The sequence below is a fragment of the Pantherophis guttatus genome, chromosome 4, assembly GCF_059756535.1.
Source record: "Pantherophis guttatus breed Tessera chromosome 4, ASM5975653v1, whole genome shotgun sequence".
NCBI lineage: Eukaryota > Metazoa > Chordata > Lepidosauria > Squamata > Colubridae > Pantherophis > Pantherophis guttatus.
Genome location: NC_142066.1, coordinates 41,620,507 through 41,760,735, shown reverse-complemented (window position 1 = coordinate 41,760,735; position 140,229 = coordinate 41,620,507). Strand labels below are relative to the sequence as shown.

Genomic DNA, 140,229 nt, shown 5'->3' with positions numbered 1-140,229 from the left:
GGGGTGAAATAAAATTAATATTGTATATGATAACAGCAGCAAGATTGTTGATAGGTAAATATTGGAAGAATGAAGCTTTGCCTACTATCGAGGAATGGACTTTGAAGATGGCCAGTTTTGCAGAGATGGCGAAGATTTCAGCATATTTAAAAGATTGTTCACAAGAGACTTATGAATGGGAATGGAAAAGGTGGATAGAATATGTTCAGAACAAATACCAAACTAGAAAGTACCAAATAGCTTTTATTTGAAAATAATGTATTAGAAATATCTTAATGTAAAGAGATAAAGAGGGAAGATAATATAGGGGGAGGGATGGGTTCAGGTATATATATCAGTATTATTAGTTATGAGTACATAATAGGGAAGTCTGGGGGGGAGGGTTAGGGAGGGTTAGGGAGGATGGGAAGTTTGGGGAGGGAGGTGGGGGGGTGAAAAAAGGGGTGAAAATGTAATTGTAAAACTTTTGCAATAAAAAAAAAAAAGAAGTGTTATTCCTGTTTTTATATAGGAGGTTTATAAATAGAACTCTAAATGACTCACTATAAAATCTTATCAATGGAGTGAGATATTGTCATAATACAATTTGTGATCTTATTCAGGAGGGGGGTGCGGACCTGGCGGGTATTACGGAGACCTGGTTGGGCCAGGAAGGGGGAGCCCCCCTTGTTGATATGTGCCCACCAGGTTTCCGTGCTTTCCATCAGCCAAGGTCTCAGGGGAGGGGCGGAGGGGTGGCGGTTGTTATAAACGAAGGTCTTGGACCAAGGGAGGCCACTGTTCCTCAGACGGCTGGATGTGAGTCCCTTCTTGTGAAGTGGGGTCATAGGGTGCAGTTGGGCTTGCTAGTCACGTACCTGGCTCCCTGCCATGTGGCAGCAGCCCTGCCTGAGCTGCTTGATGTTATAGCCGTGGTGGCTGTTGACACCCCCAGGCTTATGGTCATGGGGGATTTTAACCTGTCATCAGTTGGCGAGACATCTGAGGTGGCTCGGGAGTTCATGGCTTCCATGACGGCTATGGACCTGACCCAGTTAATTTATGGCTCTACTCACATGGGGGGACACACACTGGACCTTGTTTTTGTCTCTGGACAGTGGTTGAGTGATCTCGAGATAGGGGATATAGTGACTGAACCCTTGTCATGGTCAGATCACTCCCTCCTTCGCCTGGACCTTCGAACCGCCACACTCCGCCGCAGGGAGGCGGAACCGACCAGGTGGTTCCGCCCCAGGCGCCTGATGGATCCTGAGAGATTCCAGATGGAGCTTGGGCCATTTCCTGAGGTTCTAGCACACGACTCGGCTGAGGACTTAGTGGCCGCCTGGGATAGGGTGGCGGCTGATGCTTTAGACCGAGTCGTGCCTTTGCGGCCTCTGACCCGGCGCCGGTCTCACCTGGCTCCTTGGTATACTGAGGAGCTGAGGGAGATGAAGCGCCGGAAAAGACGCCTAGAGAGCAGTTGGAGGGCTAGTCGTTCTGAATCCGACCGAACACTGGTAAAATCTCATATTAAGAATTACCTAGTGGCGATAAGAGTAGAGAAGAGTAACTACTTTTCTACTCTTATTGCATCATCAGATAATCGCCCAGCCGCCCTGTTTAGGGTGACCCGCTCTCTGCTCCATCAAGAGACACGGGAAGACCCCTTGGAGGGTAGAGCTGAGGATTTTGTACAATATCTGTATGACAAAATTGCTCAGATTCGTGAACAGCTAGACTCTGACTGGATTGATCCAGAGGAGATGACAGGGGCAGGTCCTGAGAATATTATTTGGGAAGAGTTTGATCCTGTGACTCCCGAAAGCGTGGACAGGATACTGAACAGACTAAATGCGACCACATGTTTATTGGACCCGTGTCCATCCTGGTTGGTACTGGCCTCCCGGGAGGTGACGCGAGGCTGGCTCCAGGAGATTATAAATGCTTCTTTGAGTGACGGTGTCTTTCCCAACGTCTTGAAAGAGGCGGTGGTGAGGCCCCTCCTCAAGAAGCCCTCCCTGGATCCAGCTGTATTAGCAAATTATCGTCCTGTCTCCAACCTTCGATTTGTTGCAAAGGTTGTTGAGAGTGTGGTTGCACGACAACTGCCTCAGTACCTGGATGAATCGAATTATCTAGATCCGTTCCAGTCGGGATTCAGGCCCGGGTACAGCACAGAGACAGCATTGGTCGCATTGGTTGATGATCTCTGGAGGGCTCGGGACAGGGGTTGCTCCTCTGTCCTGGTCCTACTAGACCTCTCAGCGGCTTTTGATACCATCGATCATGATATCATGCTGCACCGGTTGGAAGGGTTGGGGGTGGGGGGCACTGTTCTACAGTGGTTCTCCTCCTTTCTCTCTGACCGGTCGCAGTCTGTGTTGACAGGGGGGCAGAGGTCGACCCCGAGGCCCCTTATATGTGGGGTGCCACAAGGATTGGTCCTCTCGCCCCTTCTATTCAACATTTATGTGAAGCCGCTGGGTGAGATCATCCGTGGTTTTGGGGTGAAGTACCATCAGTACGCTGATGACACCCAGCTGTACATCTCCACCCCAGACCACCCCAATGATGCCCTCGAGGTGATAGTCAGTTGGCGCCATCGCTGACTATTGGGGGCGAGTCGTTGGCCCCCACAGATGGGGTTCGCAACTTGGGCATCCTCCTGGACTCACGGCTGTCTTTTGAAGAGCATATAACGGCCGTAGCCAAGAGGACTTTTTATCAGGTTCGCCTGATTCGCCAGTTGCATCCCTTTCTGGATCGGGACTCGTTATGCACGGTCACTCACGCCCTTGTCACCTCACGCCTGGATTATTGTAATGCTCTCTACATGGGGCTCCCCTTGAGAAGCACCCGAAGGCTCCAACTGGTCCAGAATGCGGCCGCGCGGGTGGTGATGAGAGCAATGTGGCGCTCTCATGTAACCCCCCTCCTGCGCGAGCTGCACTGGCTCCCAGTGGTCTTCCGGGTGCGCTTCAAGGTTTTGGTTACTATCTTTAGAGCGCTCCATGGCTCAGGACCAGGGTACTTACGAGACCGCCTCCTGCCACCAATAGCCTCTCACCGACCAGTTCGCTCCCATAGAGAGGACTCCTCAGGGTGCCGTCGGCCAAACAATGTCGACTGACGGCCCCCAGGGGGAGAGCCTTTTCTGTGGGGGCACCTACCATCTGGAATGGGCTTCCCCCGGAGTTACGAAACATCCAAGACTTACGCATATTCCGCCGTGCCCTGAAAACATTTCTATTCCAACAAGCTGGTCTGGCCTAACTCTCCCTTTTTAATTGGCTTTTAAACTGGCTTTTAAATTGGGTTTTAAATCTCTTTAGATAAATTTGGATGTTTTTAATCTTTGAGCCTAAATTACTTAATCTGTTTCTTAATAGTTTTTAACTTCTATATGTATTTGTATTTATTATGGCTGTTCACCGCCCTGAGTCCTTCGGGAGTAGGGCAGTATACAAATATGAAAAATAAATAAATAAATAAATAAATACAAACCTGAATGGATTACTGAAGGTTATTCTGTCTGTAGTTGTTTTCATGGTGATATCTATTTCACTTGTATTCTCTTCCATATCTCCTTTGATATTTTTTCTCTAAATAGAATGTACAATTGACAAATTTACAGAGTTGATTTTTTAATATCCATTTCTTTACAGAACACAGGATTTACACAGAGTTCTAAATATTTGGGAGAGTTTTTCAATGACAACTATTCCCTGCTTATAAAAATAGTATGTGAAAGCACATCATATAGATAGTCCTACAATAACTACAATTGAGCCCAGAATTTCTGTTGCTAAGCAAGACAGTTGTTAGATGAGGTTGGCCCCATTTTATAACCTTTTTTTGCCACAGCTAAGGAAATCAATGCAGTTGTTAAGTAAAATCCTGGTGTTATAAGCAAATTTGACTTCACCCATTGACTTTTCTTGTCAGAAACCAGCTGCAAAGGTTACAAATGGTAATCACATGACATAGGGACAGTGCAACTGTCATAAATGCAAGCCAGTTGCCTGAATTTTGATCACTTGACCATGGGGATGCTGCTGCAGTTGTGTTAAAACTGGTCATAAAATTCTTTTTCTGTGCCACCGTAACTTCAAATGGTCACTAAATGAACGGTTGTAAATTGAGGACTATCTGTATTACTAGTATTACATTCTAAAATAACAAATTTGGTCTTACTAAAGGGATATTTCTACACTCGGCATATATTTTTTTTTCCTAATGAGGTAAGTACCAACTTTTAAGCTTCTTCACCCCACTTTCTGTAAGCAAGAGGGAGATTGCTATATTTTGCTATACATTTTGCTATATTGTATATATACAGTCTTGACACAAGCTGCTACAGTAGGCCCTGCTTCCTCATACTACAGTAATTTAATGGCAGATATTTGCCTCAAATTTGCCTCAAATCCTGTCATTCAAGGCAAAATTGATTCGGTTTCTTCCTTTGGGCAAAGACAACCAATGCTGCCACTAACTATAACCATAACTGAGCTCTCCCTGAATAAGTCACTTAATTCAGTTACCTAAATCACTTAAGTTAATTCACACAAAACTAGAGAAGTCAGGAGTAATGCTGTTCCAGATTCTGCCACAAGGGAATAAAGAATAAGCAAACTAGATATACATGTTCGGAAACAGATCATTGCAAAAACTGGCAAGCTTTTAGACCTGAACCTTGACGTGGAACAATCCAAGGCAACCTTCCGTAACTGGCTGGATATCCGGGATCCAATACTACTACGGGAGAACACCGGGTCAGAGGAGGCTTTCCATTCCTTGACCATTTATTACAGAAATACTAACGCAGATTCATACTCCTATAGCATTTTAGCTAGGACTGTTTAATAATGTAATTTAGCAATTTAGCTTTTCTCTTGGACCAACGTAACTTTTTCTCCAGAAGCCTCAATAATAATAAATTAAAATGGGTTTTATTGATTTGGTTGCAAGCTACAAATCAAATATCGGGAAAGTCGCACAGGATTTCCCGTTGCCATTACTGAATCAGTGCCCAATTCTGTCAGCTCGGAACAATGCTTTACCACCACTGACTGGCGTACACGTTTACATCTATAGACCAATACAATGTACTGGGAAAGACTACTTTCTTCCCCACCGCCCTTTACGCGGATTGATCAGGTGACGGCAACGAATCAAGAACCGACGCGTAAGGATTCAATGGTGGTGATGGGGCATCGATTCAAGCATGCGCAGGGTGTGCGCCCAGTAGGCCCAGCCTGAGGCGGCGAGAGGCGCCGAACAGCGGACGGAGATAATCGAGGGTCGCGACGGCTAGTGAGACCCAAAGTGCGTCCAGGAAGCGCGTCTAGAGTACTGTTTCGTGAGAACCGGGACAAGGCCCTTTTCTGGCTCAATCATACGGAATGGAGATGAGGGGTTGCTTGGGAATAATAAAGCCGGAGCGGTGTGGGGGGGGGGTTGTTGTGGCTGATAGCGAGAGATCTGAGGGCAGTGATTTTGCGCAGCATCTCCTAGGGAGAGGGGGAAGGCCTGCTACCGAAGAGAAGAGGAGGAGGGAGTGAGACGAGGTTGTGGGTTGAGGGAGGGGAGGCGAAGTATTTGCGCGCGCACGTTAGAGCAAGTGAGAGGTCCAAGGGGCTGCTGGGATAACAACGGCAGCAGCCGCACGCGCGGTGCTTGAGTTCCAAAGCTGCTCGCGCACGTTGTCTTCTTGCAACGGCAGATGTCGTGGGTTTGACACTCCTTCCCCCTCCCCCCCCGTTACCGCTGCGGGTCGGTCGCTAGCGAGAAAGGGGTGTTCAGCAAAGACGAGTTGGCCCATGACGTGGAAGCAGAGCTTGAATACTGAGGTGGTGTAGTAGTTTGTACCAATTCCTACTGTAGGAGGACAGTAGACAGCTTAAAAACTGTCCAATTGCACTATAGAGGATAGTCTGATTTGCATCATCCTTCTGGGATTTTTTTTCATCTCAAAATAGTACATATGACGGAGTACTGAAGAAAAAAAAATTTTCCACTTGCTATTTCGAAAAATACTTTAAGGGTACTACAGTATCTACTGTGAATAGCAACAAAGTTCAAACCGGAGATATCCCACAAAACATGTCAATCAAGTTGACTGTTTTTACCCTGTTGCAGGCAGATGTTTTTATATATAAAAAATCAGGGAGTTTTTTTGGCTTGATCCATAGAGTAGTTGCTGTCATTCTTTTTTCAAACTTCCTGAATTTTTTTTCTTTTTACATGACAGGTATTTCAAGATGACGCAGTTCCTGCCCCCAAATTTGTTAGCACTATTTGCGCCCCGTGATCCTATACCCTATCTGCCTCCTTTAGAAAAATTGCCCCATGAGAAACATCATAATCAGCCATACAGTGGTATTGCTCCCTACATCCGTGAGTTTGAGGTAAGTCCAGTAATATTGGTCTTTTTGACTACCTTTGGCTTGTTGTTATTGGAATATTGGCTAATGCTTGTGGGGTCAGAATGACTGCTGTGGCAATTACTTCCTCAGCATCTTGTCTTTTAATTAAATATTCAGAGTTCTTATAAAAGTGCTTCTCTTTTAGGACCCACGTGATGCTCCCCCACCAACTCGTGCAGAGACACGGGAGGAACGGATGGAACGGAAGGTATGTACAGCACACAGTTAAATGTGAGGTATATCAATATTTGCTCTGATCCAAGTTCTGAAAATAGAATTAAGTAGAAGGATGTTGAACAGTTAAACCTTGAAGGATTCAGTTATCTTTCATGAGAATAGACTGAAAAACAAGATAAGCATTCCATATGTTTTCTTGGTCCTTTCATTGCAGAGGCGAGAGAAGATTGAACGCCGACAGCAGGAGGTTGAAAGTGAATTAAAGATGTGTAAGTAAGACACAGTAGAAAGTTATTAAAAGGAATACATACTTTTTATTATTAACTTAAAGCTAATAGCAGTCCCTTTAATTAAAGATGAGACCTGGCACTTGTGAAAAAAAGATAAGTAGAAGTATATTTTTCTCATTTTTTCCTCTAATTTGATTCATTATCTTTTCATTTAGGGGATCCACATAACGATCCCAATGCTCAAGGAGATGCCTTCAAGACACTTTTTGTGGCCAGAGTTGTAAGTTATTTCTTTTTCCTTCTATCAGTGCCTGGATTAAAATACATATAAACAACTTGCTGCTTTTGCACTCTTGGTGATCTTCGGAGTTCCAAATATCGTTACTCAATTGCAATTACTAGATTGCAGTACCATGCAATCTAGCTGATAGCTTGTCGGGAAATGGGGAAAGGTCAGTTGGTTTGTCACTATTTGGAAACCAATCCAGCTGAGATTGATCAAGGACAGGATAGGTTTAATCTTACCATTTCCCCAATTCCATTCCCAAATTTGTCAACTTTCCAAGAAAAAAATTGGTAGTGGTGGGGCAAGTAATTTCTGGGGTGAAGAGGGGCTTCTTTCTATTCCAGTTGGTAGAAAATATAATGCTGAGGTTTGCCATGCATTGTTTATTGTATAAACTGACAGTGTTGTTCACAAGAGCTATTGAGGTACCAGATGAATTAGTTAGCTTCTTTAATAATCCTAGACAGGTATCTTTGGTTTTCCATAAATTTTATCTCTGCCCTTCCTACTTATTTTCCAGAATTACGATACAACAGAGTCCAAATTGAGGCGGGAGTTTGAAGTCTATGGGCCCATCAAAAGAGTGAGTAATTTAGATCAGTCCTCCGGAAGACACATATCTTCACAATGGAAAAAAGAGGGGGTGTCCTATGTTCTGAGCATCTTTTGTACTCATAGTCTAGGTTAAGATAATATTCCTGTTTACCATCTAACATTCCTGTTTTTGGTCTCTTAAGAGAAGGAATTTGTTTTCTTTTCATATGGCAGTTTTCATATAAAAATATAAAGGAATTTCTGAAGAAATGTAAAGTAAGGAGATACAGTATAGTTTTTGGGTTCTTATCTCAAAAATCTAAAATTTGCAAAGGCAATACCAGCTGAAGTTTCAGACAACATAAGCAAAACTAAGGAAAGGGAAGCAACTACCAAAGAGCCTTGGTCTAAGGCACCCTGTTATTAAGCTGGTTATTAAGACCAGCTGCCTGCAATTACTGCAGGTTCAAATCTCGCCAAGGCTCAAGATTGACTCAACCTTCCATCCTTTCTAAGGTAGGTAAATTGAGGACCCAGTTATGGGGGCAATAAGCTGACTTTGTATAAATATACAAAAGGATGAAGGCTATTGCTGAGCACATTGTAAGCCGCCCTGAGTCTCCGGAGAAGGGCGGCATATAAATCAAATAAAAAAAATAAAAAACCAATGATCATAAGGAATCTTCCAGTGGAAATACCCAGATAAATCAGAATAATAATAATAAACAAGAATAGCTTACCCAGATAAATCAGAATAATAATAAGAAGAAGGGAGGAGGAGGAGGAGGAGGAGGAGGAGGAGGAGGAGGAGAAGAAGAAGAAGAAGAAGAAGAAGAAGAAGAAGAAGAAGAAGAAGAAGAAAAGAAGAAGAAGAAGAAGAAGACAAAACCGAGTTGCTAAATTAGTTCACTGGTCATTATGTAAAAAATATGACTTTCCTCTATCAAAAAAGGCATGGGAACATAAAGTGGAAAAGGTTATAGAAAATGAGAAGATGAAGATCTTGTGGGACTTTCGAATACAGACGGATCGTCACTTGGAACACAACACACCAGATATCACAGTTGTCGAAAACCGAAACGTAAAATATATTGACATCGCGGTACCAGGAGATGCCAGAGTCGAAGAAAAAGAACTGGAAAAAATCATGAAATATCGTGACCTGGCCATCGAAACTACAAGGCTATGGATGAAACATGTAACAGTGATACCCATTGTCATTGGAGCACTTGGTACCATGTCTAAGAATTTTATAACATACATCAGAAAATTGCAGCTTCCTGCAATAACACCAGCAGAACTGCAAAAAACTGCACTACTTGGAACATCATACATCTTAAGAAGATACTTCGTTGATACCTAGGATGCTGGCAGCAACCCGTATCAACCATTAGCACCAGTCAATGGTATTTGTGATCCATTTTTGAATTTTGTTGACTGAGTTTCATTTTTAATGAATAAAAGAATAATAATAATAATATAGCATAAAAGGGAATGCTGTTCTTTTTTCCAGCATTATCTGGTAATCTCTGAAGTGATGGGATTCTTCAAAGTGGTATTTTTTTGGAACACAAATGGAGATTATTAGGAGGTCTCAGACAGGGATATAAAGCTTCAGGTTCAATGGGTGGATTTTTTTAAATGTTTGTGCATGGCTGAGAAGCAAAATTGGGTGTGAGTTGTGTGTATATACAGACACAAACACACAGAAGACATTTAAAGTAATCAGTTTGCCTCTATTAATATCTTCAGACCCTTAAAAACATTTTGTAGCACTTTGCTGTGGCAGAACTCTGCAAAACTGTCGAAATGTAAATAATAAATATATAAGAAGTAAAAGATGATGGAAAACTGGTAAAATTTTCAGTGAACCACTTGAAAATTGACCTTCAATATGACCTTCATGTTGAAAGAAAGACTGCTGTCATATGGTCTTCATTGAGCTTATATGTCTGCTTAATTATTCCTTTCTAGATCTACATGGTATACAATAAGCATTCCGGCAAGCCACGTGGCTACGCCTTCATTGAATATGAACATGAACGTGACATGCACTGTAAGTCCTTTTATGGGATGATTTAAACCTTTTCTATATAAATACTTTAAACTAAATTATTATAAAAGCATGTGTTTTTTTAAACATTGTTAACTATTTTAAGCCCTTAAGTTATTTGAGGGCCTGGGTTTCCCCCAACAGGTAAGTACAAAGTGGGGGAGCCTAGTTTGGTTTGGCGAGCACCCAAGTTCCGTTAATGTCATTCAGATAGTATTTCAAGGGATCTTTATGAACAAATCAACAAAGTAATCTAAAAGGAAGGAAGGAAGTTTTATCCCCTTCTCAACAGATTTCATAATTCTTGGATGATACTATATTAGATCTTTCTTGTTGTAGGTAAGCTATTTTTCTTGGAAGCATCCCTTTAATTCTTTATCTAGTTTTGGAAAAATAAAATTAACGTAGCTGGGGTGCCGCAAATTTGTTTGCTAAAGTAACAGGCAACAGTTCCTCTCCTTATCTTCTAAATTCCTATGTATTTGGGATGGATAAGGGTGGGCAACTAGTCATGTCAACATCTTCTGGGACAGTCTAGAGTTACTGCTTGCATTATGGTCCCAGGAAAAGTTGCCCCTGCGTTCTGAACTGTTGCCCATTCTTTTATGTTTTTTTTTAATTTTTAAAGAGAGAGAATGAATGCTATGAAGAAGTTCTTCTTCTGAAGCAAGTGTAACTTTGACCTGAAGTTGTGTTTTGAAAAGATGCTTTTGTTGAGAGGCTGTTGTGAGCGGGTTGTATTAATTCTGTGTTCTTATTGTCACTGCAGCCACCTTTCTGATGGCTATTGCCACTGCTGGCTTGCAGCTGATCCTTATGCTTCCCCTTTACAACATCTCATTGTATGGTTGGTATAAGGGTTTGTATAATTGGTAAGAACCTCAGTACCCAACACACTTCTATACACAAGCCAGGTCAAAGGCAGATGCTAGATAATATGGTTGAGATGGGGGTGGAGGGAAGGAAGGAATCTATTTCTCTTTTGGTTTTGTACAACTCTCTTGCTGAATAGAAAGAGAAAAAGAAATAGGTTCCTCATGGTTAATGTTAGTTATACATTGTTCAGCCTGGATTAAAAGAAGAGGGAGGGAACAACAGGGCCAGCCATTTCTAGCACAACTCAAATATCCTGAGTGAATCCTCCCTTCTTAAGTCACACATGTGCCATTTTATACTCTTTATAATCTATAGATTATAGATTGTAGACTATAGATTGGAGAGAGAAATAGGCAGAATCTGTTTCAAAGGAATCAAAATGCTTTTTTTGTGTGTGACATGAAACTGGTAGAGTAACAGATATATTTCATATTGCCTAATCCAAAATAAATATTTCTTCTTAATCACAAATTCTAATTGGATTGTATCCATGTTAAACTAGGTAAATCCATAGTTTGCCATGCCATCCAAAGTTCTGATGTAAGGTTCACAAAATAAACAGAGTTCCTATCTGACTGAGTTAGTGTATCTTGGGAAAAAACAGACAAAACTAAAATGTTGCTAATTACTCCAAAGCACATAAAATATCTGTCTAATTTAACATTAATTACCTGGTCATTAAAAGTCACTGAGGGTGTATCTTCATAGAAAGAAATAGCAGCATTTGCACAATTTCTATAGTGCTTTCTTGATTAACATAAATATTTTGTTGTCTACTTGCACAAAACAAAAATCTGTAATGCTGTCATTTTAAAAACAAGGCAAACTGGAGTTTGTGCATCTTGCTGTTAATTTTACTATTCTCGTAGAAACACTAATTACCTGGGAGGAATGACTAATATAGCTGGGTTTGAAGGGCAGAGATGAATTTAAATGGAAGTTGGCAGTCATCTATGAGTCTTTATTTGTATACTGTATGATATCTAGCTTGAGTGAACATGTTCCTAGAATCTATTTTTGAGTTAAAGTTGCGTTTAAATAATGAAAACATTCTTTTCAGTTGCTAGATTATTTGCATATGAGATAATAGAAGATCTAGTTGCATATTTTAGCATTTGAATTCTCTATTCAGAAAATTCATTATCTCTCTATGCAGATATTTTTTAGAGTAGATACAACATATTTTTTGGTTAAACTTGGGATAGATAAACTCAAAAAGTCATAAAATACACAGATCAGCTAATATGTGTTTCTTAGGAGGGAGTGCATATTTTTGCATGCAATTTACAGTTGATTTGAAGCAGTACTGAGGATATTTGAGTTATGCTTTTAGTTAGTAAATTAATGGGCAATTGTACTTTTAGTCTAACTTGGGGCACAAAGCTAAGTAAGTGGAATTTCTTTAGCTACCCCCTGGTATGGCTTGTCAAGGCCATAATGAACCTTTAAGCGGGACATGGTTGGGATGTCTGCCTCAACAGAGATTCAAACTCATTGTTCCCTTAAATAAGGGTTTCCACATGAAAGCAGGCAACTATACCACTGTTGCTGGGTTCCTGGATAATGGTAGAGAGGGCATTTCAGACACAACACACATTTCTTGCTGTTTTTTCTTGTATCTTTTTTTCTGTCTGGCTTCTTTAGCTTAGCTCTTTTAATTGTGTAGCATTCCGAGCTTTCCATTCTGCCTGAAGGAGGCTACAGCTAGGAATGTTAAGAAAGCTCATGGCTAATATTCAGGACTTATTTGGCCTCCCTGAATTTGTAGTTGTAAGGGTGTCTTCTGTTAGAGATATTCAGTCACTGGAATTGGGATTTTAAAATGTAGGAATTAAATGCGGCCATTATCAGCTTAACTTTTCCAAATCAAAACTGTATCTAGAAATGACTTTCCCAGCCTTATTAAGTCTTCTGGATATATAAGATTACAATTCTTATTATTCCCAGAGTATTCTCTTTGGGAATTATTCTAGTCCCTATTGTTAGGAACTATTTGGAAAGACTGACCAAAGCAAAGACAAGACAAAATGATGAACTCTTTACTGACAAACATTCTTCATCTTAGTTTTGTATTAAGATACTATTGAGTTGTTAAGATAAACAGTCCCAACTTTATCTATGAAAATTAGTTGCTGGCCCCTGAATCCAGGAAAAAATTATAAATTTTATCCTCGAGTTCCCCCCCCCCCCCGGGCACGCGCACACATACCAAACTATTTGTGATTTCAATATTGAGCTGTAAATCATGGTTGATCAGTTTACATTGGTCCCTTGAGGGACTATCTAAAAATTAAGTCCTCATGGATCCTTTCAATTCTATAGTTTTCCTTATTCAGACCAGATAACCAACTGGGGTAATTCTGAAAAATATGTAAACTGTCATGTAACAATCTTCCTCAAAAGATCATGTACTTCTTGCATATTTATTTGTTTTCATAAAATATGCCTTCCAATAAAACACATGAAAGAAGTGGAAATCAAATGTCTTTTCCCTTGTTATTTCTCCCCCTTGATGCTTACATATAAGCATATGGAAATTGGAAGAATTACAAGAATTTCTCTTTTGAGGATGAGATTTAAAAGTGAATGTTCCATCTCATCTTTTGGAAATCAGGTGGCTGATAATTTGAGGTTCCAATTTGGTATTCAGAACCTTAGAATTATAAATTTACTGTCATTAGTAGAATGTAAGGGCTTTGAAAATAACTTTTCAGGCCTAATTGTATATAAATCAGAATAGTTCCTCATTAGTTGCCCCCTTCATTCCACTTAGTATTGTTCATATCCCATCAGAAGTCTTTGAAGCTCTGAAAAAAATCAGAGGAGGTTTTTATGATAGGCCTGTTCTGCTTTATGTAAAATGTTCTAGAAGGTAAGATTCAGTACAGAGGGTGGTTTCAGGTAAGCATGCTGCAATTCTTCTTGCCTCGGAATGACCTCTTCATTGGAAAAGGCCCAGCTTCGTCTCCTTTCTACAATAAAATGGTGGTGAATTAGTGATTCTGGTCTATTGGCTTCCTTATCTGGAGAGGAGCCATGAACTTTGTTTGCAACAGATGATGGTGTGTCATCGTGTCCAACATCAAACTTGACTGACTGATTCTCAGCCTGATGAGTGTCTTCAAAATGCAGAATGACCTCTTAATTATGGGAAACAGTTTGGTGATGACAATTCAGTCAAGTTCCATATTTCAAAATTCTCTTTTTTTAATGGTGGAGGGAGGATGGCAGATTGTTGGGAAATTGATTTCTCATCAAAGCTTGTCTGAGTAAACTAGACAAGGTGAAAATGTTCTCGGGTAAGATGTTAGAGTTAGTATTTATTTTCATAAAGGATTTTGTCCAAAACTATTAGTTTTTCAACATTTTTCTGAAGTAATATTTTTTCTGACTGTATGCTAGAATCCATTTCTTTGAGAATTGCCATCCCCCAAGAGGAAATGGGGAAAAGCATTTCTGCATTGTTTCTATGTGAACACTTCAGAGGAGAAAAAATTCTTTGTATTTCATTTATATGTCCCATGAGTTCATTTTCCTTCAGTATGTGTATAACTTTGCAAACTCTATTACTTTTAAAAATTTGTGAGTTTTTAAACCCAACCACAAATATTTCCCTTGCAATTTTGTATAAACACTTTTCTTTCTAGTCTCAGACATTTTAATTAAGCCATTACATTTTAATAAATATCCCCCACCAAAAAAAAAAAAAAAGTTAATGAATCATTATGGTTATTTCTCAAGGCTACAAGTAGTTTGGTAGCCAAACATTATTGATACATTTTCTTAATCATCTGAAGTTGAAAGCTATTTTTTTTCCTTAAAAGGAAATATTTCTGAAATGTCTAGGTTGGATATTTAACTTTATCTAGCACCTAATTGTGTGGCTTCTGTCGTACTTACAATTCATTGCCACATATAAATGGCTTCTGTAGGTTTGGAGCTGTAGGGTGAGACTCCCAAGGCTTGTGAGGACCCCTAAAGGATGAAATGTGCCTAAGCTCTTAAAAGATTTTATCTAGTTGGGGAAATGAATTGAGAATGGGGGAGTTGGGCAGGGGTTGGCAGGGGTGGGGATCTGAGTGTCCGACTTCTGCTGCTGAGACAGGTAAGGCAGGGAAGGTCGGCTCAGCAGCTAAAATGCAAAACCCAAAATACCGCCCCAGCCGGGGGCGCCCGGGAAGGGGGGAGCTGCGCCTCGGGCCCCAGCGCTAGCAGCCCGATGCAGTGAGTTTGAGGAGTTAAAAGTTGCAATGGTTTTGTAAGTAGTTTCTCCAGGTAAATGCTTTTATTTCCTTATTACATATTAGCTGTTCTCGCCCTACCCTTCCTTTAGCAAGTTGCTTCAGAATATTTCCCTTCCCTAAAAAATAAGAGATTTGCAACTGGGTGATAGTGACAAGGGTGGTATAGAAGGATAAAGTGGGTTGGATCTCTTAAGGGAGGGTACCAGCCAGTTCCTGTAGAGGATTCTTACTCTAATTCTTTGGTGCATATTTTTTTCCAGTCAAACCTTCCACTACCTCTGTAACAGAAGAAAAATATATTTCCCTTTTCACTTCCCCTTTTCCTTAAGCTATTGTTTAGTTATTGTTGTTCTGTTAACCACAGAAGCTCTCGCTTTGAGTGAGTGATTTGGCCTAGGTTTTTTGGGACTGGCTGGTTGGGGATACTATTAAAAGAACAGTAGATCCTGGCCCACCCTAAAGTGAGCTGGAAGGATTGGATGAAGGAATTGTTTTTACCCAGACTTTTTTCCTCTGGGCAAATGATGAATGTAATGTGAATGTCTTGACTGCTCAATAACATTTCCTTTTTTTGCAGCAGTAGAGTGGGGTGAGGGCTTGCGTTATGGGATGGAACTGGGCTTGCTCCACAATCTGAAGGATTTATAGCTGTTGTGGCCAGTTTACTCTTGAAATATGCTCTCTGCTTCCATTATTCTGCAGTAATATAGATTTTGTTCCCAGCAAGCACTCTATTTAGGTGTCCTCCTAGAAACTTTAGGCAAAATCTCCCAAAGCAGGTGTGGAGCAATCCCTTATCCAAGGAATCTGGAGCCATAGGAGCTACCTCTCCAAATCCTTTTCATATGATTAGTTTTGGGGGAGGGTGGGCTTGTTTATGTGCATTGTAGATAATGGCAATTCCATTTGCCCTTCCCTTTCCCCTGGATATTCCTCCTAATCTATTGCAGCGGCATACAAGCACGCCGATGGGAAAAAAATTGATGGCAGGCGAGTGCTGGTGGATGTAGAGAGAGGACGGACGGTGAAGGGATGGCGCCCACGTAGACTTGGTAAGCATATGGAAAAGCATTACATCAAAAACATATGCAGTCTTAATTGGTTCCAAATGCCATCTTTTTAAAATTCTAAAAAATATATTGGAATACTGTGTGTAGTTCAGCCTCCCACATTAAGTTGTTCATATTTACTAAAGGTGGAGCAAGTCTAGAAAATGGTAAATAAAGTTCAGTACAATGCAGGGCAAGGAAATTAGTATTTTTTTTTCTAAAAAGAAAACTTGAATAGCATTATCAACAGATTCAACCCAAGTAAATGATGTAGCCTAAATAGGCTTTTTTTAAGCTATATTAAGATACTTTGTGATGCTTTCAGACAACATTAAGCCATAGTTTGGACTATGCTTTGTTGAATAAATTGTAATACTCTGGGTTTTACTTACTCCAAGCCATGAGTGGGCTGGCACTTCATAGTAAGCAAAACCAAACTTTTTTATGGCTTACCATTAAATATTAATCATTATTAACAAAATATTATTTTCCTCTTGATTCTTCTGCATTAAATAGGATTCCCTTTTCTTAACTTTTTCTCCTGCTTCCAAGATGACTTATATTATTGTATATATAATTCAGATGCTTTGAGTAGGTTAAATTTGAATTTCTGATAAGGCTGTTTTCACAAAATGTCTAAATTAAACTAAACTGAGTAAGGACTCCTGCATGAAAATATGTTTTCTACTAATTCTATCAAATTTTAACGAGGTCAGCTTCCAAAAAGAGAATACAACTGGAAACAACTTATATGTTCTTTTCATATGTAGGTGGCGGTCTCGGTGGTACTCGACGGGGAGGTGCTGACGTAAATATAAGACATTCAGGTCGAGATGACACTTCTCGGTATGATGAACGGTAAGTCAGAATGTATTGGGATAAAATAGGATGGTGTTTCTGCCATCATTCCTGATCTTAAGAGTGTTAACTGTTTCCTTGTGAAAGCAACAGAAGAAAAACCAATCTATTTGGTGTAGTGGTTAAGGTACCAGATTAGAAAACAGGAAAATTGCATTCTAATCCCACCATAGGCATGAAAGCTGGCTGGATGACTAGGCCAATCACTCTCAATCAATCAATCAATTATCTGTTGGCTGTTCACCGCCCCGAGTCCTTCGGGAGAAGGGCGGTATATAAATCAATCAGTCTATATCTTAAAGTTGTTGTGGGGAAAATAGAAGGAAAGTATTAGGTATGTTCACCGCCTGGAGTTATTTATAAAAATAATAAAAGCAAGATAAAAAATTGAATAACTGATAATTGCTCTTTTTCAAAATCTTATGTAATTCCAGCTGCATGTTAAGAAGGTCCACAAAGCTGATAGTGAGAAGGAATCATCTGATATTTAAAATTTGAAGATTCTTAATTGAAGCAGAAAGTCTTTTATTTGGTTAAAAAAAATACATCATTTACAAATTACATAGATAGTATTTTTTAAGGTTAGGGTTAGCTTTACTTTTTCTTAATGAAGAAACTAGGTTGTATTGCTGATATTGTGGGCTCAGCCTGATAGCTTTTTTATTATACGTGGCTGATGGCTTATTTTACCTTGGTTCTCTCAGGGATAGGGACCGTGAACGTGAACGTGATCGCCGAGACCGCAGCCGAGACCGGGACAAGGAGCGGGAACGCCGTCGCAGCAGATCCCGGGAACGCAGGAGGCGAACACGGAGCCGAGAGAAAGAGGAGCGGAAACGCAGCCGGGAACGGAGCAAGGATAAAGACCGTGAACGCAAACGTCGAAGTCGTTCTAGAGATCGCAAACGAGATCGGGACCGGGACAGAGAAAAGAAGGAGGAAGTGCCAGAAGTGGGAGAGGCCCAGCCTGATGAGGCTGCTCTTGGCGAGATAGGGGTAGATGGGGTAGAGGCGAAGCCTGAAGGGGAAGAGAAAGGGAGAGAGAGGGAGAGGGATAGGGAGAGAGAGAGGGACCGCCGACGTGGTCATCGTGACAAAGACAGAGACAGGGATCGTGATAGAGAGCGCCGTCGTGAAAGGGATCGAGATAGAGACCGTGATCGCGAGCACAAGCGTGAGAGGGCTGAGCGGGGTGGAGAAAAACGGGAGGAGAGGGGACAGGACAATGGGATGGGAGGAGCATTGGAGGAAACCAGTCAGGATATGTTCCTGGACCAAGAATCCATACAATCAGCTGATGGCTACTTATCTACTGAAAATGGATACATAATGGAGCCCCCGCTGGAATGATGAATGGAGACTCTTCCTTGTCCAGCTAGGTGAGGCTCTGCTTCTCAGGCTGCTAGCCAATGAGGCCCTGTCAACCAGTTGAGGTAACTTGATTTTAACTGGTTTTGTTTAGAAGGGTAAGTGTTTCAGGTCTGTTTGTCCCATTCCATTTCTTCTTAACATGTACTTTCCACCAATCCCTTGTGTATTTGGATATTTTTGTTTAAACAAGAATAAAGTGTTAAAATGTTTTCTTCTTCATGTGCAATGTATATGATATTGGGATAATAGCAGAGGTGCTTTGCTGATTCTCGATTACTAGTAAGTGGGAGATCTGTTAGAGATATTTAGTTACATGCCAAACTGCTGTTGAAAATACTAATAATCAGTGATCCAGGGTTTTGCTTGTGGTGCTTTGGGAGAGAGGGAGGTTGGAGCAGGAAGCAGCAAGTAAAAAAGCATCAAAAGGTAATGAAAAAGTTCAATTGTGTGCCGTTACTACCTGGGAGCAGAAAGACCAAGTGCTATAAATAGAGTTCAAGTCTTTGTTCTCTTATCAATAGAGAACAACTTTGTGGTTTTAGCAAACTTCAACAAGATGCACTGAGATCAGCCTGGTTTACCTGCATTTGACTGATGTGGGAAATGACACTAAAGGGAATATTTAGTCGAAATTACATTTATACAGAGAAGAGAGAATAATTTCAAAGTGAGCAATACAATTGGAAGGTTGCACCTCACAATTTAAGCACATTTTTAGAGCTTATTTTATCTAATTCTGCATTTTAAAACCTATTTTACCTTGCTCAATCTAAATACTTAGGAAAGGATTGCACAAGAAATTAGGATATTAAATACTTATTTTCAGTTACTGGGCATGGTTCACTATGCTTTTGGCATGTAAGATTTTGCGTTGTATCGCTGTGTTTTCAATCACATGGTTGAAGTCACAAAGCCTAAAAGCTTGTTTTTTAATTATGAAATGAAAGATTCTACAGGGAACAAAACTGCACTAAACACCTTACTGAATATAAAATGCCTTTGAGTCAATCTTGACTCCTGGGTACTATGAGCAAGAACACTTAGCATTTTGGCAATGTTTTTTGGATATCTTGGCTCTCAGGAAATACACAACTTTCCATGAACCTATTATATTGATAGTTAAAAACTAAAATGCATTTATTTATTTATTTATTTATTTATTTATTTATTTATTTATTTATTTATTTATTTTGTCGCATTTCTATGCCCACAAAACCAACTAAAACCTACTAAAATGTAGGTTTTAGTTGGTACAAAATTGCCTCGAAAATTGTCAGAATTGAATTACAACAATAGAAAACCAGAAGCAAAATATTTTTTTTTCATTGAAGGCAAGAGTATAAAGTGATGCTCAACTGAGATATTTCCAGGCCCTCAGCTTCTCTGCTTCCACTTATATAACACCCAATACTGAAAGGGAATCCATGTTTATTTCACAAAACAGTCACCCCAATGTGATTTAAATGATGGGCAAGTTCTTGTAAGCAAATATAGCAAACAAAATACAGAAATTGTATTTGGGCCTGAAAGGGAAAAAATGAGAACAAAACAGTATGTTAAGAGAAACATATGCAGGAACTGATGGGAAGATCTTTGTTGGTTTGCACCTGAACTTTTTTCATAGTAGGGTTAGACTTTTAAACAAATTTACTGGATTAAAGTTATCAACTCCTTGGAGAATTGAATCCAATTCTGTGACCTCCATCACTACACCACAGGAATATTTTATCATTTGATTTGTTTGCCCATGCATACTTTTGTATGATATGCAAAGGCATTTTTACATGATTAAACTATAGTCTTTGCTATACGATAGTAATGTTCTATTAACCACAAGAGTCTTCTTCAAATAGTGTGTGACTCCTGATGAATTGGGAACACATGTTCAGTTTTTCTGGTATGTCTACAAGAAGTGGTTTGCTATTGCTTTCTTAAATCTGTGTATATGCTTGTTTTAAACTTCTCAGTATAGTCCCTTTCCATTTCTAATTGAGCTGCTTCGCTTGTCAAAGCCAAATAAGCTTGGCCAAGTGTTGTTCTTTACTGAGATAGTTTTGCAAAATAGTGTACTGTTGCATAATTAAATCACAAGCAATGAAAATATTTGCTTACAAGTCACAACAGGTTCTTCGGATATTCATTTAGGTAGCAGGAGTTGTTGGAAACAAGCTTCCAGTATAACTAAAGTCCTTTAGATCTCTCAATTAAAATAAAAAATTGTACAAGAGACCAATTTATACCAGAAAGTCTTGCAAATTCTTCCTGAGTACAGAAATGAGGTTAACTGGCTGCTATGCTTGCGAAATAAAAAGGCTTGGCTGGTTTGATGTGGGGAAGACAGGCACGATGGGTGCACTTTGCTTATGTAAAGATTCATCCAGCGATTCCAGGCACGTTCGACGAGAATCCATTTTACATTTAAGGGAAAATTCGCCACCTGCTGCTTATGCACTGTCGGCTCTAAGCCAAATTATAGAAGAGGCGTAGGTTTAGCATCTGAGCGTTGAATTTCCAGCTACTGGTTATCGGACTTCATAGCGCCTTTCTTTTTCTGGGCAACAGAAGAGGATCCTACCTGACCTCAGTAGCGCCTGGGAAACGGTCCTCAAAACACGTGCCCGGGCAGACACGCGCATCAGTAGCCCGGAGGCAGGGCTGCGTGCCGGTTTGCAAAATCCTACACGCACTTCCCACCCTTCCGCTTTGACGTGCGAGGCGGCGGTGGGGTTCTCGGACGTGAAGATGGCAGCGCTGGCGGAGCCTCTAGGGCTGGAGAGAGGTAAGGATGGAGATGGCTTTGCCTCGGAACGGAGGTTGGCGTCGAATGTGCCTGGGGAACCGGAGAGAAATGGTAGGGCAGCCTGGAGCGAGGGAGGGGATTTGATCATAGCTGGAATCTAACAGCCCCGACTGGCGAGAGAGAGGACGGAGTATCTGCAGACTTCTGGGGAGGGCTGGTGACATAAGAGTCGCCGTGGGTTCGGCGGCAGAGTAGCATGGATGGGAAGGTGAGGACATGCGGTGCTCCCTGCTAGAATATGGTGGAAACTGCTGCTGGATTTCCTTTCTGGCCAGGGCCCCGGTCAAGAAGACCCGAGCCGGGTTCTCTTCGTCTCTCCCCTTCCTGTAGGAGGTAAAGAATCAGCGCCCCGGAACGGCGAAGCCAGAAGCCGTGGCTAGGTTACACTCTTCCTCCACTCGCCTTCAGTTCGGTCCCAATTGCCCTCTAGGACTCCCGGTTCTCTATTTCTTTTATTATTATATTATTTTTGTAGATGTGGCTCGAGCGGTCGAATTGCTGGAGAGGCTGCAACGCAGTGGGGAGGTGCCCCCCCAGAAATTGCAAGCCCTTCAGAGGGTGCTACAGAGCAAATTCTGCTGTGCCATTCGGGAGGTGAGACTGAGAAGTTTGTCCTATTTAAGTTGCCCCTCCTTCCTTCTGCTATCTTCCATATTTCTGTTTGTGTTTAACCTTTTCCCCCCACTTTAGGGATGAGCTTCTTTAGAAAGATGTTTGTGAGTAGGGGAGGCGGAGTTAAAGATGATGTGCCAGTTTTGCAAAATATATTTAATATAAGTGCTGACTGGTTTCTGCATTGTGCTTAGGCTGGGGTAAAAGATGGTTGGAAAATTTTGTTGAAATCTATTCTTCATCTTATTGCTTATGAACCAGGCCCATGTTAAGAGGCAGAATATATCTGATTTGTCTGGGTATAAATGGCTACATTACAAAACTCACAACTCTGAAGGTCCTCTCCTCCTTTCTCAGCATCCAGTCACAATTCTTCATCACCTCCTAACATGTAATTTCTGGTAATTGCACAGTTGGTGTAATGAATATCATGATAGGATTCTCCTTTCAATCCACCCCCACCACCATTTCAACCTTTTACTCTGTATTAGATTCTCCAAGAATTTTGTTTAATCTCTTCCTTTTCTGTCTGTTATTTCTGATTTTCTGATTCCTTTAGTCTCCTTTTTCCTTTTATTACCAATGGCACCTACCCTGGATCTTGAATTTTGCAGAGTCTTGCCATTAGAAAACAACCTCCTTATCCTCTCTTGTATTTCTGGACAGGTTTATGAGCAGCTGTATGACACTTTGGATATCTCGGGAAGTGCTGAGATCCGGGCACATGCTACTGCTAAGGTAATTCAACAAGCTTGTTATGGTGCTACTACTGATAGTACTGAAGAAGTCTGTATCGGGGTGGGTTCTACTTACCTTTACTACCGGTTCGCAGTGGGAGCGCGCATGCGCGTTTGCTTAACTCGTGCGTGCACACTTCTGCGCATTCGCAGATCGTTCATTATGATATCCAGGCAAGTGGGTGGAGCCTCCCGCCACTTTTACTACCGGTTCACAAGAACCGGACAGAACAGGGAGCAACCCACCACTGGTCTGTATCTGTGTCTTGCCCTCTGCAAATCTAGAAAAAAAACAACTCTTTAAAGTTGTTGCTGACAAGTGCCATAAGCACATCCCCTTCAAATCCGCATCTCTTCTCACCCTATTAACCTTTGATTTGCATTCTCTAATTTTCCAGAATGGTAAGCAATCCAGTGCTCTCCAGATACCCCATCCATTGATCTCCTTTTAAGGATTCAGGATCTACTAGGGTTGTGTAATGAATTGGATTTGAATGTACAAAAGTGTTTTGAGACATATGGGGGCAGTCAGTAATAAGTGTCTACCCTCCACAGCTGCAACACAACCTGAAATATGATGTATTTGATTACAGACATGTGCTATGTGCCTACACCTAGTGGGTGTGGGTGGTCAGGAGTAATGCCAAAATTTTGCATTTTCTTCCAAAAGGAAATACATCTGGCATTAATATCTCTGTAAAAAAAACTGCTTATGACTTAATTTTTAAAGCATTTGGAATGCAAACAATGTTGTACCTGCTTTATATTATTGTTATTTTTTCCCTTTTGGTTTTCTAATCATTACTTCATTTTGTTCAGTATAATTAATATTTATTCATGCTTGGTCAAATATTTTGGGATTCATTAGAATGAAAGGTGGGTTAGGAATTTTTGAAACAATTATTTTAAACGCTGGGAGAAAGTGGTGAACAAAATAAAATGATGGCTACCTATATATGTCATTGAATATCATAGAAGTAAGTCACTCAACCTGCTGGTATATGTATTATTTGGACTCAAGGCTAAAAACCTTTCAGTATGACTAAAGAAAAAATAGAAATATACCATACCTGTTGTGGAAAACAGTCTCACATTCCTTAAAACTTCTGAAATGGAAAGGGATACAAAGTATCCCCTTTATAGTCACTTATTTATAGGCTCCCCTGCTCTTCTACCAAAAACATTCTCTGAGGCGTTACATAAAATCAATAAAAAAAAATCCTGAAATAAGTGTCTTTCTGATTTAAAATTAAGGTATATGACTGAGCAATGACTGTAGGATGAGAAATAAAAGTTTTTTAAAATATCAAATTGATACAAATTGATTATCCATCATACTGACTTTTTAATGTTACAGTAAATGAATGCTTTGCCTTTTTCCTAACATTTGGTAAACTGTTACCTAATACTTGTGATTTATAAATTCTCTCTTTTTTTTTTCCTTTGTGTTTCTTCCTTGCTTCCTTGCTTTCTGGTCCTCCTCCTCCTCCGCTTTCTGGTTCTCCTGAAAAATAAAATAAAGCAGATATGGTGGCAGCAACCATGCAATTAAAACCTCACTGCTTTTTAAAGTATATTGCACTTGCGACACACATTAAAAAGAAGGCAGAGCTTTGATTGTGTGATTGCAGCTGCCACCTTCACTCTTCCTACCATACCTCTATATTTGAAGCAAAGGGAATTGGGAGGAAAAGGAAAATGAAGTTAGAAGTTTACACAGGTTACATGTGTGGAAGAAACTCTTATAGTTGCTACTTGGTATTGATTTTCTTTTCAGAATTTAAGCTCCCTTTTTGTTTTTAAACAAATTTCCAAAACCAACATATGTAGAACAATTTTAATTCATCTAATTTGGATTAAGTACAAAAGGAGTTATTGGAAATAAAGAATTGAAGGAAACTATGTAATTTCAATATAGACTGAAAAATGAATGGAGCTGGGTAGCCTAGCCTAAAACAGGAATGGCCATGTTTTAGATTTATTATCTCTACAATATTTGTCATTAGATGCTCAATTTCCACTAACAGTCATGCTGCAAAGCTATGTGCCAAATTGTGATAACAGGACATAAAAGTAACATCAAATACAATTTCTACCCAGAAATTTGTTTACAGTATCAGAACTAGAATTTCTTTAAAGTTTGTACTGTTTGGTATGTTGTGATCGTTGACTTGGAGTCTCCTGGTCTTTCCTTTGTGTATGCAGGCAACAGTGGCGGCCTTTGCAGCTAGTGAGGGCCACGCGCACCCCCGGGTGGTGGAACTGCCAAAGACAGATGAGGGCCTAGGCTTTAACATCATGGGGGGCAAGGAGCAAAACTCTCCCATCTATATTTCTCGCATCATCCCAGGAGGTGTTGCTGATCGCCATGGTGGGCTGAAGCGTGGAGATCAACTGCTGTCTGTCAATGGTGTGGTAGGTATTGTGTGAGGGGAGACATGTGACCTTCTATGTCTGTATGGCAAAGATGTTGAGATGTGCATGGTATTTTTGGGCACTGATTGACAACTTCCTGATTCCGGTGAAGAACAAGTGTGTTAGGCAGGCACAAAATATCTTTCAGCAAATAGTGGGGAAGAATCTTTTGCAGAGTTGAGGGGAAGACAGAAAAGATTGGCTAACCTTGAATTACTGATGTAGAGTAAGAGGCTGAAGGGTGATTTTTCCTAAACGTTCACATGGTTTTATCCAGTAATATCTACAACAAGTGCCTTAGTTTGGCAAAATTCCTGTCAATAGGTGAAATAGCAATAAAACATACCCCTCTGCATCATTTCTGGTTCTTGTGTCTGACAAATGGAGAGGTGTGTACCTTCTGCCAGTCTTATCTAGTATCAGGCAGCCTGGGAATAGGGAAATTTTAATTTACTATCATTCTTCCAGAATTGCTCCAGGCCACTGTGGAAAACGATAAGCTTCCATTTTAATTTCACATAATACTTTGGCATAATGCTTCATTGAGCAAACAGAAAGGCAACTCTCCCAGATCCAGCTTCTCTTCACCCTTAGAACATTGGAAAAAATACTTAAAGCTCAGAATAGGCATGGGGTGTTGGGATTTGCTGTGCTGAAAAGTGCTCGAAGTGTCCTCTGCTTACACTAGGCTTGGGATTTAATAGGCTGGTTAAGGATTTGAGAGCATTTGAATGAGCAAAACCTCCATTTTGGATAAATAACTTAAAAGTTACTGTATTTTTAGCAATTATTAAAGTTTATAGCAATTTAAGCATGAAAATAATTTATGACATGAAATAAATCTACATACTGATTATGTAAGACATCAGTCTGTATTACAGGATATGTGGTAGCTTAGATAATCCTCTGTTCTGTCTTCCCTTAAACTGGCATTCTCCTAAACCTAAGCTGGTACAATTCTCTGAACTACAGTCCCAATATCTAGAGGGCATCCATTGTAGGAGAAGCTATACATTAACTGCAAATCTTTATGAAGCCGAAATAAAATAATGCATACTCTTAATAGAATGCATTCATTGGGATATGGATCCAAAAACATCTTTTTCTGAAAAGAGACACTACTATAAGTTGTAGCAGAACCTTCCCTCATAAATTGCAGCTCAGTGATGAGGACCATGCTCATTACCAAAGAAATACAGGCCAAATATGGAAAAAATGGTTTGAATGATCTTTTTAGAGGTATTATTGCCTGGAAATCTGAATGTCCACACTCACTTCTCCGTAGCATTTTTGTCTGAGGTACCACTTGCATAAATTTGTAGTTTAAGGTAGAAAATGTGGCAGTTCTTCACCAACCCCACCAGTGATGATAGGGTGGGACAAGAGTTGTCTTTTTCTGTGGGCAGGATTATAAATGGAATAGCCCCCCTCCCCACCTCCCGATGACCCTGCCTTTTTGTCTCCCATCTTTTAGAGCGTGGAGGGTGAGCAACATGAACGGGCAGTGGAACTTCTGAAAGCAGCACAAGGCACAGTGAAACTGGTTGTGCGCTACACACCCAAAGTACTTGAAGAGATGGAGGCACGCTTTGAGAAGATGAGGACAGCACGGCGCCGGCAGCAGCACAACAGTTACTCGTAAGAATAGACTCTGAAATGGGTATTGAGAATTACAGGTACCCAGCAGTGAAGGGGGAGGAAGTTCCAGAGGCCCAGCATTATAACAGAGAAGGCTCTTCCATTGGTCAGAGTTCCTTGACTGACGGGATCTTCAACAGGCCTCCTTTGCCAGTATGAGTAGGGTGGGCTTGTCTTAGAGGAACAAGACAGTTCATCAGGTAGTCTAGACCTATGCCATGGAGGGCTTTAAAGGTCACTTGAACTGCACATGGAAACAAGTGGCAGCTATGCTGCTTGTGAAGCAGTGGTGTAACATGGATCATTCTACAGGCCCCAAAGACTGCTTATGATGCTGCACCTTACATCAATTGAAGCTTCCAAATGCATTTCAAAAGTTGCCCGAGGTAAAGTTCATTGCATTAATCCAGATGAGAAATGACTAGGGCTTGAGTGACCAAGTCCATGGAGTCCCGATTCAGAGCTATCTGGACTATTGAGGATCTGGATAGCTATTGAGCTATCCAGATCCTATCCAGGAGCCTGGATAGCTCAACAGACTAAGCACTGTAATTTAACACCAGCTGTCTGCAATTAAAGTAAGATCGAATCTCGCCAGGCTCAAGGTTGACTCAGTCTTCCATCCTTTCTAAGGTAGGTAAATTGAGGACCCAGTTTGTGGGGGCACTAAGCTGACTTTGTATAAAAATATACAAAAGTATGAAGGCTATTGCTTAATGCACTGTAAGCCGCCCTGAGTCTCCGGAGAAGGACGGCATATAAATCAAATTAAAAAAAAAAAAAAAAGATCACAGTTAGTGGATTGGTCAAAGCTGTGCAAACACTCTTCTAAACACAGCCGCCACCTGATCTTCAAGCAGAAGTTGCAAGTTCAGGAGAACTCCTAACTGGTTTAGGGGTTGCGAACTGGATCTGAATGGGGTACTGCAACTCCGTCCAGAATTAAAGATGCCGAAGACCTGCATCTGGAAGTCCCATGCACACAAAGCCACCATCTTGCCATGGTTCAGCCATAACACGTCCCCCATCCAGACCCCTACAGCTTCCAAGCAGCGTAGAGCAGGGGTGTCAAACTCAAGGACTGGGGGCCAGATCCGGCCTGCGAGATGCTTAGATCTGGCCTGGGGGGCCACCCTGGAAACAGTGAAGCACCAGCCCGTGGTGTCTCTGCCAGCGAAAATGGAGTTCAGGAGGGCCATATGCGGCCTTTCCAAGCTCCGTTTTCACTGGCAGAGGGTTGCAGGAGGCTGTCACATTTTCTCTGGCACAGTGCTCAGGCCACCACAGGCACCCCTGACAGGAGTGATGTTGAGCTGGCCATGCCCACTCCACTCCCCCGAGGTCAAACACAACCCTGATGCAGCCCTCATTGAAATTGAATTTGACACCCCTGCCATAGAGCTACCCTTATCAACAGGTTACCAGATGGATATATAAAGTTGAGTATCATCAGCTTATTGATGATATTTCAATCCATGGTGATGGATGATCTCACCCAGCGGCTTCGTATAGATGTCAAAAATGAGTGCAGTGAGTACCGAGCCCTGTGGTAAGAGAGGCTGGATCTCTCGCTCCTATCAATACTGATTGAGACCAAACTTGGAGAAAGGAGTTCAACCAGCACAAAAGTATGTTGCCAAGTCCTAAGCAGGCCCACAGGATATCCTGGTCAATGGTTTTGAAGGCTGCTGAGAGGTCAAAGAGAGCCAGGATGATTGAACTACCCCCATCCTGCTCTCACCAGAATTCATTCACATGTGTCATCAATGCAGTCTCTCTCTGAATAGCTGGGCCTGAAATCGGACTGAAATGCTGAGCATTGTTTTCAGAGGTTCTTCTTGATACAGAGGTTGTTATTTGGGAGCACATTTCCTCTTTTCAATTAATTCAATTGGAACCATGATTCGGGTTGGGATTGTAATACAAGATGGGGAATGGAGCCTATTTGCTCCAAGCCAGCATCTGATTTAAGTTATCCCTTCTTTACATATCTGTGATTTTTTAAAAAACAAACCTGACACACTGTTGCCAATTTTGCCAATTGTGTGTCTAGTTTGGCTCTCAGTGGCATTATCAGCCAAGCATTCAGCTGGGGACTAAAACAGATTCTCTGCAATCCAAATGCTGTAATCGCTTAAATCCGTGTTTCTCTGCAACTTTTAAGAGTGTAGGCTTCAATTCCCCAAATCCCCTAGCTAGCCTGCTGGGTGGGGAATTCTGGGAGTTGAATGTATGTTAAAATTTGTTGAGATGGAGAAACACTGATTTAAGCCACAGTGAATAAATCTAGCTTCAAGTTCCAGCAAATCTGAAGTGTGGGTTTTCATATATTCTGACCATTAGATATTCTTGTGAAAATCTAAATTTTTGACTCAGTCTTGAGAATTTTGGCTGTAAATTTCAGATATCTATTTGCTTAGAGACTTCTGAAGCTGGTGCTTGATACTTCCAAGTATTACCTTGTCATTGCTGCAGAATTGAAGGGGCTGGGCTAGGTATATGGAGGACCAGATGTCTGAGTCCATCAAATTTATATGCTCTGAATAGGGAGCACTTAATATTGGTTCCTGCTTGACTATACATAGAATCCATACCATGTTGCTGTCACAAATTTGGGGTTTTTTTCTCTTTCATTCCTGCAGATCCTTGGAGTCCCGGGGATAAATTTGCACAAGAATTAATTGGGCAGCTGATGAACCGACCATCCTCCCTATCCTTTGCAATGGTCTTATCTGTAGAACGGAGACATATTTATCTAGTCCCCTTCCCTGAGTTGGGAGGTGGGCTTCAGTGTACAGTATTTATTCTTTACATTCCTCTTATTTAAAAAGATGTTTGGTGTAAACTATTCTATATGTTTGTGCAACACCTTATCCTTTGTGAAGCTGCAGACAAAAGCTACAAAACTACCAAGAGAATCATCCAAGCCTCTGATATATAGAGCTATGAAAGAAAAATATACTCTTCCATGAGAAAAACCTTAGAGGTGCTTTCACCACTATAGGCAAAGAAACTCCATTTATCCAATTTTCCCCCCAGTTCCCAACACCATTGCTGCACTTTTGGTATTGGAAAGGTTTTAAATGTTAAATAAGCAGCCCTAATGAGACGTAATTCTAGATAAAGCATTAGACGTATTCTGTATTCATAACATTGTTAGGTGTTCATATTGTTCTTTCAGTCTCGCTTCCATGACAAGGTGATTGTGACGAAAAAATAACAAACATGTATGTTTGGTGCACTGATTGGGAGAGGCTGATAGTAACAATAGCAACAACTTGGGAGGGAGAAGATAATCTGAGGTCATTAAGATGATATAGTTAATCGAAACAATTTTCTTTAGTCTGCATTAGAACATGATACAGCATTTACAGGAGACAAATATGGGGAACACCTGTTTCAGCCCACTTGATTGTCCCTCGGTCTCCTGGTCTATAAAATAAAGATACAATTGCCCAGGATCTAAAAGATGTGGAGTAAAATTCCATGGAGGAAGGAATTACAGAGTATTTCAGAAATGCAAAATACTACAGGTATATGCATAAATGTATTCCATTGTGGTATGAAAAAGCAGAGAAGTTGCCACTCCTCCAGTGACATCAGAATAGAATATATAGTATGTTTCTTTTTATCAGCTGTTTCCAGCAGGGTTTCTCATCCTTGGGCAGCTTGAAGATGTGTGGATGTCAACTCCCAGAATTCCCTAGCCAAAATGTTATTCTAATCTGGTATTTATCTGGAAGCAAATTTCTTGGGGACCACAAGCAAGATGTAAGTGGTAACTTTTTATTTTTTTATCCCTTTGTGTCACCCCACTTTTCAGTGCCTCCAGTTTATTTTCTTCCTTTGACCCCCTCCTTTCTACCTCCCCAGTTGGTGGCCAAAGGAAAGGAACATTCTTCTCAACAGCAGCATGAACAAGGTGCTTGCAGAGAGCTTTTTTATCAGGTTGAGCGCTGGAGATTTTCTGCCCCTCTTCCTTTTTCATGACAGAGCAGCAAAGCATGGAGCAAGGGGGAAATAGTGTAGGAGGGAATGCGGTAGTTTTTATCTGTCTACCAGCAGGGGGGGATATTACTACAGTGATGAGCTAAAAACCATCCTAGTTTTATTCAGCAAGCTAGATTGGATTCTACAACACACACACACAATCGAGTTCTTATCCATTGTCTCTGCTTGCACTATCGAACACCAAGCCAATAAATTAAGCCATGAAAAACTAACCAAGAGGAACACTAATCAAGCTGCATGTGTAAATGCAACTGCTAGATCTTTAACTCACCTGGGTCAAGCAGGTGTACCAACATAATCAAATAATTTTAGGCTGAGATAGTCATTGCTGGGAAGTTGGCATGAAATAACTGCCAAAATAACTTATTGGGGGCAATAAGCTGACTTTGTATAAATATACAAAAGAATGAAGCCGCCCTGAGTCTCCGGAGAAGGGCGGCATATAAATCAAATTTTTTAAAAAAAATTGATCAAGATTCAAAGCCTTTAAATGGTCATGAAATGCAATAGGGAAGGGCTGAGGCAGAGTCAGTGTACTGGCATGACCAAGACCTCTGATTCACTCTGATTTTTATGGAGGAGCATGTGACAGGTGTGGTCGTCAACTCCGCTTATGTGATCCTTGGCCCAGTACAGGTAGTCCTCAACTTAAACCATTTGTTTACTGACAGTTTGGAGTTACAGTTGTTCTAAAAAAGAGGCACGATTGGCCCTTGTGTCTATGACTGTTGTAGCATTTCTGAATTCAGGTGATCAAAATTTGGGTGCTTGACAACTGGCATGAATTTACAATGGTTGCAATGTCCCAGGATCATGTGATCACCATTTGTGACCTTCCCAGTCAGCTTCCAATAAGCAAAGACAAAGGCCGGTGGAGGTGGGGAGAGCAGATTTGCTTAACAGTCACATTTCACCCAACACCTACAATGATTTGCTTAACCACTATGGGGAAAAAGGTCATAAAATTGGGTCTGAGTCACTTAACAATCTAACCTTTGTTTAGCAACAGAAAGTCTGATCCCAATTATGGTTGTAAATTGAGGCATGCCTGTACTGCTGCCACAACAACACCTACTTATTTGGCTGCCAAACCTTGGTTGTGTATTCACAGATTTTTAGCAGTGCAGTTTTTTTCTCTTTTGTCCAAGATAAGCCCATTTCTTATCAACATGGAAAATAACTAAAAGAGTCCTAGCCCAGTACATGGCTTGGCAGCTTTTTAACTCAAAATGCAATATATAACAGAGGTCTCCAAACTTTCTTAGTTTATGGCATCCTTTGTGGCTTTGTAATTTTTTCATAATGCTCAGAGGCCAAAACTGTGGACTATCTTAAACTAATAGTTTGCATGCTGTCTGACAGATGTCAAATATCACTGTGTTTTCCTTAAAAATTAAAATATTCCATGGTGCCCTTGTGACTTCATTGCCGCATCCTAGGATAGAGATAAAGTTCAGACCTAACCTTATATTTAATTCTAGAGGAATTCTGCTTCTAAAAAATAAATCTCAAAACTTTGGGAGAAGTTGAAACTGTATTCCAATAAATCTGTTTGCATTCTTCAAAAGCCCTGTGAGGAAAAAAAAAATGATGTTCGATCTAATTTTGGAATTTCATAACAATGTACGAAGGAAGGACTGACATCACCAAAAATGAATTGATGCGGGGGGGTGAGGGGGCGTATTTCTGATAGAAATCCTTTAGATCCTTACTCTGCATGCAGTGGTTTCCTCATGCTGGTGTTAGTTGTGTTGTTCTTCCCTGCCCTGTTGAGGATATGGTTCATATGCAAGCAGCATGATCAGAAGAAGTAGGCATAGTTTTCAGTATGTTGGCTAAGAACTTAAGCAATCACTAGAAAGCTTGATATTTAAAAGTTTTGAACTTGTAAAAATACTTGTTATCATATTGTACCTTTGGTAGGCAATTAAGTCCCAGGAAATGTAGAGGACTCCTGGACATTAGTACTGTGTACCTCATTATTTAACTCTTTCCTCTCAGGGGCTATCCTAATGAAACCTCCACTACTAAAAGTGCATTGGTTGGGAATACCAAGAGTGTGCTTCCTCACCGTCCAATCAAATAATAGCTTTGGCTCTTTTTTGGGGGGGGGAGGTAGAGAGTGGGGAGGCACTAACACTCTGTTCTTGCTAATTATCTGTCTACCAGTTGATGCTATTTGTGCTTTTTAAATCCTTGTTTTATCCAAAGATGCACTTAATTAGTTTAGTCCTGACAAGGTTTCATGAGCACTTGATTATTTAAAACCTCACCCAGAATTAGGCTACGGCTGATGTTTAATTATTATAGCCTGCCCTATGTTAGCATAATAAGCATCACTAAGAAGGATTCAGAATGCAAAGAGGCACTTTAGGGTTACTGTCTTTTAAGATCTCCATCTGCCTATGGGGCTTGTATTTATTATATCATTATATGGCTTGTCTTTAAATCTTCCTTTGTCCTGTCCTATTTGGGAAGAGCTCTTCTTCACACTGTTGTTGACACTGGTACTTGTCAACAACCTCACCATAGAGCTGCTTGCAAGTAACCACCTTATTGTCATTGTCCCTGACAGACATACTGTACATTAAATTAAAAAAGGACGAGGAAATTATTTGGCTGGAACACACTACGACCTGACCCTAAGGATCACCTGATAACCGAATTAGGTTGTCTTTGTCATTGTTGGAGTGAAGAGGTGCCAGAGATCTTTGTGAAATTGCAACAAATTAAAGATGTGGTGTAAATACATTAGTAAATGAAGCATGGTATTTTAAGAGATCTGGCTTGAAATGGAGTATAGCAATATTTCTGGCATCTTTTCTCCTCATGTTGAAAATATTGTGGAGGCAAGTGTTGGCATGCCAACTAGAGAATTATGATACAAATGTATGTACCAATGCTTGAGAAGCAACTTATGTCCAGGGCTTTGTCTGGTCAAAGTAAGGTAAAATTATTGTCATTTACATAGAAATATACTCTTGTGTTACATTACAGGCTGGTCAATTCTTCTACAGCAGGAAGGCAAGTGAACAGAAAAAATGAAAATGAAATCTAAGAAAATGAAATTCTGTCTCTATGGGAGCATGACATAAGTGTGACACGTGGTGATGTTCCTAGAAGTAAGGCTAGAAATGGGTGACTTATTGTACTAGTTGTATTACACGAGAGTTTTGTAATGAACTGCATGTAGAGATGTGATAGCAGTGGCTTGTGTTCCTGTTGGTTCCCACTTATTTTACTCCAGATAAATCCATATACCATTTATTTGCCAGGAAGAAAGTAAGTGGCAACTCCTTTCTGCAAGTGGCTTGATGTGTCAGGGAGATGTGTGTTCTCATTGTGAGCACCAAAGGTTCATTAAGAATTTAAAATTGTTCTGTATAGTAAGCTCAGAGATTTAGGAGAAAGTGAAAAGAAAGGAGAAGGACTGAAGATTCCTTTTTTGAATAGGTTGATTTCAGACACCTTCAGCTCAAGAACAATAATTACTCTCTCAGTGAGGCTATCACTTAAATACACATTTACAGAACATGTCTACCCAGTCCAGATCTCACTCCTTAAAACAGCATATTGCAACAAGTTTCCCTGTCCTCATTTTGCTATTGATTTTAGCCCACTGGCTGTTGGTTGAAGCTTTGCCCTTAACTTTAAAGGGGAAAACACAAAAGACCAGAACACCAAAATAGGGACCATTATGAAAACTTACCTGAAAGGGAAATCCACCCTCCTGTTTGGCTCCTTAATGTTTGAATTTCATACAGGCTTCTGTATTCTCTGCCCATTATCAATCATCTGGGATTGACAGGTCAGCTACCTTTCCTTTACGTTATGAATTCAAGCCCTTGAGTTAATTGAGAAAAAATATATAATAAAATTAGCGTTGAGTAAATGCATCCTGTATTCACAGAATTGCTTCTAAATCTGGATATGTTAAGACGTTACATAGTTGGGGATTTGGTGGGCCTTTTTCCCCCACCAAAAACTACAAATACGATCAATTGAAAAATATCAGATAGCCTTTTGCCCATGTTAAAGGAAGTTTTTAAGGCATGGCTTGCCTGATCATGAGTGTTTTGGTTGTAAGTTTCAAAGGAGACATACCCTCTTTTCCAACTATTTAGAGCTCTGGTGAGATCATGGCTGCAGCAATGTAGTCAGACAGTTTTTATACCTATGTTTTCCTTGGGGATTGTTTTTCAAGAACCACTGCAATCTGGGTTGCTGTTTGGGAAACACTGTCTTGAATTTTAAAGCCATTGAATGGGCTTTCTATTAGATAGTGCTATATTTACATCAATATAAATGTTTGCCTCACACTGACTTGTGATTGTGTGTGTGCATACATGCCTACATACCGGTAATTAACATAATGGTTAAGATGTTAAACTGAGACCCCCAGTTTGAGTTCAGACTTATTCCTCTGAATTCACCAGTGTGACTTTGGTCTAACCCTCTTCACAGAGCGGAAATAAATAAATACGAAATAAAATGAGAGGAAGCCCCCCAGGTATACCATGTTGAATTCTCAGAGAAAGGCAAGATAGTGCAATTTAATAAATAAATAATGTCTTATGCATGCAGTGGAAGTTTTCAATGGTATATATACCTGTCAGGATGATCTAATGTTAGCGTTTGCCCAGCAACAAAAAGTTTATAAAATTTATAAACTTGATAAAATTTTGCCCCATCATTTCTGCCAGAAATCAATCCAGTTTGAACAATTCAATCCAAATATGCCATTTCATCATGAACACAGCTCAAACTGCTAGAAGTAGGATCTTAACAATACAATGAATTTTAACATAAGAGAAAAATAACTGTATTTTTTTTTACTACTTACCATCTATTTTATATATGCTGTATCTGTTAGAGAATTTTTTTAAAAAAAATTATCCCTTCAGAAGAACATTAAGCACGAAACAATAATGAGAACAAAAGAAAATCCTATAAATATGCCCAGATGATAAAATCAGTTAAACAAGTAACTGAGGCTACTTTAAAAATTAAGATAAAAGCATCTAACAAAACAGAAGCAATCTTCCAAACCAGGAGAAGAAACAATTCATTTTCATCCAAGTCTGAAAGGATTAAGGGCTCAAGTAGCTACCACAGAGAAGGTGCCATTCTTAAAGGCCCCTTTTTATAGGCCATTAATCCTCCAAGTGATGTTCATGTTGTGTGCTTCTCATTTTCTTGAGCAATAAGAAATTTCAGAAGCAACAATAATAGGCTGATTTTCTTTTGGATGGGAGAGAGAAGACCAGAGGCTTACGCCTGTCTAGTTGATTTATGATCATGGCACAAACAGCAGAAGCAGAGGTTAGCAGGTACTCCTAAAAGGCAAAATATCAGTGGAAAATAATTTGGCAATGAGCTCTCCTAAACTGCACACTGATCAGAACTCCTATCTCTGTGCCTCTAAAAGAACTGCCAATTGCATATTTCACACAGATTGGCTCACAATGTATACTAAAGCTAAATTTAAATTCAAGGTAATAAAACAAAATTATTCTCATACCATGGTATGTCTAAATACATGGATATGGTTTAACCTATAATTTGATTCACCAACACATTAAGGCAATGGCTGTGTCCTCAGAATTCCAGTTTAGCCTAGCCTTGTGGGTCACCTGGGTCTGGTTGCAAAAATCCTTGCAAGCATCTCTATAATGAGCATCTTCTCCAAACTGGTACCCTCCAGATGTATGTTGAATAACTCCCAGAACTCCCTACTCCATGCTCTATAGAAATGTTGAATGAGCACTAGTATCACCTCCAACCAACATAGCCAACCATGTTTTTGATTGTATAATGGGTCTTTAATTTTATATAAGATTTTCTGCAGAAAAGCTCAGGCTCTCAGAAAAACTGAGATACTTGGCTTTAATAGCCTTCCTCTCTCAATTTACCTACTGGTCTTCAAAGGCCAATCCACATTTTCTGCTTGACCCATTGTCAGTATGGGTAACTCCTCAGCTCTTGAGTGCAGAAACATACAGGTAATCCTCAATTTATAAAAGTTTGCTTCGTGACCATTCTAAGTTACAACGGCACTGAAAAAAGTAACTCATGACCATTTTTCACACTTACGACCATTGCAGCATCCCCATGATCACTTGATTTATATTTGGATGCTTGACAACTGACTCACATTTATGACGGTTGCTGTGTCCTGGGGTCATTGATCCCCTTTTGCAACCTTTTGACAAGCAAGGTCAGTGAGGAAACCAGATTCACTTAACAACCATGTTACTAATTTATCAACTGCAATGATTACTTAACAAATGTGGCAAGAAAAGTTCTAAAGTGGGGCAAAATTCACTTAACAATTTTCTCAGTTAGCAACATAAATTTTGGGCTCAATTATGGTCATAAGTTGAGGACTACCTGTTCTTCCCACTCCCAGCTCATTGCAAGTGCACTCTTCTCCTGTATTTTCCAGATCTGATAATAGAAACAGCTGTTTTCCAACCTGAGTTATCTTAAGTCCTTCAGCATACCTTGTATCATGAGCTTTGTTCAATTCTAGAATAACAACATAGTTCTGATTTATCTCTATGGTCTGGTCTGCTTCCTTCCTTCTTTTGGCTGGGCAATATGGCTATATAGTCTCCTCTAGGCAATAGTTTATTTTTTGTTTTGTTTGGAATAATATCTTATAATTGATCTAACAATGACCCATTAAGTCCTATCCTGAGCCCTGGAAGCTCGGGCTCCACTCAGTCCTTACTTCTCCCTGTAAGTACTGGTTCCATTTCTGTTCAGGTTTAGCAAAGCCTGCTTCCCTTGCTTTCCCATTGCCTTTATTTTATATTTGTTAATATCTCTAAGTTTTAATTTGGGAACATTTCTACTCTATTTTTATTAAGCTGACCTATCAGTTCTTCCTTGTTTCACATTTTTCATGGACCTACCAAAGTGAAAGAACAACTTGTTCCTACTGCTTTAGTTATCATAGCAATAGTACCATGGTACCATAAGGAAAAAAAGAAAAAAAAGGGTTTGTTATAGAGTCCAACAAAATATGTGGGAAAAGAGGTGTAAAGAAGTGTTTGTGAAGATCTGGAAAAGCAAAAGAAAGGCATGGAGATTGTGAGGAGAAAATAAGTCCCTAAAAAGAAAACAAAAGATTTTGGTAGCTTCTCCATACAGGACCAAACAAGATAGGATTGACTTCCCTGCAGAGAGGGAATGGGAAAGAAGCAGGGGAATGACCAATCAGGTCTTGTGGTGGCTTTAGACCAGATTGGGCACCAGCCCAACCCCACTGCCAACTCATTGCAATTCGCACGGGAATTTCTGAAGTTGGCTTAAGAAACAGATGGATGCAGTATGGGAGTCCTCCAGCAGCTTAGGATGTAGTGCAGAATGGCAGGAAGAATCAAAAAGACCATTGACCATTTGGTTTGATAGACTTCAGGTTCTGAATAGGCTGTTAAACTGAAACACCCTCCCCTCCCGCATTCTGTAAATTTTCCTGCTTTCATCTGCACCACTCCCACCCCAAGAAAGATCATGGCAATACAACAAGTCTGAGCTGGTTCTGTGGAAGCTGCATCACTTGAAAATGACAACTTAGGCATTTGAATGTCCAGCACCACACCCCTTGCTTTCATTCATATTCTAAACCTCACTTACTTCCTAGACCAAAGAAGACAGCAGAAGTCAAATTCTGTTCTGCCCTGGGTTTCCACTTAGATATTGAAATCTCACATCAGAGGAAAAAAATCCAAACCAGAATGAAGACTGCTCCCTGCCCAGCAGCTGCATGACTCACCTCTTCTGTCCTTCCCAAGTTGGTTGAACCAGTTGGGTTGCTCTTTATAGACTTCTCCATTAGTAGGAATGGTGAGAAGGGAGGAGCCATGGAGATCTTAATGGGGATCTTACAGAAAAGCTTTTGAATTTTTGCTGAGCTCAGTTGAGTTTCTGCTCCTCTGTATCACAGCTTTAGCATGCTGCCTTTTTATTTGTACTACAGTAGCTTTTTAAAAAAATAGGTTTTGTATGAATCAGAATGCAGGAATCTCATGGACGTCTTACAATAGGCTTTGATATTCAAATCCAGCATTAGGTTTGGCAGGGATAGTGTGGATGGGGATTTATCTGTTTATTAAATTGACAAGACAGCACTTATCAATCCCAAAGATTAATTCATTAATAAGGAAAAAAATTACAATTGTGTCAAATTCTATGCTACATTGAATTCTGACTTTTAGAGGATTAGATCCAGGTAATCCTTGATTTACAACCACATTGGACAGAATTATTGTTATTAAGCAAGGTGGTTGTTAAATGACTCATGCCCGATTTTGATCATGTGACCCTAAGGATGTTATGACAATTATAGGCAACTTTTTCAGTGCCATTGTAACTGTGAACAGTCGTTAAATGAATGGTTGTAAGTTGAGGAGTAACTGTACTTGCAAGAACTGTGATAAAGCCATAAAAAGTTAGACCACCACCTGATCTTCTGGGATTTTTTTTTTACATGAAAGAAGAAAAATATATTCAAATATTCTTTGAGCACAGTTCAAATACTGGTGACTTTGTGGATAGAGACATGTAGTTTTCTCAACCACATGACATGATTTGTTCCCCAATATGTTGTTTTTTTTATTGGCCTAAACCCTACAACTATCTGGTAGTCTTTCTTCCAAATACAAAGGCAGCCCATTCCTGTTTCAGTCAGCCAGGGCCTTAATCTTTATTTATACCAGAAATACAATATATAAAATGTCGTCTATTAGATACAAATAGAATAGAATAAAAAGAATAGAATAGAATAAAATACTGTATTCTATATATAGAATTTATATAGAATAGAATGGTTTATATAGAGAATAGAATAGATGGGTTGAGAATAGAAGGGGAACTCATCAAACTTGCAGACAACACCAACCTGGTAGGAATAGCTAACCCCAGAAGATAGGTTCAAGATCTCAATAGACCTGAACACTAAAATGGAATTCAATGTAGAGAAAAATAAGGTTTTACAATTAGGCAAGAAAAATCAAATGTACAGGTACAAATTAGGTGAAACTTAATAGCAGTAAATGAGATATTTCTTGGAGTCTAGTGGACAGTCATTTAAATATGTGCCAGCAGTGTGTGCAGCAGTTGCCAAAAAAGCTAATGCAATCCTAGGCTTTATTAACAGGGATAGACTCAAGATCACATGAAATGTTACTTCCACTTTATAATGGCTTGGTAAGACCACGATTGGCACAATATAAAAAAGATGTTGAGACTCTGGAAAGAGTGCAGAGAAGAGCAACAAAGATGACTAAGGGCTGGAGGCTAAAACATGAAGAACAGTTGAAGGAATTGGCTAAGTGTCTAGTGAAAAGAAAGACTGGGTTGACATGATAGCAGTGTTTCAATATCTGAGGGGCTGCCACAAAGAAGAGGGGGTCAATGTATTTTCCAAAGCACCAGAAGCAAGATAAGAAGTAATGGATGGAAAGTAAACAAGGAGAGGACCAACCTAGAGCTAAGGAGAAATTTCCTGTGTGTGCATGTGTGTGATTATTTATATATCTCCATAAAGTTCAACATAATATAAAAATAATGATATAAATAGTACAAATAATATCTCCAGGATCAATACTTTCTTCAGTCATAACTGGGATGAATAGAATAAATAGAGGCACAGAATAAACCAATGTGGTCTGACATAAAAAATGACAAATACCGGTAAGCTTTGTACTTTCATTTTTTGCTTTTTCTGTCCGACCAGGGCAAAAATCCAGGAATAAGTCTTCCAAATAAATATTTAAGAAATATGAAATCTAATTTCAGAAGACACAAAAGCAAGGAGTTGCCAATTTATATATTCCTCATCTGAGATTAAATTAAAGGTGAAAGGCTGTGGTAAGACTTATTGAAGTGATGGCACATTGAAAAAGATGGTCTATATGTTAAATGAGACAGTTGAACTTTAAAGGGTCTTTATTACCTTTCAGAATGCAGTTTTCCCAAGATCTAAAATTTAGAGTTCAGTTCTGAAATTCTTCTAAAAGTATGTGAAACCCTAAAGATATTTTGAGGCCCCATCTAATTGTGTTTTGTTTTTTTGCTAAGAACTATGTTGGGTATTGATGAGACAGCATAAATGGGGTACCATTGGGAGTAGAAAACTTAAAGGAACTGAATTCACCAGTGGGAGATTTAGTTCATAGCTGAACAAAGTATTTGAAATTGGCACATCCTGTTATTTTTCTTCCCATGCAACAAAACGGTTTTTTGGTTTAGATATTATAATCCTTTTATCTTATGCTTTGTCAACAAAATTTGTTTGGAATATAGTTTGTTATATGATCTGTTCAACTGTGGGCAGATGGCTTTGTTTGTTTTTAACCTTTGCAAGCTTTAACACTTTGGGATCAACATTCTAAAAAGTCAATTAAAATTATATCTTTTTAATGAGAAATTAAAGTAAGTCTACCCCTTTGCACATTCACACTGCTTCCAAATACAATGATGCATTTTCTTTATCTCACTATCTGATGTTGTTCACATCAAACTTCCCAGGTAACTTCAAGATGAAAGAGTGGAAATGCCTCATCCTCCAGTCAACTACTTCCTCAGAGATTCTGGTTTAAGTAGCCCACATAATTTTTGATCGATTAGATCTTTAACTCTTTTCCTTTTTATTGTTCTCCCTTTCTTTTAGCATTCCCTGTGTGATACCCACAATTTCCTGGTACCTCCCAAACTAGCCTTTTGGTACTATGACACACCCTGCTCAGCTGGCAGTGAGGTTCTCTCGTGCTCCTCCTCAAAATAGTTGCTGTCAACTCTACCTTTAAGCATTTTAATGGCAATGAGAGGATTTGAGCTGACTTGGCATCACCTTTGCTTAATTACTACTCATTTATATGTTAGTTCATACTCCTATTTCTGTATGAGAGAGATTGTGGAGAAGCTATTGTGAGAATAATGGAAGGAATGTTAGATATAAACAACCAAGAGACAGAATAAGAGCCTGTTGGTAGTTTAACTCTTAAATAGCAACTGAGTCCAGGTGGTAAGAAATCTCAGAAGAAATATTCCAAATTGTTTCAAAATTTTTGCATTATATGAATTCGCTAATAAATGAGACTAGAAAATTCCTCCTCCAGTTTTTAATATTCTGTATTTATCCTAAGATTAATATTAAAGACATCTTACTGAAGTTTGTATAATTCTTACCTCCTTAATCTTGTACAAATCTGTCTTATCTTTCTTTTTTGTTTTAATATAATTTGGGTTCAATTGTTATGACACTTCTACATTCTTAATTCAATCAAACAGTCCAAATAAATACTGCAGAATATTAGAACAAATACAAATTTGTGAGCCTATATGTTTATTTCCCTTTGGTAAACCATAGCAGAGAATTATTAGAAATGCACAAGCAAACAAAAACACTAAGTATTCCATCAGTCTGTCATTCTCCTTGGTAACTAACATTTAGTCACAATTCCTTATTTATATTTACCATTTTTATTGAACAAGTCAGAAACAACCTTAAAGTTTATATTGCAGATGAAAGAACGGCTAATTTCTAAATTGTTCTCTCTATGTTGCTACTCTTTTCTTGCTTCTCTGCGAGCTTCTTTGCAAGCTAAAAACAAGTCAAGTCCACTAACAAAACTATCACCACCACAAATAGTTAGCTCAGATGAAGAACGGAACACCACTCTTAAGTACTTACCCTGGACCAAAATCACGCATTGGTTTTCAGATTGATATGCTCCTTTGTCCTTTTTTTAAAAGGTCTACCCTAAGATTTGAAAAATTCCCATCTTCCCCATCATCACAAGAAACAATAATCCAGGAAGTGATTTTGACATTATAGAATGATTGTTGTGTGCACTATCTAAAATTAACCTACTGCTACTATGGAGACTGGGTGTGGAATAAAAAGGACATTAAAAAAAATATTCAGATATGTACAGAAATAGAATCCAGCATGAAGTCTCTGGAAAAATAACAGAAGCTTGAAATTGGAAGGGGCTAATATGACTGTCCAATGGTGCCTTCTGCTCGAAGCTGCCAACTATAGCATTCCATACAATTGGCTGTCCATCCTCTGTTTGAATCTCTAGATAATTGGCTCCATTATTGAGCTGCTTTTCCTACTAGAATTCCTCCCACTCAACCCCCAAATTAAATTGAAACCTGCCTCCTTCTACTTTAAATCCATTATTATATGTCCCTCACTCTGGAAGAAGAGAGACAGAAAAGCTTGTAACATCCTTTCAGATCTATGCCTCCTCCCCAATTTTTCTTCTCAGTCCCTTCAGTTTTATTTTAATGGATTCAATTTCCAGTCTTCTGATCATCCTCAGTGAGATGCAGGAATGATCAGATAAAGAAGTTGCAGAAGGATTCAGATGTCATTTCCGATATCTGCAGGCAAGGCTAGAATAATCCTTTACTGCCAATGGACCAATGGCTTTATCCATTATAAGACCATTCTAATATTTCCTACTTGGTACATATGAACAAACCTAAGAAGCAGAATATTCTTCCATACTGAGGATTGAGACAGAAAGACTGGTAAAGTCAATGAAGGCAGGACAAGCAGCCATTTTCTCAATTCGAGGAAGCAGCTTGGCAAGTCAACCTATCTCTTTGGACTGGCCCTTCCTGTTCTGGCAAGCTCAAACTGGAGAGACCGGAGATCAAATAGAGTATATTATTGCTTCAGCATGCAAAGCATACATTATAGTGTGATAATGCAGGAAGAATATTTAAATATGCATTGAATTGCAAACAGGATATGCATTTGAAGAGACGTTTCTTATGATTTGTGATTTCCCCCAGAAAATTACATGAGTATCAACCATGTGCAGCAGAGGTTTTCCTCAAAAATTACCTCAGTAGGGGGAAAAAACAGGCTAGGTAGTACTGGGAAAAAACTGCCTCCTTCCCAGTAGCATTTTGTTTGCCAATGGATAAATTTGGTTTAGACTAAGGATGGGGGTGTGGGGTGTGGTGTTCTGTTTTGCTGATGGCAAAATTCATAGTCACTTTTTGGAGATTAAACTGTAGGCCATAAAAAAGCAGGTTTGAAGGAAGCAGCCTAAGTCAGACCCCAGGCGAGTTTTGGCCAACTTTTCTCTCTTTGACACCTCTCCTCCTTTCTCTTTCTTCTCCTGATGACTTCTTTCCTTTCTCTTTATTCTCCACATAGAATGCTATCTGCTTGGGAATAGGTGAATCACTTTTGCTGGAAGGCTAAACCGATTGCTTAGATGATACTAAGACAACAGTTGAGTTCCTGTAACCAGCTGAATCAAACACTATTCACCAAGGCCTATTTTAGCATAGTCCAATACATAAATATAGCCATTAAGTGTCATCGCTCTCCTCTTTTCATTACGTTCTCAGCAATAAAGCATAGAGGACTAAAAGTGGAACACTCATTCTTTCAAATCAAGAAAGCAAAAAGAAATCAGACAAGTCTTCTATGCTGTAGAAATAATTGGGGCACTAAAACCCCCATGCTCGCTGAGGAAGAGGAGGGCTATAGTCCATGGGTCTTAAAGACAATTGCTTATGGCATTTACTGCCTAGAAACAGACCAAGTGCAAGAAGAATGGTCTCTCTTGCAGCTTTACTTTATCTATGATTGTAATACTTTATAGGTTTCACTTTCCACAGATTCAAACAATTTATCTCAAGACGACAGGATTTTACAGCTCAACTCTATAGCTTGCAGATGATGATTATAAGGTTCCTTCTTTAATTAACACACTCCCAGCAGCTCAGAGTCTGTATGAAGAATGGAATATAGTGAGAGTATAAAGTAATTATTTATTTATACATACATACATACTCATTATGCTATTCACATTTCAGCAAGCAATGTTGTAGAGCACAGAAAAGAAATAGCAAGTTAAAGAAATTAAAGACAAATATTTTTAAAAATCACTATATCTCTTTTTTATTTTCTATCCTTGCAAATCACTCTCGCTTCTTTCACATTTATGCATGGCTTCATACATTGCCTTTCTTCCTTAAAATTTTCATCTTTGTTTTCTTGAGGATGTTATCAATTCTACCCAACTACACTCTTGACTTTTCATTTGTATATATACATTTTTTGCAGTTGAATCATTCTTTCTCTCCATATTACCAAACCAGCTCAATACATTTCTTTTGCATACTGGTCATACTCAGCTCCCATCCTTCGGTAAAAAAATGAGCAGAAGCAAACTCTTTTACAACCCTTTTCTGACAAATAACATACTACATACTACTCATTACCTTTCTGCAAGCATTTGTGTGTCTGAAAACGTCTCCATCTATTCATCTGCCTTTAGGAAATCAAGATGTACAAATTAATATAATTATTCCAAGGATTCTTTGTGCCATATATGCATAATTTGTAATTGTTTGCTCCATTTCCCATACATATATTTTTTTCTCTGTATACACACACACACACACATACACACAACTTTCTCATATTAACATATTTGTTAAAGAGAAAAAAAATGTTTTGCAATTCTTGTCTGGGACTTCTCAAACTGCTCATAGTTATCTCCGGTATTCTTTAAGGCAGAATTCTGCTAAACACTTTTCCAGGTATGTTTATCAAACTATTTCCCTTTTCTAGTACCGTAGTTCTTGCATTCATTCTTGCTATCTTTCTCCTTATACACAGAAACAATAGAATATTCTTCCAATATTAGGCACAGATGCACTCTTCATACATATTAACTAATTGTCCATTCTGCAGGTAAATGAGATCAATTTTATAGTATTCTTCCAGTCATACCAGCTACATAGGCAGCCTTTTCATTTTTCAACTTCTTCACAGCACTTATTACTTTTTCATAACTTTTCCTTCAATACCAATATGTAGCATAGCATAGCATAGCATAGCATAGCATAGCATAGCATAGCATAGCATAGCATAGCATAGCATAGCATAGCATAGGTTTATGATGTGTATATTTCCACTATTCAACATATACCCTCACTTTAGTTTCATTCCAAACCATTTCATTCCTTTCATTTTTAATCCCATTCACTCTGCTGGAGGTTCTTTGTTTAGCACCTTTATCTATTTCCAAAGCAAATATTATTTCCATCAATATTGCTCTGCATTTTTTCTGTCCTTCTTAATTTTTCTTCTCAATCTCTTTGATTATATTGCAATTGTTTTCTTCTCTCTGAATAGAATAGATACTTTTATCTCTTTCTCATGTTTTCTCTTACACAAGATCTTCATCTTTTATGTTTTTTATCCAATCCACAGCTTCCTTCACTGCCAATGTATTTTTTTAAAAAATATGTTCTTAAATTTCAAAAACAGAGTAAAATATAAACAAGAAAAAAAGAGACTTGAAAAGAAAGCAAAGTCAAACAGAAAGCAAGATAGAAGTGTAATAAGAGAAAGAAAAGAAAAATTGCATTAAAAAAACCCCAGTTTTCTTCAGTACAGATATACATAAAGACATCCATCTCTTACTCTAATATTAACAATAGTCTACATTATTTCTATAATAACATATTCCAATTATCTTTCACTGGCAAAGCAGACCAGGCTTAATTTTTCTTTGAGGGTTCTTAAAAGATTTGACATAGAAGAAAAAATATCCCATAAAATATGGTGCCTCTATAAGGTTTGCCACTTATGATGTTCTTGCAGCTTTTAACACAAGATGGTTTAAGGGGATCATGAGCCCCAGCTGAAGGATTTTATCACCTTTCAAGTTGCCCTAAGTGACAGGTCATTGCTATGGAAATGTTCCATAAGCGCTGATCATTTGCACTATTGCTAAACTTGAATCTGGTGCTTGTCTAGAAAAGTGTTATAGAGATATATTCTTAAAAAATAAAGCAGCATGGCTGATTGGCCATCATTTAGACCCAGGATTGTGCAGAAGAAAAATATTTGATATATACTAGTAAGCATACAGTACTGCTGGCCATGGACAACAGAACATAGAAATGTTTGTGTCTGTGTCTCTCTCTCTGTAGTACTTGTTATATTTTCTTAGTTTAATATAAGATTTTTAACTTTCACCTTTTTATTATATAGCTTTTCAGTGATAGGTTAGATTTCTTTTTTAACTTATACAGTTCTCTCATTCAATAGTAATATAAAACAGCAGTTCTTATGTTTAGTTGTGTTTTCTAAAAGAAAATTAGTTGCAATGTTTTTGAAGTTTAATCAATTTTTTTAATAAAAAGTGAAAACAGGCATGTCTGAAGCAGGCTAAAATGGTCAATAAAGCTGAGCAGATCCTACACCCAGAGCCACATCATCAGCATCCCCTACAATGAACATTCATCCAGCAAGACTTGGATTGGGAGAAAGTAATGAGTATTCAAACACTGAAGGCTGCCTCTGCAGTGGCCTGGGATAAGACAAAAGTGGTATTATGTAGACATCTATTTTTAAAATAGTTTCAGTGGCATCCTTGTGCTTTAATAGGTGGGACATGGGATGAATCCTTGGGTGTACAGCTACTATATGCACTTTAAGCCCATTCTGGCCATTATGCCACAAACACAATCAAAACTTGATTTATTTCAAGCAGTACCCTCTATCTTGCAAGCCAATGCGTTGTTGCTTACTTCCCACTAACAATGAGGAAGACAAGTTGTTCTGACACACAACATATGGGATGTACAATCTTCCAGAATTAACTCTATCTGGATGTCCAAAGGCCCCTTTTCCTTGGCTTGGTTCAGTTTTGGAAATGTGCTTATGTTATCAGCAATGTGCTATTAATTAATTAGACTTCCTTTTATAGAGGCAGTACACTTTAGCTTAATTTATACACATTCTAAAAAAAAAAATGAGGCCCTCTCTCCTCTCCTTTCCTGGCAAACTTCTTATAAGAGCTTGTCTGTTTTCAGCCACTATGATGGACTAGGTCAAGGTGATATTCTTTTTCCCTGTCAAGTGTGCAGTAGAAGAAAAACTGCATTTCCATCCAAAATTTTCCTTCCTCCCTTTTATAGATGAGGGAAAAGGCAGGACAAACTTGGGGGGACAAAAGTTAAAAGAGAAGTCAAGAAGCTGCAAGAGCGGTCAAGAGGCCTCTAGAGGGAATTCTAGTTGGATTGATGAACACTTTATGGTGGACACATTCCCATCAGAGAGGAAATCAACTTCCTCAGGAATGCTCCTTTATTATGAAAACAGCCAATACATGTTTGAGAAATATATGCATTGTTACCCAATTGTTTACAAAATTTTCTTATCTTCTTATAATAATAGGCGAGTGGATCCAGATTTCAGTAGATCGATTCTAAAGAATAGCTTTCAACATTTATGTCAGTCCTGGAAGCCATCTTTTACTTTGGATCTTCTGGGCTGCCGCATTTAGTGCTGTGGGAAATTGGGAGAGGGTGTTGTATGGAGTTGGGGAGATATCTAGCCATAATAATATTCTTTTCTCTGAGAGTCAAGGACATCCTGCCCTGCACCTGAAGTGATGTGACTGGGAGGCATCTCCAATTGGGATGGTGCATTGATTGGACCATGTGATGGACATGTGGGTGCTGGGGCAGGGACTTGGACTTTCTTTTGGGTGGGGAAAACCTGGAAGCTTTCAGATTTGGTTTTCCCAGATGTGCCAATATGACATCTCTAATACAATGGAAGTTTGAGGAACTTCTAACCTTGGAGTCTTCTTTCGTTGGGGGTGTTACTTGGAATACTGACAATTTATGCACTGCCAATCTCCTTAGCCCTCTGGGAATTTTATAAATGCATGAATCCAAGGTGTGTATATAGTCCCTAGAACAGTAATGGCTAACCTTTTTACTGTCACATGCCAAAAGCGGGGGGAGTGCAGGGGGGGTCGTGTCCATGTTTGCCCACACCCATAATTCAAGCCCCCCCCCACATGCATGCGTGACCCCCCTGCACTCTCCCTGCTTTTGGCATGTGATGGCACAGTGGGCCCGGTAGGCCTGTTTTTTGCCCTCCCAAGGCTTCAGAGGCTTTCTTGGAGCCTGGGGAGGGCGAAAACGGCCTTTCTCACCCCTCCAGAGCCTGGAAACGACCCGTTTCCCAACTTCCAGTGGGACCAGAAGGCCCAAAAATCAGCGCTGGAGCTGAGCTAGGGCAATGCTCGCGTGCCCACAGATATCGCTCCACGTGCAACCTGTGGCGCACGTGCCATAGGTTCACCATCACGGCCCTAGAATATTTTGCTGTTGTTTTATTGTATAAGATTGTATAAGGGGCTGCAGATTATTTTTATGACCACTTGCATAATATATGGCATTAATGTATGTGTTTTCTCAGTTTTTCTGTACCTTTAATTGAAATTTTAGGGAAAGGTGTATTTTATTTTGTTGCTATGTCACTGTCTCTGGCCACACATTGCAAATGAAGTTTTCTGTTCTTTCCTAGGTTTATTTTCCTATATGGAATTATCCTTTTGAACTCTGCTGTTTAATACATTTGTTTGTGAATTAATATTTACTGAGGTTTGCTGGCATGCTTTGTTTATCATACTGTTTTTGCTTGCATGTGTTAACATAGCTTGGATAGTTACAACCTTGTTGATTATTATCTTGGAATTTTTGCAGACTCTATTAAAAGTGTAAGTCGTTATTTAGTCATCTCTCCTCTAAATTGCATTTCCTTTAAAGGGGAACCATATAGCACCCACCCTTAAACCCACTACTGCATCCTCATGCTGTCTTCTAATGCCACCAAGGTCTGTGGCTGCATAAGTACTGTACCCAATTGGCTTGTAGCCACACACCACTGAATTTTAACTAAACAATTACATTTAAAAAGCTGAGTACATACCAAACCGTTTAAAGACAAAATTCAACATAATACACTTGTCCTTTTGCAGTATTGTCCTGTCATTTGTTGCCTGTTTTGTATTGTCTCTTTAAAAACGTTTAATGAAGGAAGAAAATGCACATTTGTCCCATTTTAAAAGAAAATGTCAGGAAAATTAACCTCTCTGGTCTTCCAGAGCATTTATGTGGGGAGAACGTAGTGTGCTCTACTGCTGTTGATTCAGCGCTAGCATTTATATAGCACCAAAAATAAAATGTGTTATTCCCCTCCACCTCACCATCTGGAAAGGACTTTAATGATGCATGTGCTGCCTCTCCATCCCTGGATTGTCTTCTGTGTTGCATTGATTTGCAGTTCTTTGGCTTCATGCATTGATTTTTGCACTTTCCCCTCCAGCATCTCTTGACATATTTCCATTTCTGGGCTGGTTTCCCTAAGCTAGCACATTTCATCCACAGTGCCAGCAAAGAACACCTTCCCTTCCAGGGCAATAGGTTCATGTTTTGTTCTTGAGAAGATTGCTATATTTTCCTGCATGAATTTTCTTCCAGAAGATGAAGAAACATGTTCCCTGAGCTAATTCCTTCTCTCCATCCATCCATCCATGCTTTTCTCAGCAAATCCTCTTCTTTTCTGAGGTATATGTATAGGACTTCCACTTGGTTAAACAGACTGATGCATCATTTTCTTTCATAGTGGGCGGCTTGATTAATTTCTCTTGATGTCGCATGGACTGGTGCATTTCCTCGACTGCTGCTTCCCTCTTCATAATACATGCATGAAAGGATCCTTTTTGGGGTGGAGTTGTGCATCTTTAGGATAAAGTAATGTGCTTGATGCTTTCTTCAAACTGCTGCATTTTCGCAGGTTCAGGTGTTCTTCCAGGTAATGCAAGTAGCCAGACCCTTCCTGGATTGTATTTTTTATGCCAATGGAAGTATTTGGTGCATTTTGTACACTTGTCGACATCTCTTTCTTTTTATCTCATGACCGGGTTCCTTTCGATTAGTTAACAAGCACTGGGATGTTTGTTTGGACCAGGACCCAAAGACTGCTTGCTTTTTTTGTTACTTCCCTTACCGGTTTTACCTGCGATGCATCTGATTTTTCTTCTCCTCTTCTTCCCCCCACCCTCTTTTTTCCTGAAGAACCACTGAATGACATCATCCTAAAAGTCAGCCCCGCCCTCAGGTTTCCCCAATTGGTTTCTCGTGTTCCCCTCCCGCCCACTAGCTCCTTCATCCATTGGTTTGGTTTCCTTGCCACTCGGGGTATGGCTTCCCCTCCCAACTCCACGAGTGGGCCGTAACTCAGGGTCTCCCCCGAACTATGCGGGTAGCTCGTTGGGCAGAGTACACGTCAGTCAGGACTTTCTTAAAGGGGCAGGGGCACCGTAGCTTTGCATTGGGCAAAGGGGCGGGATTGTCTCCTCCTTTTGCTCTCTGGATCTGCTTGGGCGGGCTAGAGGGGGGCGCCAGGCGGTGGCCGACCGGCCGGCCGGGAGGGAGGGATGCCGGAGCTGGGGAGTGGATTCTCCTGGGGGGACGGGTTCCATCCCTGAAAGCCGGGAGAGGGGGCTAGGCATCAGCCCCCTCCCCCCCGGCTGTCTCCTGCATCCCTCTTGAATCAGCACCATCACCAGCAGAAGCAGCGCCGCCTCCCCCGCCTGCTGCAAAGGCAGGTAAGAACCGGGCTTGGGAGCTCCCATCTCCACCCTGGAAACCTGCGCTATTCCCCGCTGCTTCCGTCCTCTCTGTCCTTTCTTTGGATGCTTCACCTCCTCTAGGACCGGCTGTTCCCTGGCTGCCGCTGAAACCTCTGCTCCTTCTCCCTTTCGCAGCAGCGCTATCCGAAATCGTCCGGCTCCGCATCTCTGCTTTCCTCCCCCTCCCTTAGCTCGTTTGCCTCAATGTCTCACTGGTTTCCGCATCCCCGGGCTCCCGACAGCTTCCATTGCTCTCCACCCGCGCCGCTTCACTCTCATCCCTCTTGCTTTGCACCTAGAGCACCTGCGTCTTTCCCACGCACTCTGCACTGAGCCTCAGAAAGACCCCCAATATACAGAGGAGATCCCCTAAGCCATAGCATCCATAATCTGTCTTTCCCCCCTCAGCTATCCGGATTCTCCAGCAGGCTCTGGGCATCTCCATTTTTCTGTCCAATCAACCACCAAGGATTCTGAGCCTGTTCCCATGAGATTGCTTCTTGTTTATTCTCCTTTGCTTAACCTGCCCTCCCCCAGCCACGTTGTCTGTTACCCCTTCTATCCTTTTCTGGGTGCCCCCCCCTCCCAAACAGCTCCCAACATCTTTTTCCCTGGAAGCTTCTAAAACCTTAGCACCTAACCCAGCCTCATTTTCCTCTTTACCTCTCTGTCTACCCAGGCCCTCTATTCCTAAAACGGATGCTGACCAGCTTGGACTCAGGGGCCCAAACAGGTCAGTTCCATGAGGCCCTCTATAGGAGGGGGCTTCTGCCGCTGGCAGTCCTTTGAATCGCCATCAGACGTGCCATACATCCCACCCATTTGCCTCATGTCATTAGCTCAGCAAAAGTCCTCTGTCTTTCACAGCGGCCTTTCACTTTCCACATCCCCTTAGATCTACCTGTAGTCTCCAATCCATGAGAAAAGAAGGCTTTTTCAGTTCACCATCTTCTCACTGGCCTTGCCTGTGTTCTGCTCAGTTGTCAACCCCTAAGCTCTTACCTACCTCCATAGAGAACTTTTGGTTTCTACCCTGCAACTGCATTCCCCAATAGCACTCCCCTTTTCTGATGTTATCTTATCTGGGTCTCCAAAGCCTCCCAGATGGAAAGGTATATCCAAGTTTCAGCCTCATACTTATCCACTACTTATACTTTGTCTCCCACTTTAGCCAACATCTCCTTACTTTCCTACCTCCATTTGGCTTCAAGTGCAATACCCACATTTATGCCTTAGGAGTCTCTGTGTCCTTTGCCAAAGGGTCTGCCATCTATTTCAGTTTACACCTTCTTACACATATAATCTCCAAGTCCAAGTGATATTGCACTCGTAGCACATCCCAGGTTTTCATGATGGTCTTACTCCATTATTCCTGTCTATTTCAGCAACTTTTTTCTAAGTACTCCACAATTACCAACACTACTTGTTTTCCAAGATTATATCCATTCAAGATATATAGCCCTAGATGCTCCTGCCTTCTACCCCAGAGCAGGATATATACACCACATTAAACAATTATATGATTTGCTTGGTTGACCTTAGTCTGTTGGATGAATGCAAACATTATAATTTGTAAGCCATGTTTATGATTTGCTGTGTTGCTTGGTGAATGTTATATAAATCAATAACTACTTTTATAATAAACCATGGTTAATTATAGTGTAGTGTGATGTGTGATGTATGATTATTGGGACGCGGTGGCTTAGTGGCTAAGACACTGAGCTTGTTGATCGAAAGGTCGGCAGTTCAGCGGTTTGAATCCCTAGTGCCGCGTAATGGGGTGAGCTCCCATTACTTGTCCCAGCTTCTGCCAACCTAGCAGTTCGAAAGCACGTAAAAAATGCAAGTAGAAAAATAGGGACCACCTTTGGTGGGAAGGTAAGTGTTTCATGCTCCTTTAGCATTTAGTCATGCCGGTCACATGACCATAGAGACGTCTTTGGACAGCGCTGGGGTCTTCAGCTTTGAAAAGAAGATGAGCACCGCCCCCTAGAGTCGGGAACCACTATCATGTATGTGCGAGGGGAACCTTTACCTTTACCTATGATGTGTGAACATAATTTAACTTTTGATTCCACATCCATACTTGTATCTAATTTCTTCTAAAAAATAGCTTCTGTTTCCAGCTCAACATCCACCCACTAGTTCATTTTTCTCTTCTTCTTTTGGCTCTCCATATGTACTGAATCAGATCAATATTTTGGTCATTCATTCATTCATTCATTCATTTTGCCTATTCATGTTTTCATCTCTCAAACATCTGCATTGAATTCTCTTCAGATGTCATTCCCATTTCCCAGATGTCTGCCTGGAAAACCCTTTCTTGCATCCACAAACCAGACAATGGGTTTGTTGGATCAGCTGCTTCTGCTAAGACTCCTTGCTATATATCAGGCTATTGTACCATAATATATAGAAAAAAAGAATATGTCTGATGCTTTGATAGCACAAAATATTATGGGGTCTGTATTAAAACTCAAAATGTCTAGTAGCAGCCAATAGATTACAATCTCTTATCCAAAGCCTACAATTCTTTATATGAAGTTAATAGTTGGAGTGTCTCCTTTTGTGGTCTCAGGGAGTTACATTTTCTATCCTCATTGCATGCCTATTGGAAGAGTTGATGGATTTGCTGTCTGCTTCCTATTTTTGCAGGCAAAGATTTGACAGCCTTCCATAGTTATTTTTGATAAACTCATAAGACCCAAATGAAGATACCGTGTAGTTTAGACACTTGCAGACAGACGCATAAGCAAACTTCATGCATCACCTCTTTTTGGCAACTGTGTTCATAGAAGTTGTTAATAATAAATATTTCTAGGGGAGTTTTTCAGCTCTTCCCATAGAAATGTTTATGTGAATTATAGTTGCAGGGAGGGCATTTTTCCATTTTGCGGGCAGAATACACACATACTGACACAGATTCAAACTTACGTACAACAGTGACATACAACAGTATTGTACAGTAACACAATAATATTGCATAAATGTTTGAATGTGCATCTCTGAACAGAAGAATTATTCCTTTATATACTTGCAAACAGTGAAATGTACATATCCATTTACCAAAATGTTGGAGATGATATGGTAGGGGTAGACCTCTATTATAACATGTATGAGCAGTAGTATTGGAAAATATTTTAAAAATACAGTCAGTATTAGGAGTTCAAAGCTCTTTCCTGTGCATATTTGTCCTGGAATATACATGTTTACAGATGTATGTCCATATTAGGTGTGACATGCATCTTACTAACATGTCCAGATGCATGTAATTGAATGATATTTGGTTCTGAACAATTGGTCATGAAATCAAAATGTTTCTTGCATTTATTTGGAATTACAGCAATGGATAGATTCTCCTATAATAAATATACTACATAAAATAAATTAACTATATAAAATAGTTTTCATGTTTTACTTCTATATCAAAAGTGTAGTTAAACTATGAAGTTCATTGCCATCATCTATGGTTATGGCTTTTAAAGGAGACTTGACAATTTCATGGAGGAGGTTTACACAACTAGTAATCTTCAAGACTGTTATACCACTTCTTAAAGCACCAGAGACATATATTTAAGAATAGCTGTTGGAGACCATGGAATCATGAAGAAGATTGCTTTGTGGTCCTACTTCTGATCTTCTCCAGTCCACTAGCTTAGCCCTTGGGTGGCACACAATATTGAACTAAAATGTGCTCTTGGCCAGACCCACCTGGATTCTTCTGTTGTTATACCTCTGCACTGACCCCTGACTTCGTTGACGTGCTCCAAGACATGCTTCACCAAACTCACAAATAAATATGAAGACTGTTCCTGGGTTTCACAGGTGTTATCTTTGTTCTGCCACATATGGCTATGAATCCAACCTATACTGTGACAGTAAAGATGTTCTGATGGAGACAAATGAAAGTTGGCATTAATGCACAAAATCAGAACACCTCCATTCCTGTCCCAAACTTAGCAGTGCCTTTATAGGCTAAATGTGACTATGATGAAATTGTATATTAAGCTTCAAATATATTGAAGTTTTTCACTCATAATAAACTCATATTATTTTGCTTTTATATTAGATTACCATGGTTTAGGTTGATTTTACTGCTTTCCCCCCTTATAATTCCATAGGAAAAAGTCTCTAGATTTTGCCAGGGTGGGTTGACAAACAAGAAGATGCAGTTACTGAGTGAATGAATACTTTGCAAGAATAATTTTATTAGCTAAGTAATGTTCTCTCTATTTCTTGAATCTTTCTTATAAAGTCACGAGGATTAAAAAATTTGTTGGTTTTGGAATAAAAATGGGTGAGAGATTACCTGAATGTCCCCTTTCATATTTCAAGTATAATTCTAAGTTTTTCAATCTATTGTCATACTAGCATACATTTACTATTGATAATGATTTGGCTTTCAGAACTTTTGTTATCCTCTTTTGCTTATTGTCTGCAAGTCTGAAGAAGGGGGACTATGTGAATCATCTTGCCAGGTCTTCCCCATTGGTTGCAATTGCCACAGTTTTGCGCGTACATTCCTATTGTGGAGTCCTTGGTCCTCTTTGAGCTTGCCAACTGAGCTCAGAGAGCACCAAGGATTCACAATTCAACCCTGAACCACAAATATTCTCTTCTATTGAAAGTTGCTATTTTTAGATTTTTTAAAACCCCACCTTTATTATTTTTATAAATAACTCAAAGCAGTGAACATTCCTGATACCTCTTTCTCCTATTTTCTCCACAACAACCATCCTGTCAGGTGAGTTGGATTGACTTTCTCACCTGGTTGGCTTTCGTGCCTAAAGCAGGATTAGATCTCACAGTCTCTTGGTTCTAACCTGGAGCTTTAACCACTAGACAAAGCTGCCTCTCTTATTACTCTATTTTACTCTATTACACACCCACACAAACATCCATCTTGATTTTGTGGGTATCTATTTATCTATCCATCTATCTATCTATCTATCTATCTAATCATTTTGGTTCTTGTATGCCAAATACATAATGTCCCTGTGATATGTCCTAATGGGCACTGTGGTTTCACCTGCTTGATTGTTTGAAGTAGGCAACTGATGTGTCTCATTTGTAGATTGCTATAGCTGCTTCATGGGTTCTTAATGTTGGATGAGAAGAAGGCGGACTGTATGCAACGAGACTTGGTATGCAACAAGATACTATAAAGTTTCAGTATCCCCAACTTTCTTTGGTGAACTCTTTCCTTGGCTTGTGGTAAAGTACAACCAATGAGACTCACTTTTGATTTGTACTGCTTTCCACTTCTCTTTTGATGGGGTTTGCCCTTGGTTTCCTCTGAGCTCAGCTTCAGTATGATTTATAGTAGGAACTGGCCTTGAATAGCTGAAGTATCCTTTACTAAAACAAATGCATTCCCTTCTGAGTTCTGCCTGTATTTTTTTTTCAGGCAGGTTTGGAAGATCATAAAATAGAATCTTGTTATTTCAAGGAAACCAAATATCTCCAGCAACATGCATCACACCAAAAGAAGATTGGATCCCTAATAACTTTGAAATTTGTTTGATTGGCCAGGAATAGTATCAGGAGCTAAATCTTATAACTCTTTTGGCCAGTTGGAGATAGGCAGATCACCTTTCTCTCACCTGGAGTAGATTTCTGAGCAACAGTGATTTATAGAAAGGGTCTTTAGATCAAGGAAGGGTTGATTATGAATATCTTGCTTGTAATATATGGTATGCATGAGTATTAAATTTTAAGTTATTGGGTATTGAACAAAGATGTGTTGAAGAGAGGTTGATGGAGGGGCAGCAGGATCTGCTAAACTCCATACTATTTATTGTATTGCACTGTATTATCCTTTAATTTTATATGGAGCTCTTTTTTTTGGTCCACTTAAAACCCTAAAGCTGGCTTTGCACAACATACTAGTCTAAGCTAACATTGAGTAGCATAGTTTATGATTCAGCATGCTGTGGGAACCAGGCCATCCATTCAGCCATAGTATTTGGAGGCTGAAAGCTTATAAAACACATAACAGTTGTGTTTTGTTAACCTGGTTTTAGTGTGCTACATGACCCCATCCATTCTGTGACTGAAGGCAGGAGGAATAAATGAAACTGCTAGTCCTCAGAGTCATCCTTGCTCTGTTTATTGCACTATAGTTTATATCTACAGCTCTGTGTATACGTATAAAGCTTTATATTTACAGCTGTGTCCTTCTCTTATTTCCCAGAGCCCCTGTCCCCATTAGCTATCTGACTCCCCGTTCTGCTTTATCATGTCCTACCTACAAGGATAAGGGTTTAACCTGTTCAATGATTCCAGCCAGGATCTACTTTATTCCCTATGGAAATAGCTGCTTAATATTTTTGTCTCCATTATTCTAGAAAAATATTCTGCTTTTATGTGCATGCATACTCTCGTGTCTTTGCAAAAAAGATCACAAAAATATATCCTGTTATGCAGCGCACTCATGTCTTTCTGTCTAACTAAGGCTGTGGGGCTTGGCCTGAAATTACCTAGCTGGTCCAGTTGAAGTAATATTTGAATCAAAAGCTTTTCATGGAAGCAAACAAAACAAAAGGAAAAGATATGAAGACATAATTTCTGCATTAGTTCAGGTATGTTTTGTTTTGTGGAAGACACAGGTTTTGGGAAGGGCCTGAATATGGAGGCTGTTCCAGACATAGAGCTTAGCTTGGCAGAAGGTAAAGAAGCAGGAATATCATAGCAATGGTGCTGGAGAAAATGTGTGAATTGACAAAATGGGAGGTATTGTAAGACAAAGACTCAATTCAACATCAACAGAGATAGCTATTTTTTAGAAGAAGTGCCATGCTTACAATGAATTAGGTTCTCTATCCAGAGTGCCAATGATCCCATAAATAAAAGGAAAAGGAGGATACTGATAACAAGAGGCCATGTGTCCTAATTCACAGAAGACAGTTATCTTTTTCAAGGATTGTTGGTCCTAACCTGGTTCCACATGGAAAGATTTGTACGAAAATAAAAGCCTTGAAGCTGCCATTACTAGCACTTGGATACTTTCCTCAATGGACTTTCTCTTTCCCATGGTGTCAAGATGCCTTGTATGTTTATTTCAATTATACCAATTCTTTTTAGATTGCATTTAGAAGATGTTAGTAATTGAATAGTTTGTTCTATTTTATGATGTGTCTCCTTCCTTTTGTAGGATATAAGCATCAGTCTTCTTGAAGAGAAGATAAAGGGCAGAAATAAAGGAATTTATTGTGTGGCAGAGGAAATGATTTAGGAAGATGTGACAGATGAGAGTTAGTCCTTTCATCTCTCCCCTTATCTTGACTGAGTTCACATAAGCATGTTATATGACTGCAAACATTGGATTTGGAAAACATAGCTATTACTTGTTAATAATTTCTCTGACCCGCCCAATAATTGAAGTTTCTTTGGTTTAATTGTTATGTGCAAGCTCATTCTGAATCCACTTCCTATATTGTAAGGGACTGTGGTAAAGGAAAGTAAGAATATTAAAGTTTATGACACGTAATAAGACAATTGCCTTAACACTCTACCCCAACCTACTTTCTTCCAGAGGAGTTAGATTTCAGTCCCCAAAATGGCCAATCAACTTTTGGAGGCCATCCGGTGCGTATGTGTGTGCGAAAATTATGTTGGATTATTTGCTGGTATAATTCATTATAATCAGAAGTAGACATATTTTATGCTTTAATAACTTCTTTTTGGCTTGTACATTTTACTATAAAAATCCATTGATTAAAAACGGACTAAAAATTAGATTTCAGGAGGAAAATAAAAGGCATAGTGAGGTTTACAGGTAGTCCTTGCTTAGCAACTAGTCACATAGTAACAATTCAAAGTTATAATGGGTCCTAAAAAAGTAGTTCTGAAATTCTGATGGCTGTATATTGCCCTCCTACAATCATAGTCACATGATTGTATTTTGAGTGCGTGGTAATTGGCTCGTATATAGGCCCACACATAATCATGATTTTTGCTGCTTTTTGCTGTTTTCCATTGTTTCCAGTTTCCAGCAAAAAACTCCTATTGAATAAAATAGATTTGTTTAACTATTTCAGTGTTTTTTAATAACTACCAAAAAAATGGTTAAAATCAGACAGTCATATGGTGACCTGCTTAACGACTGCCACAATTTACAACCATAATTCCATGCTCAATTATAGCTGTAAATCAAGGACTACTTGTATTCTATTTTACTACTTTTGTGTGTGAATAGAAACTACATCTAAATTATATAGACTGGGGGATTTGAACACAAGACTCCCTTAATCTTTAGTAGAATTTCAAAAATAACTTAAATAGTACTTTTAGTATCTTTAGTAATATAGGATTAACATAAAACTACATTTTACAGATTTTAATGTATGTTGTTTAATTTTCCATTTTACTTGCTTTTGTTAAACTGCTGATAAGTCAAAAACTTTGCTGATCTACTGCATATCATCCAAATACCTACCAGTAAATCCTGTTCTACCTTCTGTGCATATTTGATCTATGTTACTGGTACTAACACAGAACAGGAATGACAGCTTTCAACCCAAATAATTGGCACAGGATTAAATTGTACAAACCTTTGAATCAACAATATGCCACAGTGCTACACTGTTCTTGGAAACTTCCCTATACCCTCATAGGTGTCTCTTCCGTCTGTATTGAAAATATTGCACCAGAGACCACATGGAGATCCTTGTAATTTTCAGCCATTCCTTTTTCCACGTTCCTTATTTCTACTATTTACTTATAGGTGTGTTCACACAATAGACACTACCCACAATTAACTTGTCCATGATTTATCAGATTTTTATAAGTTTGAATTTACATGGTCCATGGTACATAGAGTCATAAATTAACTAGATGGTTGAATTTGCTGCACATGGTTGATTAAAGTGTGATCAGTGAGTTTATGGTTCTATGAGTTGTATGAACACAGCCTTTACTTTCTACAATAGCTGAAACAATTTTACAATTTCAGGGTTACGTTAACATTTTTGTTCATCTTAGCATTTGAAAGCTTATGAATTATTTTTTATTGTTGTTCTATTTGTAACAGGTATTGCATTTTAATTTTTTAATTTTAAATATACAAAGCCTAGAAATCTGATATGGAGTAAATATTTTAAATAAATAAATAGTAAGATGTAAAATGGTAAAAACTCAATAGAAAAAAACAAATGAGATTAAATTATGTAGCACGTAAATCAGCAAATAATAGCAATCCTCTTAAAAACCCAGCTGAATTTTATAAAAAAGAAGACATATTTCTGGTTCTTTCTTATTAACTAAAAGGTATCAGTCCTCCAATCGAAATAATGTGCAGTGCTTGTTGCAATGTTTTGCAGAATCTAGTATATTAGAATAAATTTAAGATTAAGTACAGGATAAAACCTGTTTGATGGATAATAAGTAAGCATCTTGCACAATATTTATTACTCAGTACAAAATTTACAACTCTATAGTATGCTAAACAAAAAAATTCAATTCCTTGACCATTTTATTTGGCTTTCTAAACTATTATCCTATAGAAAGGCACAATTATTACTATTATAAAACATACATCGTGTTTTGAATATTAAAAAGACCTATATGAATCCTAAGCAATACACCAGTTTAATAGACAGGGAGGGGGTGTTTGGTTTGTTGTTTGTTTTAACCTTACTTTGCTGAACTAAGATATGAATTTAGAGCTGCTGGGCTATATTTCTAGAAGTGAAGGAGTGGCTGTATAACTCCTGGAAATTGGCTAATTTGTGACACACAGAATTGAGGCTATATTGGCTCTAGGACACTTCTCCAATCAATTGCCTCCATCTATTTTAGATTACAAAACCAATCTTCTCCTATGTATTATAGTCAATGGTTAGTAGTGATAAAAATTGCTGTTCAAAGCCATCTGCACAGGACGGAAAGATGGGTCTAGAGATTGACTTGCCCTGAAATGGGGTTGGAAATCAAGGCGGGGGTGAGGCTGGCTGGTTTCTGGCATCTCTAGTTCCCGAACCGGCTGAACTTCATGCCTGCCATGTGATTTTCTGCCTCTCTCCATCTGCCCACAAAGTCATTTCAAGCTCTCTTAACCTTCCATTCTTCTTCTCCATTAGCAGCTCAGTGTTGAAGAGGAACTGATATTTTTACTTGGGAAGTGGTGACAAAAGTGCAGCACTGACTGTGGTAACATCCCTGATCCCATTATTCCCATTTGTAATAAATTAGCAGAAATATGTGTGTTGTCTTGTCTGCTGATTCCAGACCCTGTGGCTGTAAGCTCCTTTTCCATCTCCCCACCCCCCAGCTGTACTTCTAAATTTGAATTTATAGCTGTCTGAGTTCAATTTATCTTGCCACGTCAAATGCTTGAAGCTGTGGTGGGTTTTGGCAACAGGCTTCAAGCCTTCCTTTTTTTAGGGTCCTTAACCCTTCTTCCTATTCCCTAAAATATCCTCTGAGTATCTACTTACCGCTTTAGGATTCTGCTACCTGCATCAGCTCAGACTATCCTAATACCGCCAGGAAATGATCTGAATTTAAGGGGTTTCCTCTAAATTCAGATTGGACAGAAAGGCCCATCTGCCTTTATTATCATATTGTCAGCAAATCCAAGACAATTCTCATGTTAACAGTGAATTATTTGGGAAAATCATTGAATCTTCCATTCAAGAGGTGCTGAGAAGTTCTTGGTGTAAACCAGAGAGGAAATCATATGGCCTGTTTTATTTTGTTCAGTTTCAACTTCCAGTGGTTCTCATTAGCTTGACCAACAGTGAAGAATGCTGGAAATTGTAGGTTATACCATTTGGAGAAGTCCACTTACAGTTCTTATACCTCAACTTGGTCAATGAAATTGTCCCAAATGACAATAATAGCCCATGGTTTTAAGGAATGGCTTCTTCCATTAGTTTCTATTCTGTTAGTCTTTTTAATCAAATAGCCTGCAATTAAACTTGGGATTCTCATTGTGCAAAGTAAATATTCTTATTTTAAACTATTATTCCATCAGTGGCTATCTGAAATCAACATTCTGGTTTGACTCTTTTCCTACAGATTCTCATTTTCCCAAGTGATATTTGATATTTTTTATTTTCTTTTTTCAGAATCTAGAGGTACTCTTCTGTTCCTTCTAGAGGAGCCCTCAGGGCATCCCTCCCCACTTTACTTGGCATGATGATGTGCGAAGTGATGCCAACCATTAATGAGGACAACCGCCGTGGCTCGGCCTACGGGGCTGATGATGCCAATTTCGAGCAACTCATGGTCAACATGTTGAATGAGCGAGAACGGCTACTGGAGACTTTGCGTGACACCCAGGAAAGTTTGGCTACCTCCCAACTCCGCCTGCGTGAATTGGGCCATGAGAAGGAGTCACTTCAGCGTCAGCTCAACATTGCCCTCCCACAGGTCAGGAATGGGGATGTGAGAATAAAAGCTGGAAGGCTACAAGGCCCCTACTGAGTGGTAGGGGTCTCAAAATCTTTGCTGGCTGGAAAAACTGGCATCCAGTGGGCGGGCTGAATATACAGCGTTTCTGAGATTCTTTTATAGCTTTGGCAAAATGTAATTTGGTGCTTGCATTAAGTAATTCATTCAGTTATTAATTTGAAATACTTTATCCTGCTTTTTACTGGATAAGGCTCCTAGAGTGACATAGAAAATTATAATATAATAATAAATAAAAGTATAATAATAATGTGCCATTAGTATAGTCATAAAAACAATGACAATGATGTTTGTCCTTCCTGTCTTTCTCATTGGATAGTGGATTATAATGGCCTTCAAGAGGAGAAACAAGCCTGCTTGGTGATGGAGGGAGAGGAAAGGAGAAGAGAAATAGAGCCCTGTATTTTGCACATTGCTAAGAGAAGGCAATGAGGGCAGTTTACTGCATTGGCTCAGAAGTCTTTGGAGGAAGATAGAATTACTCTGGGCAATTAGTCAGTGGCGACTCCCTCCAAAATATGGTTCAATATTAGGAAAAATCAGATAAATCATAAGTGAAATTAGAGGCCAGAACTTTTCATTTGAGGCAGAAAATCTTCTATTGAATCAGTTGAAATGTAATTTCCAAGAATTATTTCTACACATTGGAATTTCCCACCTTTACAGCTTATTTTGTCATTGATTTCAATGGAAAAAAACAATGAAAATATATTACTTGGATATAAGATATGGTTAGAAGAAGTGGGGTAATGTTTTATGAACATTCTCTCTCCACTACCTTGTAAAGATTTTGTGCTGGCATTTTATTTTCCAGTGCCTCTGCTGATTTCAGTGGAGGGCAGAGAATGGTCTTGTTGAATAGCAAAAGAGGAAAGCAGTTTGTGACTGTTCTCCTCCCTGACACACGAAAATCAGCAGATCTGAGACATTTGTATAATTTAGATTTGGAAAGCCACTATAAGGATTTTATTTTCCTTTTGTTAAGATGTGACCTGTTCTCAGAAACTGACTGAACAAATCCCAGTAGTTTTCTTGGGAAGGTTTTTAAGAAGTGCCATTTGCCATTGCCTCCTTCCTACGCTGAGAGAGAGTGATTGGCCCAAGGTCTCTTAGCAGATTTTGTGCCCAAGACAGGAGTAGAACTCATAGTCTCCCAGTTTCTAACCTGATGCCTTAACCACTACTGGTATCAAACTGCACTCATTGTAAGAGTAGCTAATGACAATTACCTGGTGTCAGAGGAAAAAAGATTGAAAAAAATACTGTAGGTGACAAGTATTTTGTTGTTGTTGTTGTTTATTTGGGGGCTCCAGTTATAAGTGGTAAGAAAGATAAAAATCAGTGTTTGAATTACAGTGATGTCTTTGTTCTATCAGAGGATGTAGTTCAAAACTACAAAAGTGCAAATCTGTTCTCCTTGGGCTAAGTATACTCTATATTCATATTGTACTTTTGTTTAGAGTAAATTTAAGAATATTTAATTTTCGAAAACATCCCTTTGGGTATTCTGTCTGATGACACATATGGGCACATATTGGATTGTGCAAATAAACTGTGCAGCAGCTTTTTTTCTTTTAAAATAATTCATGTATTGATAACTTCTTTTTCATATCTTCTTTTCTTTTGATATCTTCTTTTCCTGTTAAGGACCTACATTGCAGTTCCTAGCAATTAGACAGAACTCTAATACATGAAATTATTTTAGAAGGAAACAGAGGAAATGTAACAGCCAGCAGTTTCAAAGCAGTAAAATTCAGAAAATGCTTCACAAAATAAGAATACTGTGATATTATGCTTTGAAACTAGGGTGCCAGATACTTGAACATGCAAAGGAAAAGACAAGACAATTGGACAAGAGGTTAAAGGTGGGGTTGGGGGTAAGATTAGGAGACACTAATTTCTTTAGTTTCTTTAGAAACAAAAATTACAATGAAACACTTCAAAAAATGTACCTACAATAGGTCTGCAATCTACATCTATAGGATATTACTTTTTCCAGCATAAAAAAGACTAGTTTTTCAGTCACAATTTTGCAACAAATGTTTATTTTCAAGATCACTCTATATTACTGATTCCATATTAATATAGAATAGACAATGATGCACTTTCCAAATTTCATCATAGAAATGTATGGTAAGTCATGTGATCTACAGACTATAGTGATCATAGATTTGAAAGGGCTGGATTGAAGCCAATTGCTGGAATCAGGAAATAAGTAATGTAAATCTAGGCTGTCAAGTCTATCGATGTACCATGGAAACAGACAATTTACAGAGCCATAGTATGAAAAAAATTGAATGACTACTGTAGAATCCTTTTCAGAAGACACTCAAAATTTACCTTGACAATTGATTTTAATGCTGTGGCTGTGGGACAAAAGACCTGAGGACAGAAAATAGAATATGTTCTCCTTTTGCTGAATATCTGGCAGTGGTGGGCTCAGGGCTCCTGCTAGTTCAAGTGAACTGGTATTTCTGACAAATGGCTAGGCCCGCCACCCGCCCTGGTGCTATCATGTCCTATATAATCGCCAGTTTTTCGATGCCACACCCGCTCACATTTTTGCTTCTGGTGCACTGGTTGTTTACAATATGTGATGCCCACCTCTGATATCTGGTAAGTCTACTTGAAACCAACAGCAAAGAAAACTGGCACATTTCTGACAGAAAGTAGTTCCCCACCTATGGCCCCCTGCTTTATATAATGGCTATTTTTAATTGGTTTATAATGAACTAGGAGTATCTCTGATTACTATAATTCATGGTGGATTTATATCTTCTGGCTATAAATACCAATATCTATCCACATACAAATGGAGATGGAGAATGATAGAATTTGAAATTAACAGTTATGGAAGTCTGCAGGCTTCCCATCTCTTGACAAACAGCTAATCCTCAATTTAACAACCACTTATTCAGTGAGTGAGGGTACAATGGCACCAAATGAAGGAACTTACAACCAGTAAGTAACGTAATGAACTTATGTGATCAAAATTCAGGCGCTTGGCAACCTGCCTGAATTTTGCCTTGGCAACCTAAACTGCAGAGGCGCTTCGATTCTCCTCATCGGCCTATGTCCCCCACCCATCCCACATCTGTGCTCCCTGACCTTCAACTTCTTGCTTTTGCTGCTGACCAAAAAGCTTCTGGCCACACAAGCTGTTTTCCCAAGATCACACACGGCAGTTTCCTTGTGAGGAAAGGCCTTGGGAAGATGGCCTCACGTGACAACTGGTTACCTCATGAAGGACTGTGGTGGGATTGCCTCAGCAGCAGCAGGAACACAAAAATGAGCTGGAGCAGAAGAGTGCAGTACAGCAGGGGTCTCAGACTGCATGGAAACAAGGGCCACTGTGGCTGGGACTGGGCTGGGCTTGCTTCCTAGGATTCAGTGACTTTTGTGCCACACTGCTGGGCCAGGCTTGAACTGGGTTTCATGTGGTGCAAAAGGCCTTCCTGGTGTGCTACAACTCTAGTCTTTCCTCATAGTGCAAGAGGGCTTTGTGGTGCACTGTGACTTTGGAGTTGCAAAAAGCTTGTAGCCCCAAAGCCAGAGCATGCCAAGAAACCTCTGAGCCCCAGTATATACTTTCTCCAGCTTTCCTGGGCTTCCACTATACCACGGCACCAGGGGTGGATTCTACTTACCTTTACTACCGGTTCGCAGCGGGGCCGCATGCATGCATTCACTTCATTCTCGCGCGTGCTCTTTTGCACATGCGCAGAAGCATTTTGGTGATGTCGGGGTCAGTGGGCGGGGCCTCCCGCCGGTTTTACTATAGGTTCTATAGAACCGGTGTGAACCGGGGACAACCCACCACTGCACGGCACCCTGTGTGGCTCAGCCCAGGCCTCCCTCATTTATTTATTTATTTATTTATTTTATTGAATTTCTATACCACCCTACTCCCAAAGGACTCAGGGCGGTGCACAGCCATGAAATAAAACACATAGATATACAAAATTTAAAATCGAATAAAATGAATTAAATAAATTTGGCTGAATTAATACCCATAATTCCTCCATGTCCTCTCATTTTCTTTACTTGGGATTCTTGCCTCTTGCTGCTTAATGTCCTGTGGGTCTTTGGATTACATTGGCAATAGGAATGCCTAATTTGCCATAGATAAGCAATGCTGTCATGTGACTATGCAGTTTACAATCACATTGCTTAGCAACGAAATTCTGGTCCCAATTGTGTTGTAAATCGAGCACTACCTGTAAATTTTGATGATATGTGGGAAACTGGATTAAGAGAAAAGAAAAAGGTCAGATCAGAGACAGCACAGCCTGCAACTGGATAGTGGAGGGGCAAGAGGCTCAGATAAGTTTTTGGGGCTGTAAAGGAGATGGCGGGATAAGATATACTTTCATTCTTGCTTTACAATAAAGTAGAATTATCTTGTCTGTTTGTGATTCCTATTTGGTTTACCCCATGAGGTCGACAATAATGGATTGGCATTGATAATAACTTTTATTTACATAATACTGAGAAATAAAAATGTATGCAGATGAAATGGAATTGGTCCGATAGGATTTGAAAAGTGGAAACACAAATATTCTGGATAATTTAATTTATTAAACTTGAATGTTGCCTGATTCTCAACAACAATGATCTATTGCATTTTGCACTCTTCTGCCCTGCCCTCTTTAGTTCTATATCACTTTTGAGGAGAGTTCTGTATGCAGAGAAATGTGATAATCAGGGGATACAACTAAGGCCATTGGTAGTTCTGAGGTCCTTTTAGTCCTACATTTTATTCTCAAGACTAGGAGTTTAGAAAATGTAAATTCATCATTTGGACACAAATTGTTATTCAAACAATGATTCTCTAAATATCTTGCAGATTTAATATTTGTATATATGATGCAAATGTGAGCTTACCCAATTTTAATGCAACTATTCACATTTCTTTTCAAAAATATATTTTTAAGAGATAAGCAGATACTTATTGCTACAACATGGCATTTTGTAATTGTCCAGTCACTATTCCCTGCTGTAGGACTGCTGCCATTTTTTAAATAACATTAAAGATGAAATCATTACAAAGTTTTAAAAAACAAGACTTTGTTAAGATCCTGTATAAGTGAGTATACATTGCCATGTGTATTCTTTTATATAAGGAACAATATTTTGCTGTTTTATGTTCCTTTTTTGTTTTTTGTGCAATTGAGAAGAAAAAGGTGATAAGGGGTGTTATGAAATCATTATTAGTTTAGAATATATATGCATTTTTTTCTGGAATTGTAGCATAAGACTAGGCTGTCTGGTATGGTACCTTAGCTGTCCTCAATCAGTTAAAGGAATTGTGAGAATTAGCACCTAAAACATCTGGATGACACCTGACTGCCTACTATTATCAACATACATTATAATAACATAAATATAGTGATATATTTTACTATTAGCCATAAGGGTCCTGAAAATCTACAAAGCTGCCATTTTGACATGTGGTCCCCAACATCTAAGATGGAAATGAGTGACTTGACTGGAATTTTGAGAATGTCAGGCTGAGCCCCCCCCCCTCTCCTCAATTTCTCCTCACCACCACATGCCTTGCTCCAAATTAAATCCAAACATTCCGGATATGGAAGAGACTTTGGAAGCTTTTGCTAAGAAAAAAAAAACAATGTAAAGATGAAATTCTGGCTGTAGGACTTAAGATTCCTATTTCTGAGCTTTTAAAACATTGGAATAATTATGAAAAGCATAATTTAAAGCACACTATACTATGGTCCTCACGTTTGCTGGGTTTGACTTGTTTGGATAGCAGTTTTTTACTCATAAAAAAAATAAAGCAAAGCATTTCATTGTAACTGTCTTTGGCTGTTGCCTTCAGTTCAAATGCAGAGTTTCATTTTTATATAGTACATTTTTTATATAGTAAAAATAAAATAGTTTTAATATTTAATCAACTTGAATCAATATATGTTCAAAAGGTATCAAAGTGGTCAGGGCCGGATTTAGATGAAAAGAGGCCCTAGGCTATTCCACTTATGAGGCCCTTTCACCTATAGTGAAAGTGTAATTTTAATTTTGCTAACAATTTGAATGTAGGGAATGTAGGCCCCTCTTGATCTTGAGGCCCTAGGCTGAAGCCTAGTTAGCCTATAGGAAAATCCGGCCCTGAAAGTGGTTAAAGAATTGTCAGATCTGCAGTAAGGTTATAATAAAAAAACTTGGAGAAAATGTCATGCATTTATTTAAATTTATGCTGCATTGCATTTAAATAATATTAAATTGGCTTAAAGTAGTTCTAATTTATACAATACACATATCTCTATATAAATTGACATAGATATCCCTGTTGACTAAAACAATAAAAACAGTAAACCTGATAATGTCAATCATTTATACAAAAAGAAATAATTTAATATTAATAATAGCAGGTTAACTGCACTTTATTTCTTACCACTCTCTTTGCATCTTTCCACATGAAAGGTTCTGTGTGATGCTAAATCATGCATGTCAAACTAAATAGGGAAAGGAAATAAAAAAATAATGCAAAATAATCTCTTTGCAGTGGAGAAATGGATTGGTAATAACATGAGTGAAATTCAGCCATAATAAACATTAAATGTCACAGACAATGCAGAATCAATTAACATGTGAGGGGTAAACAGGCAAGCCATGATAAGAAGGGATAAAAGCTAGATTATTTTTTTAAAAGAATTGTTGAATATATGAATTGTATATAAATCAGTATGGAACAAATTACAAAACATCTTGTTTGAACTTTCTTTCTTTCTTTATTCTATCCATAGTTTAAAAACATGCCTTTTTGAAATGAAAAAAATCAGAGTGATATTTGAATTACATAACAAGCAAATTCTGGCTATCTTCAAATGAAACAGATTAATATAAATTCATAGCCAAACAAAAAAAGGAACAACCAGTGATTTAGACTCAGTAGGTTTAACTGGTATAGAGAGTCAGTATTGTTGAATTACTTTGTGATATTAACAGCAGTGTATTAAAGATGTGACAGTCTGATAGGGGTATCTGCAAGGAAGAATTTTTAAAAAGTCAAGATAGCAGCTCCATGATCAACAGAGCAGGGCTTCATTCACACAATTGCAGCTGCCATCTTGATTTTTTTTACCAACTCTGAGGAACTTCTTAGTAATACTTACCTTACTTCAAAAGAGAAGTTTCTGAAGAACAACACTGCACATTAGTGCAAAGATGGAAGCTACTGCGGGAAGCCCCAGAGGATGTCTATATGGCTAAACGGTATAGGCAGTCTTTGAGTTGTGACCAAAATTGAGCCTAGTATTTCTGTTGCTAAGCAAGGTGGATGCTAAGTGAGTTGCACCTGATTTTATAGACTTTCTTGTCACAGCTGTTAAATGAATCATTGGAGTTGCTAAGTGAATCGTGGTCATTAAACTAATCCAGTGGTGAAATTCAAAAATTTCCCCTACCTGTTCTGTGCGTGGCTTGATGGGCATGGCTTAGTAGTCATGTGACTGGCTGGGCATGGCTTGGTCATGTGACTGGCTGGGTGTGGCTTGGTGGTCATGTGACTGGCTGGGCGTGGCTTGGTGGTCATGTGACTGGGAAAACCAACTATCACACTTTACACAAAAATGCAAAAGCAGACTCGCACACAATGCAAAAGCAGCTGGACTTCACACAAAATGGCCCATGCAACAAGCAGGAACCTCACAGAGTCACAGAGAGCTCACAAACCAACTATTACACTTTACACAAAAAAACGGTTCGGGTAATAGGTAGTAAAAAGTGCTACCACTTTTTAAACTTTTTTAAAAAATTTTTTTAAAGCATTTAAAAAGCATTTTTTTTTTAAATGAATGATTGTAAATTAAGGACTACCTGCAGGCAGGCAGAAAGGAACGAGGAAAGGAGGAAAAGAAAAGAAAAGAAAAGAAAGAAAGAGAAAGAGACAAAGAAAGAAAGAAGAAAAAAGAAAGGGAAGGAAGGAAGGAAAGAAAAAGAAAGAAAAAAAGAAAAAAAGAAAAAAGAAAAGAAAGAAAAAGAAAGAAAGAAAGAAAGAAGAACATGAGTACCTCAGTTTGGAGAAACATCATATTTATATTTGTAGTAGAAAACTGATTAATTTGACATAGATCATCTGCAACCTATTACACTACAGAGCTTCCTCACTCAAACACTTTTTAATATTTAAAAATGATGAGCAAAATAAATGAAATAAACATAATAGTAGAACCACAAAATAAACAAGTGAAGATGCTACAGTGCTCTGGGATTGTGGAATTCAAGCAATTAAATATTTGTCACACAACAATTTTTGATAAGAAAGACAATGTCTGATGGACATGGCAGTACCTGGAGGCAGTAAAATAGAAGAGAAAGAGCTGGAGAAGATGGCAAACTACAAAGATGTACAAATAGAAATAGAACCACTATGGCAAAAAAAAACCTTTGTAGCAATAATTGTAATAGGCATCTTGAGTGCAGTCCCCAAACTGGAGTACCTTGAATCCCATTGGCACTGACAAAATCCCCATTAATCAATTACAAAAGACAGCTTTACTTAGAACAGCTTACATCCTGCACTGATACTATTAACATTATCAAACAACATCTGCCTATCCCGTGTCTTTGGGAAAGATTTGATAGGTGGACAAAAATACCAAATCCAGCCTAAACTATAATAATATGCATTTATTAATTCCTTCAGTCACTGAAACAGTTGCAAGTTATGCTTTGTAAAAGAGCAGGTGATCTCTAGGAAGAAAGGATGTGCAAATGAGTACATCAGTATATGAATACTCTGTAAATGACATTTGTCAGTGTATCCAAAGGCATGAGGGGCAGGAGAGAGATTGGACTCTTCATGAAGGGGACAGAAATTCTGTTTTAAACTACAACAGTATGAACAATCAGATCTTAGCACTGCAAGCAAGTAATTACCAAGATGTTAATAGAAAATTCTGGAAACATTGAAGTTAAACATGTCCAAAGAAAATGAATTGTGTGTTCTGTATTAGAACAAATACTTCTTTTCTTCAGTAATGCGTAAAGATGATCCTGTTATATTTAACAACCTGACTACAATGCCAGCATGCTTGTCTTTGGGAAATAGACTAACATTTTGTCTGATGGTTCTTCTATTCTACTGAAACTTCTAAAGGGCTATAATACATTTATTTGAAATAACTAGCTTCTGCAACCTGGTGCCCTCCAAATACATTGAACTACAGCTATTATTTCTAGTTGAGAAGGGAAAGAAACTAAAGACAGCATTCTATTTTACGGTACCTTCATTACATAATAGCCCAGAACAGATCGAACAGAAGACCATGATTAGATCTGACTTTTAAAAAGACTAAGCAGTGACTTAAGAGTAACTCTACTTAATCTTTTCTCTCACTATTGCTGTCTCAAATCTATCTTTGCAGAACTAAACACTACTTACATTTTAGCTTTGCTTGGAAAAAATATGTATAATACAGCTTTGAGTCATTATGCTATGAGCATAGTAGTTTTACTTTATATGAAAGCAAAGAAGACAAAATTTTAGTTTGTTACAATAATACTTGATGAAAAAAACATACATTTTGATACTCCAGTTTGACTTTTCTCTCATTTTTTTGCCTGGGTTGCTTTAATAGATGGATTCACACACTATGCTTAAACCCATGAAAAATGGTTGGGCATATCGTTGAACTCAGCTACTGCAGTTAGAAAACTCAACTGTTGGTATGCAGGATATTGTTAAGTATCATTTTGTATAGAGCCCAGGATTTCAAAACAAAGCAAACACCTTTGTTCATTCTGTTCAACCATCTAATGTTGGATGTACATGCCACTTTCCTTGGACTGCTATATAGGTAATCCTTCAATTACAATCATTCATTTAGTAACTATTCGAAGTTACAACATCACTGAAAAAAGCGACTTTACAACTGATCCTTGTACTTACAATTGTTGAAGCATCTTCATAATCAGGTGATCAAAATTCGGCGCTTGGCAACCAACCTGAATTTTTGACTTTTGCAGCATCCGAGGGTCACATAATCACAATTTCTGATCTGAGATGACTTCTGACAAGCAAAGTCAATGGAAGAAGCCAGATTCACTTAATAACCACATGACTCACTTAATAACTGCAGTGATTCATTGAACAACCATAGCCAGCAAAAAAAAGTAAAATCAGGCACAATTCATTTAACAATGCCTTACTTAGCAATTGAAATTCTGGTCTCAATTCTGGTTGTAAATTGAGTACTATCTGTGAATGTGATCATTAGATTCCTATGCATTTTTGTTTAGACTTTTCTCCATTGTTATGTAGTTCTGCATTATGGAACATTTTGCTTTTTTATTCTTTGTACTCACTTCAGATCTTTGACTTACTCACTGGTCCTATTTTCATTTCCTAGTTAAACTGTAAGTTTATAATCAAGGCCAAGTTGCTTAAACTGAGTTCCAGAGCTGTGTGTACTTCCAGAGTATGACTCTCAAGAGAATTCCAAAAGCTGCCAGCAAATTATAGAACAGGCCAGAAAAATAAAAATAGGATATTTTCTCAATGTTCCAGGAGATCAGTGTATCGTAACATATACAATCAATGCATGAAATGAGAGTCTCTGTTTCCCTTTCAATGCTTCTCTTTACCACGACTCTGTTTTTTCTACTAGGAATTTGCAGCACTTACTAAGGAGTTGAATTTATGTAGGGAACAACTGTCAGAGCGTGAGGAGGAGATCTCAGAACTAAAGGCAGAACGGAACAACACACGGGTAAGATCTACAAAGAATACAAAATGCTGTTTTTCCAATTTTATTTTGAACTCTAGAATTTTCCAAATTCTAGTATATTTATTGGTAATATTAAATGATAGCTTTCTCCAAACTCACTTTCCCCAGACTCACTACTCACTACTACTTTCATATAACTATTATATTTATTGATAAAAAACACTTTTCCTCAAAATGGATTGTTGACATATTCCATTTATTTTATAAGATTACTTTGATTGCTATATTATTGATACAAGCATACAGTATATGATCCTAAACACCACTCTAAATACTGGACTAAAGCCTTGTACACAGTCAAGTTTCCTTTCTCATTATGTTATTTCATTATATATAACTGTGTATATGCGCTGGTAAAATGCTACACAAAAATAATTTTGATGCAGATGTTTGTACAGGCAAAAGGAGATTTTGTAATTATTAATGTCTATTATTTATTTTACTTATTAGTTATTCGTTAAATTTCTCTGTTTCTTTAATTTTCATTAAAAAATTGTCTTCTTGTTTCCTCCCCATTCCTAGTCTCCCATCAGAGTAGAACTTAACTCCTTCTGCTTCCAAAAGCTGTCCCCCCCCCAGTGGAGCTTCCATCAGTATCTGAAAGCAAAACTGCCTTTCTGTCCTTGCTGTTTGAAAATGCCACCATCTTGGCCCTAATTTATCTACTTATGGAAATGGATGTTTGAAAAGAGGGAAGGCTGCAAAACAAATGAACATTTGTGCAGAGTCCTGCAACTCTGATGATTTTGGCATTTGCTATCCTTCCAGTGACTGTCCTATCCCAGGACACAAATACATGAAGGGGTAGTTTTGTTCTTTACTAAATGAGGCTTGTAAACATGTGCTTGCACTATAGAGACAAATTCTCCCCAAAGTTTAGCAAGAGTTCCAAATCAAAAGCTTTCAAGAAATCCAAATGAATGCGGCACGCAGGAGAACAGTCAAGTGGAATCTGAGGTCAGAGCTTGTAGCAGATTTGTCAGCTGGCCAGGTTCAATGTCAGGATTGGGAGGTTCATTAGTCAAGGTGCACAGAGTGGGAGTTAATGGGTAGTAGTTGTCAATGGAAAACTTGTGCTTTTACAGTAGTAGAAGCAATCCGAGTGGGGCTGAGACTCTTTCTGTGCAAGCAGTCTTGCAGACACCTCTTTGCAGCCTGCCAAGGTCTTTTTTGGGTGGGGGAGCAGTAATTCTGTACCCTCATCATCAGAGTGCGATGGCAGTTTGTCTGCTGAGGTTGGCCCACCTCCTTTGCCTTCTCAAACAATCAATCTGACTGGTGGAAGTGGAGCTGGCTGCTTCTCTCACTTTGGGAGCTGACTATGGAGCTGACTGCTTGTTGTGGGTTCCCTCTTCTGACTCTGAGTCTGAATCCACTGTGACAGAATTGTATCTTCCTCAGTCTTTCATCTTCTTCATCTGTCTGCTTCTCCTTAGCTGCTGCTGGAACATCTAGAATGCCTAGTATCACGACACGAGCGTTCCCTTCGCATGACTGTAGTGAAACGACAAGCTCAGTCCCCAGCTGGAGTCTCCAGTGAGGTGGAGGTGCTGAAGGCTCTCAAGTCACTCTTTGAACATCACAAAGCTCTGGATGAGAAGGTGAAAATATTATTGACTGGGCAAACGGGAATGACTAGCTTTTGGAGACAGGGAGCTTTACCTGTACTGTCCTGAATATTTCCTTCATCATCAGCGAGATTATTGCTGGCTAAAATTCATTTAGAAGCCCTCACTATGTGAAGTAGCACATATGGGGTTAATTATTTTGAATTGTTCTCAAGATGCAAAACTGAATTGGCTGAAGAATCAAGCAGAGGCACAAGGCACAAGGCAGAGACAATCAAGCCTAGGACACAAAGGCATAACTATTCCTTTCTTTCTTTTTTTAAAAAAATGCTTATTAAAAAGTTTTACAGTACCGAAGGATAATATTAACTGAAATCAAAAAGAAAAGAGTAGAAAGAAATGTAAATTCAAAATGTGAAAGAAAAAGAAAAAACAGCAGAGGAAAGAAAACAGATAGAAAAAATATGTAAAGAAGTGATTCCCAGTCTTCCTTGCAACCAGTACAAGCAAATTAATATTTCTCCATCTCCTATGAGGTTACATACATAATTCACTTCTTCCCAAATCCCACCTTACCCATTCAGAAATCTAAAAATCATTATAGTTTATATCCAAATGTTGATAAAAGTCCATATAGGATTTCTAGAATTTTATAAAAATAATTCTCATTTTAACTTTGATCAAGTCAACTTTATATTCTGTTCTAACAATGTTAATCTTTAATTCATCAAGTTGCTATTGTGGGATTAAATCTGCATTCAAGCTTTTCTTCTTCTTCAAGGCTTTAGATCAGGAACTTTTTTTAATATCCAGCAATGTCCTTGCACAGATCATTTTTCAAATTTTTCTTTATAATTTTTAATTCTACTCTGATTATCATCTGTTTTGTATTCCTTTTTTTAAAATTTTCCAATATTTCTACATCAGATAGAATTTGTTTCACCTCTTCATCCTATCTGCCTATAAATTCTTCCATCTAGTTTTCTTTCACATCTTTTACTTTTCTTTAGAATCTTCTTCAAAAATTGCATTTACAAATTCAGAAAATATTGCTGTCAGTTTAATTTCTTTTGCAGCTCTTCAAAGATCACTTGAAATGTCTCAAGTGTCATACCTTTGTCATTTTGTAAATTTCACTTTTTCTTTTTCCTGCTTGGAATTTTAGTTCCCACTAGTGCCCGTTTCTGTATTCATAAAGCATCATGCTTCTTTGATCCTACTTTCAACATTCCGCCAATGATCTCTTTCCTAATAAACAACTCATGTTCTCACAAAAATATTTTTGGTCTACTCAGTTTTTGAAAAAACTTAGCAAAAGTCGTAATACAGGTAGTCTTGACTTACAATCATTCATTTAGTGACCATTCAGAGTTACAATATCACTGAAAAAAATAATGAACGTTTTTCACACTTATGACCATTGCAGCATTCCCATGGTCATATGATCAAAATTTGGACACTTGGTAACTAACTCATATTTATGAAGGTTTCAGTGTCCTGGAGTCACGTGATCACCTTTTGCGAACTTCTGACAAACAAAGTAATTTGGGAAGCCAGATTCACTTAACAATCATGTTACTAATTTAACAACTGCAGTGATTCACGTAACAACTGTGGCAAAAAAAAGTCGTCAAATGGGGTAAAATTCACTTAACAACTGCTATGTCTTATATAGTAACATAAATTTTGGCTTCAATTGTAATCATAAATTGAGGATTATTTGGATTCCAATTTTATGTAGTCCCTTAATTCATTTAAACTGAGCTGTGATGGCGCAGTGGTTAGAATGCAGTATTGCAGGCTACTTCTGCTGCCTGCTGCCTGCCTGCAATTTGGCAGTTCAAATCTCACGAGGCTCAAGGTTGACTCAGCCTTCCATCCTTCTGAGATTGGTAAAATGAGGACTCAGATTATTGGAAGAAATACGCTGTCTCTGTAAACCGCTTAGAGAGGGCTGTAAAGCACTATGAAGCAGTATATAAGTCTAAGTGCTATTGCTAAAACTTCCTTAAATTACATTTTCACTTAACTTTTTGATTTATTTGTTATACTCTAAACTGTTTAATCTCTTCATTAATTCTTCTTCTTTTGGGGGATGAAGTATAATTAAGTTAGGTTATATCCACCATATAGCTTTTCAAACTTTTTGTTTGGAAGACATCTTTTAACTATGAAATCATTGTAAATCCAAAAGTGAGGTTAGACAAACCCAGTATCCTTAAAAAGGCTGCACCAGAGTTTAATGGCTTTCCTTGTCTCTCAGTGCTCAGACCTGCAGGATGAATGCTGTCTGTGATCTTTGAAAGCAGCTATGTGGAACTCAAGAGGGTAATTTCTTGTCCTTTCCTTGATTGGAGAGGTTCTGTTGGATTGAGCCAGTCCATAAATTGTCACTACAGTGGCATCTCTGGTGTTTCAGACATCTAGTTCACCATTTTCTCACCTGGAAGTTCAGCTATTCCTGTATTACTTCATTAATTGTAACTATCTCTGATTCATGGCAGGTTCGAGAACGGCTGCGAGTGGCATTAGAGCGTGTTGCAGTATTAGAGGAGGAGCTGGAAATGTCTAATCAAGAGGTAAGAAAGAGGTCTTGCTTCTATCTTCAGGGATATTATGGGCACCTAAACAGTACTCCAGAAATACTTCGTCATACAAATGTAATCTGGGGGGTCTTTGAATATCAATGATTTCCCATGAGAAATCAGTGATTTCACTAGAATAGAATAGAATAGAATAGAATAGAATAGAATAGAATAGAATAGAATAGAATAGAATAGAATAGAATAGAATAGAATTTTTATTGGCCAAGTGTGATTGGACACATAAGGAATTTGTCTTGGTGCATAGGCTCTCAGTGTACATAAAAGAAAAGATACGTTCATCAAGAATCATAAGGTACAACACAATGATAGTCGTAGGGTACAAATGATACAAGCAACAAAATTACAGTCATAAGTGGAAGGAGATAGGTGGTGGGAACGATGAGAAGATTAATAGTCGTGCAGACTTAATAAATAGTTTGACAGTGTTGAGGGAATTATTTGTTTAGCAGAATGATGGCGTTCGGGAAAAAACTGTTCTTGTGTTCTGGTGTGCAGTGCTCTATAGCGTCGTTTTGAGAGTAGGAGTTGAAACAGTTTATGTCCAGGATGCGAAGGGTCTGTAAATATTTTCACAGCCCTCTTTTTGACTCATGCAGTATACAGGTCCTCAATGGAAGGCAGGTTGGTAGCAATTATTTTTTCTGCAGTTCTAATTATCCTCTGAAGTCTGTGTCTCTCTTGTTGGGTTGCAGAGCCAAACCAGACAGTTATAGAGGTGCAGATGACAGACTCAATATTTCCTCTGTAGAACTGGACCAGCAGCTCCTTGGGCAGTTTGAGTTTTCTGAGTTGACGCAGAAAGAACATTCTTTGTTGTGCTTTTTTGATGACGTTTTTGATGTTAGCTGTCCATTTTAGATCTTGTGATGTGGTAGAACCTAGAAATTTGAAGGTCTCTACTGTTTATTATTATTATTATTTATTAGTTCAATTTATATGCCGCCCTTCTCCGAAGACTCAGGGCAGCTTACAATGCACTTATAGCAATAGCTATAAGTTGATACTGTGTTGTCTAGTATTGTGAGAGGTGGAAGAATGGAAGGGTTTCTCCTAAAGTCTACCACCATTTCTACAATTTTGAGTGTTTTCAGTTCCAGATTGTTCCGGTGACACCACGAAGCTAGTTGTTCAACCTCCCATCTGTATGCGGATTCATCATTGTCTTGAATGAGACCAATCATTCTTGTGTTATCTGCAAACTTCAGTAGTTTAACAGATGGATCGTTAGAGATGCAGTCATTGGTATACAGAGAGAAGAGAAGTGGAGAGAGCACACAGCCTTGGGGGGGCGGGGCTGGGCTGTGCTAATTGTACAGGTATCTGATGTGATTCTGCTTAGCTTCACCTGCTGCTTCCTGTTTGTTAGGAAGCTTATGATCCACTTGCAAGTGTGTTCAGGTACCTGTAGCTGGTTTAGCTTAGTTAGAAGTGTGTCTGGAATGATGGTATTGAATGCTGAACTAAAGTCTACAAAGAGTACCTTTGCATAGGTCTTTGGATATTCAAGATGTTGTAGGATGTAGCGCAGAGCCATATTAACAGCATCATCTGTCAATCTATTTGCTCAGTATGTAAACTGCAAGGGGTCTAACAGCAGATCCGTGATGGTTTTCAAGTGGGACAGCACTAGCCTTTCAAAGGTTTTCATGACTACAGATGTTAGAACAACTGATCTGTAGTTGTTCAGTTCCTTGATGGTGGGCTTTTTCAGCACTGGGATGATAGTAGAGTGTTTGAAGCAAGAAAGAACATAGCACATCTCTAGTGATTTATTGAAGATACGGGTGAAGATGGGGCCAATTGGTCAGGACAGACTTTTAAGCAAGAAGGAGTTATCTTGTCTGGGCCTGGAACTTTTCCTGGTTTTTGTCTGTGAAATAGGTCTTGCACTTCCTTTTCTGTGATCACTAGGGGTTGTGAACCCAGTGGGATGGGGTCAGGAGGCTTGGCTGTTGTTGGTGTGTCTGAGATGGGGGTTGTAGAGATAGGTGGCTGTAGTTTCCTTTCAAACCTGCAGTAAAACACGTTCAGGTCATCTGCCAGTTGCTGATTTCCTTCAGCCTGGGAAGGAAGTTTGCCATAGCTAGTGATATTTTTAAGAGTTTTCCACATGTTCACTGGTTCATTTGTTGAGAACTGATTCCTTAGCTTCTTTTTGCTGCTCTGATCTCCCTTGTTAATACATTTCTGGCCTGATTGTACAGCATTTTATCACCTTTTCTGTAGGCTTCCACTTTGGAACGACATAGCTGCTTAAATTTAGCTGTGAACCAAGGTTTGTTGTTACTGTATATTCACAAGTTCCTGATGGGTACACATAGGTCTTCACAGAAGCTGACATATGATGTTACAGTCTCTGTGAGTTCATCTAAGTCTGCAGAGGAATGTTTCAAAAACATTCCAATCAGTGCAGTCAAGGCAGGCCTGTAGCTTTAACTTTGCCTCCTCCCTCCAGGTCTTCACTGATTTAATTGTTGGTTTTGTAGTTTTAAGTCTTTGCCTGTAAGCAGGTACAAGGTGAATCATGCAATGATCAGAGTGTCCCACAGCTGCTCGTAGTAAGAAATTGTGTCTTTGGAGATTTTGTTGTGAATATAGTGGAAGGCAAGGTAGCACATAAATGTAAGTTGGGCTATTGCTTGAAAACAAATTATTTAATATATTTGCAGACTTTTTCTGGAGGTCCAAATTTAATACTCCAGGTATCTACTCTTTGAACTTGCTTTTCTGTGTCGACTTGTGAGGTTGAGATGCTTTGTTTAAAAAAATATCAACGGCTGTTAAAGATGTTTATTTATTCCAGTTAACTTCTACAGAGTATCTGATATACTTACAGCTGCGGATCTGCATTTTCTCAAACATTCACTTCAATGACCTATCTCATCCCTAAAGCCATAATTCAAGTAGTTATTGTGAAATGCAGTCTATAGACTTTAGAGGACAGCTAATTTCTTACACTAAGCCAGCAGTGTCAAACTCAAGGCCCGGGGACCAGATCCAGCCCGCAGGGTGCTTAGATCTAGTCTGCAGGGCCACCCTGGAAACAGCGAAGAACCAGCCTGCGGTGCCTCTGCCAGCGAAAATGGAGCTTATTTTCACTGGCAGAGGTTTGCAGGAGGCTATCGCAGCCGAAAACAGAACTCGTGAGGGCCATAAGCTGTATTCCCAAGCTCCATTTTTGCTAGCAGTTGCAGGAGGCTGTCGCAGCAAAAAACGGAGCTCAGGAGCCCGTTTTTGCTGGCAGAGTGTTCGGGCCACCACAGGCGCCCTGACATGAATGACGTCGAACTAGTCATGGCCACCCTTGGGGGGAAGGCCCCCCGCCTTCCCCCCAAGGTCAAACACAACCCTGATGCAGCCCTCAATGTAATTGAGTTTGACACCCCTGCACTAAGCTATAATGTGGTTTGGGTTTAGCTTAGAATCTTATTGAAACCTACTCAGAAGCTAACCTGATATACTTTGTTGAAATCTGAGTAGCAGAGAAAGAGTTATAGAGCTGATTCAGCTGTGATTCTTTGAATTCTCAGTGCAGCATCTATCCAGATGTGAGGGTTTCTATGGGCCAGGAGATTGGTATCTTGCTTCCTAGAAAGATTCCCCAACCTGAGAAAGATTCTAAGACCTTTTTGGTTAAGGAGACAGGCTAAGGGTACGGTTGGTAAGCCACCATCCTGTTGTGCTGCAGCTTCATTGGAAGTAGTCTCGATATGAAGTTGGAGAACTCTAGGGCAGTATCTTGGAGGATTTTAGCAATCACCCTAAGATACTTTGCACAAGGCTAACTCAAAGTTTCATGATCTCAGTGACAATTTCTATCTGAGTCTATCTCAAACTGTTATTAGACTTAAGACATAAAATGAGGTACATTGTGACTTAGGTTTTATCTCTCCTTGAGAGAGACGCAGCCAGGATATTAGTATGTTGAGTTATAGTTATCCTTTGTCATGGCCACATCATCATCTGGTGAATATGGTCACATTTTGTCATGCTTTCTGTTGCATGGTCTTTTCTTGAAGATATAACATTCACATGGAATTTGAGACTTGGGAATAAGGACAAGATGTATCATTGTTTAGCCTTCTACATGAGCTCTTGATCATTGCTTATCTTGGCTTATTTGGAACAACTGAAGGGACAAGTGAATGCATTTTTGTGTGATAGAGTGGGGCTGTGGGGGCAATCATCTGCCCATTCCAGAAGAATCCACCTTTGGATATTCATACTTTAGGTAACAACTGTTCTGTCACAAATAGCCTTTTTGAGCAAGATGCTTGAAAGATTGGAATTTGTGCAGCTGCAGATATTTTTGGAGGACACTAATTATCTTGGCCTTTTTCAGTTTAGTTCTTCAGTTTTGAGATAGATAGGTAGATACTGTATTTTTCGGAGTATAAGACGCACCTTAGTTTTTGGGGAGGAAAATAAGAAAAAAGCTGATTGGCAGGTGGATCAGCCTCCTGGAATACCCCCAATTAGCTGTTCCCAGAGGTGAATTTTAGCAATAGGTTCCTTGATTGTGAGCTCTGTGCCTTGCTGTTGTTGTTGTTGTTGTTGTTGTTGTTGTTGTTGTTTGTTTGTTTTTTTGCTTTTTTTTCTGCCTCTGAAACTTCTGAAATTCCGTTTCAGAAAAAACTTTTTTTCCTGCCTCTGAAAGCCTCCGAAACAGCTTCAGAAAAAAAGTTTCTGAAGCTCTGTTTGGGAACTTCTTTTCTGAAGCTTCATTTCTGATGCTTTTACCAGCCTCTGAAACCTCCGTTTGAGAAGCCGGGTGTGGCTACATTCAGAGTATAAGACACACCCAGATTTTCACCCTCTTTTTTTGGGGAAAAAGGTGTGTCTTATACTCTGAAAAGTACACTAATCCTTTACAGAAAAAAGACAGAAGGAATGCAACTTCCCTGATCCCGCTTAGGGACTTAGGGGCTTTTTATTTCCACTACATATTGAACTTGATATTCTTATAGACCATCTCTGGGAATTGTTTTAAAGTAGTTATACTGCAACTTTCAGGAAGATTTCATAGGGTATTGGGTTATGGTACTATTACAAAACCTGATAGTTATATCATGGGTGCCAGAAGGCACTAGTTTATTACTTTGTGGGAAATGACCACATTGATTTATTGAACAAATCATGGTTACATAAAATCTTGACATGGTCCTATGGATGAACGCAGTCAGAGAATATAGATGAAAATTCATGATAATGAAACAGTGTGGACATAACATTTTATGCTGGAGCATATGGGTAGTAATCAGTATGTAATGTTGGTAATATATCCTCCATACTAAAAGAATCTTCACTGCTGCTGAAAGGGCTGTCCTGGTTGTCATCTATTTCTTATTCATTAAAATTAATTGTATGTCATTTAACAGATCTCACTTTTAAAAATTTCACTACCTCTTTCCAATCTGCAGTCCCTTTCCCTTCGAGAGCAGCTTGCCCGACGCCGATCTGGCCTAGATGATTCCAGCAAAGAAGGAGATGCCCAATTATGTGTAAGTGGATCTGGAAGGCAAATTTGAGGGAAAGCAGAAAAGGATAGTAGAAAGAATGGTAAATGGTTTAGGGCTTCCTGCTGAGATGGTTTAGGGCTTCCTGCTTGAACAGAGGGTTGGACTAGAAGATCTCCAAGGTCCCTTCCCAACTTTGTTATTCTGTTAAAGTATAGAGCGGTACTTTAAAAAGTTGGTTAGGTCAAGCATACTTATTCATTGTGCCCTTCTACGGAGACATTTTTAATTTTTATTGGGTTAAGAAAACTTCTTATATAGCAATTGTAAGGTATTCTGTTTTTTGAATGTCCCTAATTGCTCTGGACATTTTTCTATTTAAGTTCCTTCTGGTTCTTTATGCAGCCTTCTTTCCTCCTAACATCATGTTTCACTAATAGTGAATCATTAGGGCTCCAAGAATTGGAAAAACACCTTGAGGATTACCCTTAGCTTTAAGGGATCTTAGTTTTTAGTGTGCTTCATGTGGGAAAGTCAAAAGGAGATTATAAAATGTGAGTTTAACATGTGAATCAGACTGTGTGTAGATAATGTGGCAGTGTTGTTTCTGCCAACACCAATCTAATCATATAAATGAGATTTTTTTTAAAAAAATCCCTCTGCCTCCACAGAAATGTCACTGATTTAAGCTAGGATTTTTTTCTTTCTTTCTTTCTTTTTTTTGCATACAGAGCATGATCATTATATGTAATTTATAGGCCTCACTTATGCAGTGAACATGAAGAGTCGGGGGAGGAGGAAAACCTAACGTTCATATCGAGCAGGATTAACTTATAATACATGAATCTCTTTTTATTTACTTTATTCTTTAGGCTAATGGATCTGGGGCTCTTGATTTGGGGCGTGGGGGTCGGGAATCTGAGCTAGAAGAGGTTTTGGAGCGCCAGAGAGGAGAACTATCCCAGTTGAAAGAAAGACTTACCATGCTCTGTCGGCAGATGGCAGAACTGGAGGAAGAGTTAGCCACTGCCCAACGAGATCTTATTAAGTCTGAAGAAATTAATGCCAAGCTACAAAGAGATCTCAAGGAGGTAAAAGGCAATAATTGGTATTCCATTGTACTTTATGGCAGGTTACCTCTTCTCTAGATCAAGTGTTTAATCTGACCTCTTCTGGGTATGCTGAAAGTTCATCTTCCCACTTAACATGATCAAAGAGTAAGAATTGCAATCTAAACCTATCAAGTGGGCATTAGGATAGACAGGTCTGCAATAAATAAATACTCAAATGTCTCAGCTTATGAAATTCAGAAGATGGGAATCATTTGGAGAGAGTTTTTCAGAAAAACATCTTATTCAACTGGTGAATTTCTACAGCGGTAATGGGTTGTGAAAATGGAGTAGGCCAATATAGTAATCAGGAGTTTTTCAGAAGGGATTGGTGTTATATAGCCAATAATGTAAGGCTATATATGAAGCTAAGTGGTATCCATATGTAAAATACAAGACAACCCCATGAATAAAGGTGAATATATGTGTCCTAGGATAATGTTGCAGGATTCAATCTGGGTCAGCCACCAGAACCAGAAGTTTTGTCTTCCGAGCTTTTGGACTCATACTGGAGAGAAGTTCTCTGAAGATGAGCTCCAATTCAAGTCCAAAAGCTCATAGAACCGATGACCCACTGGGCCATTATTTCAGAGATTCCTCAATGCCTTCAACAATAGCAGATCTCTAATGCACTCGAAAAATTCTTTAAAATTCAGAAATATATTCACCTTGAAATAGCCCATATTGAACTATATAGCACAGTCAAACATTAGCAGTGGACTACAGGAAATGCTTTATGACATTTTGGATTATATCACAAAATACTTTATGATAATTTTTATATCATAAAACATTTTATAAAATTTGCCGAATTTTAATAGCATGGAGTCACAGGTTCTGGATCTTTGACGCATTTTATAAGTTAGCCCATTTGAAGTACTTTGATTGCCCCATGATGGATCTTTTCACCCAGTTAATGGTTACAGATACAAGAGTTTTAGTAGTATATAGATCAGAGGTGGAATCTAAATTTTTTTGCTACTGGTTCTGTGGGCGTGGCTTAATTAGTGGGTGGGGCTTGATGGTAAGGTGACTGGGTGGGCGTGGCCAAGTCAATGTCACTTCTTTGCCCTTTTTTAACCTACAAAACACAACACAACACAACTGGCTCACCCACAATATAAAAGCAGCTGTGCTAGACCCAAAATGGCCCCGCAACAAACAGGAACCTCACACAGCCACAAAAAGCCCAAAAAACAACTTTCACACTTTACACACACACCACACAACACAACACAACACAACACAATTGGCTCACCCATAATGTAAAAGCAGTTGTGCTAGACCCAAAATGGCCCCTGCAACAAGCAGGAACCTCATACAGCCCCAAAAAGCCCCCAAAACCAACTTTCACACTTTACACACACAAAATTCCACATACAGCTTTGTGAGATTTTGTGTGTTTGTGTAGTTAGAGTGAAACACTACAGAAACACACTAAATCTCAGAAAGCTGCACAAATATTATTTTATTTTAATTTATTTTTATTTTTATATAAAAGCAGCTAAATTTAAAACTTCCTAAACTTTAAATGGCTAGGTCTAAAAAAAAGAACTAAAAAAAACCCCAATTAACTATTTTTTTAAAGCTCCCAAAAACTTACCCAGTAGAACAGGGGTCTCCAACCTTGGCAACTTTAAGACTTGTGGACTTCAACTCTCAGAATTCCTCAGCCAGCTTTGCTGGGAGTTGAAGTCCACAAGTCTTAAAGTTGCAGATAGAGCTGCTCACCGATGAGCTTGATTGCAGGCAGGGAGATTCAATTGCTTGCTGATGCAATGGATTGCAGGTATTACAGCGTTGCGACCAGTAGCTAAGGTAAGCAAGCTGGAGCCTGGGGGGTGGGGGGGGGGAGAAAAAAGAAACATTTTTCCTTTTACATGGTTCTGGCAATCCAAGCTGAGTTGCCTGATTAGCAGACAACTCAGCTGGGATCGTCAGAGCTTGGCTCGTCAGAGCCATTTTAAAGGAAAAAAAGGCTCTGATGATCGCGCAGCTCAGCTGGGCATGGGGGGCAGGGGCAGGGATTTTTGCTACCAGTTCTCCGAACTGCCCGCCGCCATCGCTATCTACCCTCCCGAGCAGGTCCGAACCAGGAGCATTTCACCCCTGATATAGATGGAATCATGAAGAGTTTTAGAGAAAGCAGAGAAAACATAGTAGAAATGATCAAGAGATGGACGGATTTACTTAATGATTGCATGAGTCACTTAACAACTGCAGTGATTTGCTTAACAACTCTGGCAAAAAGGTCATCAAATTGAGCACAATTCACTTAACCAACACCTTGCTTAGCAATGGAAATTCTTATTGCAATTGTGGTCATAATTTGAGGACTGCCTGTATGCTAAGTGGCTTCATGTCATGAAATGTATAGCTTTTGCATGTAATAGGAAAATTAACTGAAAAGTGATAGAATCTGTAAGAATATAATCTACAGATTATAAAATATAATCTTAATTTCATTCATAATTAATAAGTGAAGAATCTCAGCAGAGGTTTCTTACGTTTCCAGACAATTGGAGACAGTATGGCTCTATCCACCTCCTACCATTTTTAACAGCAATAGCACTTAGTGCTTAGACTTATATACCGCTTCATAGTGCTGTACAGCCCTGACTAAGCAGTTTACAGAATCAGCATATTGCCCCCGTATGGTCCTCATTTTATTGACCTCGAAAGAATGGAAGACTTGAGTCAACCTTCAGCTGATGAGAATCAAACTGCTGAACTGCTGGGAATCGGCAGTCAGCAGAATTAGCCTGCAATGCTGCATTTTAACCATTGCGCCACCAAGGCTCTTATCCTTTCCTTCTCTCATGTGGTATGGGTAACAGGCATTAGCTCAACGAGAAGACATGGAGGAACGAATTACCACATTAGAAAAACGTTACTTAAGTGCTCAGCGGGAGGCAACATCCCTTCATGATGTCAATGACAAACTGGAAAATGAGTTGGCCAGTAAGGAATCCCTCTATAGACAAGTGAGTTCCTACTTTTGCCTTTTCGTCATTCTATTTATTACTATTATTGGCTCCACTATTTCCCTGTTAATGTCTGGCTGACCTTAATGTGCGCATTCTGCATATCCTGCAGATAAGTTGGTAGTTGCCCATTTTCCTCCCTGCTTCTCCATGCATACTGCTAGTGGGTAATACTTAGTTACTTATATGATGATTCACCTTGCAGGGTTTTGTTTCTTGACAACCTCTTAAAAGTATTTATTTATCTGTGTAGAGTGAAGAAAAAAATAGGCAGCTACAAGACTGGCTGGAAGATGCCAAACAGAAACTTCAGCAGACTCTTCAGAAGGCTGAGACTTTACCTGAGATAGAGGCCCAGTTGGCACAGAGAGTAGCTGCCCTTAACAAGGTACTGTGCGAAACAGGGAAGAAATTGAACGTGCCATCAAGAAATGTAGGGCGGCAATGGCCAATGGAAGACTGATTGCTGGTGTTGGAGGACAAGTGGAAATTGGAGAAGTGGGAGGGTTTTGAACTCTAAGAGAAACAAAATATGGCTTAATTCTCTCATTTACTTCCTTATCTAGGCAGAGGAGAGGCATGGCAATTTTGAAGAGCGTTTGCGTCAACTTGAAGCCCAACTGGAAGAGAAGAATCAAGAGCTCCAGAGGGTGAGGGCATGAGTAAAAAACTGGGTAGAATTAGATGGGTACTGGAAGCGCCAGACCATTGCTGATGCACTATGGTTCTGTGCACATGGACGTGCCTTGCATGAAAAAATGTTCCAATTTAATCTCATGTCTGACTGAAAACAATGGAGATTTCTACAAATCCTGGAGAACTGTTCCCAGTCAATATTGACAATAATATGCTAGATGGACAAATGGTCTCTCTTGGTGCAAGACAGCTTCCAATCTTCTATTTCGTATGCATAGGGGGCATAACTGAAATGTATATGGAAAAAACGGATCCTAGGTGATATGAAACTGGAATCATTGATTATAGGCAAGAAGGTAAGATAGTAGAATGGAGGAATGACTTCCAGACAATCATTTTACTTTTGTTCTCTCTTTTGGAAAAATAGGCACGCCAAAGGGAGAAAATGAATGATGAACATAACAAGCGCCTCTCAGAAACAGTAGATAAACTACTATCTGAATCTAATGAACGTCTCCAGTTGCATCTGAAAGAAAGAATGGGGGCACTGGAGGAGAAGGTACATGTTTTTGTAGGCATGAATTAGATTTGTGATGTGGGAATCAGCTGTTCTGTATCTGTAAATCAGCTGAGTGAAAATCCAACTGAAGGAACTGCTAGAGGACAGGAATATCATACCTTGAAACACAAAATAGTAACCACAATCTTTATTTTTCTAAAATAAAATGTACTGGATGTTTTGGATCTGAGTTATTACGGTAAAAGCATAGTAACTGCTGTTAAAAACAAAACAAAATCTCATAACGGCCATTATGGATGTTTTTTGTTTTGTTTAGTCATAAAGATGATAGCTATTATTCTAGCTGCTAAAGAAACTGACCATCCAAGTTCTTGAATAAAAGGAGCCCCAGGAGTCTGTTTTGAGAACCAGCCACTGATGCTGCTTAGAGACCATTGATTGTCAGTTGAGAATTCTAATCATAGGTGGGATTTGATTTGTGCGTGGTACTTATGACAGAAGAAGAGGCAGAAATGGTCATAAAGCAAAAGCTCAAATACCGATAGAAAAAAATCTGAAATTATCCTTCATTTCATAGCCTGCTCTAACACAAGTTGGTTCTTTCTTGACGAATAGTGGAAATATATTGCATCTGTAGAGAGGAAGGTATGTTGAGTTGCATGTAAAAAATTTACTATGTGTTTACTCTGATTAAATTCTTTTTCTCATTTTATCCCCCTTAAGAATACACTAAGTGAGGAAATTGCCAACATGAAGAAAGTACAGGATGAGCTACTGGCAAACAAGGTGAGGCAGATGGCAACTGAGAATTGAACTTTGTGTGTGTTTTGGGAATCTCTAAGTGCAAAATTGGAGAGAAACATGTTGAATTTTAGGGATATGGGGTTGGGTTAATTTATTATTATTTATTATTCAAATTTCTATACCGCCCTTCTCCTTTCGGACTCAGGGCGGTGAACAGCCAAAATAAAAACATCTATACATAACATTACAGTTAAAAATAGAGTTAAAATAATTTATAAATTTGGCCCGTAATTTAAAACTTGTCAATTTAAAATCAATATTAAAATTTTAAAACTAACCCTAAAATCAAGACAGACCGAGGAAAGTTTCCAAGTTATTTAAAGGATGTGATGGAAGGTCAGTTAGATTGCTTTCCAGAACTGATCTCCTCCTTTGACCATGTCCTGCAGGAGCAACTATTGGCTGAGATTGAGAGGATGCAAATGGAGATAGATCAATTACGTGGACGCCCAGTCTCTACCTATTCTCGGTAAGGAGGCTTCATGCTTTCAGAAATCAAGCAGTGCTCATTTTCAATATCCAAGTTCTCAAACCCTGCTAGATAATTGCTGGATTCCCACAACATGCTGAACCACTAATTCTCAGCCCATTCTAAACTAATCTTTAGTGTTGCAAATCCAGCCAATTATTTTAGTATTATTGTTAGTTAAAGCTAGCAAAAGTGTTCTATATCTAGAACATGCCTTTTGTAATATGTTTGGCTTACTCCTTTACACTTCCTCTCATACCCATAGTTTCATGATCTTCTGTGCCATGATTACAACATTTCAGACTTCTTGAAGGATGGGAATAGTCTTTGTTGGTGGAACCATGTATAGAAAAAGGGCTGAAGGTTTGATTAAAATGGGAGCTCTAGAACTTGAATGGAATAGATCTTTTCTTCTTCCTCCCTGATTATTCTTGCTCACAGTTCTTTTTCCCTGTTCCACGGAGGTCTCTGCCAGGTAGCGTGCTGGAGTTGCGTTACTCCCAAGCATCCACGCTGCCGGTAGGGGCCCACGTGGACCATTACAGCAGTGCTGGTGTGGCAAGACGTTCAAAGAAAGGACGCTGGACTGTCAAGGATGAGGCTACCAAGGTATGGATTGTCTGCTGACAAATTGATAAGTTTATGAAAAAAGCTGAACCAAAATTAAAGGGATCATCAGGGAGTTTTGAAATGGTATTAGTGAGATGTTATATGTTTGTTCAGAGCAGCCTTCCCTAGCCTGAATTCCTCCAAATGTGAAGAGATTATTTTATATAAATTTCCAGCCACTGCATTTGCTGGAAAATTTGAGAGTAGTTGTTCCAACATATCTAGTTAAGTTAATGTAGGAAGTCCTCAGCTTACGACGATAGTTGAGCCCAAACTTCTGTTGCTAAGTGAGTCAGTTAAGTGAATTTTGCCCTATTTTATGACTTTTCTCCCATAGTTGTTAAGTAAATCACTGCAGTTGTTAAGTTAGTAACATGGTTGTTAAGTGAATCTGGCTTCCCTATTAACTTTGCTTGTCAAAAGGTCACAAAAGGTGATCATATGATCCAGGACACAGCAACCATTATAAATATGAGTCAGTTGCCAAGTGTCTTAATTTTGATCACATGGCCATGTGGATGATGCAACCCTCATCCTACACCCAAGCTACAGATATTTGCCACTATTGCAAATGAAGTAATTGTTTTCTATAAGACTTGGCCATGGTCTATTCTGACCTTCATTATCCATTTGAAGTGGGACCTGAAAAGAGGCATATTATTTGGCCTGTAACCTAAAGGTGCTTTGCAGAGGATGTTTCTATGCTATCCTTGAAAATACATAATAAGCAAATGAAACATTTAATGTTCTATATTTACCAGATCATCACCTTGCTGTTAATCTGGAAAAGGACAGCTGACAGTTATGGCTCACACTACAGCAGAATCCATATGTCAGAGAACATCTTTTATTACAGTTCCTTCTAGAATATTTCAACAACTCTCTTCCCTACAATTCTTGGCCACAGTCATTCTGAATTTTTAGCAATCCAACTTTTTCAGCGAATACTCCCCATTGCCTTCTGCCAGTTCATGACTCTAAAACAGATATCTCCTTTAGATGTATTGCAATAAAACCCCTATAAGCCCCCAGCAGCATCTGGAAAGCATTGAAATGATGAAAGGAAAGATTCAGCAAGGCTGGGAATTAAATCTGTCTCAACCCTCCTCTCTTATATTTATTCTGTCAGTTGCATTTAATGCCCAATGAAATCAGTGGAACTTGAGAGGTAATTATTTTGTCATTGATTTCATTGAGATTTGTACAACTAATGTCTAGGTCGAGTACACTCGCTGCAATAGAATATGGGAAGATGATGGATGAAGAATAAGAAAAGGCTCTTACTGGAGGCATCTCAGGAATCTGCATGTCTTTTCTGCATTTTAGACACATAAGAATTCCTTATACTTTTGGAACATTGAGTATAGCTTTTGTTCCATCATGGAGGTAAAAATGTATTTGGGGGTTCCCAGATGCTCTTTCCAGCTAGGAATCAATCAGGCAATCTACTGCACATTTTGGTGATATTAGCTGTATTGCTGTGTTGCATACTCTGCAATTAAAAAATATTTATTTTTTTCCATATGGAGTGTAATTAAATTGAAATATATATGGGTATCCAATCTCCTATAACCCATAATTATACGAACATTTTATGTGGTCCTGTAGAATATCAAACCCTTCATATATGTGTAGAATATTGATTGGGGGTTTCATGTTGCTTGTCTAAGTAGAGAATACCTAATTGCCAATAACAGCTGATTTATGGGCCACTGATGATGTAGTAAATGTATTAAACTGAAAAAGAAATAATTAAAGCTATTAAAACAGGGAAACAAAGAAAGAATGTTATGGAATTACTGAGCTTTCTTTCCATGGTTCAGTGATAGGCTCTGTTGTTTAGAAGTAGTCATAGATTCCAGAGGAAATGATATCGATTTCATTGAATAGGTAGCACAGCTAGAGAAGATAGTACCAAATCTAAGTATGTAGATGTTGCTTTTATAGGACAATGTGCACAGAGCATAGCAATGATTGTAATATTTTGCTTTCCATTTCCCATTATGTACTCATTGTTATTTTGTTTCTGTTACTTTTTTTTTTTTTTTTTTGTATTCCATCTGCCACTGGACATACACCTGGTAAGTATCTTCTGATGTCACTTTAGAGAAATGGGTAGCAAAACAGTACTGGCAATTTGGAAGAGGGTGATCATGTCTCTTATGGCAGGGGCCTCCAACCCCTAGTTCGTGAATTGGCACCAGGCTGCAGCATGCCAGAAACTGAGCTGCGTAAACAAGCAAAGCCCTATCCGTCAGATACAAGCGGCATGCGAACTACATCCCCCCGGTCCATGGGAAAACCTGTCCCCACAGAACTGGTTCATGGTGCCCAAAAAGTTGTGGGCTGCTGTTTTATGGGCATGTTGCTATCTACTGAAGCTGGGTAGCCTTTATCAATGATTTTCATATCTGTATAGTAGGAATTGTCAACCTTTTCAAGCCCTGGATACCTGTCCTTCTGAGGTTTTTTCCAAAGTGTCTAAGCTCACGTGATGTTGCTAAATTTCATAAGGTCTTGTACTAGCATCATGCATTATAATTGGCAGATGATACAAAAGGGTGTAAAATAGGGTATAAGTTAGAAAATAGAAGCTGAATTCAAAATTTTCTTTGTATGTTAGAAAGGTGGGCTGAAAAATAAAATAAAAGGGAGAGGGGAGGGGAGGGGAGAACAGAGGAGAGGAGAGCAGAGGAGAGAGACAAATGTAAAGTTCTATCCTTTGGGAAAAGCAACCAAAAGCACAAGAGATAGAAATAGGAATGAAATGTACAAATGAAGACCTTCTTAGAGTTATAAGTGATCACAAGTTGAATGTGGGTCAGCACTGTGGCACAACTGTCAAAAAAAGGTAAACACAATTTTAGACTGCATTAATAAAGTTTACATTTTAAATCAGAGGCAAATAGACTAATAGTGCTATTGCAATCTGTGTCAGTCTCAAATACTGCATGCAGTTCTGGTCACCAAATTTTGAGAAAGATTCAGAGAAGCCTTATAGTGAAATAAGAGAAGATGATATGCAGGGCTATGATAGCATTTTTCAAGTCCATGAAAATGTGTCATAAGTAAATTCAAAATCATTCCTCTGTATTGCTGTACTACAGAAGATGGAATAACACGAAGCAAGTCATGGTTCAAGATCATGTTCTGAAAGCTCTTTAGAGTGGAATTGTACAATTTCATGTAATCTCATGAACTATGGTTTTTAATTTTGGGTGGGATGGGAGACTTCAATGCGTTCTTAAGATTCAGTGAGCATCCTGGTTCTTGTGGGTGTCCTTTTGTGACTCCTGCTTTCTATTAACTAAGAAAGGTGGGATTAAACTTTCTCTTACTATCTGTTTTTCTTTCTTGACAGGCCTTTTCCCCACAATTCAGGAGTGGGAGAGGGCTCAGCAGGCAGCTGGAGGCTCCTTTGAGGGTGGGCTGGATGGTTCGGATGAGGATGAACGTGATCCTCTCTTCAGCTCAGCTGATCTGCTGTCTCCCAGTGGACAGGCTGATGTACAGACCTTGGCCATCATGCTACAAGAGCAGCTGGAAGCCATTAACAAAGAGATCAAGTGAGTTGTCCTGGCCAGACATAGAGCAGCATGCATGTGCAACTTTCTTCCTGACCTTGACTCCTGCTTGCTTGACCCAGATGTTTTTGTTGCCTTACGTTTTCTCTTGAAACTATTTCACCATTTTAAGGCTTTCCCTAAATACAATGCCCTGTGTTTTCAGCACATGTCCCAATGCCCAGTGTAGGAAATCTATATATGAGAAACATATCAAGAGAGTTCTGATTTAGTCCCTGAACAGACTAATTTTTTTGCTTTTAAATGATCCATTTTCTTTAGGTGATATGATAGCCAGCACTCTACATTGCAACCAAAGGGGGGGTCTTTTTCCATCTAGCCATGTATTGATTGTGTTGGAGCAGGAGTGTCAAACTCACGTCACGGCGGCATCACGTGACATATTGGGTTTTTTTCCCCTTTTGCTAAACTGGGTGTGGGCGTGGCCAGCCCGTGATGCATCTGGCCCATGGGCCTGGAGTTTGATAGCCCTGTGCTAGAGGAATATCAAAAACAATATCCTTTATATATATAGGATATGGAAGTGTTTCTCAACTTTAGCAATTTTAAGATATCTTATGTTATTACAAATACAGTGTTTCTCCGAAAATAAGACCATGTCTTATATTTTTTTGAACCCTGAAATAAGCGCTTGGCTTTATTGCCATGTGCTCAAAAGCCCGATTAGGCTTATTATCATGGGATGTCTTATTTTGGGGGAAACAGCGTATTACTTAAAATTATTATTTACAATTATTTTATATATTGCTCTACATCACAAGGGCAAATAACCAGTGGATTATGGACTAAACGAAGCACAGTAATTCCATTTAATTTCATGCCTGTAGATTATATTGCATGTATAATTTATAAAAGAGAAGGTAAAACACATTATGCTGATGACCCACTTATCATATTTTTTCTTTGCTGGCTATACAAGGCTGATCCAAGAGGAGAAAGAATCCACTGAACAGCGAGCAGAGGAGATTGAGAGCCGAGTAACCAGTGCCAGTCTGGATGGATCCTTGGGGCGCTACCGTTCAGGCACTTCCATTCCTCCCTCTGTCACCAGTTCAACTCTTGCCAGCCCTTCTCCCCCCAGCAGTGGCCATTCTACACCTCGCTTGGCACCCCACAGTCCTGCTCGTGATGGAGAAAAAATGGTACATTTTAAATGGATCTGGGCAAGAGATGGCTGCATGTAGCTGTATTCATACAGTTGTTTCATTGCAGAAACATTGATGTAAATCACCAAAGAGTTAAGAGATGGGTGATGCAATGGTTAAGAGATTCAACTAGGACTGTAAAAACCCAGGTTCCATCTTCAGCTATGGAGTCCCAAGTCACTATTTCTCAGTCTCACAGGATTGTTGTTATGAAGAAAAAGGGAGAAGGGAGCCATAACACAAGCACATCCTTCCTTTCACTCACATATCAAATATTTTATCCACTTCACATCTCTCTTCCTCTTCCCAACCTACTGCAGATATGTAGGAGCAAGAAGGTAGTGATCTATGCCCCAGCAGTTGGTTGATTATCTTCTGATGGAGCCAATATGTTTATCATGGTGAGCCAAGGTGGCGCAATCATTAGAGTGCAGTACTGCAGACTACTTCTGCTGACTGCTGGCTGCCTCAATTTGGCAGTTCAAATCTCACCAGGCTCAAGGTTGACTCAGCCTTCTATCCTTCTGAGGTGGGTAAAATGAGGACCCAAATTGTTGGGGGCAATATGCTGACTCTGTAAACCGCTTAGAGAGGGCTGTAAAAGCACTGTGAAGCAGCATATAAAGTCTATTGCTATTGCTATCAATAGTAAAAGAAAATACTGGTTTACTTCTGGTTGCTCCTTTTATCTTGTTCATCCACTCTCCACTAGAAAACTGGCTAGCTCTCTCTCTATTCCCAGAATACACATATTTTGTTTTCAAGGTCTGCATGTGGTCTCCAGTTGACAGGTTGTCCATTTGGGATTATGCAGTGCAGTCCCAGTTCTTCAAGAATACAGAGATCTTTCCCCATCCTATTATATAGGGTCCAGATATTGGTTTTGAAGGCAATAATAAAAGTTTACCTGACATCTAAAGTGGCCATTATTAGAAACAGTAGGGATTAGATGGGCCTTTGGCTTGCTTTGTTCAGCCTTCTCCTCTTGTGGGCAAATGTCACTTGTTTAAAACAAAATCTTTTTTTAATCGTTCAGTTACTTGTGGTGCATGTGTGTTTAGAGCTTATTGTCATTGTTTTTGCAATAATCTGAAGGACATCAAAGAGAGGTATATAAAAGAGATACCCAATTTATGAACAGTTAGTTGAGCTAAATTACTTTTAATTTACTTTTGAAGGTAGCCCAGGGTTGGCTAAATTTATGCTTCTTATATTAGTAAAGATTTTATGCAGGACATAGAAATAAGGAATAAGGTTCCGCTCAACACATGCTCAATCTATAAAATGATCTAATTGTAGAATTAATTTTCTGGTTTTCTGGCTGTAAGTCTTGATTTTCTCATAAACTTCAGCAGCAGCCAATTTTAGAGCAATACTCTCAAATTCTTGTTGAAGTTGTTAAACAAGGAATCAAAACCATCTGCAGTATTGCCACAATTTACAGAGTTTTTAAAATGAGACACTATGTTGCAGAATTTTAGTCCCAAAGGTTTGTGACCTTCACTCCTATGCAGCTTGAGAAGCTCCCAGAGAGCAGCATCTTCCTCCCCATCTGACAACAGTGACAAATAGATTGGTTTTGTACCATTTTCTCCTCCCGGCAGAATCATGTTGCCAAGGAAGAGATGCGAAGCTCTGAGGAGAAGGCCTTAGCATTATGTGAACCCCCAACACCCGCAACCCCCCGTACAATGCGTCTTGAACGTATGACTCAAGCATTAGCTCTACAGGCTGGAGCACTGGAAGATGGCAGGGACCTGAGAACCAGGTAATTGCAAAACCCTAGTGGGCCTTGTGGTGAGGAATGGGAGAACTGAGATAGAGCATTCAGTGCAGGGGTTGGCATTTTATGTTTTAAGGATGTGACAGAAAGGAACAAGCAGGCCAGAAAGTCAGGTACCCTGCCTCAAAGAGGCCCACACTGGATTTATTTCAATTGTACCTAGTTGGGCTTAATTATATTAGAACAAAATTTCAAATTCCAACTTCTAGGCTCAAAACTGTTGCTCTATTAGAATTGCAAAGCTCAACCAAAATAAAGGTGCATTGGATGTGTTCCCCACCATGAGTTATTTGTAAAAATAATAAAGGCAAAATACAAATAAATACATACAAATATAGTGTTGTGGAATAGCAGACTTACAATGAACAGGAATAATGCTAGGTTAGAATCAAGCTTATAGTCATTTTTTTTTTTATTATTTATCATAGTTAAGAACTGCCCATCTCCCTCACAGAGGTCAGTGTACGATAACATATTAAAAGTATAAAACATATATAAAATTTAAAAGAGTCAAGGAATGTTAGAAATTAATCTGTCTAGAAATTAAAAGGTGGGGGAAGGACTTTCAGGGCACTAACCAGTCCCATGACTACATGCTCTTCTGTTCGCTCCATCTCTGGTCTTCCAGTTTCCTTGCCTGGCTGGCCACATATGAATGCAAACGCTCAAGAGTCAACCTGGGGACAGTGGTGGGTCCCATAATGCTTCAGTTCTCACTCTCAGCCCAATGGAGACCCAACCACTAATCCCCTTCATCAAACTGTATGCTCCTCTCTGGACATTCCCACTGACCAGTGGCAGCGGCACCAGACTCACTACCCTCTTTTCCTGACTCTCACTCAGGAAAAGTGTGACTATGCATACAACTAACCACACATGCAGCGACACTGACTCTTGTCCCTCTCCCTTGAGAGGAAGACCCACCATTAATACATCGGAGGGACCTCCTGGACTATTCTGCTTCCCACCAGGAGCATGGAATCTGCATTCTAGTCCGATCGGTAGGAGAGCTTTGGTAACAGTCCTTAATGGAGGCTGGTGTGGGTCCATCCACCAACTGAGTTTCTGTAGTCTGATACTGGCCCAAAGTCATTTGTTCAGCTGCTTTCCAAAGTGCTTGCAGCAGTGAAGCAGTTTCTATGTCTGGCTGCCTAGCTATCCCTTGGGCCTCAGTTGCTCTTAGCTGTATATCAGGCTGGCCACTTTACTGTTCTTTGAGCTCACCCTCATCTGCTTCTCCAGCAGGCTACTCAGCTGATCTGCAGACCATCCACCATCAGCTTTGCTCCTTGCTTACCTATGCTAAGTCACTGAACTCCCTAGCCACTGCTCATCTGTTCAATGAATTCTTCCAAGGGTCAGACAGTTATCTAGTCTTCCTTTGGGTGGTCATTAATTCAGTTTATTCCCCAGGTGATCTTGGGCCTCAGACTGTCAACTTGTTTCCCTGCTAGGCTGCCATCCAGCTGATTGCCACCACCACTACTGAGCTACTTCTGATGGCTCTGATATTCCTTGGCATTTCCTGGTGGCTCATCAGCTGAGCTTGATAGTAAGATTCCTCAGGGGTCTCAAACCCCAGGACCTCAGACAAACAGTTGTTCCCCTACTCCACCTGCACCTAGTCAATCATAATTGTTGCTGTTGCTGCTCAGCTGTTTCCGGCAGGTTTGTTCCTCCTGGCATCTTATAGATAGGGCTTCTTGGCTTGATAGATCACTATTTCTAGCCAGTTTGATTCTTAGTTCTTCCAGGCATCTTATTCTAGACCCCAGGAGACCCAGGAAAAGCTCTGCTCATAAAGCAAGCAAACAAGCAGGCTCCCCACAAAGTAGATAGCCAGGCAGGCAACATTCCACATGAAAATCTATTTCTGGTTTTTCCACTGCCTACTTATATTTCACTGAATTCTGCACAGAACCTTTGAATTGAACCTATAAAAACTATACATTAAATGAAGGAAGGAATGACTGAACATACATTCATACATGAATTACTATGTATCTATTTTTCTTGGTTTCAGCTGCCTAATTTGGGGCTTTCAAAACAAATTGTTTTTATTTTTCTAAAGGTTTGGTATTGAAAATCCTTGGCTGACCTACTAGAGACCTCCCTAAATTCTAATACTAGATACCAGCCAGCTGCTTCTGACAATGTAGTATGGCTGAAATTGTGCTGAGAGCTTCAGGATTCTTTCTTTTGAAGAAAGAATTAGTTGCTAGAGAAAAAGAGCTATAAATTGCAGTTTTGAGTAAAAAATTGTGGGGTACAATGACAAAGCAGAACTTTTAAGGTCTGAGTTCACTCAAGACACTTACGTGCAGACTTTAGTTTATATACCATACTATGGCCAAATAAATAAACCTGATTATGGTGTCATCTTATATGCTTAGATCTTAGTTGAGTCTCCAAGCACACTAACCTACCTATTTTGTCTTAGAATAATATGTTATTCCAACCCAATCCAGGAGGCAGTTTTAATATTGGGAAAATTTATTGCTGTCCTTTTTCATATACCTTCCATATAGTATTTCTAACTCTGATTTTTTTCCTTTGTCACAGTCTTGGGACAGATGGCACGAACAGCAGTCAGGATTCCCTACACAAGTCCACCAAGAAGAAAAGCATCAAATCTTCCATTGGGCGTCTCTTCGGCAAGAAAGAGAAAGGGAGGCTGGGGCAGTTGGGCCGTGAGTCCCCCTCACTTGGTATGCTTTCCCCACCCACAGACTCAGTTTGATCTTTTTTCCTCCCACTAAAACAAGCCCCACTCCTTCCCTGTAAATGTAATTCTATATCTATATCCTTGCGACCAAGGGCTCTGTTTGGAATTATAATCCAGCACATCTGGAGCACATCAAGTTCAGAAAGACTGCTCATAACTTGGCTTTTCTGTCTCTTGTCAAAAACAATCTATAACAATTAGGGGAAAAAACAACCTCTTGCCTTTCTTGAGGACCCCCCCCCCCCGCTCCCTTTAACTTTTGGTTGCGCTGGAATGAGCAACATGGCTGCTGCCCAAAGATTAGTCTCTGCTATCTCCAGTCTGTGATTTTCACCATATGGAGAAGTAGCTGTGTAGGAATTCTCTCTTGAAAGTTAAGACAGCCAATGGCGGCCATCGTGTGTTTCTATTTCTCCCTCTTTAACTGCCCATCTTTCTTGACAGCTGGTACACCATCTGATGAGATGTCACCTGCAGACCCCCTGGGCCTTTCCAAACTCTCGGGACCTGTGGACAAGGATCGTAGGAACAAAAAGAAGTAAGAACGGGGATGAAGAGGGCTGATAGAGATTCCATAGATTTTCACCTGCAAGACTCCAAAACTAGCTTGGCTTGTGAAGTCACTGGGTGGTACCCAGAGTAAGCAGTACTGCACTTTGAGCAGCCCCACACTTGCTAAATGGGAATAACTACATGTAGAATTATAATATTGAACGTTAAACTGGTTGACATGCAGGCACCTATTTATTTAGTATATGGGATATCATACATGGACTTGCAATATATATTAATATTTCATCTAGATTAATAAATCACAATAAAATATAAATGTTAAAAATATCTATATTCAAATACCAATGTCTAGGCCATTTAACCATTGAAGTACAGCATTATTTATATGAAAAATATCAGATATAGGACCAGTATATGCTCTCAGTTTATAGCTGTTCACAATGTGATATACAGTTTGACGTAGGACCCCGCAATCACACTGAGGAGAGGATACTATGCTCCATTTATATAATGGGTCCTGGCAGATGCCGTGTGAAGTACAAATCCTATTCAGGATTGTCCATTGCTGGCATGGTAGTTTCAAAGCTTGGCAGCTTTTTTTGTGGAGTCATTTATATGTCTTCCTTTGTTCGGACTTTCAGGAACCCATTTGGCTTTCTATTGGGAATCAGTGTTAAATGTCTATGGAGATTCTTGGTCATCCAGGTCATGGTTTTCCCAAAGGTGCTTTTTTGGGAGGCAGCTGGATTTTCTGGTTTTTCTTTGACGACATTTCGCTTCTCTGGTTCTTCACAGAAAAACCAGAAAGTCCAGTTGCCTCTCAAAAAAGCACCTTTGGGGACAATCGGTGTTAAAGTTGTTGAGTAAATGTTGTAGAAGTGCCAGTGGGGCTTCCTGGATTTGAGTCTTCCTGCTGATAAATGAGGAAGGTCAGCATGCGCCAGTAGGAGTGAGTTCTTCATATTTTTTCTGTATTCTCTCTTGCCTTCGTAAAGCTAGCAGTACTATATGGCTCAGAACAGGAAGGCAGCAAGTTAGAGAGGTTTTAATACATCCACTTCTAATCCTCATGGTGTCTTTGAGTCTGGCGTCCAACTTACTAGTGTGGCAGCTGTTAAACCATAAAGGGGCACAGTATTCTGCTGTGGAATAGACCAGCCCTAGGGCTAATGACCTGAGAGTGGCAGCTGAAGCTCACCATTTAGTTCTGCATAATTTCTGAAGTATATCGTTCCTAGTATTGATTTTTGCTACCATATTCTCTAGATCTGGGGTGTCAAACTCGCGGCCCGCAACAATACAGCTTTTTAAACTTAGCACCTGATCCACATAGCTCTGGTTTTGTTGGAAACCAGCTTTGTCCATGGGCAGATGTTCATCTGTTATAGGACTATCCTGTTTAATCTTTCCAGGAGTTTGTAACAGAAGCTCAAAAGGACAATTGGGCGGTTTACAACTCTCCCTTGTGGTTTGTCATGTTTTAGAAGTGATATTATTATAGTTTTTTTCAACTCTGCTGACAAGCAAACTACTTGAAAACTACATCTGAGAGGAATTTATCAATCCAATTCCATGTATGCCTCCTGCTATCAATGGCAGTTTCAATTTCTTTTATAGAGAAGGGACAAGAGTACTTAGAATGCGTTCAGCCCAACCGCTGAAAAGCTGAAAGTGCTTTCTTGATGAGAGTGGAGTGTCCTTTCACCTTTGCTGCTTTGGAGAGAGATACGACTTGAGAGGCTATTAGATCAGACATTACAATTGGGTGTTTGTTGTGCAGGTTGTCTAATTCCACTCAGTTTCCTTAATAGGCTCCAAGCTTTCCTGTTGCTGAAATTTAGTAATTTTGTGTATTGTTTCCACATCTTACATTGAGTTGTATCTAAGCCGTGTAAGAGATCATTAGGGATCTCCAGATCACTGCTGTGTAATAAGGTCTGATAGAGTGCTTTAGACTCTTCATTCCATCCTGGGATTTACTGTCCTCTGAATCCTCAAGTTATATGTCTTTTTGTCAGGACAAGCATAGGAAATTTGAGGATCAGAAGGAAAAACGATCTTGGGATTTTCAGAAGTTATTTCTTCACACACCCCCTCAATCCTCTTTGTTTCTGTATTTCCTGTGCCCAGGCATGAGCTGTTGGAAGAAGCTTGTCGACAAGGGTTGCCTTTTGCTGCCTGGGATGGACCTACTGTTGTCTCATGGCTGGAGGTAAACAGTGGCTGAAAAGTCAGGTTCTGGGAAGATGGTTACTGGCATCACAGTCACACTAAGTCTGTACCATGAGCAAATTACAGAAGCTCATTTTGTAGTTTGTGTAGCATAATATATAAATGAGATTCCCTGATCTATTATTTAAAATAAGCCAAGAATTCAAAGCCAAGATTAAATCTTGACTTTTAGCTGTGGTTTAATAGCAGGGGAACCTATTAGAACCCCCTAGTTTATATGACAAGTTCAATAAATAATGGAAGATGCATCTCAGATTGGTTTAGCTGTGTCCCCTGGCACAAGCCATATAGGACCAGTTGTGCTTTCCATTAAAAAAAACAAAAATCCTTAAGAATTTGTTTTAACATCATGCATGAATCAGCAATTTTTATTGCAAAAAATCTAAAACTGCACCTTGTGTCAGCATAGAATCTTCCCACTGTTTGTAAAGTAACAGGGGAGAAAGGCTCACACAGATTTGGACTGGATTGAAATTCAATGAATGTTTTTTTTTTAAATTCTGCCTTCTTCTTTCTATTCATTTTCTATTCATGCTTCCACTTGAGCCTAAAAATGTTAATGGTTGCTTCAATAGAGCAGAGGTTTTATTTTGCTGCAGTTTTTTTCAAATACTTTTTGAAGCAACCACAAGTTTCAGAGAAAAAGATTGCTTTTTTATTACATGCAGTATCTCATTGTGATTAAAGAATGCATGGAACACGGAGCGGTGAACTTCTTCCCACCCCAGCAGAGTCAGTGAACATTAAATCCCACCTGTTAACAATGGATTAAAGGGCAACATTTGCTCATCCAAGAACCAACAATTGCATGGAAATTCCACCAGGGCTAAATGAGACCCATGGGTTAGGGATTGATTTCCTTCAGAGCTGCATAAGTATTTACTTAACCTCTCTTCCCATTTACTCTGGCAGCTGTGGGTGGGCATGCCAGCCTGGTATGTGGCTGCTTGCCGTGCCAACGTCAAGAGTGGTGCCATTATGGCCAACCTGTCTGACACAGAAATCCAGCGAGAAATTGGCATCAGTAATCCTTTGCACCGGCTTAAGTTGCGTCTTGCTATTCAGGAGATGGTTTCCTTGACTAGTCCTTCAGCCCCTGCTACTTCACGTACAGTAAGTGATGGGCTCTTTATGCACTACCCTTTGCTGGGCCTTCTCTTGACTAGCAGGGAATCTGACAGCTTTCTGCTTTCTCTACACGTTAAGATTCACAACTGCTTCCTTCCTCTCCTCTTTTTTTCCCCCTTTACTATTCTTGCTAGTCTACTGGAAATGTGTGGATGACACATGAAGAGATGGAATCTCTCACAGCCACAACAAAGCCAGTAAGTGTTATTGCTATGAGTCCTGTCCCTCAAATCAGCTGCCTTTCCTCTTGGGCTCCATGTTGTGGCTGTTTCCAGGATCTTATATTGCAGTTTCCTCTGTGTGATTCTACATGTATGCATGATTAGAAGATTAGATGACACTATCTTTGTGTGCATCTTGTCAGTAGTTTTCCTATCAAAGTTTACAGTTTTCTTCCTATTATTGATTTGGCAGGAAATCCATGCTTAGGGACAACACTTGGTGAAAGCATTCAAATTTCTTTTTATATTTGGAAGGACTAGTAAAAAGCATTAATTCAATGTAGGCCAGCCTTTTCTGACTAGTGCCCTATCTTGAACTAATCCAATGTTTTTCAATCTCAGCAACTTTAAGATCTGTGAACTTCAACTTCATGCTGGCTGGGGAATTCTGGGAATTGAAGTTCACATATTTTAAAGTTGCTGAGGTTGAGAAACACCAAACTAATCTATCATTCTGTGTCCCCATGGGAATTCCTTAAAAGCTGCAGTGGGACTGTGGGATCTGCACAGTTGCCAAATTTAAAAACAAACAACCTATCATTGAGTGAAACCATTTGAAGTGATGTGCTTGGTCTATTACCTGAAAACAAGAATGGCAACATAAGTAATTTATAGAGCAGAGTAAAGTAGTCACTCTTTTCTTGAGCTCATGTGATTGGCTCCTTTAATCCTAATTTCCTTGGGGACTCTGCAAATGCTTCTGTTTGGAGACTGGATCTCCAGATGCAGCAAAATGAATCAATGGAGATGATTATACTGGTTCACATTGTAGGAGACCTTTTTATCGGAAGAGAGTAGGAAAAAACAGTTTAGCCCAATTCTCTCCCTGTGATGCTAGGTTTTTATCTTAAAACACTTTTTTTTTTTGCATGCCAATAGTTGGGTTCATTGGTTAATGTAATGGGATCCATGCTCCTCACCCCTCTCTTTTTATTGCATGTGTAGATTTATTTAAGACCAACTGAAATTGCTTACCACAATGGAGACATTTCCATTAGCTTTGAGCTACTGTGATGTGTGTTTGTGAAAAAAAGTACATCTGAAGATTGCCTTAATGATTCCTTTCTACTTTCCTTCTTGCTTTCCATTTAATCACTATACAGGAGACAAAGGAAATCAGCTGGGAGCAGGTATGGGCGGGATTCACATGCTGACTCTCTTAATTTGTGTGTGTTTCTATGTATTTATTTCCTTTTATGGTAGAGAGCAGGGCTGAAGCTAAAAGCACTTGTACTTCATTAAGTGAATGGATAATATAATCAAAATATTATATGTAGCTAAATGAATAAAAGTGAAGAGAAAATACATGTATCAAAAACATGCTTCTTACAAATTGGTCTTAAATCAGTGCTGAAATTCATAACTTAAATTCAGTAGAATTCTCATTTTAGCTCTAATATGTGTATTTGTTGTATTGGTTATTTAAAGAAATTCTATATAAATATTTGTTTAAATAGAATTTATTTACTCAGGTGCATCTGATATTTCATTACAGTAATCAGAGATTGTGGCAATGTTGGAAGAGAAAAACAATTATATGAATCTTTTAGATTCCCTCCCTTTTTTTTTGTCCTATTATGGTTATCTATCCCCTATTTCTGGTTATTATGGTTATCTATCCCCTGCTTCTGTATCTTTTCATGGCCAGCTGTGATTAGGTGAGGAAGAATCTTGTCTGACAACAGCTGCATAAATTAACTAGAAGAAGTTTTCTTGTTCTGTAAATAAGCAAAGAGGAAAAGGATGTCTTGAAATCTCTCATGTGCTGGTTGGAAAAAAATATTCTTCACTGGTTATACCTTAAATTTTGAATACCTATAATTTAAGAAGGTTTTGAAGAAACTATAACTGATTCAGAGAAGTAAAGCGAAGATCAATTAAAAAACTGGAAATTAAATCTTGCTAAGAGAAATTAGAGAAATATAACATCCTTCAAATAGCTAAAGGACTGCTACATAGAAGATAGCTAAAATCTATTCTCTTTTGTGTAAAGATACAGAATAGTGGTTTTAAATTAGAAGGAGGGGATCTGTCTGAATTTAAGGAAAAGATCCTAGCGAGAAAAGCAGTTCAACAATAGAGCCAATTATTTAGGGATGTGATGATTTCCCTTCCCTGGATAGATATACAGTATGCACAGGCTAAGGCAAGACACCTCTTTCTGATGCTTTTAGTTTGTATTCATCTTCTGAGCAAAGGTTGGATTCACTGTTTCCTACCTCTATGCTTCTGTTATTACAGCCTTCATAGCTTGTGACCCCCATCTAGAGGCAGCTGCTTCCCATAGTAAGATTTCAGACTAAGAAAAAATGTTAGAGCTTCATAAAAAAAGAATTTCATATCAGATCCCAAATTAGAAAATTATTCAGTACTGGATCCTGACTGGAAACTTGTTCTCTCAACTAAGCTGCTTTTTTCTGCTTTTATTTAAGATTTCTGCTTTGTTTAGCAAAGCCCACAACAGTTTTTACACTACTGTTCTGTGACTCTCTGTTGGGATTTTACAAAGTAATAAAACATAATTTTAACTGTGATTTGTTGGATAAACAATTCCTGAATTTTCTCAATGTATTAAACTAGGATAGTTTCCAAGCCCCAATGACTGGGTTCACATGGCACAAAATTGAACAACATTTGATAGAGCAGAGTATCCCGAGCCTGCTGCTGAGTCAGATCTACAGTCCATTTGCGTCAATACCATCTGGATTGCAGACAGCAGCAACATTTTAGGATTTCTTGTATCCACAATAAAGGGTACTGAATTTAAAAATAATCCTCCAATTCCCCAAATATATTTTAAAAGAAGCATTTATCAGGCAACAGCTAACAGCTAAATTGTTATGCTGATGAAACGGAATAATTTTAACTCATCTGGAATACAAAAACAATAAGAAAAAAACTGTTTTTGGAAGGTATATTGCATTTGGAATGCCATCAAGGAAAGATTCTATGATGGATTACTTCTAATAAGAGAAAATTTGGAACAGTCTTCCCAGTTACACTTTCTTATTTCCCATAGCAGGGAGAAAGAATTGTCATGTATTGTATCTAGAAAAGGCTTCCTTAATGTGAAAGTGTCTACAGCAAGACAGAAAACACAGGCAAGTTCACACAGTAAAGAAAGAGAGCCATAAATATACACTAAGTCCAAAATCATTTCCATTTTATCCTCATAACAGTCCTATGAGACATTGACTTGCCACAAGTTCGCAGAAAGATATTTGGGCTAATATCAGGTTAGTTACTGATAGTATCTGAAGCAAATATTGCAAATTAATGGATATGGATTTATAGCAGATGCTCAAATATTGCAAGAGCAAGAAAATGGAAAGAACTACAGTGCAGATCTTCAGTATATGGAAGGAAAGAGAGCACATATTTTATCACTCAGATGTTTTGTTAACCCAAGATGCTTTACCAGATCAGATGCATTTAAATAGCACACTAAGCTTGGTTCCTGTACACTTTGGCCCGTTCCTTGGTGGTTTATACCTTGTGAATCCCTCAAAAATAGGCTAATTCAGTGATTGGATTAGGTTTATTATACAAACATAGTCCTTCAGAGTGTCCCTTTTCTACTTTTTCAGATCCTGGCATATGGAGATATGAACCATGAGTGGGTGGGAAATGATTGGCTGCCCAGCCTGGGCTTGCCTCAGTACCGCAGTTACTTCATGGAGTCTCTAGTTGATGCCCGGATGTTGGACCACCTCAACAAGAAGGAACTACGGGGCCAGCTCAAGATGGTGGACAGCTTCCATAGGTGAGAAGAGCAAATGGCTTGGGCCTTCCATGTGAAGGAATAGATTCATGTTACTGACATAACTTACAGCACTGTGTTTGTGAGTCATGCATCCATATATGTGTGTGCAAAGTCTGTAATTTCAACCAAATATAACATTTATTAATGTTCGTCCACTTACAAAAGATTCTGGAATTGCAGTTTCATGTGGATATTAAGGCTGGGAGAAGTTGCCTTGAATATCACCTGCTCTTCTTAGCCATAAAACGGAATACTTAGAACTGAAATCTTCAAGGAAAAGCTCGGTATGAACAACATGGGAACTGAAAATTTACCAGGACTCCCTCCGTTACTTAACCTGGATCCATCATCATTATCATCATACTGTTGGGCATCTGCTGCAATCCTGTTTTTTTTTTTTTTTTTAGCAACATCATTCTCAATGGTGCAGTAGAAATGTATAGTTGACAATGGATATAAAGATCTTGCCAGGAACACTCTTTAGATAGAAATATATATATATATTATATATATAAATATATATAAAATTGATTGCTTCAGAATACGGTATGTCAACTTGCTCTATTTTGTGGTCTTTCTGTTCAGTGGAGGCCTGGATTTTGTCCCAAAGTCCTGCCCTACTACACTTTCAATCAATGCTGGAACTGAGGGAAAGCATTTCGATTTCTACCCAGTGCTCAAAGAAGTGTCTGCTGAATGTGGAGTTTTCGTCAAAATGTGCAGAGTGGCATTGCAATGCAAGCTCCACCTCTTATATACATGTGTGCAATATCACAGTGCATGTACAGAAGGGGTAGAGTTTGCGTCGCAATGTTGCAACACACGTTTCATCATTTGACTCCCTTCCCCCAACAAGTCGATGCCTCTTTTTAGGAAATTGAATGGGAACTCCAACTCCATGATCAAGCTACCCAGCATTAATTACTACTACTGCTGCAACTCCACCAGCCCTTGCGAACTTAGTAGATGATCCAGAGTGAGCCATTTACCATTTCTCTGGTGTAATTTATGATATATCTTCCAAGGGTGAGCCTTCATTATGGAATCATGTGCCTGAAACGTCTTAACTATGACCGAAAGGAACTGGAAAGAAGACGAGAGGAGAGTCAGAACCAAAACAAAGGTAGATATAAATGAGAAAAGATAAGAGCAAAGGTTGCCATTGAGCAGCATCTATAAATCTGAATTGGGGAAAGTAAATAATGAAATTACTAGAGTTGGTGGATCATAGGATTGAATTTGGTGCTAAGCTTGTCTTTTCCCTTCCCCTCCCCATCCCTTTCTAGATGTGATGGTGTGGTCCAACGAGCGTGTGATGTGCTGGGTGCAAATGATTGGGCTGAAAGAGTTTGCCAACAACTTAGTTGAAAGCGGGGTGCACGGAGCCCTCCTGGCCCTGGACGACACCTTTGATTGCAATGACTTGGCCCTGCTGCTGCAGATCCCAACCCAAAACACACAGGTCAGGAGTAAGCATAGGGAAGCTGGATAGCGGAGGGAGGGAAGAGAATCAAGCAATCATGAGCTGTGATAATGCTTCCATGAGAAGAAGAAGGGAATTTAGAGCCTTTTTTCAGTGTAGCAATAATCTTCTAGGTTTTAATGCTTTTAGTATGAGAAGTAGGCCTCTTTGACCTCAGTCATAAACTCAAAGTCCCCTAAATTTTCCTTTCTGAATTCTTGATTGACATCTTATGAGATGTTTGTGATTGGTCAGTTGGGGGGAGCATGTACACATTTCCAATTTTTGTTCATTATTCAATTGCTTTGATTTTTATTTAATTGGAATTGCCTGGAAACCATGGTCACTATGTTACCAATGCATATTCCTAAATTGCACCACACTGTCCTAGCAATTGCACCCCAAGGCCTTTTTTCTCAATTCCTTAATATTTTTGGAGAAAGGAAAAAGTGGAGGACCGAAGGAAACACTGCGCTTTACAAAACAACAAAGGAATGGAAAGGAAGATTAAAATAATCTACTTTTTAAAAAAACTCCTAGGCTCGGCAGATTTTAGAAAAAGAATTTGGGAACCTCATCACCATGGGAACAGACCGGCGACTGGATGAGGTAAGTTCTCCTTTCACCAGAGTCTCTAACCTTGAGAGACATCCTCACGCTTTGCTGTTCACCCATATTTGTTGCACTTTTGTCTCTAGGATAGTGCCAAGACCTTCAGTCGTTCCCCATCTTGGCGGAAGATGTTCCGGGAGAAAGACCTCCGTGGTGTTAGCCCTGACTCAGCCGAGATGTTGCCGGCCAATTTCCGCACAGCCTCCGTGGCCTCCATTACCTCACCCGGGGTGCAGCTTCGTAAGATGCAGCCAGAGGGTATATAGGCACAACTCTTAGGCTATTTAGGCCTATGTTCTGAACCGGAGCACACAATGGGGGGTTGGGTGGGGGAATCATATTTCTTTAACTTCCATTTATTTATCAAAATATTCTTTAGGCAACTTATCCAATACAAGCATAAAGTCTCTTTAATGTCAAGCTTAGTGGACAAATTTATATGATTTTCCTAATAATTATATAGAAATAGTTTGTTTGCTTTTTCTCCCAGGAATTTTTTTTTCGATTTTTCAATCTAGTTTACAGCTCTGGGATTCTCTGAAAGTCATCCCTCCAAATATTGAACTGGCCTGGCCCTGCTTAGCTTTCAAATCCAGACAATGACAGTTAAGTGCTGCCATCTGGTGAAGCTGCTTATAAAAAAAAATAAAAGAATAAAACATAAAATTAGAAGCTTCCTGCTGTCAGGAAAGTATGTTATTTTTTTCCCTCACTCTCTATCCCTAAGCTAATAAGGAATAGAGTGTTCTCTTTTTCTGGAACTTATTCCTTTTTAATTGAGATTATAAAATACGGATGAAAATAAAAGTAATAGGAAAATGGAGAATGAGAAGATAAGGAAAAGAATAGCCTCAAATTTTTAATTTAATAACTTGGTAAGAAAGCTTTTTCTATAACAACAGTTTAATCAGCAAAACCCAAAGTGAAGATTTTATTTTTTTTCTATCTCAACCACTAAGTCCAGAACCAGTTTCCTGGTAGAAACAAAACTGAATATATTCTTTTCTCTTATTAAAACACTCAATTTTGTCACCTCTGCTAGCTCTATCACATTTTCCATCCATTCCTCTATTGTGGGAGTTGATGTATCCTTCAATTACTATGCACAAAGAATTCTCATTGTGATCAGGAAAAAAAGTTCAGCTACACATATTTCTTTCTCATTATCATACAAATTAATCTGGGGGATGGGAATTTGTGATTCTATGTACTACTACACACAACAGTCTTCTTTAGTGTAGCAATTGGTAACAGATGCTGGGAATTCTCATTAACAAAAGTCTGCAGATTCTTCAATTTTGTTGTATATACTTGTGAAAAAGGCATTTGTTATCTGTAATGCATTATACTGTCAAGACCACTGTCTTTGACAAGAACCATTGTGGGACTCTTGTAGCATAAAACAGTTAGGATAAACCTTTTAGTTGTTGAAAGAAGCAGTTTATAGACTAGAATAGAGTAGAATTTTTTATTGGCCAAGTGTGATTGGACACACAAGGAATTTGTTTTGGTGCATATGCTCTCAGTGTACATAAAAGAAAAGATACGTTCATCAAGAATCATAAGGTATAACAATTAATGATAGTTGTAGGGGACAAATGATACAAGCAACAAAATTACAGTCATACAGTCATCTTCCTGGAGAGCCTACCAATCCCATTTGCTGGAACAATGACACCAAATGAGTGGAGCTGCTTTTTTCTTTTATGTTTACAGAGAGGAGCCAATGTTTAAAAAGCAGCGTTAGTCCTTATATTTCAATATTTGTGTCTATCTTAATACAGAACAATGAGAAAGGATGAGACTTGTCAACAATAATGTCCAGGCTGAGGACCACAAGATGTGAGGGTGCATGTTATCTATGGGTTAGGAAGAAAAAACATGTAGACTGTTCTTTGGCCCACATATGGGCTAAGACATTAAAAGTTCAGCTCACCTTTGGTCAAGAAGTATTTTTTAAAGCTGTAGTGGATGTATTTATGAATGCCTTCCTCTCCTTTTTTTTTCTCCTCAGGGAACTCATTAGGTAGCCAACGGACAGACAGTATGTCAGTGAGAACGTATTCCTGTTAATGCCAAGACGGAGGAGGTAGGCTACTGCTTAATAGGACATAGGACACTCTACAAACATACAATGCAAAATACATCCAGATGATATGATTATGTTCAAAGGATGGATTAGCGTAGTTTGAATTCTGATCTTTCTTTTTTATTTAAAAACAAAACAGTGAACAATATATAGATAAAACAACCTAGAAGTCATCTGGCCAAAAAGGTTTTGGTAGAATGTTTGTCAGTAAGAAAATGCAATAACCAGAACCCAATAATTGACATATATCATTGTTATTAAGATTCTGTTATGAGTCAGTTTTTTCAAATAAAGGACACACCCTCAAAATGAAGAAAAACTTGTTCGTTTATACTGGGAACAATCCACATTTAAGTTAGACAATAATCCATTGGATCTATCCCACTTTTGATGACTACATGAACATATCTGTGTTGCTTTCTTGACATCAATATGATTATGTTTGTTGTTGCTGTGTTCTGGGATTTTTAATCTGATCTAATCTATATCTTTAGGATTTCCTGATTTCCTGGCACATCATCATCATCATTATTATTATTATTATTATTATTATTATTATTATTATCATTATTAATGTTTTATTTGCAGTTTTCCTTTAACAGCCAACATATTTTGTGGACAGCATAATGACTGGGTCAATACATTTTTTACACAGTGCTAACAGTAATAATACAATTACATATACATAGTTTTTATCTTCCAACTTCTAACCTTAATATGCTCATTATAATTTTAATATATTATTTTATGTATCAATATGTATAATACTACTTTCCCAATTTGTACTTATTTTTCCCCCCACTTGTTGGGGTTGTTCCATATACTTTTTTGAATTTCATCATTTATTGACATTTTGGTGATTCTTTTATATTTCTCTTTTGGGATCCTATATTTATTTCTAACATTTTTACATGGATTGAATGTTTCCTCTGCCTTACCCCTTATCTTCTGCTGCATCATTTGGATAACCATCCATAATCCTTTCATTATTTTTGGGACATAAAATCAAGGTCACATAATCTTCCAGGTGTTGTTTACTTTCTCTCCTTTCATCACTTTCATTCAAATTTCCTACATTGCAGTAATCTTCTTCCTCCAGTAGATGGCTCCCCTGCTCCAAATTCCAGCATTCAAAACAGCTGACTGTCACCCATTCAGGGAGGGGGGGGGTTAAAGATAAAGTTTAGAAAAGCAATTTCTCCCAATAATCACTTTTCACAACATTATTTGACTTTTTCCAGGCTTTCTATGGTTTAAAACATCCCTTAAATATTTCTTTGAGTCTGAATATTTCATCTTTAGTCTTTCTCTTTGATTTTTAGTCTTTAATCCTTCTCCATAAATCCAATCACCACTTTCTAATTATTTGGAGGTTATTTTTTATAACTTTTAACTTTGGTTAAATCTTTATTTATTTATTTATTTATTTATTTATTTATTTATTTATTTATTTATTTATTTAATTAATTTATATACCGCCCTTCTCCTAGTGGACTCAGGGCGGTGCACAGCCAGAACTAAAATACATAACAATACAAAATTTAAAATTAATTAAAAGAATTATATACTTTGGCCCGAATTAAAACAGTGCGAATTAAAACCCATTAACAGATTGAAACTAAACAATTAATAACAATTAAAAACTAAAAAAGGGGGCAGGGTTCACGCCAGCCCTGCTTGCTGGAAAAGAAGAGTTTTCAGGGCACGGCGAAAGACCCGGAGATCCGATATCCTTCTTATCTCTGGGGGCAAATCGTTCCAGAGGGCGGGAGCTGCCACAGAGAAGGCCCTCCCCCTGGGAGTTGCCAGCCAACATTGCCTGGCCGACGGCACCCTGAGGAGTCCCTCTCTGTGGGAGTGTACTGGTAAAAGTACTTTGGGGTAAAAGTTGGAAGTTATCTTACCCAGTTTCAGTGCTCTGTCCATGCACCACTCCACCACAAGATCTTAGTGTCCCAGTTGTCCCAGCTGATGACAGACCAAAATGGCCATCCCTGCTGCCATTCGGGAGAGCTTTCTTTGGATCAGTGAGGAAATTGCAGTTTCCTTGTGATCAACAAAGCACCTCGCCTTTTTTCACCACCCCTCCAGGGCAGCTTAACCCCGTAAGGTCTCCCGGCAAGAAGTTGCCGGCTGCATTTCACGGAGCTCGGCACAGCTTCACTATTTTCCAGTCGGCCCCGCCGTGACATAAACCGGAAGTCCTGCCAGCCATTGATTAATCAGGTCTGACTCTTCCTAGTTTTTTAAAGCTCTACCAAAGTTAATTAGGTGCTGCCCTGTGCTGATACTATTGCTGTTGGGTAGCAGAGACCTTTTCAGTGAGGAATCAACAAATAGAAATAATCTAATTTTTTTCATTTAGTTTTCTAATAATTTTGTAAGTTATTTGCTTCCCAGTTTTCAGGTTCTCATTGCCACATTCCAGCCTCTGCCAGTCATGAGTAAGAGAATGGTAGTATACTCAATTTTGTATGGTAGTTGTGAATTATGGGATGGTTCAGCTCCAGCTGCTGGGTAGCAATTTGGGATTGTTGATTTTGAATCTTGGCATTGAAAGTCATTGTTGCTATTGAGAAGAGTAGATTGCATTGTCTCTCACCACTATTTGTTGTATATAATCTTCATTAAAACTTTTAAACAAGAAGATAAAACTAACACAAACTAATGTAAAATAAGGAAAAAAGAAAGACATTAAAGAAGCAAAAAGTACAAAGAAAAAAATTGAAAAATAGAAAAGAAAGAAAAATAATATAACAATGTTTCTTCTGATATTCTTCACAACATTTATAAGTACAAATATATTTTAACCTCTCTGAATTACATCATATTACTCTTCTTTCTATAATATATTTTGTCTAATCATCAAAACCACGAATCACAGATTTTTATTTTTATGCGGAAAAAGTCCATAAGTAGCCTCCAATCATCAATAAATGTAGATTTTTTTTCTCTAAACAAATCTATTTATCTGTCTCTCAACACCAATTATAATGATGATAACAAACAAGCATACAATTCTAGATGATAAAAGCTGCAGATTAAAAATGAACAGTTTTTTTATCATAGAGCAAACAATCCCAAAATATTTTTTGGCTTTTTTGACAAAAATTGCTAAGGTTGCCCATGAATTTCACCTATGGTAACAGGCAGAATAGGCACTTACTGCTTCTGTTTTCACAGTTGCAGGTAGCAACCATTATATTTTATCCCTTAAGGATAGGGGTACTTTAATGTCAGTAATACCTCTCACTATCAGTTGCATATAGCTGACAGCCTCTACCCTGAGCATGGCTGCTAACTGTACGCCTCAAAGCTGGAAAAAAAACTGGTTAGGTTTTTGGACCTTTGGGTTTTTCCCCATCCTATATTTTTGTAACTTTTTGCTTAAGGAAGTGAAAACTTACAAACTTTTTCAGAGCATTTTGATTGGTTCCCATAATGGTGTTGTCCAAATGATTTTCTTTTTTTGAAAGCAACATTCACATACAGGATATGAGCATGTAACTCACCATCTACGTTCACACAATAGGTTAACCAAATCAGTTAAATAGCTCATAGCTACAATTGCACAGCTTGCTAACATTGGTTAGTGCGTTTCTCCATGGCTTACACCGTTCTATGAATCCAACACAGTTGGTTAGTTGATGGTTCTGGGTGAAAACCCAGAAAATGAATTAATTTAGTAGCCAGGCTAAGCATCCCGTCTGTATTAATGTAACAATGCAACTCAGCTAGTTATGTTATGCCCTAGTATAAATAGGAAAATAAAAGGAGAAGGAAGTTTTCTGAAAAATGAATCAAAGGATGGGGTAGGGTTTATTTTTATTTTTTGCTTTTGTTTTCCCAACTAAAATCTAATGTAGAAACAGGACTAATATAAGTTTGGCACTGAGTAATGCCGATGCAACCATAACTCAGGACGTCCCAGGATTATTTTTGGTTTACATTGATTGATTGATTGATTGATTGATTGATTGATTGATTGATTGATTGATTTGATTTATATGCCGCCCTTTTCCGGAGACTCAGGGCAACTTACAATGCATTTAGCAATAGCCTTCATACTTTTGTATATACCTGCTTAGTAGGGCTTTCGGCTTAGTAGGGCTTTAGTCTCCTTCCCTAACATTCTGGCTTGGGAATTCTAGGAGTTGAAGATCACACAGCTTAAAATTGTTGAGGTTGAGAAACACTGGTATGGAGTCACATGTCTGGGGGAAATTAGGATTAAAAATGAAACAAACATCTTTTCAGAACTGTTAAAGTGGCCTGAAATGCATTTTTTTCTTACTCTTCTTTCTCTTTTTCTTGCAAGCTGCTGTCCCAGTTATGTCTGACCTCCCTGCCTTGGGCAGGAAGACCTTCTGCTGCTGCTGCCGCCGCTGCTGCCTCTCCTTCTCCATCATGTGCTCACATGAGGGTATGAAGAGCTGCTGCTGCTGCTGCTGCTGCTGCTAGCACCATCGCCGCTGCTGCCACTGTTGCCAAGAAAAAATATGGATGCTTGTGGGAGATGCTGGACAGACCAACAAATCAACTAACCAACCAACCAACCATGTTCCTCCCCACTGCCCTCTTCCTAGTAGCAGCAGTGGCCGATGGTCAATGATGAACTTAAGGGACTGAAGCCAAGGAGGGGTTCCTTCCCCAGAGCGGCAGAGGGAAACAGCCTTCCACCTTGGCCTCTATTTATTGTTGTTGTTTGTTCCGGGCAGGGACCTAAGAATGTGAATGAGAAAATGTGGTTGCCCACGTATCCTATCCCGCTGCTGTGCCACCAGATCTTTCTGGTGGAGCAGGGGGAGGAGAAGTGAGGGGATGCCTCTATTTCCTGTTGCCATTGCCACATATTGGACCAAGCAGCCCATCTTGGCCAGTTCCCCTTCCCTGCCCTGCCATAGGTGCTAAATGTTCCGCCAGCACTTTTCCTTTCCTTTCCTTTGCATTGCTGCTATGAAGGGGTCCCGTTTCACCTCCTGATGACAAAGAAGAGGTGGTTATTCAAAGGCCAGTTCTTCCCTCCCCCACCCCAGCTCTTTCCCATCCCTCTTCTCAGCAAGGGGAGAGCATTGAAGCCAGGAGGAACAAAGCCAGTGTACCTCCCTCTGTTCACACCCACCCCAAAGAGCAAGTTGCCCCTAGGCCTGATACACAGAACTTCAAATTTTGGATGCCTGAATATAAAGGTTCTTCTGTCCAGAAGCAGCTGCTTCTTGGCACAAGTCAACAAATAAAAAGAGTTCCCTCTTTCTTTTCTTTTCCCCTTGCCTTTACAGCTCCCTGTTCCTCCAGATGAGAGAACGCCTGAGGAGGAAGGAGGAGGAAAGCGGACTAGAAGTTGTCACCCAAACTCTCTTGGTGCTGGCATGAAGCAGTCCCAGTAGATAGGTGGTCCATCTGGTGTGATGGAGCATCAGATTTTTTCTTTTCTTTTTTCTTCTTCGTTTTTTTTTTTTTTATGAGAGCAGAGAGTGGGGAATTCAAGTCCAAGATGCTCAAACTGGAAAGAGTAGACCTCAGCCTGTGACGGTCACTGGAGATAGAACTCTGGACTTTATTGATATGGCACACAGATCTCCCTTCCTCCAAGACTATTGTAATATAAGAGTTGTATTTTCTGTGTATATCTGTGCTGTGGAATCTCGTGTAAATTGAATTTCTTTTTCGACCGCCATTACAGGTTCTCTGTTAATTTAATAATGTGTCCTGCTACCCCTCTGCCCTGCACGCCAATAATCTTTATTTGATGTTTATATATTTTCACCTTTTTTTAAACATTTTTATTTCAGTTGTTCCTTCCAGGGAGAATGTAGGTGTGAGGGGCAACGCAAAGGGGTAGTTTTGCATGAAAAAAATGGGTAGGGGAGGAAAAAAAAATTCAATCTTGGAAATCAAATCTGTCAGGGAGATTGTGAGGGGTAAGCAGGAAGCTGAGGTACTGGAGAAGCTATCTTCTTCTGGTCCCCTTCGTTCCCGTTTGCTTCCAGGGAAGGCAGAGAGGGAGGGTTACAAGGGGAGTGAGCTAAGAAATGTTTTTAAAGAAAAAAGAAAAAAAGTTTGAAAACGTTTTCTAGGATCTGCAGATTTTTCTTTATGAGCAAGGTACAGAATTGACAAAAGGATCTGTGTCTGCTTTCTGTGAGGTAGTTCCTGACATTCTTTGCTTCTACTGTATTCTAGCCTTTAAGAGCCCACCATTCTTCTAACAGAACGAGAGGTTGGAGTGAGATTACAATGCTCTCTTGCTCAGCCCAGCACTGCTTGTTTTCAGATCCTGCACCCAGAGCCTTGCCTATGGCACTGCAATACCGTAAACTACTTTCAATACAACCAGCATTTAAAAGTTAACATAGCAGTGGGAAGGATAAGGCTTATGGATACATACATTGCTTTTATGGTAGATAAAGGAAACTAATAATGTGGAGCAGCTACCACAGATCCAGAAATGCAGGCTGTATTACATAATAGTGCCAGAATTTAAACCTTAGGTCTTTTTCTTCCACTTTTATTTGGTAACATACTTCTTGTCCCTTATTTCTTGGCCTTTGAAGGGAAGGGCACCAGAACCACATCCTGTTCTGGTCTTTAGAATCTTGTTTTATCTTGCTAGCATTACCCTTTCTACCTGGCATGCCACCACACTACTGATAATATGGTGCTTATTCTGATGTAATCTCAATATTGATACAAAAGGACTGGAGCACCAAGGATCAGGTTCCTACTTGGTAATGGAGTTCACTGGGTGACTTGGGGCTACTTGCCATTTCAGCCCAAACAAACTTACAGGAATATTGTAGCAATAAAAGAGTGTGTGTTGCCCACCTCTTTCCTGTCAGCAACTCTCCACATGGCATATTTCAAGAGCTCCCATCTCCAATTGTCTCTTCCACTTTTAATACTCCCATAGTTTTATTTTTCCATCTCTTCTCCTACCTTCCACCACTAATGTCTCAATGCATTCTATCTGCTCACCTAATTTTCCTAGGACCTTTCCTTCCCTGCCTCAGCTGGTGCCTCAGTGCCACATCTCCCATTCAGAAGGCCTTGTCTGTTAAATCCAAAGTCTATTAAAATTGAAATCCATTGAACAGTGGGTAAGTAAGCACAGAAGCACCCAGAATGTGGAATTTAGAGTCTTTCCAGACTAAGCAATTCTTAAGCAATCACCTTTACTTTTTCTGAAGCAATCACCTAATGCTAATGAATTTCATATGTTGTTCAGATGAGTATTCCTCTATTTCTAAAACTCCCATAGTTTTATTTTTTCCTTTTTACCAGGATGCATGGTTCCACAAGACCATTGGATTTCTTGTGGGGGAGCCATCCATCTAGAAATCCCCTAGTTAATAATCTACCTCTCCAAACTAACATAATTGGAGCAATAAGACGACCAGGTTTGGGTTTTTATTTTTTTCCTCCTGGCATCTGGTTAATACTTTGTGTGTTCATTGAATTCTTTGAAAACAGGATACATAGAAGTCAAAAGCCTTTCATCCAAAGGCTTTGGGTTTTGCCAGACTCTCTTGATGTCCAAGACTCAACCCACTGCTTTCTTCACCTCTTCAATGACAGCTACTTTCCTCTTATATTGGAGCGGGGGGGAAGAGATGTCCAAGAAAACACAGACTTGGTTCTATTATCACTGGACACCAATATGTTTAAGCCCCTTCCTCCCCATAATCAACTCCCCTCATGGTCTCTACAACTCTCTTTCTATAAATACATTGCTCCTTTCATAATAAGGATGAGCCTTGTGTTAGCTTTCCTATTAGCATCTCCACATCTGGTCTCATCAGATCATAGGTCTGCATTAGTGCCCAGATTGTGTATTCTGATAACTTGGTACCATCCGCAGAATGATCTATTGTAGATATATCAGATATAGGCTGCAAAATGAAGAGAGTGCAGTATCTTTTTACTGCCATCCAATGGTTGTAAGGATCCGCCTAGCTGTAAAAGTCCTCATCCAGTGTCAATTTAGTGTACTAACTTCAGAAACCCACATTGGAAGCAGATTTATTTTAAAACACATTTAGTGGTCAACACTCACTAAAAAAGTGCCACTCTTAACAGAATTTTAAAGGATAAAGAGTGGCTTTCTTTTCCTTATGCAATACAGAGGATCCAAAGAAGAACTAATCAAGGACAAAAGGCACAGAAATAAGACATTGTCCTATTCTTCATGGCATCCCAAAGGTTTCCTTCATTTAATGAGGAAAAAATATATGCCCTTTCCCAATTCCTTAACCTCCTAGGATGACCAATTTCCTTAAGGCCACTTCATCAAAGTGAAGGCTATGGAGAAAACACGCAGCAAGTTTAGAAGCAAGTTTTAAAGTTTATTGTTCATGAAAACTAGACAAAGTGAAGGCTATAAATTAAGTTTTAAAAGTCTGGAGAAGAGCATCCATCATTGGAGTGGAGAGAGAAGATTACTTTTATTTGAACCAAAGCAGGTGAGTCTCAAAATCTGAGGTCACAAGGAAGTTCAGATTTGAGCTTTGAGTCTATCTAGCACATTTGTTTTCAGATTCTATTCACACTGTTTACTTCTTGAAGCAGTAGGTTCTATCAACAACTCCTGACCAAATTCTTTCTTTCTTGTGTTTTGATCTTGTTCAAAAATCTACATCTGAACAAATGAGACAAACCATTAATTACCCTCAGCCAACTTGTTTGCAATTTATCCTCACTCTGAGTCTATGAGATCCAGTCTTCAGCTGGAGTTCCCTATTTAGTTTAATGTATCCAATTTTGGCTTCCTGAGATTCAGTGCAATGGCCAGACCTCAGATGCAGAAAAATGGTATGATGCAGGAAGAGGAAAGATAATACGACAGATCATTTGTAACATTTGTCAAGTGAGGGATGCTAGCTAATATATAAGCAAAAATGGCTGAGAATGGAATATAATGGGGGTTGTAAAATGACTCAGTTCTTAGCACCTGATTAAGAAGAATTCATAAAATACTTTAATTTTTTTGGGTGGGGGTAGAATAGGGTATATAGCCTATGGATGAGCCTACGAAAAAAGAAAAGTTACTTCTGGGTCAGCATTTTTATTCTGCATGACTTTGTCTGAAGCACAGAATGTTAATGGTGACTTAAATAGCAACATCTTTTCAACTCCTGTCTTTTCTTTGTACAATTATGCAAGAAGAAATGGATCTGATATCTTGAAAGTGGTAGCTCTAGAAACCTAGTTCCTGAAAGTACTATAACCAGTTTAGCTGTGATAGCATTCCAGAAAAGATTCTCTGGCTGGTGTCATAGTGCCAGTATATTGGGAAGATCCCAGGATATGAGGAAATGGTTGTCTGTATCAGATTCTTTGGTATCTTCATAAAATCTACAAATGTTCTGAGTTTCTTGGGCAAAGGACAGAAATCATACGATACCAATACAGTTTTATGTTGTCAGTTTTGCCTTTTGTTATTCTATGAATAAGCCATGAAAATAGTAGTTTTCCAAAGAACTGATAGACCAGAAAGAGTTGGGAAAGGAGATATTACTAGGATGGGGTTTTAGGCAAGCTACTTAGAATCATTGCTATTAAGTAGCAAACAAACTTGTAAAATACCGGTAAATAATAAATAAAATATTAAAATGGTTGTGCAGAGTAGAAAGCTGGCTTAGGTAGTTCTATAATTTTTGATGAAGGCTACTTCTAGTGTTCCTATCCCAAAAGAATTATCACAGATCAGATACTGAGGATCTTATGGGCAGAATGATAGGCTAAGTAAATATTGTAAAATTGAACGTGATTTAATTCAAATAGATCCAACTTTCATTAGAGTGTCGGACAGGATATTTTTCACTGAACCTAATCACAATTCAGAAACAAATATTGATGCAAATTCACACTAGCATGAATCATCTCCTATTCTGGCTCATTCACTAAGACTGACTTCCTCTATTTGGTACTTTCCAGAGGTGGCAGTTTGATTCCTCTTGTAGCTGACATTGAAGTTGTACTCCAACAGATCTGGAGGTCATGAGAGAGGGAAAACAACTACAGCACAAGTAATTGACCTATTACTCAGAAGTAAGCTGCAAGTGTGATGAGGTTCTCAAACATTTAATAGCCAAGGAAATACAACAGACAATACGTATTCCTTAACGCAAGGTGAAATGTCTTGTTTAAAGTTTGATCTCACTTAACATGCCCTGGCTTGCATAGGACAATCTCCCTACCCAAATAAAAACCGAATTGCTCAACAAGACAATAGTTCTATGAGTCTTCATCCCAGTAGGAAATGTATTATTATTATTATTATTTTAATCTGAAGAAAGATAGAAAAACCCTTTTTGTCTCCCCTCCCCAATCTTAGGAAGCTTTTTGCAAAGATGAGGAAGAGAAAAACATTGCTGAAAACAACAGCCATATATTTGCCCTTGTTTACAGTTTGGCTCTAAAAGTCAAGGTGTCATCATCTCCCCTAATTTTGGTTTATCCAGCAGAGGGCGCTTCAGTGTTCCTGCTGCTCAAATATGGTAGTGATTGTCCTGCAAAAGGAAAGAAGATTATTTTGTTCTTGATGGTGGTAATTTCCCACTGCATTGTTATTACTATAATTTTACATGATTTTATTATAATGTAGCAATGACTGCTTAAATTTACATCCTGTTCCTCCTCCTAGAAATCATCAGAGCAACACTCAGGTATAGGAACATTAGTTATCATACTTCAAGGTTGACCAAAGTTCTAAATGGAAAGGTTGTTTAAAATCAATTAAAACTGAGGCTGCAAAATCAGATCTGAAGGGAAAAAAAGGACTTTGTGCTACTATGGAAGGAGGAAGTTTTCACTTACTGAAATAAGGCTCCAGATAATTCATCTACGATGCTTCCTGCATAAAATAGAACAGAATAGAACAAAATAGAATCAGAGGTTCATGTTTCTACAACAAATTCAGGAAGATAAGAAGATTGATACTTAATTTGCATCATCTTGTCTCCAAAAAGCATATATAGGCTGGGTTCATACATCACACCAAACCTTATTATAGTTCATTGAATAAACTACAATTGCATAACAGACAATTGTTAGCCATCATTCAGAAACTGCAATGGCTGCAATCATGCAAGATACTAAGCTAAATAAAATGTATGGCTTAGTGTGATACAGTATGTGAATTCAATTATGGAGATGTCTGAGGTAGGAAGGGTCCCTGTTTCTTCTCAATGACTTGAGAGATGGCAACTCAACTGAACCAGTCAAGATTTGAACTCAGGTTTACTTTACACCCTGACTGGACTTGACATCCTGTCCACTAAACAAACAAAAAAATAACCTACTGCTCACCTGGTGCACAGGCTGTCTCGCACACAGGACAAATGTAGCAGTAATGACAATACTGTGTGAAGAAAAGAACACAAGTGTGATAAGATTACTGAACATTCATGAAGCCAGACTTGCAGGAGAAGAAAGAGAAGAGATGATGGAGGCAGAGAAACTGAAATACCAACCTGGCAGCTCATACAGTAGTCACTGCTGTCTCCATCTTTACAAGGGCACTTGTCACACTCCCCACAATGCTGAAAAAAAGAAAGGGGAGGAAGAAAAGAGGTAGTAGGATGCTTAGCTGGGGGGAAATGAAATGTTGAAATGTTTGCAAAGATCACCCCAAACCCAGCGAGGATTATAGATAACCTTCATCCCTTCACCCTGAAAGACGAATTGAAAAGAAAATGGGTGGAGCAATGTTCAAAATAACAGAATAACAGAGTTCAAAGTGACCTTGGAGGTTTTCTAATCCAACCCTGTGCTCAAGAAGGTGACCTACACCATTTTAGACAAATGGCTGTCCAGTCTCTTCTTAAAAGCCTCCAGTGCTGGAGCACCCATAAATTCTGAAGGCAAGCTGTTCCACTGGTTGATTGCTCTTAATGTCAGGAAATTTCTCCTTAGTTCTAGGTTGCATTTTTTTTTGTTTTTTTCAATTTCCATCCATTGCTTCTTATCTTGCCTTCTGGTGCTTTGGAAAATAGGTTGACAGCCTCTTCTTTGTGGCAGGCTGCAGAGACTGCTGCATAAGAGGGCAGCAGTATTGATGTATTAATTATTTCAGCTTATGTATTGCTTCATTTGCCAAGACTCTGAGCAGCTTACAGTAAATAACACAAAATCAAAGCATAGGAAATCAATAACATAACTATAATACTAGAAAAATTTAGGTTTCAGAATAGGCACTTACTGCTGTAATGTTTGAACTTCAATCATATAAGCATTTGTTGAGTAGGGCTTGGGACCAGCAATTCACTATTATAATATTGTATATTTGTACATGTGTATATACACACATACAAATAAATACTCTAAATTTAGATATGCTAGTGCTTTAGCACATATGTATACTAAAAAAAAGAAATATCTTTAAAAGCCATATCCAACAGATCTATCCAAATTGCAGGTACATATTAAGGGTCTGCAATGATCAAGTTGCACCCATTGGCAATGCCTTAAGGAAGCTGCATTTTTTTTTTTTTTGGTCTCACATCTGATTTAAAGAGGTGCTGACATGCTCAGCCATATGCATGCTGAATAATCTTTTCTTCATCAAATCCAGCCTGATATATAGCCCAAAGTTTCTGTCTCTCTTGCTCTTTTGCTCTCTCTCTCTCTCTCTCTACTGTATCTATCATCTATCATCTCTTTCCCTAATCAATATATTTATATTCATACACATATACACACATATACTCACATGTAATCTGTTAGTAAATAATGTAAGTGAAAAATTAATACATAATTTGAATAAAACAATCTTGAACTGAAGGATTTTTCAAGTTTCTTTACTGTTCTTTTCCTGATGATGCTATTTAATACCCTTTTAAATATATACCAAAGATTTTCAATAGCTTTCTAGAATAAATCTGAAGCTAAGAGGGGGAGGGGGGAGAAACAAGCTAATTTGCTGGGGTTGCAACAGTTTAACAATCTTAGGAAATGTGGACAGTAAATCTGTGCCGGATGAATTAACAGAAAATGTTGTGTATATGCGGGTATACACAGACATATAAGACTATTTTATTGTTTTTTCAGAGAAGATTCTGAGCTCATCTACTTCATATATGCGTACTATATAAGCAGAAACAGAGTGCATATGGCAAGGGAAGGGCAAGCTACACTTGCCACATTCCTGTGTGACTTGATCTCTGCCTGCCAAATTACTGTCTCTGAACCAGAATGTTTAGATGAGGAGTAGACCTTCTTTGTTGATAAGAAGCAAATGAAGTAGATTTTCAGCAAAGACCTAACCAGAAATAAGGAGAGAAAGGGGGGAGAAGAATCCATGCCCCAGTGCAGTCCCCAGTGCATTGGTGGAAAGATAGAGGCACAAGAGGCATCCTTGTGAAGTGTTTGTTATGTAATGTTCCCAAATTAGTTTAATGTGAATGAAAAGCCATACCACTTTGGGATTAGAATAAGAATAAAGAACCAGTGATCCTTCAGAATTTGCTGAATGAGAACTTTTACCAGCTCTCACCATGGGCTATATTAGTGGAGACAATACAAGTCAGCAACCTACAGTAGGTTCCTAACTAGGAATAATAAACTATCAAAATCACATGCAAAGGTTTTCCTGCGTTACCTTGCAGAAGGAACAGTAGTGGCAAACAGAACCTGCTTCATACTCATTATCTTCACTCTCTTCTTCTTCCTCTTCATCCTCATCCTCATCTTCAAATAAAAAGAGACACAGAGACAGCTCCATTATGGTTGTTCTCTGATTTATTTATTTTTTTGGTTGGCTAGTTCTAGAGAGCATAAACTCTAGAAGTTTAGAGTAGGAAATGGGACCCACAGAGTAGGGACTGAACAGGAGATGGTTGGATTTTTGAGTTTTCTAAAGAAAGTATAAACTTCATTTGATCTGAAAAGAGGCTGGAAGCCAAGAACAAAAGCATTAGGTTATTTACCTTACCTTACCAGAGTACTGTAGTAGATCTAATTTATATTATTTACAGATCGTGTGACCTTTGAATTATAGCAGTGCTATAATTCCATGCTATAACTCAATTCAAGTATAATTAAATTATAGCATGTCTACAATTGCTACAATTATAGCAATTATAAATATGATAGCAGTGCTCCAATATTTGAGGGGCGGCCACAAAGAAGAGGGGGGTCAACTTGTCTTTCAAAGCACCAGAAGGCAAGATAAGAAACAATGCATGAAAACTTAATCAAGGAGAGAAGCAACTTGGAATTAAGGAGAAATTTCCTAACAGTGAGAACAGTTAACAAGTGAAATGAGTTGCCTTCTGAAATTGGGGTGTTCCATCACTGGAGGCTTTTAAAAAGACACTAGACAGCCACTTGTCTGGAATGGTATAGGACATCCTGCTTAAGCAGTGGGTTGGATTAGAAGACCTCCAAGGTCTCTTCCAACTTTGTTATTCTGTAATTGTTATGGGTGCTGTAGTCCTATACACTTGGGTTGACAAGTGGGGAAAAGCTGAAATAGGGTTTTGGAGATTGGATTGATTGGAACAAAATATTCAGGTTCTCTGAGAAAGGAGGCTAAGATTGCAACAGAAGTATGTATTGCTGGCTTTTCTCATTATATCTGCTTTTCCCAACACATTTCCCCCTTACCAGCTGTTTTCCAGATGTAGATATCAAATTTCTTTTTCTATGATGGCTTGAGAGAAGGTTGGACAAGATTTCCCCCATTAATCATATACCTCCCCACAATATTCACACATTTCTCACCTTCTTCCTCTCTATGGTGCTTTTTGGCTTTTTCATGGGTCTCATGTTTGTGATGCTTTTCTCTATGTCGGTCATGCTTATGCTCATCCTCCTCCATAGAAGGTACTTCATCAGACTCTTCTTCTTTATCATCATATTTCTGATGGTGATGATGGCTACTTTGGTGATGCGATTTGTGAACTGTATCTTCATCATCCTCATCTTCACTACTATCATTGCTTTCTTCTTCTTCTTCTTCTTCTTCTTCTTCTTCTTCTTCTTCTTCTTCTTCTTCTTGGTGATGGTGATGCTTATCGTCATCGTCAGCATGCTTTTGGTGATGGTGTTGATGATGACGAACATCATCATCATCATCATCATCATCATCATCATCATCATCATCATCTTCATGATCTCCATGATGTCTATGATGGTGGTGTTGGTGTTCATTATCATTATTGTCATCACTGTCATCATCTTTATGGTGTTGGTGGTGGCCATGATGGTCATGATGTGACTGACTGTCATCATCATCTTTATCATCATCATCATCATCGTCGTCGTCGTCATCATCATCATCATGGCTTTGATGATGGCGTTCATCATCATCTTCATCTTCATCATCATCATCATTGTCTTCTTGATGCTGATGGTCTCCATGATGGTGCGTCTCTTTCTCACTGTGGTGATGGTGGTCTTCATGATGTCCCTGATGATAATGGTCATCATCATCATCATGGTGATGATTTCCATGATCTTTATCGTGATGATGCTTGTCATGGCTGTCATCATCATCATCATTACTATCATCATGGTGGTGATGGTCAATGTGGTGATCAGGACTATGAGAATGATGGTGTTCCTCTTCATTGTCATCATCTTCATGTTGAGAATGATGACTTCCTTGGTAATGTCCAGCATCCTTATCCTGAGTAGCATAATGGTGAGCATGGCCATCATCATCACCATCATCTTCTGTATGTTGATAATGGTGTGCATCATGGTGATGCTCTTTGGGATGATGATGTTCATTTCCATGGTATTCTACATCGCTGTGGTGATGGTGTTGTTGACCCTGTGTTCTAGGAAGCTGGAATGAACAGAGGAGGACTAGAAGAAGGCCAAGCATACAGACTTTCCAAGAAGCCATGGTAAAAGCCCTGTTGCTTGCACCCAGAATTCTTAGTGGAGATCCCAAAGACAGGCAATCAGGAAAAACAGACAGCACACAAGGAGAACTCAGGGGTAGAATACTGTTTCCAGTTATGGCTTATTTGAGTGACGTTTGCAGCTGGCCTAGATTAGCCCTTCAGATCACAGCCAATGGCTGCCTGGCCTGGCCTCCGGGATAGATGAGAAAATCAAGCCATGGGCTTCCTGCCATGCCCTTATATGACAACACTGGGCTGGAATGAGTTGGGAAGCAACATTAGCGAACTAAACTCTTTGCCATACCGCCATGCTATTATTAGCTGCTCAGAGCAACTGCACATTAGTCCCTCAAAGTAGAAGCCAGCAAGTTTTAGTGCAATGAGAAATATGAGCTACAGCTCCTAGGTGGGTATCAGACTGAGAAGTGTGTAATCTAGCAGAATACTGGTTTCTTTGATTGTCTGGGATTAGATGAAGGGAATCTGTCCTTGAAAGGAGAAAAGGACCTTGTGGATTTAGAGCCGATAGCGGAATTTCATTAAACCAAACAATCTAAAAATTGGACTGGAAAAGATGATAAAAGAATAGCAATAACAAGTAGCTTATTGTAAGTGCTATTGTGTATATGTGTAATTATTTTCATTGAAATGCTGGAACATGACCATTTTAGTTAAGCTTGCACTAAAATAAAACAACATAGATACGTTGTCAACATTTCCTTCTTTGATTTACTGGTGTTGGACGAAGTGCAAGGCCGGACAGACTGAAAGGCATGTTTGTGAGTATCGAAATAGTGAAGTGCATGAATAAGGAAAAGACTGGAGTATGGCGTAAAAAGATTTGGAGGGTGAGGTTGAAGGGAATTATGTGGTCAGAAATTAAAGAGATGGTCCAGAGTATTTAAAGAGGGAGAGAGTGACCTGGAAGGGACACACATTCTCAGCAGCCTCAGGAATGTGCTGATGGGTCCTGGGAGCTGAAACCAAATCCAAAGTGCCGAAAGAGATCTATAAATACCTGTGCAGCTCTACCACACTCCTACTGATCTTGGTGTTCTGTTCTCTGTATGACAGTGGAAGAAGGGCCCATAACAGATTGTGTTGAGCCAATCAGACTCTTGAACACCTCCAGACTCAAGGAGAGATTTAAATGTAATGTCTTTTAGGCTTAGGCATGGGGAGAAACTACTCAGGTGTAGATGCTATACCCAAACATCAACACAAAGCACAAACCAAAATTCATGCAACAGGACCTGATGAACGGTTTACTCTTTTCCACAACCTGCTATTCTTCAGATGTCTTTGGAACATTGCTCCCACATTATCCCAAAGGTGCTTTTTCAAAAGGCAACTGGACTTTGTTTTTCCTTGAAGATGTTTCATTTCTTATCCAAGAAGCTTCTTCAGTTCTGACTGAAAGATGAGAAGTGAAACATCTTCAAGAAAAAACGAAGTCCAGTTGCCTTTGAAAAAGCATCATTGGGGCAACCATGACATGGGTGACTGAGAATCTCCATAGATACTCCCCCATTATTTAGCTAAATGGGTTCCCAGCATATATAGAAGACACCCAGATTAGGGAAGACTGATTTGTGAAAGGATCTGCTTCTCCTTTCCTTTTGCTCTTTTCCTTTTTGCTCAAGTTTCTGAATGTGTGATTCAGATTCAGACTTTCTGAATGTGAAAGTCTGTGCTTGCTTCATCAGAGAATTCTATTTCTTTGGAACCTTGTGAGACCCTGTCTTAACTCCTATTCTACTAAAAGTAGGAATTTTTAATCTTTGGGAATTTAGACCAGGCCCACCTAATAAGCAGCTGCTCAGGCTAAAATTCAATATCCTCAAAAGAGACAATCAAAAAGATCCAAACATTCTTCACTTTGTGTAAAAGAGAACCAATCAACATCCAGATGAGCAGAGATTAACACAAAGATGAATACTAGACCAATAATCAAGAAGTAAACAATATCCCAATCAAGGAACTATCAACAAGACAAACAAACTAACAGCCTAACTAAGAACACTCCCACCTACAATGATAGGGCAGGTCACTAGTATATAAAAATAAGAGCAAACCCCACTCCCTCCTAGCACTGATGATGTTGCCTTGTTTGGTAATGAAATATCTGCAAGAAAATCACCAAGCTCATTGAGTACCAAGGACTTGTCAAGACCTGGAATTTAAGATCTCTTTGAAGGTACAAAAGGGAAAGCACTAACTGCCAACAGGTCCCACTCTGCAAATAATCTAAGGATCCCTAATTCTGAATAATTCTAGCTACAATTTGTAGTTTATGTGTCAATGATCTGGTTCTTAGTTAGCTTTGGCATCTCTGCTAATCACATGCAAAGAAGGATGTTTAGGTTAAGTTTGAACCAAGGATTCCTGAACCAAGGTATGAATAAGAGACAGGAAAGAATCAAACTTTTAGTTCAAATCGATGTTCTTCATCAAAATGGAAACATTATTGAAGCAACAAATCCCTTCGAGTTTTTCAAATGGCGAATTTTATTTTTATTTAAAATGTATATTTTTCCCCACAACAAATAATACACAGTCTTTCAAAGTGGGACTGCTGAGTGCCATTAAATACAAGAATTAAAATAAATGAGTTGCCCCAGTGATGGTACCAAAAGAGGAAAATCCTAAGAACATGATTTTTAGTGGCCTGGGATACATTTGATCTTTAGATCAGGGGTGTCAAACTTGTGTTGTCATGGAGTTGTCACATGACATATTATGACTCCCCCCCTTTGCTAAATCAGGCATGGGTGTGGCCAGAATGTGACGCATCTGGCCTGCAGGCTGCGAATTTAACACCCTGTTTTAGATTTACACTGGAAAGTGTGCTAAAAACTTACCAGATCTGGGCAAAAGTGAAATTTGATTTAGTTGATATGATCATTCCCCATGTGTTAGCCCTGCAAGTTAGTTCAGACAAGAAGCACAACCAGGAGTACTAGTTCTATCTTTATTGTAAAATTAACTGAATTTTGCAAGATTGAAAGTATTTCTTCCTTTCTCTCATTTTACTCTCCAGAAAACTAGAGAAGATCCTTTCTAAGCTAGAGTGGGAGTCATTGGTTTCATTTGAGATGATGAGGAATCTGCATACAGATGGGAAGCCCTGTGGTGCAGCTGGAACAATATGGAGTGAACACAAAAGAGTAGAGATAGTAATAGATTTTAGGAGGTGCTTCCTATTCTACCACCTCTTACAATATTAGATAATACCGCATCAACAATAGAGACCTTCAACAATAGACAACTTTCTGAGTTCTATAATCTCTCAGGACTTGAAATGGACACCTAATTCCACTCCACTCCACTCTTCTGAAACATTTCACACACCCTCCCTTCTTCAGTGGACTGATAAAGCTTCTACACACTGGTTGTCCATTCTACAGTTCTCCCTGCAGTCTCCCAGGGTCATTCCAGCATGCTATTACACCATATATTGGTGTAGAAATTATTAATTTCTCCGTTTTGCCACATTTTAAAATATGAAAAGTATTCTTTTATAGGGAAAATATCTTAAAATCAAATTAACTCTATTTCTGCACTGTCGTTAATTTTCCCTTAATCATTAACAAAATCCACAATTGATAAGATTGGAAGCTATGTTGCAAGCAAAGATAAATACCAATAAAGGAAAATATTGTAGTTTAGGGTGAAATGAAGACTGATATCAAGTTTGGGTAATGAAACGTTCCCAAGAAAAGAACCAAGTTCAGAGAGCATCAAGGACCCTTCAAACGTAAATACATCGTTGCAAAAGATTGCTGAGTCTGGCCTAAGAAATTGACAGCAGAGCTAATACTGATTGGATCAAGTAAAAGTATCAGAGAAAATCCTTTACACAAACTTTCTTGAACTCACAAATGAATTACCCCAACTTAATCCACACACCAAAGAAAAATATCTGTGAGCACAAGAAAAGTCAATTAAAAATTTTACTCACCAAAGTTACATGTTCACCAAATTAAATATCATCTAAGACACATACACACCAGTGGTGGTATTCAGCCGGTTCTATCCGATTCAGACAAACCGGTAGCGGCGGCTTGGCCCACCCACCTGGATTCATCACATCCCGTTTTTGATGCTCTGGACATGCACAGAAAGTGTTATGCATGTGTGGAGGTGGCACATTTGCGGAGGTGGCGTGTCTGCTTACATTTGCGAACCGGTAGCAAAAGTAAGTGAATACCATCCCAATATACACTCATATACTACACCTCCATAAAGATCACCTTCCCTATAAATATTTCTAGAGTTTGTACCCCCATTTGTAGCCACCTTTCAAGGGCAGATTCCTTTCTCTTGAAATGAACTACCCTCTGTCCACGTAGCGTGTTTAGCATTCTTCTTGTGAAACTTCAGCTCGGAGTTTCTCTTGACAACATTATCAAGACAAAAGGTTACAATGTGCCTGCAAATCCTACCCCAAAGAATTTATTTTATTTATTTATTTGTCGAGTACGTATTAGATAATATATATAAGTATAAGCATGAATTGAATACATAAAATGAATACAACTAAAGGGAACATTAGGACAGCATAAGATTCAATTTCAATTTTTTCAATTTGAATCTGAATTTCAAATTCAATTTCATGAATTGCAGTTGTGCCTTATTTCTTTGGAAGATGCTTCTTCAAATGAGAATTTGCAACAGAAGACAGTGGCCACTTGAAGTAACCCGCAGTATCAGATAGCAGTGGCATGCAGTGGATATGCTTGGAAGTATTGCTTTTGTACACCTTCATGTCTTCTCAAACTATAATTGTTTCCTGTGAGGTCATTAAAGCTGAAGTTTATCAGTGACATAAGCATCAAGGAAATGCTAGGGGCTAAGTAAAAGCTGTACTTCCATTCATGCTTAATTTGAAATAGATCCTATCAAGACCAATTAGATTGGCTTCTAACTAGAGATGTGCAGAACTGAGAGATGGGCATCTCCAAGCATTCTTGGCAGTGGAACAAAATGCTTTTTTCGTAGCCTGACCGACACCCCTGATTTAAAGGTAGACTCACACTGCCTGCCCGAAATAAAACAAAACCTCAGGAATGCTCCAGGGAAAATTTTTCCCAGTGTTGCCAATCAAAATACACTGAGGAACTATGCTAGTCTTCCCACTTTCACAATAATAAGAAATAAAATGGAATAATTGGGAAAACGAGGAAGGATACAAATGAAAGATGATCGTGTCTTATCTCACTAGCCCAGTGTATCTCAGACTCAGCAAGATTTATGATGTGCAGAGTTAATCCTCATAATGGATGGCTGGGAATTCTGGGAGTTGGAGTCCACATATCTTACACCTGCTGAGTCTGAGAAACATTGCTCTGGCCTTTCCTGGTCATAATATTTCAGGAGCAGAGCATAGTGATTATCCAGTAATAATTCCCCTTGGGAAGTTTCACAAGAGAAATATGTTCTCTGATAACCAGAATAGCCCTGCGCTAGGCTATGCAAGGGACGTGGTGCAGTGGTGAAATGTAAAATTTGTTACGACTGGTTCTGTGGGCATGGCTTTGTGTGGGGATAATGTGACTGGGTGGGTGTGGCCAATTTTTTTTTTAAGCATTTTTTTACAACCTATTCGGGTGAATAGGTTGTAAAAAAAATGCTTTTAAAAGATAAAAAAAGACTCTGACGATCATAGCTGTGGCGCACAATCGTCAGAGACTTTTTTTTACCTTTTAAAAGCAGGAAGTAATGACACCCAGGCAGGTGGGCGGAGCCTCGCGCCACCATCGCTGCCGGTTCTCCAAACCACCTGCCACAATCACTACTGGATTGCCCAATCTGGTCCGAACCGGGAGCATTTCACCCCTGATGTGGTGGCTCAGTAGCTAAGACACTGAGCTTGTCGATCGAAAGGTTGGCAGTTCAGCGGGTCGAATCTCTAGTGCCACATAATGGGGTGAGCTCGCATTACTTGTCCCAGCTTCTGCCAACCTAGCAGTTCAAAAACACGTAAAAAATGCAAATAGAAAAATAGGAACCACCTTTGGTGGGAAGGTAACAGTGTTCTGTGCACCTTTGGCATTTAGTCATGCTGGCCACATGACCATGGAGACGTCTTCGGACAGCACAGGCTCTTCTGTTTTGAAACGGAGATGAGCACCGTCCCCCAGATTCAGGAACGACTAGCACATATGTGCGAAGGGAACCTTTATCTTCACCTTTAGGCTACACAACAACATAACATAACTTTCAGTGCTGCCATATTGCAAAAATATTAATCCATCAAGTTTGGTGAAGAAAAGAAAAATATGCAGATGATTTATCAGATTGATTAAAAACAGTTTTAAGAGAAGAATTGCTCAAATTAGAGTGGCAGGTGTTACTTGAGAAGCACCAAACAACCTAATTTCCAATCCTCAAATCTTTCTCCCAGCTTTGACAAATGGTTAAAAAAATGGTAAAAAATGGTAAGATAAATTTAAAAAAACAACCCAGCAGCTCTATTACCTGATATTCTGAGGCAGGAAACTTGTAAATACTGTAGCTTTATCCCAAGCACAAACATTAAAATAAAATAAAATAAAATAAAATAAAATGAAATAAAATAAAATAGGCAAGTACAAACCTTAAGGAAGAAAAAAATCTGAAAAATTCTGACTTTACCCATGGCTTTTCCGCATCATACCTCCCTCAAAATAACTGGTAAATGGTGGCACACTTATTACTAGAGGGCTGAGAATTGGAATCTCTTGTAACTCTTTGCTGCCATCTAATGATCACTGGATTCTTACAGCCCACATATGGATAGTCTCTTAATTATAAATTCATGTACATATACAGGTAGCACTTGCTTAATGATTTAGTGATCATTTGACCATTCTGAAAAAATAACTTTAAGATTGGTCCTTGCATTTATGACCATTGCAAGAGCACTGCAGTCATGTGATTGAGATTTAGGCGTTTCACAATGGAAGGACACTTATGACTGCCTAAAAAGTTAGCACCCACTCCTCTCCTAGAAGAATGAAATATTTTGGGAAATATTAAAAAAGCCAGAATATTATATTTCTCTGGATGATAAAAGAAGAAACATGTTTTAAAGACAGAAAGCAGCTCCCTGCCCCCAGGAGATATTTGGTACCCATTAAGAAAGACTGGGCCAACCTATCTACAAGACAAAAGATCTCCAGCTCCAGGATGATGGGATTAAAACATGACCATCCAGGATATAATAGGATTAACCCATCTAACAGCAAAGTTCAGCACATGACCCAATCTCCTAAAGACATTGCATCAGCAGTGCAAACTTCAACCAATCTTAGCTCAGACAAACATGACCCCTACAAGGCCCCATGGGAGTCTGACAATAGCCAATAGAATACATCTACAGGAACAGGAAGCTGAAGTGCAAAGCCCAAGAGAAGGTATAAAAGCCCTCCCATTTTCAACTCGACGTGTTCAGCTGCACCAAAACCACAAACATATGCTTCTGTTTATCAATAAATGGACACTCTTTCCAATCAGTCTCCAGCCTCCATTTTGTCTCTAGTGCCTTTCTCCCGGCTTGGAACTGAACCAGATGGATAATTTTTCCAACAACTGCTACAATATCCTGCAGTTCACAAAAATAACAAATAGAGAGAAAATGAAATTGATATATGGTCCATTTCTATTGTCTGTGATATTTTATTGTCCAGTCAATGGCATCCCTTCCCCCCTGAACACACACCAAATCCCCCAGTCACATGCCCAAATTCATACAACAACCTGCAGTGCTAAAGAAGAGGTGATATTCAGCAGGTTCTGACCAGTTCTGGAGAACCAGTAGCAGAAATTTTGAATAGTTCAGAGAACCGGTAAATACCACCTCTGACTGGTCCGCCCCCATCTATTCTCTGCCTCCCGAGTCCCAGCTGATCAGGAGGGAATCGGGATTTTGTAGTATCCTTCCCCTGGAGTGGAGTGGGAATGGAAATTTTACAGTATCTTTCCTCTGCCATGCCCACCAAGCCATGGCCACCAAGCCAGACCATGCCCACAGAACCAGTAGTAGAAAATTTTGAATCCCACCACTGTAAAGCTGAAAACACTCCAATGGAATTGCAGTTAATCATTTTAACTGAATTTCTCCAGGGAAATAAAGCTCTCTGCAGGCAGAAAAATAGCATATAAATGCTATTAAAATATATTTATTAAAATATATTTCCCCCACTTCTCTTAAAACTTTTAATATAGGAGAGTGTTTAAAAATATGATTCCCCCCATACAAAATTCTCACCACATTCTGCTGAATGTATAGGCTCAGTATTATGTTTCTGGCTGCAGCTGTTATGGTCCAAGGACCAAACTACACAATACATCAAATATTTATTATGCTGCTGTTTATTTTTTAAACTATACTAGGACAACCAACTTATTGTTTGAATGGTACAAATACATACAGCTGCCCAACTATTTTATTTCAATTACATCCTCTCTTTCTCCCAGGAACTAAAAATGATTTTACATTTCTTTTCCTCTTATTTTCTTCCATAACAACAACCCAGTTGAATAATTTGAGGAGGGAGGGAGGGAGGGAGGGAGAGACAGAGGGAGATGGGGGGAGAAAAAGAGAGAGGGATGGAAAGAGAGGGGGGAGAGGGGGAGAGAGACAGAGACAGAGAGGAGGGAGAGAGAGAGAGTCTCACCTAAAGTCACCGAATCAGTGTCAATGGCCAAGAGCAGATTAGAACCTACTTCTCTCTGCCGTGTGAGGTCCAGCACTTTAATCGCAGTACAGTTTTGTCTTTGGGCAATAGAAAAAAGAGGCTGAAAAACCTCCCCAACCATTCCTGTTGAATAGCTGCTTGGAAAATTGGCAATTTCTCCATTTTGAGCCCCTCTCCTTCCTCCCAGTCATATGATGCTGAGCAGCATGTATTCAGCCCTAACCCATGTTTTCCAGGTGATGCATTCAAACAAATGGCCACTCTTAGTTCAATATATGTAAGACATTGTCACTTAAAAATTAGCTAGATCTTGATTGGTAATCAATCTATACTCCACAACTGGGAGCTGGGAGAGGAAAAGGCTCTTGGGTGACTGCAAATGGGCTATTAAAAAGTCTCTGGCGTAACAAATGAATGGACATCATAGAATTTACAGTATATGGGTCTGACAGATACTAACCTATTTTACATAGAGAAATAAGAGAAATGAAGATATTGGGTCATCTGGTATGTTTAATCCAAAAAGATTACCAAACCAAATGCATGAAGCATTGGGCCTCAGCTAACAGCCTCCAGAGTTCAGGGCCATGTTGGTACAGTTCTGTTTCGCAAATATACTATCAACTTTCTCTTGACAAATAAAAGGGTGATGATTAAATGTGCAACTAGAATCCATCCATGACCCCTTAGGTCCATGATGGCGAACCTATGGCATGCATGCCAGAAGTGGCATGCAGAGCCATTTCTCCGGGCACGCAGAGCCATCACCCGTTACTCTTCCGGGTTCTGGTGCGCTGGGCAGCTGGTTTTCATGTGCACAGGCATGCCGGAAACCGGAAGAGCAGCTGCCCATTGCGCATGTGCATTCCAGGAAGATTACCTTCCTGTTTCCAGAGTGCGCATGTGCACCGGCCACCTGGTCTGGTTTCTGGTGTGCGTGTGTGCACGAAGAGCAGCAACAGGCGCACATGCCAAAAGACGCAGAGAGGGAATCCCGGTGGTCACTTCCTAAGGGAGCAGAGCAAGGTAAGTTGAGACTTCCCTCCATCTCTGCCTGCACAAGCTTCTTGCGTGGTCCCAGGCGGTCCAGAGCACCAGTGGACCAGCAACTGGTGAGGGTGTGCTGGTGATGGTGGGCTGCCTGCACAGATGACTCCATGGCCTGGGCTCCTCCCTGCTGGGAGCCGCCCTGCCACCTGGCCGGGGAAGCTCCGAACATGTGGCCTTGTCTGGGCTCCTCCCGCTGGGAGCCGCAGGCCAAGCAGGTGCAAATGGTGAGGCTTTGGCGGACCAGCAATCTGTGAGGGAGGGATGGTGGTGGGCTGCCTGCGCAGATGATCCCGTGGCTGCCATCAAAGCAGGGCCGAGGCGCCTCACTTGCTCCACCAGCCATGCGGATCGGATTGGCTGCGTTCCTTCTGCGCAGACGCACCGCCCCAGAAGAGCAGCAGCAGTGGAAGCTGCAGGGGCAAGGGCAAGAGTGACCGGCCGGCTCAGGTGCATGGGGCAGCATTTGCTGGCAGGGTGGGTGGCTGCCCCACCTGCGGCTCCTTCCCCGGCATATGGCCAGGCTTGGCTGGTGGTGCAGCGGCAGGGGTCGGGTAGGGGTGCTATGCTGCCTGCAGTTGGGCCCGTCAGCCAACCCCCACCATGGCCACTGCCACCCGAAAACACTATTGCTGCAATCTCAGCTGCCTGGAGATCTCCACTGCCTCCCCGATTCTAAATACGGGTCATGCGGAGGCAAAATAAGAGCATCACGGTTTCGGGCACTGTGCAGGAGGTGTAAGGCAAGGCCTTAAGCTGCTCTGCCTGACCCTTCTCCAGATGACCCAGGCGGAGGGTGGTCGGCTTCTGCTCTTGGCCCAGGAGGAAAGAGAAGGTGAGTCTGTGGAGAAGGAGGAGGACGGCATGAGGCTCTGCAATGTGCATCAGGGAGCCAGGGAGGAAAGTGTTTTCTGGTGACAATGCTGGCTGGAACCAGCCACCGCCTGAAACACAATCCACTTTGTTAGCTTCCACAAGCCCTATTTTTGGATTCGGGGAGGGGATTGCAGTGCTGTCGCCCAAAAACGCTTTCTTCCCTGGTTCCCAGGGAATGCCAGCCTTCTTTGAAAAAGTGGGGGTGCATGCGTGGGGGAGCGCGCATGAGCAGTGAGGGTGCATGCACAGTTCTGGGTGCATGTGTGCATGTGCAGTGCAGGGCACATGCACAGGGGTAGCGTGTTGGGGGTCATGCACAGATGCACAAATGGGAGCCCACATTGCATTATGGATGCTGGTACGTGCGAACGCAAGAGCGCTCACATACTTTGACTTTTGGCACGCAACGCCAAAAAGGTTTGTCATCACTGCCTTAGGTCATCCTTTCGGAGATATTTCCTTATCAGATTCTTTATTACCTTTAATAATGAGACAGATTGTAATGCATAGCCTTCACTGGAAAGACTGCGATATATTCAGGGATGTATCTGCCTTGAAAATAGCAGGCGTTGATATGTATACTATAGTCAAACATCAGCATAGAATATGTTGTATTATATCATAAACTATTTTATGATAATATTGGTGTCATAATTTTTTTTATTTGTCTAATTTTAATCCCACAGGAATCACGGGTCCCAGATTTTGGGTGCATTCTGTTAGTCCATTGGAAGTACTTTGGTTCAAAAGGTTTTGCCCTATGGGGCATTGTTTCACCCAGTTAATGGTTATATTAACCAGGTGAAACCAGGTTATATTATATTTAATTTCGTTTTAATGTATTTTAATATTTGTATTGTGTGTTTTTAATTTTGGCTGTTCACCGCCCCGAGTCTTCAGGAGAGGGGGCGGTATAAAAATTTAATAAATAAATAATAAATAAATAAATAAATAAATAAATAAATAAATAAATAAATAAATAAATAGGAACCTGAGTTTTAGTAGTACGTAGATTAGACAACCCATGCCTGTTGGGTCATAGTTTCAGAGACATTTCTTTAACAGATTACTAAATGCTTTCAATAATGACAGAACTTCTAGTGTACAATACTCACTGAAAATTCTGAGATATATCTACCTTATCTATCTAAAATAGCCCATGTTAAACTGTAGAGGACAGTGAGCAGAGTATATTTATTTATTTATTTTATTTTATTTATAACTTTTATATAGCCATATATTTTTCAACCATCTCTAAATGCCTCCCAATCAAGAATTAAAAGATGTATAAAATCATTTAAAAACACAACCAATTAAAACATAAAACATTAAAATAACAAAAACATGGGGTCAATCCATGATAAAGGGCCACCATTTAATCTTCTCTCAGGAAATGTTTTATGACATTTTGCATCATGTCACAAACTGCTTTATGATAATATTTATGTCATAAAATGTTTTATAAAATTTGACACACTTCAATTTCTTGGCAGTCATAGGTCCTTGATTTTGGACACATTCTATAAATTAACCCATTTAAGGCACCTTGGTTCAAAATGTTTTGGCTTATGGTCCATTGTTTCACCCAGTTAAGGGTTTCAGGAATTACAGTAGTATATAGATAGATAATATCTATTTCTTTCCCCTCATATTTAAATGTATCTGTAAACCTGGAATCATCCAAAGATGAGTAAGTTGGGCGGGAATTGCTTTGCTTAAGAGCTTCCTTTCCCTGGCCTGTTTCACCTGGATTGGAAAGAATTCCAAAAGCCAAGTTCTGCATGTTTTCCATAACTTCTCAGAAAGGAAAAACAAAACAAAACATGCCTGATCCCTGTTTCAGAGGTGAGATGAATGAGATTCAAAGGTGAGATGAATAAAGGTTTTAGAGTAAGAACTCAATCCTGTATTATGTGGAGCTGAAGCCTTTTCTTCCAGATTTTGGTATGCATTTGCCCTGACTTTAATTAATAACTGAGCATTTAATAACCAAGAATTTTTGTAGGACAGGATAGTTTATTGAAAGCATTTCCTCTTTATAGTGTTCATATATTTCCTAAAACGTCACCTCTGTTGTTAACCTTTCATCCTACATATTTTTTAAAAATGGAGTGGAGAATGGGGGATCAGCTTATCCTGATAAGGCTGCTAATACTCCTTGTCAGGGTAGGTGCATGTTAATACTAGATGGTGGACAATCTTCTTGGGGATCTCAAATAGTCACTTTCGAGTTGTGTATTTAAAGAGTTCCCACTTCAAGGCTGGAGTTTAAAACTACAGAATTTGAAGAAGAGAAACTTAGAATTTCCCAGTTGACATTGCAAAGGGAATCCATCAAAAATCAAAGTGAACTGGGCACCTGTTTACAGCTTTCAAAATGATGGGGAACTGTGTTTTATTTCTACTCAAATTATATAGCGGTTATTTCTTGTTTACATATCTATTCATTTAAATAGGTACGTATACATAAGATCAGTGCTTGAGTTGGGGAAAAGAAAGAAGATGAAAGAAGAGGAGAGGGAGGAGGAGAAAGAGAATAAGAACAGGAAGGAAGGAAGGAAGGAAGGAAGGAAGGAAGGAAGGAAGGAAGGAAGGAAGGAAGGAAAGAAGGAGGGAGGGAGGGAGGGAGGGAGGGAGGGAGGGAGGAAGGAAGGAAGGAAGGAAGAAAGAAAGAAAGAAAGAAAGAAAGAAAGAAAGAAAGAAAGAAAGAAAGAAAGAAAGAAAGAAAGAAAGAAGTAAATAGAAATATGCTGGCTGGGAAAATCCACACATCATACAATTGCCAGGTTGAGAAATACTGCCCTGAAGTGAT

The 140,229-nt window shown here is 39.3% G+C and overlaps 4 protein-coding genes and 1 long non-coding RNA gene across 31 annotated transcripts; 3 read left to right on the top strand and 2 right to left on the bottom strand.

Annotated features, from left to right (window-relative positions):
- The first annotated feature begins 5,209 nt into the window (after positions 1–5,209).
- SNRNP70 (small nuclear ribonucleoprotein U1 subunit 70) lies at positions 5,210–18,294 on the top strand. 4 transcript variants are annotated; one of them, XM_034415339.3, is made up of 10 exons: positions 5,210–5,307; positions 6,233–6,389; positions 6,553–6,615; positions 6,799–6,853; positions 7,030–7,094; positions 7,621–7,683; positions 9,609–9,690; positions 15,758–15,859; positions 16,627–16,714; positions 17,419–18,294. In XM_034415339.3, exons 2-10 carry the CDS (start codon positions 6,243–6,245, stop codon positions 18,062–18,064), a joined length of 1,311 nt encoding a protein of 436 aa, XP_034271230.1. In that variant the 5' UTR covers positions 5,210–5,307; positions 6,233–6,242; the 3' UTR covers positions 18,065–18,294. The 4 variants fall into 4 exon arrangements, with proteins under 4 accessions (XP_034271230.1, XP_087748132.1, XP_087748131.1 ...); XM_087892006.1 differs by having other exon boundaries at positions 5,210–5,331; XM_087892005.1 differs by having other exon boundaries at positions 5,210–5,341.
- Positions 18,295–20,549: 2,255 nt separating this feature from the next.
- LIN7B (lin-7 cell polarity scaffold B) lies at positions 20,550–37,405 on the top strand. 2 transcript variants are annotated; one of them, XR_015733762.1, is made up of 7 exons: positions 20,746–20,864; positions 21,361–21,479; positions 22,164–22,235; positions 24,440–24,649; positions 26,124–26,287; positions 28,930–30,058; positions 33,296–37,405. XR_015733762.1 is itself a non-coding variant. In XM_034415337.3 (6 exons), exons 1-6 carry the CDS (start codon positions 20,828–20,830, stop codon positions 28,949–28,951), a joined length of 624 nt encoding a protein of 207 aa, XP_034271228.1. In that variant the 5' UTR covers positions 20,550–20,827; the 3' UTR covers positions 28,952–31,865. The 2 variants fall into 2 exon arrangements, 1 of the variants encoding a protein (XP_034271228.1); XM_034415337.3 differs by lacking the exon at positions 33,296–37,405 and having other exon boundaries at positions 20,550–20,864; positions 28,930–31,865.
- On the bottom strand, positions 23,556–34,142 carry LOC117664444 (uncharacterized). The gene is made up of 2 exons (XR_004591057.3): positions 34,008–34,142; positions 23,556–23,738 (listed from the first exon to the last, which is right to left on the bottom strand). It is a non-coding gene; the product is annotated as an uncharacterized LOC117664444 (long non-coding RNA).
- Positions 37,406–50,379: 12,974 nt separating the features above from the next.
- Positions 50,380–116,639, top strand: PPFIA3 (PPFI scaffold protein A3). Of its 23 annotated transcripts, XM_087891992.1 has the most exons (31): positions 50,543–50,760; positions 51,464–51,517; positions 61,854–62,157; positions 72,825–72,926; positions 74,381–74,545; positions 77,017–77,091; positions 82,539–82,619; positions 83,447–83,665; positions 86,521–86,667; positions 86,921–87,055; positions 87,234–87,317; positions 87,731–87,862; positions 88,547–88,609; positions 89,017–89,096; positions 89,561–89,705; positions 93,087–93,271; positions 94,209–94,431; positions 96,039–96,202; positions 98,780–98,925; positions 99,387–99,480; positions 101,586–101,667; positions 102,600–102,800; positions 102,950–103,012; positions 104,140–104,166; positions 106,624–106,799; positions 107,825–107,922; positions 108,086–108,261; positions 108,802–108,870; positions 108,960–109,131; positions 110,888–110,962; positions 115,281–116,639. In XM_087891992.1, the coding sequence occupies exons 3-30, from the start codon at positions 61,921–61,923 to the stop codon at positions 110,944–110,946; spliced, it is 3,600 nt and encodes a 1,199-aa protein (XP_087748118.1). In that variant the 5' UTR covers positions 50,543–50,760; positions 51,464–51,517; positions 61,854–61,920; the 3' UTR covers positions 110,947–110,962; positions 115,281–116,639. The 23 variants fall into 23 exon arrangements, 18 of the variants coding, with proteins under 18 accessions (XP_087748120.1, XP_087748129.1, XP_087748125.1 ...); XM_087891994.1 differs by lacking the exon at positions 51,464–51,517 and having other exon boundaries at positions 50,380–50,756; positions 89,645–89,705; XM_087891990.1 differs by lacking the exon at positions 51,464–51,517 and having other exon boundaries at positions 50,465–50,756.
- Positions 116,640–119,283: 2,644 nt separating this feature from the next.
- On the bottom strand, positions 119,284–127,610 carry HRC (histidine rich calcium binding protein). Its single transcript, XM_060691558.2, has 6 exons — positions 125,684–127,610; positions 124,560–124,648; positions 122,434–122,502; positions 122,270–122,321; positions 121,778–121,814; positions 119,284–121,470 (listed from the first exon to the last, which is right to left on the bottom strand). The coding sequence occupies exons 1-6, from the start codon at positions 126,810–126,812 to the stop codon at positions 121,434–121,436; spliced, it is 1,413 nt and encodes a 470-aa protein (XP_060547541.2). The 5' UTR covers positions 126,813–127,610; the 3' UTR covers positions 119,284–121,433.
- Between the last annotated feature and the right edge of the window lie 12,619 nt (positions 127,611–140,229).

Excerpts from the sequence above, each read along its gene's own strand:
- SNRNP70 (XM_034415339.3), top strand. The coding sequence starts at position 6,243 with ATGACGCAGTTCCTGCCCCCAAATTTGTTAGCACTATTTGCGCCCCGT. Across the intron at positions 6,616-6,798 it reads AGGAACGGATGGAACGGAAG|AGGCGAGAGAAGATTGAACG; the intron begins GTATGTACAGCA and ends CTTTCATTGCAG. Across the intron at positions 16,715-17,418 it reads ACTTCTCGGTATGATGAACG|GGATAGGGACCGTGAACGTG; the intron begins GTAAGTCAGAAT and ends TGGTTCTCTCAG.
- LIN7B (XM_034415337.3), top strand. The coding sequence starts at position 20,828 with ATGGCAGCGCTGGCGGAGCCTCTAGGGCTGGAGAGAG. Across the intron at positions 22,236-24,439 it reads GGGCACATGCTACTGCTAAG|GCAACAGTGGCGGCCTTTGC; the intron begins GTAATTCAACAA and ends TTGTGTATGCAG. Across the intron at positions 26,288-28,929 it reads CAGCAGCACAACAGTTACTC|ATCCTTGGAGTCCCGGGGAT; the intron begins GTAAGAATAGAC and ends TCATTCCTGCAG.
- PPFIA3 (XM_087891990.1), top strand. The coding sequence starts at position 61,921 with ATGATGATGTGCGAAGTGATGCCAACCATTAATGAGGACAACCGCCGT. Across the intron at positions 94,432-96,038 it reads CTCGTGATGGAGAAAAAATG|AATCATGTTGCCAAGGAAGA; the intron begins GTACATTTTAAA and ends TCCTCCCGGCAG. Across the intron at positions 99,481-101,585 it reads GATCGTAGGAACAAAAAGAA|GCATGAGCTGTTGGAAGAAG; the intron begins GTAAGAACGGGG and ends TCCTGTGCCCAG.
- HRC (XM_060691558.2), bottom strand. The coding sequence starts at position 126,812 with ATGGCTTCTTGGAAAGTCTGTATGCTTGGCCTTCTTCTAGTCCTCCTC. Across the intron at positions 122,322-122,433 it reads ACTACTGTATGAGCTGCCAG|TATTGTCATTACTGCTACAT; the intron begins GTTGGTATTTCA and ends TTCTTCACACAG. Across the intron at positions 121,815-122,269 it reads CGAGACAGCCTGTGCACCAG|GAAGCATCGTAGATGAATTA; the intron begins GTGAGCAGTAGG and ends TATTTTATGCAG.